This window comes from Puma concolor, chromosome A2 (assembly GCF_028749965.1).
Source record: "Puma concolor isolate L17-30 chromosome A2, mPumCon1.1.hap2, whole genome shotgun sequence".
Taxonomy (NCBI): Eukaryota; Metazoa; Chordata; class Mammalia; order Carnivora; family Felidae; genus Puma; species Puma concolor.
In genome coordinates, this window is record NC_141668.1 from 51,912,230 (window position 1) to 52,056,066 (window position 143,837).

At 43.0% G+C, this 143,837-nt stretch overlaps 3 protein-coding genes, 1 long non-coding RNA gene and 1 pseudogene across 11 annotated transcripts; 3 read left to right on the forward strand and 2 right to left on the reverse strand.

The window, feature by feature from the left end:
* Positions 1–10,826: 10,826 nt before the first annotated feature.
* On the reverse strand, positions 10,827–22,246 carry CBX3 (chromobox 3). 3 transcript variants are annotated; one of them, XM_025929610.2, is made up of 6 exons: positions 21,677–21,797; positions 20,437–20,488; positions 17,457–17,599; positions 14,743–14,905; positions 12,480–12,574; positions 10,827–12,134 (listed from the first exon to the last, which is right to left on the reverse strand). In XM_025929610.2, exons 2-6 carry the CDS (start codon positions 20,458–20,460, stop codon positions 12,008–12,010), a joined length of 552 nt encoding a protein of 183 aa, XP_025785395.1. In that variant the 5' UTR covers positions 20,461–20,488; positions 21,677–21,797; the 3' UTR covers positions 10,827–12,007. The 3 variants fall into 3 exon arrangements, with proteins under 3 accessions (XP_025785395.1, XP_086550192.1, XP_025785396.1); XM_086694066.1 differs by lacking the exons at positions 20,437–20,488; positions 21,677–21,797 and adding an exon at positions 21,961–22,246; XM_025929611.2 differs by lacking the exon at positions 20,437–20,488.
* Positions 22,247–22,788: 542 nt separating this feature from the next.
* On the forward strand, positions 22,789–33,167 carry HNRNPA2B1 (heterogeneous nuclear ribonucleoprotein A2/B1). 5 transcript variants are annotated; one of them, XR_003224131.2, is made up of 13 exons: positions 22,789–22,992; positions 25,913–25,948; positions 26,046–26,156; positions 26,353–26,499; positions 26,764–26,974; positions 27,103–27,204; positions 27,300–27,380; positions 28,045–28,107; positions 29,390–29,509; positions 29,764–29,886; positions 30,485–30,567; positions 31,944–32,081; positions 32,625–33,167. XR_003224131.2 is itself a non-coding variant. In XM_086694037.1 (12 exons), exons 1-11 carry the CDS (start codon positions 22,987–22,989, stop codon positions 30,544–30,546), a joined length of 1,062 nt encoding a protein of 353 aa, XP_086550163.1. In that variant the 5' UTR covers positions 22,789–22,986; the 3' UTR covers positions 30,547–30,567; positions 32,625–33,167. The 5 variants fall into 5 exon arrangements, 4 of the variants coding, with proteins under 4 accessions (XP_086550163.1, XP_025785615.1, XP_025785613.1 ...); XM_086694037.1 differs by lacking the exon at positions 31,944–32,081; XM_025929828.2 differs by lacking the exons at positions 31,944–32,081; positions 32,625–33,167 and adding an exon at positions 30,724–31,226 and having other exon boundaries at positions 22,790–22,992.
* Positions 33,168–37,021: 3,854 nt separating this feature from the next.
* Positions 37,022–69,260, reverse strand: NFE2L3 (NFE2 like bZIP transcription factor 3). Of its 2 annotated transcripts, XM_025929949.2 has the most exons (4): positions 68,398–69,260; positions 43,206–43,382; positions 39,232–39,315; positions 37,022–38,616 (listed from the first exon to the last, which is right to left on the reverse strand). In XM_025929949.2, exons 1-4 carry the CDS (start codon positions 68,968–68,970, stop codon positions 37,375–37,377), a joined length of 2,076 nt encoding a protein of 691 aa, XP_025785734.1. In that variant the 5' UTR covers positions 68,971–69,260; the 3' UTR covers positions 37,022–37,374. The 2 variants fall into 2 exon arrangements, with proteins under 2 accessions (XP_025785734.1, XP_086550144.1); XM_086694018.1 differs by lacking the exon at positions 39,232–39,315.
* On the forward strand, positions 66,668–68,253 carry LOC147583191 (uncharacterized). The gene is made up of 2 exons (XR_015246145.1): positions 66,668–66,961; positions 67,235–68,253. It is a non-coding gene; the product is annotated as an uncharacterized LOC147583191 (long non-coding RNA).
* A 17,045-nt stretch (positions 69,261–86,305) lies between the features above and the next one.
* LOC147583192 (SKA complex subunit 2 pseudogene) lies at positions 86,306–86,990 on the forward strand (annotated as a pseudogene).
* Positions 86,991–143,837: the final 56,847 nt, after the last annotated feature.

Sequence of the window (143,837 nt, forward strand, 5' to 3'; positions counted from 1 at the left end):
CACCACGTCTTCCAGGTGGGGGACACCTGCTGGCCTATTGCTTCAGTCTTTGTCCTCCACATCCAGTCATCAGCCCAGCTGAGTCCAACTCAGATCCTCATTCCCTCTGCCTACAGCCTCCACTAAATGCAACCACCTGCAATGCAGTGTTCTCACTATGGAATATTCCTCCAACTCCAAACTCAGTCTGGCCCCTCATGATAGCAAGGATGACACAGGTTTATGCCTGTCTTCTGTCCACCGTAGTGCTCGTGTCGTCGCTTATGATACAGATACACAGCTTGGTGCTGTTCCCTGTCCTCTCCCATAGACTAAACCACAGTCTCTTTGAAGTAGAAAGCGTTAAGGGAATGAGAGCGGCAGGGACTGTGACAGGCACTTTGTATAGACCAGTGATGCCCAGCCAGGGGTCATTTGCCCCCGAGAGGAGAACTGGCAATTTCTGGAGATACTTTTGGTTGCCAGAACCGGAGGGATGCTACTGGTATCTACAATGCATGGAACAGGCCCTACCACGAAGAACTGTGAGGTCCGAATGTCAATGGTGCCAAGGTTGAGAAACCCTTATGGACCCCGTCTAATTTAGTCCTTACAAAAGCCCCAGAAGGATATTATCCTCCTTTTCCATATAAGGAGACTTTTCCTTGTCCTCAGCGCTCCTTTTGGGGAACTGAGGCTGAGAAGAGTTATTTGCCCTAGTTGCGCCCAGTGGTGGAATGAGAGTTTGCGCTCTCTTGACTTAAAAGGCTATGGCCTTTTTCTATTCCCTCCTGCAGGGAGCAGGTCTCCACTGCCTGCCAATCAGGAACCGATGGGGCAGGACTGAGAGGGCTTAGGCCAGCGTTGTTCAAACTAATACGTTCCATCTATTAGTGGGTTGTGCATGAAATTAGTGGTGGCCCGGGACCAGCAAAATAATAATAATTACCGTAATAATAAAAGACAAAACAGATCAGAAGACATATATATTATTTTGTGACACTTCAGTTTCAGACATGTGCAGGTGGGTGTGTACAGTACTGTATCCTAATGTAAAATTTATTTCTTACTATGAAATGTTTGACCGACCTGCTCTATGGAGTTGCTGAGTTGTGGGTATAATCCATTAAGAAACCCTTAGCCGTGATCCCTGAGGACACATGATTTTGTGTATTCTGAGGCCAACTCAATCCAAGCCACGGAGGACAGGAAGGAAAAGATAAAACTGGGTTATGTACTGGAGACACTGTCTGCAGTTATCATTCATTAATCAAATATTTACTAAGCATCTGCTCTACCGGGGCCTATTCCAGATAGTCAAGGTTTCGTGGGGGAACAAAACAGTTAAGCTCAAATGGAGCTCACATTCTGGTGGGGTAAGGCCACAGCAGTCAGGTAAGTAGACAGAGTGGAAAGTCCCTGCCTGTTGGAGACTGCGGCCACTGACAGGGCTACTGTCTTCATGGGCACTTCCTCCCCCAACATTCCAGAGAGCCATCCCATTCACAGGCTACATGGGGTTTCTATTTCACATCTCCCTTCAGAATCAATGCAGCGATCAACCTCAGCACACACGGAACTTACAGACAGGAAAAAATAAAGAAAGAGGGCTGGGAATGAGACAGAGATAGATAATGTAATCCCCAAACCTTACTATTTACTAGAACTTTGAAAATACTGTTGAGATGCTTCAGAACTGCCGTCAGGAGATAAGTCAAAGACCTTTTAGCCCTCCAGCTAAAAATATAATAAATTCAAACAGTATGTCCTTTCTCCTGTTTTTGGATGAGTGGCTTTGTTTATAGCTTTTTGGGCATCCATCTCATGTTCATAGATGACTCTTCCTGAACAATGGATTCTGTATGTAGGAACAAATGAGCTACGAATTATTGATATGGGGTCAATAAATAGAGTAGTGCTTCCTTTGTTGCTATGATACAGTAACACAGTATGATAGACATGTATTGTTATATTAGAGATATTATTTGGGATTTTACAAGATGTCATATACATACATGAACAAGATGTCATACACATACATCAGGCTAGGGCTGGAAGTGTGTTTTGTGAAGTAAGTCAAATTTCTGCCTAATGGCTGGCAAAGACTTTGCAAAGCATGAACCTATAAACTTAGGTGGAAATGGTCTTTAGGCTCTGGGAGCACACAGATGTGTATGGCGCTTGAATGGGTAACTGACTGAGATTTTATTCAGATTTTTGGCAAATGGTTAATCAGAACCAGGTGGGTGTATGACAGGACTAGAGGCTCAAACGGTGAACAAGACACAGTTCTTGCCCCCCTGGAGCTTGTCATAGGAAGACAGGAAAACGAACTAGCAAATAAAGTATTCTGAGAGGTAGGGGGTGTGATGGGGTAGAGGTAGGAAGCTCATGGCAGGAAGCTTAACTCATAAATGTATATTTGGGGGGGGGGGATGTAAATTAGTAGAGGACAACTGAAGGCAGAAAGAAGGAAGTAAGAAATGGGGGGAGAGGTTAAGTAAAAGAGGTCACAGAATGGCAGGGCATGTGCAGCCATTCTGTCAGACTTCAGTGGGGCTGTAGTTCTTTTAGCATCTCTAGCATCTTCTATGCCACAAGTCAGAATACTGTGACAATCACAGTAACTTTTTTTCTTCTAAATTTAGTTGACCACTTTAGTACAAGGGTCCTTTCAGTGAGCATGAAATGGGGAGCTTTCAAGAAAATTTCTATCAAAGTTTAAGGACTTTTATGGCTTCCAGTCTGCTAACTGGAGCCTTTATTTGTTGTTGCAGAGGAACAAGCTGGTAATGACTATTCTTAAAATTCACCAGCTTGTTTTAGTAATTTATGTCAGGATTTTTCTTTGGGTTACCTTACATATTGCTTTGCATTTTGGTTTTGGGATTTGTTTTTTGGCAGGGAAGGAGAAAACCACAAAAATCAACCCATAAACAAAATAGTGAAAAATGAGTTATTTTTAAATTTTCTGTGGGAAACCTGGCAAGTTTGCTGAAGTCTAGGAATTGTTTGGAAGGTGCAGTTCATCTTGATTTTATGTCTCTTGACTGGCACTCAGGTTTCCAGCCTGTAGGAAATCACTGGAGCCCCAGGATGGTCAGAACAATCTAAAGGGGGCCCCAAAAGATGTAACCAGGAAGTCGTAGTACTGAATACCAGAGTCAGTAGCCAAGGATGTGGTTGTGAATGGGAAACAAAATGGAGTCCTCTTGCTAGCAGCATATATAACAGCATCTGGGTTCTCTGTGGTCTAGGCTGCTGGACAGCAGACCCTTCATCTCCCCAAGAGTTGGCTAGGAAACCTGCCTGTAAGAATTTCCCTCATCCCCAGGTCAGCTTTGTGGAGCCGAGGGTATTCCAAGATTCAGGTGTTTACTCAGTTCAGGTCACTGTTGCCAAACACTTTCATAATCATTTTAACTCTGCAAGATGGATAATATGACCGTTTTATCATTTTGACATCATACAAGTGTGAGGATGGGACGACCTGGAGGCAAGAGCAGTAGAAGTGAACATTTCAAAGAGGTGACAGAAAATTATGGTATGATCAAATTGGAGAATTTCTGAAGAAGAAAAATAAGAGGCATGATTTTCTTTTTAAATGATTTTTTTTTTCAGCTAAGAGCCTTTTGATGCCTCAGCTTTTTCTTTAAAAATTTTTTTTTTGATTAAAGGGCACCTGGGTGGTTCATTGGGGCCAAGCATCCGACTTCGGTTCTGGTCATGATCTCACGGGTTTGTGGGCTCGAGCCCCACATCAGGCTCTGTGCTGACAGCTTGGTGACTGGAGTCTGCTTTGGATTCTGTGTCTCCCTCTCTCTCGGCCCCTCCCCTGCTCACACTCTGTCTCTCTCAAAAAATAAAAAAAAGTTTTATTGAGATATAACTTACATACCATACAATTCAATCCATTCAAAGTGTACAATTCAATGGCTTTGAATATATTCATAGCTTTGTGTAACCAGAGGCATGCCTCTTAAATGTGGCATATTCTTTCTTTGGGCTGCCTGAACAAAGGGTCACACAGTCAACCCTTATTGCATAATAATTTCACCATTTTTAATTTGAGCCTGTTTGTTACAAGGAATGGTGGTAATTTCCATCATGGATTTACAGTTCATCCCTGAAAATGAACATGTGTTCCCAATCTCTAGGTTCTTCTCACTTCTCCTTCCTTCCACTCCTTTCAGGTCAAAATGGCAACACAGGATAATTCTACTACTCTACTTTTCTTGGAATGAATATATATATATATATATATATATATATATATATATATATATATATATATATATAAATTATTATAATACATATTCCATTATATATATATGTCAAATGGGGAACACATATTTGCTACTAAAGACAAATACGTGTTTAGTAAGACAAATGAGAATGGAAGGAGAAATTATCAACAGTTTAGCAGCAAGGATAGGCACAGGGGGCTATTGCAAATTATATGCAGTAAGTTGGGGGTGCCTGGGTGGCTCAGTTGGTTAAGCATCCAACTCTTGATTTCAGCTCAGGTCATGATCTCAGGGTCATCAGACCAAGCCCTGCATTAGGCTCTGTGCTGGTCATGGAGCCTGCTTAAGATTCTCTCTACTTCTGCCCCTCTCCCCTGGTTGCACGCTCTCTCTCTCTCTCTCTCAAAAAAACAAAAACAAAAAAAAAAATTGATTCCCCCATGACCCTAGTATCATGACCTGAGCCAAAATCGAGTCAGACACCCAACCGACTGATCCATCCAGGCACCCCCGAGCCCAAATTTAAATCCAGGGCTCTTTCCTTCCTCCATTGCTCTTGTCCTCAAATTGATACCAGGCCCTCTTCTAAGGTGCCAGGGATACACTACTGAAAAAGACAAATACTTGTTCCAATGACCCTTACATTTTAGAAGAGGGAGAAAACAAAGGTTAAGAGTCCTTTTCTGCCCTCATCTGCATCACAAGCACCTGCAGAGAGACAAGTATCCTATTTATTTATGATAAAATAAGAGTGCAGTGTAATTTAAGAATCCTCTCCAATTAGATGTAATGTCTGGTGCTAGAAACTTGCTAAGCCTGACTTTCAGCGGAGAACAAGTGGGATCTCAGGGTAAAACTGAGTTTTCCTTTGTGTCGCCACTCTAAAACTGCAAGAAAGCGAAGCATCCCCACAGCAAAATGTCCAAATGTTTATCCCTTTTCAGCACATCAGATACGTTTCTATGTCTGTATTCAGAACAATTTCCTAGTGCAGAGGAATCAGATATCTGTGAACAGGAAACAAAGCGACCCAAGGAGTGAGAAAGTATATTGTGACACTTTGCTAGAAATGAATTCACTTTAAAGGGAGTCCATCTTGGAATCTATCCAAAGGCGTTCAGTTCCTGAACTACCAACGGGCCTTGTGAAGTGATGGCATGGATCCTGAATGTAATATGTATCTTCTTTGGCTTACTAATCTCACTCTTGAATTCCCCAATGCCCATTCGCATTTAGATTTTCCCCCTGGATATCGGCCCCTCATTTCTCTTCCCACTGCTCTACCGTTCTCCATCAAAATGGCTTAGAGCTTTGAGACACCAAAATTGGCTTTGGAACTCTAAAAATATCAGGTTAATATACCAGAAAAACCAATTCAGGATATCAATTAGGGCGTTGTTGGGATCCAATAAATGCATCAGGGGGAATAGGTAGGAGACGGTGGATACCATTGAGCTTGATCCTTATAGTAGACATTGAAATATGACAAGGAAAAGGGTTACTATGAAACGTCACTAAGTACTAGTTTCCGTGTCATTTTTCTTTTAGGAAGCTAATATGCAGAACTTCTGACTAAGGATAGGCTTCATTTTTAAACAGTGAAAGTTCTCCTATGCATTCATGGTGGTACAAGAGCAGCTTTAAATATCAATGTCCTTGTTCTGCTCTCTCAAGTCATTATTTTCTCCAACACTCATTTAAGGAAAAGGGCAGATTTCAATCTTCATTTGAAAAAAATTAAAGTTGGTAGAAAGGTCTACGATGTTTCAGGACACTGATATAATTCACATTAGAAGTGTTCTTAAAAGCAAGGACAAAGGGTATTTTAAGGCAGCACTTTGAGGGGCACCTGGGTGGCTCAGTCGGTTAAGTGCTGACTTTGGTTCAGGTCATGATCTCCTGGTTTGTGGGGCTGAGCTCCATGTCAGGCTCTGTGCTGACAGGTCAGAGCCTGGAGCCTGCCTTGGATCCTGTGTCTCCTCTCTCTGCCCCTCCCCACTTGCACTCTGTCTCTCTCTCAAAAATAAAATAAACATTAAATTTTTTTTTTTTTTTAAAGTGCTTTCAGATTGGCTGAAATTCTTCGCATTAGTTACACATTTTGTTTAAATAGTATCCACTTTTTCTGAAAAGTTCCCTTCTGGTGATTGATCCATATTTCTCCACACATCTGGTTACAGTTGACAGTTCCAGGAAGGGCAGCTGACCCAAGCCAGCTCAGGCAGATCCTGTAAAGCACTCTCGTTCAGCAGAGAGAAAAAAACCTCAATGTCGCTTTAGAGGCAGGCTTGGGGATTAGGGTGCTGCCAGCCCTTCTGGTTTTTTTGTTTTTAATTTTATTTTTAAAGCTAATTTATTTTGAGAGAGAAAGAGCAGGGGAGGAGCAGGGAGACAGAAAGAATCCCAAGCAGGCTCCTCACTGTCAGTTTGGAGACTGATGTGGGGCTCGAACTTACAAACCATGAGATCATGATCTGAGCTGAAACCAAGAGTGGGACGCTTAACTGACTGAGCCACCCAGGTGCCCCAGCCTTCTGTTTTTGAGGGGAGAGCCAACAACCAGAGATGGTGAGTCTTGGGATTGTGCCAGTCCAGGGTCCCAGTCATCCTGAGGCTTACATCACATTACATTACGGCTGGCAATGATTTAACTGGTTCTTATGAAGTACAAGACATTCAGCTCTAGGTATTTTTCATGTTTCTCTTTTAACCTGAAAATCCCTTGAGATAAATATCATCACGTCCTCTCAGCTTTATGGAACATTCTGAGGCATAAGGAGCTTAAGTAACTACAAAGCTGAGCTGGGATTCCAACCCATGGGGTCAAACTCTAGACCCAGTGCTCTGAACTACATTTTTACTCCATCTCTAAGCTAATAAGCAATTTCCCTCATCAAAGCAAGTTTCAGTTGGGTATCTTGCACTTTCAGCCAAATTATGTACTATGTATTGTAGGTATACTAAGTAATACACTAATGAAAGCAATCAAAGGAATACCTCAATCTGAGTATGTCCAAAGCCATGTTGTTATCTTTCTCAAACTTGTTTCTCTTCCCTTTCTCTCTAAATGACATTTTCATCCATACAAGATGAAATTAAATCTTGGGAATCATTCTGGATCCCTTCTCAGCTTCCACAACACCTCATTTTATATCCCAAGCCTCTTTATTCTACAAAAATTGGGCAGTTGTAATGGACACAACCTGATCCTCAAGCCAGTCCCTTTATTTTTTTAATTTTTACTTTCACTTTTTAAAGTAGGCTACACACCCAGTATAGAGCTTGAACTCACAACCCTGAGATCAGGACCTGAGTTAAGATCAAGTTGGCCGCTAAACTGATTAAGTCACCCAGGCATGCCCCCTTTCTCTTCATTCCCACATTTGATTCATTCATACAAATGGTCTTAACCTTCTTTAACCTTTTAGTGCCCTAGGATCTTCACCAGTAAGAGGGGGTCAATCATACCTATCCCCTGAGGCATTCGAGGATTAAATAAGATAAAGTGTGAGAACCACTTAGCACAGTATTCGCAACTGTTAAGGTATTTCTTTTAAGAACTAAAAAAGTTTTAACATGTGCTCATGGAGAATTCATTGTTTGCTTTTATAGCAAAAACACGAACTATAATAAATTCATCAAATGAATATGATTTCATATTTTTGCACTTCAAGTGACCTGTATGATTTCCTGCATTTTCCAACGTAATAAAAATTCTTAGAACACACACACAAAACCCCACTCCCCAAAACCCAACAACATTCAATCCCCACTCCTTAACTATGCTCTATTAGCAGCTATGTTAGGGATTGCCATGTATCTGATGAGTACAGCACATTCATCAGATATACACATTCAGAATCAACTTCCTTGATTGTATTAAGTCAACTACTAGAGCTTTAAGTTGTTCCCCTTGTTTAGTGAACATTCAAAAAATAAAATATAAATTCACGCATTCACCCAAACACAGAAGGGCCTATGTATCATACAGGTTATATACAATACACATATTATTCATATTCTACTTCATATTAGATTCTTTGGCTTGATACCCAATTTTCATATTGGATTAATAAAGCATAAAAAAGCATACTGTAAGGATCAAATATTTGACACAGCCATTTAGCCTTATCCATTAACATACACACACACACAGAAATTTTAAGTAAAATTAAGCACTTGTCTTTATTAGCTTTCTAATTAGCCAACATATGAACCCAACTTGGAGCCTATGGGTGGGGTGTTTAAAACAAACAAAACAAACATGAGTTGATCTTTGTGTAAGAGACAGAAAAGGAAAACATAATGATCAAGCTCAAACTTATGATTTCCTTACATTTTTCTCTCCAACACGTATCTTCATTGCCTAGTTAAGATTCAAACTTGAAACAGAAGATAGTATTTTTAAATGTCTTTAAGTTACCCTAAAGGACTACTTCCCCTTACCGATTTTCATACCTTTCCATTACTGTCCATGTTGTTTACTACATTAACACCTGAGCAGTATCAGGTCCTGTTAGAATTACCAGGAACCAGATTTCTGGTTTATAAATGAGGGATATATAATTTGTCTTCAAACACAAAAGGAAAGCACCGGGTAGGGGAACGGTAGTGAGGAGTCACAGTATTTTTTAAATTCCAGAGGTTTTAGAAGTAGCCTATTGGTAATAAACTCCAGGTCAAAGTTTTCCCTTCTGTTCTGAATGATATGAAACTTGGGAATCTTGCCACACCAATACTTGTTCAGGCATTTGAATAGATTCCAGGCCTTTTATGAGAAAGAAAAACTTCAGTTTTAACTAACATTTTTGTAGTGGCATAAGGTCTTCTTTGATCCATAGGATTAGGCAAACTTTGTTACCCACACATCTCACTTCAAAGGTATTGATGTCCATCTTGGGGAGCAGAAAAACCTAAAACCTGCATCACAATATCCAACAAAATCTCGATTAAAAACCTTACTATAAAAATGACAATGTAAATGAGGAAAATTTAAAAGAATATCCACATAATGTCAACTTCAGGATGGGAGTAGTTTTAAACAAGACAGGATATCCAGAAGACATAAAAACTGGTTAAGAGTGGACCACATTAAAAAAAAAAAATGGTACAATCAAAATATACCGTAAATCATGTCAAAATACAGACAATGGTGAAAAATATTTGCAATCCAAAAAACTTGTGTTAATATTCTTACTATTCCTACCAATCAAAAATTTTTGTAAAATTGGCAATTGATTTCAGATGAGGAAATGGAATTATCATTAAGCATGAAAAGAATACTCAAAAAAATCATAGATATGCCAAATTAAAACATGAAGCCATTGGACTGGCTAAAAAACACGATTATTAATTTGCAGTACAAGTGAGGATATAAGATAAAGGTGACTGATGGGAAGAGTAAATCACTGTAAGCTTGACTTCACTAATAAATGGGAATCCGTCTTTATCTACTTAAGTGCCACCATCATTTTGTCTAAGAATGTTCACTACATTAATAGCAAAAACTACAAATAACCTACCTGGGGCAGTTGGTTAGGTTGGGGAACCTTCATACAACAGCCTACTATGCTCCTATTAAAAATACGTAAAAGCATTTTGATTAATAAGTACAAGGCACTATTGTGACTCACATACATATATTTCTTCTTTACAGAAGCCCATGATTTATCTCTGTATTATAGAAGTAGTAACTGAGACACAGAGAGAAGTAACTCATTGAGACTATGTCATACTGCTGGTTTTATAGATGGAGGGGGCCAGAAACCAAGAAGTGTAGACGGCTTCTAGAAACAGAAAAAGATAAGGAAAACAGATTTTGACATCAGAGCCTTGAGAAGGAAACAGCCCTGCTGACACCTTTCAGCTCAGTGAGACAAATTTCAGACTTCTGACCTCCCAAACGGGTAAGTTTGTGTTGCTTTAAGCCATTAAGATTGATGCAATTTTTTTACAACACCGATAAGAAACTAATACAACATAATAAGGGATAATAAAAGTACTATGTGGACAACATTATTTCCAAAAATGCCTTTACTAAAGTTTAATGTAGGGGCCATCACTTTCTGGTATAAACAGTTAAGTTCTGTATCATCTATGAACCTATTGCTGAGAACAGTGCTAGATCCATAAAAAGATACGTAATAAACATGAATAAATAACAGCTTAGTATAGATATGACTTTTTTATTGAGGTATAATTTGACATTGAACTAGCAGTTCCGGGTATATGACAGGATTAAATATTTGTATATATTGCAAAACGATTACCTTTTCTCTATGGATTTTGGAAATTAGTAGAAAATGTGTCCATCACAACAGGATCAGTCCTATCAGAATAACTTTTTCAGATAGCAGTTTCAACAAACTACATTCTGAGTTATCAAAATTTCACATTAATGATGCAGATTCCTCTTAAGCATCACAAGAAACTAATATTTTTGTGGAAATACATATTCTAGTATGTCTGTAACTCCTAAGCTCAAAAGATCTAAGACATGTACTCTAATGCTTTAATGTTACATTATAAATACACATAAAAGTGATTCAAAGGTATGTGAATGCTCTACTAGAAAAGACAATAAAAAAAAGTCTAACCACATAAAGGAATATAAAACTATTTATTGACCACTGTTTACCAGTATTTACAATAAAGTAAATAATATACAGTTGGATAACATTCTGACTACAAAGTTACTGTTTTTCCTGGTTTCTGCTGAACCAGTAACTCAAATACTGAGAAGATTGAGCCTACATGTAAGGAATGAGTTGGGGTAAAGAAAAAAACATGCAGGTCAAGAATTTAGATTACAGAGGTCTGTCCCCCCATTTATTCCAGCAGGTGCTAAATTGCCAACATCTCTAACCATCTGATTATGATCAGGTTTCCATGAACAAGTTGTAGACATTCCATGAATCATGACCTTTTAGTCCGTGCAGCACAGGGATTTCAACTTCTTCAAAGGGAATGGTTCACCAGAAGGAACCTTTAAATGTCCATTTAACTAAGTTTTGCTTACCTAATTAAAACATACCAGGACTTGTCTGGTTTTTTTCATTTGGGTGGGGAGGTTATTGGTAGTGATAAAATTTTCCTTTCAGGAATCTTGCAAACGAACTTGCATTTGTGTGACTGCAGACATGAATTCTGTTACGGCTGCTTTCAAATTGTCCAATTTAAATTGCTTACATTATGTGTAAGCCCAATTAATTACAAAATTTGAAAGGTTAAGGCTTCAGGAAAACTTTCAATTTAAGTGATTTCTTAGGTTGCTGAAAATGATGGCATCCCAGAAACGTGGGCTTATCCATGGTTATAAAATGCTGTTTTTATTTTGGGGAATGTTAAAAAAAAAAAAAAAAAAGAAAACGATTTACGTATGTATTTTAAGTATATACACACAAAAAAAACCCCCAAATAAACAAAAAACCCAGAATGGTCCTTAGGCATATAGGAGTTAAACACAAATTCTGATTGAAGAACAACTATGAAGATTTCCCCCAACATTTAGAAAAGGTGTTCTCTAAAGCAGGGGAATAATATACCATGGTCTCAAATATTCTTCTCTGATAAAGGAAGCAACTACAGAAAGCTTTTATTTGTTCAAAGTAACCAGTGCTATAGATGCAAAAAACCCCAACAACTCCCCCAATACTACTTCAAAACAAACATATCAAACTTGATTTTCATTAGAATGTTATTTTTTCACACTAATAAACCAAAAAACCAAGACCCAGATTTTATATATATATATAAATATATATAAAAAGCAACACAAACAATTATTGAGCTTCATCTTCCGGACAAGAATGCCAAGTTAGTCTCTCTTCATAAAAAGCAATTACAATCTGAGGACACTTCATATTTGCCTCTTTTGCCAGCACCAAGTCTGCCTCATCTGAATCTTTCCTGTTGTGAGGAAAAAAAATGTTCAGTCAAAAGTCTCAATGATTTTTGTCAACTGCAAGTCTTTCACTTAAGTCGTAATTCAATCAAAAGGTGTTTAAGTGCTTCTGAAGGATTATGTGGTACATGTGACTATGTTCCAATACAACCTCATCTTCCAAAACAAGCCACAGTTTGCCAAATTTTGTTTTAAAACATCATAGCAAAAGAAACTAGAATCATCCTTTCAGCAGATAATTACTACCTCATAATGATGAAAACTATAAAACCTTTTCTAGTTAAGGCTTCACAAATTTAAAACAATCTATTCCTACTTTAAAATAAAACAGCAATCATCTGCACACTTACCATTTCATGAGAAACATTAATTCTCCACTGCTGTCTGTGGCACCAATTATTCGTTCAGGATCAAGACCTCTGGCAAAGCCTCTTGGTTTATCAGCCTGATTAAAAAGATATTGACTATTAAAAAGATATTGACTTTTCATATAGCAAACTAATAATATTAACTTCCAATGTGTTTACATGAAATATAGCTTTCAAATAAAAATCATCCCATAGTGAAAAAGAAATAGCAAGAGAAAAAACCCTTATTTAGTACTAAAACATAATTTCCGTTAACCTTTCAAGAAGCTACAACAAATGTGGGTATCTAAAAGTATTCTAAATTGCAAGTCAAGGTAACAAATACCTTTCCGTATCCTAATATGTCAAAAGACAGAACTGTATGGGCACACAAAAAAATTAATCCCTTTATTTTGCTAACTCATCCGTTAATAATTGTAAATTCTTGAAGATTTCACTTGTCGGTATTAGTCTAAATTACCCACATATTTTAAAAGCACACACAAAACACAAATAGGAAAATAGTAAAAACTTCAAAACTCACACTCATCAGTAATGTAATCAATGTGAATTATAGGAAACCTTATAAAATACTTAGCATAAACCAGTGCTTCTAAAAGTGTGGTTTGAGGACCCCTGGATATTCTAGAGACCATTGGTATGTGTCTGTTTATCTGCAAGGTCCCCTCTTTTCATGTATCTCTGACTTCAGATTATCTTCGTATTATCTCCAAACATTGAGAGCAAATCAGATGCAGAAGTAGAACTATCTTAAGCCAGACATCGAAAAGATTTGCAAAAATGTAAAATGACACTCTTCTCGTTTATTTTTCATGAAAAGTTATGAGCATGCAATAGGTTCTGTCACTGTTAACTGAATACAAGGATTTTAGGAATTTGTTTTATTTCTCATATAGTTAGTATTGATAGTCATAACACACATGAACAAAAGTTTTTGGGGATTCTCAGTAATTTTCTCAAGTATTAAAGGGGTTCTGAGGCCAAAAACGTTTGAGAACTGCCTACGTCGTCAAATCCCTTCTCCCTACCAGACTTTATCTATATCATAGGCTCTGGAGTCAGATTACCTGGGTTAGTTAGAATGAAGACTCTAACCTTTACTGTGTGGCTTTGGGCAAGTTAACCTCTGTGGTTCAGGTTTTCTATAAAACAGGAATAATACTATCTGTCTCAAACGTTTTGTAGTATGCAAAGTACAAATTAAGTTACATAGAACACTGCTGGGCACATTGTAAGAGCTCAAAGTAGGGTTAAGTATTGTTATTAAACAGTGCTTCTTATCAGTATATGGTTGACTTTCTATCTATGCCTATAAATTCTTAACACGTTACCTTTTTGCTTTGGCCACTGAAGCATTCAGAACCAAATATGTCGTCAACCTCTCTGTTTCTCATCTGGGAAATGGGGATAATACCTATAATTTTAATAAACTTGCCATGAAGAAGCACTTGGCATCTAGTTCAAATGATAAAATTTTAAATCCAAAGACCTTAGCAATGCATCTATATTTTCTGTTTAATTCCCAAACCTAAATACTAATTCAGAATCAAGACCTTTTCTCAAATTGATGTTAGGTCAGTAGGTACGGTCAGTATAATGTTTTGGAGTTCAGGGTATAAGCAAGTAGTTATGTGTTTTGCCCAAAGCCACAGAAACATTAGAGAAGCAAAGACCGGATCAAAATATCCATGTACTGAATGAACCAACTATCTCATTTCATGCCCTCCCCCCAACCAAACCCCAAAAAACCATAGAAATAACTTCCATTACTAATGATTATATACTTCAAAATCAAAGTGTTCTTTGGCAATATCCTTGACAAAACAAGGATCTCATGCAGAAGTACTTTCTGGTGGTCAATGCCACTAACAGTCCCTAATCAGGATGTGCCATGTGGATTATTTTTACTACATTGTAAAGGACAGCAATGATCTAATCTTTGTGTTCGTTGTATTTAAGACTGCCAGTCCCGGATCACAGGAAATGGTTTTACTAAGGCTCAAATCCACGAATCTACTCAAAATAACACTAGCATAACAATTTAAGTGGTATAAGCACTTACTGCACATTTATATGATGCAGACTAAATCATCTTTATCCTTTTTTGTCCTAAATATTACGCATTTTAAAAAAGCTTTTCAATGATTTTTAAAGCATTTCAATTTTAAGTATTTTAAATGTACTTTAAAAATCAAGCCATCAACCTTTTACAAAGTTAGTCTGGTGGACAATATTTTACACTTACAGCATCTCTTTTCTTCTTGGATTTGCTATCATCAGATTCACTGTCAGATAAAGATTTTCTTTTTGTGCCATCTTTTTCTTTACCAGCTTTTTGAGAATTAAGAAATGCTTCAATTAACTCTGGACAATCTAAATTTTCTTCAGGTTCCCAAGTATTGTCAGCACTAGGTTCAGTTAAAAAAAAAAAGAAAAAAAATTCAATACAATTCATCACCATCATCCACATCCATTTAATATTTATCTGAAAAAAGTCTGCTGTACTGCAGATGCTTCTTCCCTAGCTCCACATTCTCGAGAAAATCTGCTTATATTTCCTGTCTTTCTCAGCCCCCTATTAATCTGCTGTATTACATCCAAGTTAACTGTACCTGACTCTAGCAGAATAATTAGAGCTAATATTTTTCTAAGTACACCAATAACCCACTTCAGAATTTCTCTGAAAAGGCTTTAAAAATGTGGATTCCTTATTCCCACCCCAAGTCACTTTACCAGATCAGACTATGCCTCAAATTGGGATCTCCAATACTGTGTTTGAAAACACAATTCTAAGGCATTCTTAAATGTGAGACAGAATTGTCAATTTCTGCTGGGTCCTCAAATGGGGTAATGAAGAACGGGTTGGCAACCCAAAAGTCAAATCCAGCTTTTTGTATGTTGGGCAAACTAAGAATAGTTTTCACATTTTTAATTTGTTGGGAAAAAATTTCAAAATGACATTTACGTGAAATTCAAACTTTAGGGCCATACAGTGTCATTAGAACACAGCCATGCTCATTTGTTTAATGTAGTGTCTGCTGCTCCTTCTGTATTATATTTGCAGAGATGAGTAATCATGAGAGACCTATGGTCCACAATGCCTGAAGTATTTACCATATGATTCTTTAAGGAAAAAGTTTGGCAACCCCTGATATAAGGCTGAGATGAGCATTTTCATGTTTTTCAGAAGGACTAGAAGAAAAATGAATAGCAATTACCAATATGAAAGATAATCCTAGTGATAGGCTTGCAACTTTTTTTTTTTTGTAAACGCTATGCCCAATGTGGAGCCAGAACTCAAAACTGCGAGATCATGAGTAGTATGGTTTACAAACGGAACCAGCCAGGCTGGTTAAGACCCCTAGTTTTAACTTTGTGTGCTCTGATCCAAAAAGACTTTACAGAACAGAAAGAAATTAATTTTAGAGATGTTGGAAAACAAAGGTAATGTTAACCTCTGATTGTAACCTGTGTCTTTTGATATGCTGAGACTCTAAAATTGGAAAACCTGAATCTGAGAACAGAGGAGCACAAAAGAGTTGAAGCAGAGCCTCTGTCTAATATAACACAGATCTACGTAACCCTAACCCTTTCTATATGTGGATAATATAGGCTTGTATATTACCTAATACACTGCACAGTTATCTAGCAGGTCTCAATCATAATAATGGCCTTAAGTTTCGGAGAAAGAGGGAGAAAAGGAGTAAGGTTTCTTAATATTTTGATGGGCTGGGTAGAAACAAACAGCATTTAACGTCTCGAGATTCCAAAACAACAAAAAAACCTACCATATGAAGGTAATCAATTCTTTGACACATTCGTTAAATCTAACTTTAAAATAGTTCGGACTTGGGGCACCTGAGTGGCTCAGTCAATTAAGTCTTCGACTCTTGATTTCAGTTCAGGTCACAAACAACACTTTGTGAGAGCGAGCCCTGTAGCTGACAGCTCCCTCTCTCTCCGCACCTCATCCCCATCCTGCACACATTCTCTCAAAAATGAAAATAAAGTAAAATAAAATATGATAAAATAAAAGTTCAGACTTATTTTGCTTTGTTCTCCTACCTGTTGGAAATTTTTCTAGTGGCAAATTACGAATTTATGATGTACACTTTCGCTCAACTAAGAATACTGAAAGGATAAAATAAGAAACCTTCAATCTTCCATTTAACTCGTAATTCCCAAATTGCTTATGGAGGCAGCTTTAAAGGTAAACGGTGGGGCATGTAGTAGGTATCAGATATCTGAAGCCTAATTATTTAACTAGCACACTCCCCCATGTCCACCCCGTTCAGAAAACTGTTGACTATCTTCACTATCCATTTTTTATAAGTCACTGGCCATGGAACCTTGCTGTTTTTGTGGTATTAGGCAAAAGATTCCAAGGAGATTTAGCACAAGCTAAATGTAAGAGTAGAATTTCTGCATGAGTTATTCGCAATACACTATAAAAATTAGGACAACAATTAGCAACGAGGAATATAAAGAACTAAGGAGCTTGAAAAATGCCCTGACTGCTTCTTAGAGATTAGGATACAGTAAACCTAGTGTATGGCGCGGGTCCTGGATTATGATAAGCACTTCTGTTCAACACCCACCAGTCTACCTTATATAGCTTCACACCTTATATAGCACACCCTCCCTATATAAGGAAACGTCAATCAAATATTCTAATTGGTGCAATACTTAACTATCTTAAAATGCATTATACGGTGAACTGCACTCTGTAAATGTGACTCTTCAAGGCAATCGACTAGTTTCAAATATGCTTGGTTACGACTGTAGGCTAAAGACTTGGCTCTTTTTAAACAGCTCTCAATCAAGGTACCCTAGATTGAGGTATCTTTACATTTAAAGAAATCTATGGAGAAACTGATTTTAAAAACTTCAGACTAAAAGCAAACTTTAAATGTCACTTAACTGCAGTTAAACATCTAATAAAAGCACCAGGTTTCTTACTCTGTAAATCCCTTCCACTTCAGGAAATACTCCACCTTCCCATTCACTACACGTCGGTCCAGTACTTTTTCCACCACAAATTCTTCAGGCTCTGCCTCTTCTACTTTTTTACTCTTTCCATTCTGTTTCTTTCCCATTTTTTGCTAAAATAAAACAAAAAAGAGATTTAAGAGACATTTTTTAAAAATTCTGAGTACATTTTAAGGACTAAATTAAAGACTGCATTCGACACCTGTGTTTTTACTTCTATATCCCAGGGGAGACCCTTCTGAAAAGATTAAAGTCAACAAAAGGAATACTTAATTCCATTTTAGCTCAAACCTATCACCCACCCCCCTTCACTGAAATAATACAATCAAAAACACTGGAAAATACTGTTATCTTCTCCGAATCCAATCTCTCATCTAGTCTACAAGACCAAGTTTACTAGAGTTTGCACTCATTTTAACTGCAAAAAGCAACAGACAACTGGAAAAGTACCAGAAGATGACACAAAGAAGAGAGTACTAGTAACAGGTCTTACTGAGCCACAGTCCCATTAAACTATAGCCCCCAGACACTAAAACCCCCTGTATCAATGCAAACACCAACGTTAAGCCTTGATTATACAGAAAAGAGGTAAATGCGGAATGAAAACATGGTTCAGAATCCTGATATCAATTGTAGAGTCAACTAAGGAGACCATGAAGAGGCTAAAAAGGACGCTAGTACTGTTCCGTAATTTCTGTAGATAGTATTACAGATCACGTGGAACAAAGCTATAATGTTGTCACACGAAGATGCCAAAACGCTGGATCATTTTAATTCTCCAATGTGAAAAAATCTTGGTTTCTCAAGAGTCCAAACTGGTAGCCAACAAAATTCATGTAGAGAAGTTTTTAGGTTAGTTTTTTTCTTTACATAATGCTACGAGAGAAGCCAAAAGACCATGCTAAACCCCACACTATTTTCCAATTATTTTAAGTCAGATGTTATGAGGATTGATAAGGGATAAAACAAAAAACTTAAATGGTTAATTAGAAGAGACTAAGGGAGGGAAACCTCAAATGTTAATTCTAAATTCATTTCAGTGGTGCTATTAAAAAAAAAACTAAATTGCTAACACTGAAGTCACCCCTAATACAGCATACAGGCAAAAAAGTTAACCAGCAATACTTCAAGATGGCAAAAAAACATTAAAATTATGGAATTATTCACAAATGTACACACATAGAAGTAATAAAACTCCTCTGGAATTTACAATAACCCAGCAAACACCTGATTTTGTTGGATACCTTCTCTAAGTCAGGCCTTATAATTTTCATTAATTCACATACTGGGTATCACAACCAGTCAGATAGCTTTTTGTTTCTGTACAGTACAAGGAATGGCAGTGAGAGAAATGAAGAACTGGTGTAGACAAAAGTCTATCAGTGATCCTAAATGATAAAATAGCCATCTTCATGAAGATGAGGTTAACAGAATAAAGAGGAAAGCAAAAATAAGCACAAAGAGTGAGAAGAATAAACACTAATAAAACTTGGCACAAAAAATGAAGTATTTACTTCTATGGCACCCATAAGCTACTTACAAATGTTCATTTTTTTCTTTTCAAAAAAAATTCGCCCACTTTCCCACATAAATTAAAAGCACACCTCATCTCTTGAAGTGAAAAGAACTTTCAAGACTGTCAATTTATGATCCCTTGACAAAGGATAAAATGCTTCAGGATCATCAAGTTACAGACATTGAAGACTATCAAAACTGTGCCAGAGCAATAGAGGCATCTATGTGTGCTTTCATCCTCCAAGCCTCAGGGATAGCTAGTTCCTTCTCCTTCCAATACTTGAAGGTCACAGGCAACCGTACAGCCAATTCAATTATCTATACACTTTGGTTTACTGGTTATGGAAGTTGAAGGGCAGTTCAATCCTGACGGGGCATGGAAGATGCTTTGCACTTTTTTCCACTGAGGGCTTTGATGTGAATCTTTTGTGCCACACTTTACATTTCAACATTTGCCAGGATTTGAGTTAAACGTGCAACCTAATGATGGTAAAAATTAAAAATCAGCAACTTGCCTTTTTAGTGTGAAACCCAAGAGAGGAATATACAAACCAAAACCAAATGTTTTACCTTATTTACGTGTTAGCACTCACCTTTAATATGATTGCAATTATTAATGCAATGTGTTAGAATTACTGTGAGAATCATAACGTTGAATTTTGCGATTGGTATATGAATATTTCAATGTTTTAAAAAACCCGTAACAATATGGCTGAGCATACTACGTCTTTACACATTCATAGAACTTTTAACGAAGTATAGGAATGAATGCAAACTTTGGATTTAAGAGAGTGAAAAAATTTAATTGCTCCAAATTTAATTGCTGCAGATCTAGTCTTCTCTCTTCCCAGGACATATGTATGGTTTTGTTCATTTTGTATTTAAAAAACCACATGGCAATGATGTGATTTTAAGGCCTTAATGTATTTTAGAGTAATTAAGCTTGAAATATGACAGTATGACTAAAGTAATTCCCAAGGTTGAATGACTTTTGTCCCAACCTAGGTGTATGAGGAACAACTTCTTTAACCAACACTGAAAATACCTGCTCTCTCTAGAATTCAATATAGGGAGATTTAGGGACTCTTATGCCAACACGCAAGAGCTTTACAGCACTGCCTGTCAATATTCTTCCATGTTGCAAAAGTTTATTTTTATTTCAAGATAAAAATACTCTGTAAAATTCATGTTGCTATCCTCCCAAGATTAGGTTTCTTTAAATGGATTAAGACACTATTAAGCCAAGCCTGTAAGTATCTTAATGTAATGATTTCGTTTTTGCCCCTAATTCTCCCCATAACAACACTGCAGGGAGAGGGGACTGGGAAATACATGTGGATGTAAATATCTCAACCACAGAGATGCAAAGTTATAATTTTGGGGGGAAAAAAATTTGAGTTAGATCCTTACGTATTTTAGGTTTTCATTAACTTACCAATGTAGTTTTATTGGAGGCCATTTTTTATTGCAGACTTGAAGAGCTATTACTAGAAAAATGCATGACAGTTAAAAAGAAGTTTGCACGACACAAAAAAGGTAGGTAAACACAAGTTTTGTTTGGATTCCAACCCCCACTTATGTATCGTATATTTAAAATTTGTACTCAAATCCAGAGATGCAGATTTGAGCTCCTGCCTAAGTTATTAGTGACCTATGCTTGCTGAGTACATCAGTGTTGTAACCAAGTGGATTGAGAAATCCTTATTGGGTACCCTGGTATCTGAGACGGTTTTACAAAGGAAAAAATAGTAGACAAATATTTTTTCCCCAATCTAAATCCCGCTATCAATCCTATCCAGAATTTTTAAAAAAGTCAAATAACTTGTTTCAAAATTCGATGTGATAACCCAAACAATCACAATTATTAAACTACCTTCAATTTTCCCACTAGACCTTGTAACAGTCCAAAGAGGCACCTACATAACCCCAACTTGGTTTCTTTTTAGAACCCCCCCCTTTCTAATCACTAGTTTTAAAAGCTGAAGACAGAAAAAAAACATACTGAGATGCGTGAGTCCCATTTCGTGCCACTTTTAAGACAAACCACCTCTTCAGTCTATCCGCCCCCCATAAGCCCCACCCTGCTTAACCAGGCCCAAACACCCGGCCCCCGCCCCCCACCCGGGAGCGCGGGCCTCGTGGTCAGCGCATCCGCGGGGAGAAACAAAGGCCGCGGCCCGGGGGCTCAAGGGCACTGCACCACTGGGCCCGCGTTCGTCCCCACCCGGCGGCAGCCACGTAACGGAACGCCAGCCGCAGCCTCAGGACAGCGAGCCGTGCTGATGCGGGAGAACGCACCGCCCTCACGGGAGGCCCAAGTCGCCGACCGAGGCCGCGAAGGGGAGGAGGGCCCCTCATCTTGATCGCGGGTGGGGGAGGGGGAAAGGAAATGCGCTTTGTCTAGAAATAAGGCGGCTGTCGCCACGGCTCTCTACCCTCTCGAGGTCTGTCTCGTTCTCCCCCTCCCCCACAACTAACTCCAGGCAGCGGCCCACCGCCAGGCCAGCCGCTGGGTCTCCTCTCGACTCTCCGCTGCTTCCCGCCAGCTCCTGACTCGGGGTCGGGCGGGGAAGGGCGGGAAGCAAGGAACTGGGGTGCGGGGCGAGAATCCCTGGGGCGCAGGTGGTATCTTAAGCACCACCACCGCGTAGAGAAAGAGAAAGAAAGACACCGACTTCACCGCCTCCGAGCTGCTCCGCGTCCCGGGTCTGCGGCGTCTCCGGCCCTGCGCGCCTCAAGCTCCAGCCACATCCGAGGGGGAGGGGGCTGGGGAGCTGCGCGCCGGGCAGCCGCTGGGGGGGGGGGGGGGGGGGTAGGGGAAATGGCACCGCCCACGCCGGGCGGCCGCGAGGGGCGGGGCGGCCGGGTGCGCGCTCCCGGCGGGGGAGGGGCCGCGCGCCGCGCCCGCTGGGAGCCGGTGCCCGGGGCAGGTGGAGGGCGCCAGCGACGGGGCACTTACCGTTCGCGGCGTGGCGCCTGGTGGCCCCCGGAGGGGAGGGAGAGGGAAGTAGGGGCGAGGACAGTGACCGAGCTTCTAGACGGAGGCGTTTCTGTTTCGCAGCTGCAGCGCCTGGCGCCAAAACCGGGCTCCGCCCACTTCCTCGCCCCTGGATGTGGGTGCCTCCAAACGCTAGGGGTGAGGGAGTGAAGAAAAACTTGGGCGGGGAGAATCGGAACTAAGCAGGAGTTCCCCTCTCAAACCACTCTCTCCAAAGACCTCTCTTGAACCTAAGGGGTCGACTCCCAAAGACGTTGGCCAGGGTTGGTGGCGTGTGAAGTGTAACGTGTTGACTAGAAGTCGCTTCGGGTGTTTCCGGAAGGGGCCGAGTCAGTCCTCAGAGCAGGAGGGGAAAATTGGGGGAGGGAAATCGCTAGGGGGAGGCTACAGATTATTCTGGCGGGAGATGAAGGGCGGGGGAGCGAATTAACCGAAGTTTTGCTGCAGGGACCACCTCCCGGCATGAGGGGGCTGGGCTTTAGGGCTGCGGGTTAAGCTCCTCCCGACAGCGTTAATTTCAAACTGCGCGACCGTTTCTCACCTGCCCTGCGCTAAGGCGGGGGCTGGACCCAATTCCATTAGAGAGAACTACGCAGGACTCGAGCCTTCCGCAATTCACTGAGCCCATTTACGCAAGTGACGTCAAGCACTGCTACTGGCTGCTAGGGGGGGGAGGAGTACGTACCTGGCGTAAGGAGGGCGTAGAGCGTTCCCGCCATTGGCGGCGGTTAGGGCGTTTACGCAACGGCCTGACGTAGGGGAAGACGCGTTGGTCGGGGGGAAGGTTCTAGAAAAGCGGCGGCAGCGGCTCTAGCGGCAGTAGCAGCAGCGCCGGCTCCCGTGTGGAGGTGCTCTTAGCGGTGTTGTTTCTCGAGCAGCAGCAGCTCTCACTACAGCGCCAGGACGAGTCCGGTTCGTGTTCGTCCGCGGAGATCTCTCTCATCTCGCTCGGCTGCGGGAAATCGGGCTGAGGCGACTGAGTCCGCGATGGAGGTAACGGGTTTGAAATCAATGAGTTATTGAAAAGGGCATAGCGAGGCCGTTGGCGCCTCGGTGGAAGTCGGCCATCCGCCTCCGTGGGAGAGCGGCGGTGAAACTGGGCCACTTCAAAAGCGGCTCGTCTCAGGATATTTTTGAGGAGAGGTCGTTAGCGGAGGCCGGGTTGTGAACAGTATCTTCCCCACCCTCAGCCTGCCGGCGCCATTTCCCTTTGCTGGGGGTGGGGGATGGGGAACTTCCACATGGCGGACGCAGTCCTGGTTTGGCGAAAAGTGGGGCGCGGAGGCGGAAATTCTTACTCCCTTTTCAAAGCACGCTGATTTGGGGGCTCTGGCGTCCCCGCGTTTGAGCTTTTCGGCGGGCTTCGGATCCTCCGGAGCGAGGCTGCGGAGCTTCCCCTCCCCCCCTCCCGGGAACCGGATTTGGCGGCCGCCATTTTCATTCCTTTCCTTCCTCGCAGCGTTTTTCTTTTCAGTCTTTGGATTCTGCTAGTTTCGTTCCTTTACGGAAGAAGAGAAGTGGTTAACTATTTTTCTTTGTTTTCGGGTTGTTCTCATGCCGTTTCGGGGTGGATTCCGAGGGTTTGGGGGAGCTTGGATCTTTAAAGTCCTGCGCAGCTCGTTAGAGGCTCTTTGCTTTCCCCTCGATGAAATGGCGCCATTGCGTTCAGAAGCCACACCGAAGAGCGGGCGGGTGGGGGAGTCGGTTCCCCGGGGCTGGTTCGCACCGGTGTAAGAGAAGGTAAAACGACCTAGGGTGTCGGGCCGAGTTTTAAGGGAAGCCATATTACAAAGAGAACATTTTGTTTTCCAGCCCTCGCTTTTTGGGTAACGGTTTTATCGGAGTCTGCGGTGACTTAAAAGCTAGTTGAATTGCAGGAAACTTTAGACCTAAAAAGGGGAGCCATTAAGTTAGTACCTATTGGGGGGGCAGTGGGGACGGGGGTGGGGGGGTTGGTTTCACGATCCCGTAAGGATTCCTTGAATTGTAAGATATTCGTGGTAAATAACGTTTTTGCTGGGAAATGTAATCTTTCCTGGGTAAGACTAGAGGGTCTTGTGATAAGCTAGAAATTAAGAGGGAAGTAAAATAAAAACTTTTGGTCTTCAGTTAAAACGTGGCTCAGTCTTTCATTGCTTTTAACGGCTACGTACAAAACTTGTTTTCAGGCTTGGCCACTATGTATTTGAACTTTGTCATTTGCTTTTCTCATTTATGTTTGCTATGATGGTTGATCATTACTTGATAAGCAAAAGGTCTCCAACGAAGGGGGCCTGGTTGGGTATTTTCTTTCTTAAGCACGCTTATAAAATAACTTTGTTTGTAATCGATAGTGGACATCGGGTAAGTTTGGAAAAACTGAGGTAAGTAATGAGTTTTTGCCTTTTGTTAGTGATGTGTAAAAGTTGTTGTAAATGTGCTTTTATATTTGCGTAGTTTATTTGGGTTGTAAAAACTGATTTATAGTAGACTAAGTTAAGTAAAATTAGGTTAATTTAAATATCAGTGTGTCAGATAATCATTTAACAGGTCTTTTGAGGGCTTTAGGAGGTAGTTTGAGAATTTGTTGAGCTTTAAAAAATATAATTCTGAGAACAGAGGAAAAAAAATCTCTAATTGTATACTTACCACTATTTTTTTGAGCTGTTGGGGAATTTTCGTGCATAGAAGTAGTAACCTCCACGGGCCTGAGCTGTATGTAGTACTAGCTGGTAATAAAGTCTCTTGTTGTATGGAAAATTTTATTTGACCTTTGATTTGTATTATAGACTCACAGCAGATGTTTCTGGGCACTATGACCTATTCTGGCTTCTGAATACCTGTTTTAAATTTTTATCCTAGTTATCTGAAAACGAAGCATAACAACCCATCTTAATTGAGAGCCGAAGATACCGGCTGTTAATGCAACATATATTTGCTCGGTGGTTTAAAGGGGTTAACGTTTTTTCTGCCCAGGTTTCCGGTCCCCCCCCCCCCCCCCCCCCATGTAAAATTGGAGACACTTGTGCTTTGTAGTCTGCCAGATGGCCGTTAAGGTCGATAACTCGAGTTTTGGGGTTTTTTTTACTGCATGAATGAAGTGTAAATTGTGGTAATACAAAAACTAAGTTAACAGTGGTCATTTAAGCTTTTATCGTTCTTGAAAAGTGAGATTACAGCAACATTGTACTGCATTTATATACGGTTCAGTAATATACTAGATTTTTTTGTGTTTTGTAAATGCCAAATACAAGCATGCCCACAAAAAATCAGTTATGTTAAAAACTTCTAAAGCTCTGAACACTGTTAGTCATAAAAGGTATTTCTCCCTTGGTCAGAAGAGAGAGGCAGATTTTATAGGGATGTTTTGGTAAATGCATTGAATGTTTAAGGGTTTTTTTTTCTCATGGAGAGTTGGTGTATGGGGGGGAAGAATGATTTTTACAAGGTTTGGTGGTGTGTGGGGTTTTTTTTTTTTTTTTTTTTTTTTTTTTGGACTGAAATACATAAGAATCACCACCAGAGGGAGCAGTAAAGGGAAAATAAATGTCAGTTTTAGATACTGAATCCTGAAATGGTAAATTGTGAGTTATAAGAACCAACAGTTCTTTATGTTTTAAAAGAAAAAGTGTTTACAATGAGTATTTAAAAGGCACTTTATTTGTTGTGGACATTAGGATTGAATCTAAAGTTAGTAACAATCCTTTAAACTTTCAATGACCAAGGACTAGGTTTGCTCCTCTCTCTACAGAAATTTTTTTTTAAGATTAAGGCATGTTAAAATAATTTAATGTCAAGTAAATTTGGATCAAGCATTAATGACTTTGAAACTTGTGTAGTAGTTCAGCTGAGGCAATTTTTTTGGTGTAACGCAACTAATATGCAGTTTAACATATGGTTTAAATTTGATGTAAGTTTTTTTTTTCCCCCCCAGAAAACTTTAGAAACTGTTCCTTTGGAGAGGAAAAAGGTACTCTGCCAGCAGGTCACCTCATATTTAAGAATTTAATTTCCTGCATACAAAGAGGAAATGTAAATAAAAATTGAAATGATGTTTTCCTTTGCAGAGAGAAAAGGAACAGTTCCGTAAACTTTTTATTGGTGGCTTGAGCTTTGAAACCACAGAAGAAAGTTTGAGGAACTACTACGAGCAATGGGGGAAACTTACAGACTGTGTGGTACGTTATTAAATGTAAAAATGTCTATAGATGCTAGTCTTTCAACTTTTGGACTCCTAAGTTTAACGTGTTGAGTAAGATATTTTTAAAGCCAGGTTCATGAAAATTGCTCGTCATTCAAACTGCTTTTTCATAACACAAGTAATAAGAAGAAATGCTAAAGTTTCCCCTTTGTTGTTGTTGTTGTTGTTTTAAGGTCATGAGAGATCCTGCAAGCAAAAGATCAAGAGGATTTGGTTTTGTAACTTTTTCGTCCATGGCTGAGGTTGACGCTGCCATGGCTGCAAGACCTCATTCAATTGATGGGAGAGTGGTTGAGCCAAAACGTGCTGTTGCAAGAGAGGTGAGCAAAATAGAACTTTGTCAGTAAATATGAAAATAACTAAGTTTTATACGTAACTTAAATCTTGCCACTTTAAAGCTCTGTCAGTCTTGTGTCTCTTGATTTTCCTAGATTTGCCTACTTTTCTGAAACTAGTTTTTTAGTTATAAGCTATTGCTTTAGGTGGTATTTTATCATAGAGTAGAAACTACTTTTGGTACCTAGATATTGTGCTCTAAATCATGTTTTGGTTTGTTAAGGTAGTTTCTTTTTTTCCTTTTTCAGGAATCTGGAAAGCCAGGGGCTCACGTAACTGTGAAGAAGCTGTTTGTTGGTGGAATTAAAGAAGATACTGAGGAACATCATCTTAGAGATTACTTCGAAGAGTATGGAAAGATTGATACCATTGAGATAATTACTGATAGGCAGTCTGGAAAGAAAAGAGGCTTTGGATTTGTTACCTTTGATGATCATGATCCCGTGGATAAGATTGTGTGTAAGTGTCTATAAGCTCTAGGTGTATGGCTGTTTTCATTAATTTTTGGGTTTGTTTGTTAGAAGGTAAATTGTACAAGCTGTTGGTAAAGAATATTGATGTAATAGAGTACGAATTTTTCATTCCAGTGCAGAAATATCATACCATCAATGGTCATAATGCAGAAGTAAGAAAGGCTCTGTCTAGACAAGAAATGCAGGAAGTCCAGAGTTCTAGAAGTGGAAGAGGAGGTAACGTCTAACTTGTTTATTTTACTGTATTTTATTTTATTTTTTTAAGATTTGTTTAATAAAATGCCTGTTACTAACCTGGTTGTTCATTGCAGGCAACTTCGGTTTTGGAGATTCTCGTGGTGGTGGTGGAAATTTTGGACCAGGCCCGGGAAGTAACTTTAGAGGAGGATCTGGTAAGTTCACCTGCGTGAGTAGAAAGGTGAATATGCTTGTTTAAAAACTTAGTTTTAATTAGATTCAGGAAATCCAGTGTTTTTGAAGGGTTAAGTAGGTTGTATTACGCTGGGATATTCTCAATTGGTCAGGTAAGAGGTTATAGCTAAAAGCATAATTTTCTAAATTCTAATCCAGAACAATCCATTGCAGACATCTTTTTAAGGTAATCAACTTTTTAAAAAAATTAGGTGCTACTACAGTTACTTTAAAAAATGAGGGACCCCCTGAATCAGGAGTGAAAATATTGTGGAGGCTTTGTGTATTTGTTGTTGTTTTTGGCTTTAGGTTTCAGATTTGTTTGGCTTGGCTTACTAATGTGATGAGGTGCCAACAGAAAACCAGTTGTTTCTCTCACCCAACTTCATTCTTTATAGATAAATGGAATCTCTTAAATTGAGACTTGCCAAGTCTGAGCCTCTTGTTTAGGCAGTTATTCTCATGAGATCTAATTACACAATTTGTGTTTTAAGAATAAACCAGTAAACACCAGTGTTCTGGCACAAGGAGGTTGGTTCCTGATAATTTTCATTGAGAGGTACTAATAAAGAGGGTGGAGGAAAGCAGGAAGAGAAATTAAATAGGGTGGACAGGATTTAATAACGTTTTTCCTGTTTCTAACAGATGGATATGGAAGTGGTCGCGGATTTGGGGATGGCTATAATGGGTATGGAGGAGGACCTGGAGGTCAGTTTCTTTCACATACGGTTTTTGTGACTTAAAGATTTAAACCCTATTTGTGTTTGTCCAGTTAAGTGTGTACATAAAATTTTAAGTGTTTTGCATTTTATGTTTTGTAAAGGGCTTAGGTGATAGTGTTTCAATTATTTGGCTATTCCTTCATAATTTGCATTTTTTTATGGAAAGGATATTTTTGCTTGTAGGTGTTTACAGGTTGCAAATTATTTCAGTGGATTTTAAGTTAGAATTTATAGATGCTGTCATACTATATCCCATTGTTTCTCAAGCAAAATAATTAGATATGTATTTCATGTGCTGTTTTCCTGAAAAACTACAAACCAATAGATGTGATCATGGTTAACATGTCAGAGGAAGTATATGTAAGCAGTTGTGTTGTTTTAGTCTCTTACCAAGGTTAAGTCCATAAGATAACTTGTAAAAAGTCACCAAAAGGATTTCTAAAATACACAACATTCTTCCTGGGTTTAGCTAAGTTGTGAATTACTGTTACGTAATAAATGTATTAGATATATGTTCTGTTGGAGTACAGGAAAGTTAATATTTGCTGACAAATATCCTATTAAGAAAGGGATATTATAAACTGAGCTAGTAGTAGACGCGATTGCTGGTTTTGCCACTCCTTAAGCGTAACTGAGTTACTCCAACATCTCAACTGTTTCAATTCTGCTTTGAAGTCCAGATATTAATTGGTATTAAGAGAAAGAGGAGTTCTTGCACCTCAATAATTTGAGACTACCATTGTAAGTTTTTTAATTAGATGCAAGTTTGCTAATTTCTGGTCCTCCCCCCATTTCTACTCAGAAGGGTGTTGTGGGTATATTATTTAAGAGACATGGTTATTTATCAGGAAGCATGTTTGGAATTTAATATTTTGGACCAGCAGAGGTGTGTGGCTTTTTTATCCCGCTTGCCTATGCTTCTCGTCTGCCCCCACCCCCCAATCCTTACACAAAATACAAACTTTTGAAAGTACCTGTACGAATCTTTAGTATCTTTAGTGTTAGGGGAGAACGGCTATGGCATTGCAAGTATTGGTCTCTGTAAAGGTTTTTATCCCGTTGGTTGTGAGGAGGTGTTCCCTGCCTCTAAATGTTTATCAAGCATACGTACTCTATTCTGCCCTTGAGGCTGTTACGGAAGAGGTTTTGTAGAACAAATATTTTGCTTATAAGAATGTGTTTTGGAAAAGTTGGAAATGGGTGTGATAAGATAGTTCAAATGGTATTGAAAATACTAAGTAATTACTTAAAGGCTTATTTTATAATAGGTGGCAATTTTGGAGGTAGCCCTGGTTATGGAGGAGGAAGAGGAGGATATGGTGGTGGAGGACCTGGATATGGCAACCAGGGTGGGGGCTACGGAGGTGGTTATGACAACTATGGAGGAGGTAATAACTTCACCTGCAACCTTTATGTGGGAATTTGGATTGGAATTAAAATGATTTAACAAGTGAGATTTTTATTTCAATGTTGTCAATAGTTGCCTTATACTGTAGAGTTGTAGATAGGTGTTTTGCATTTATTCTGATTGTTTTTATGGGAGATTTTGTCCTAAATATTTAGCATATGTTGCTAGTTGAATGTTGGAATATGTTATTTTGAAAGTCATGATGCAAAACCTATTCTTCCGATTTTTTCACAGGAAATTACGGAAGTGGAAATTACAATGATTTTGGAAATTATAACCAGCAACCTTCTAACTATGGTCCAATGAAGAGTGGAAACTTTGGTGGTAGCAGGAACATGGGGGGACCATATGGTGGAGGTAATTTATAAGGTTCTTTAAATTATTTTGTGTGATTAAAGGATTAGTCTTAAGATACTTTAATTGCTAGTTTGAGTAATATTTCCATTATAACTAAAATGATAGGATTGGATATTCAGTGGTATAGAATATTTAGGACTTAAAAAAGTAGGTTAGACACTTCAGGTGGGGCTCTTTTTCTTTGGCTGATTACTTTTTAAAAAGCCAAATAAAATTGAGCACATTGCAAGCTATATTAAATTCTATGTTTCTCTTTGAAAGTTAAATCACAAACCTTTATTTCACAGTATTAATAAGCTCTTAAAGTTTTCAGTAGAACCAAACCGGTTTTTTGTCCTTTTTTTTTTTTTTTTTTTATCTTACTCCAAATGATTGTGGTAGATCATGTTCTCAATTGTAAAGGGCAAATTAACCTTTTTGTGAGTCTGGATAAATCATTTCCCGAGTAATAGGTTGACTAGAAGCAGGTAACAGGTTATGAGCTGCTTGTTTCAAGGAGTGTATATCTATAAAATAGAAATCGGTTATAGTTACTATTAGGCTGATTGCAGAAAATGGGAGTAAATTTGCTTTCTCTTGCTGTTTTTAACAATTCTAGGAAACTATGGTCCTGGAGGCAGTGGAGGAAGTGGGGGTTATGGAGGGAGAAGCCGATATTGAGCTTCTTCCTATTTGCCATGGGTAAGTAGCTTTTGAGTTTTACCTTATTATTGTCTTGGGAGATCTAGCTGCCAGGAGTAAAAGCTTTTTAGGATCATGTTATCTTTCCTTAAAATCTGGTTAGATGGATAATTTCATAACCTATTTTTTTTTTACTCTTTACTTCTGTTGAAACAGGCTTCACTGTATAAATAGGAGAGGATGAGAGCCCAGAGGTAACAGAACAGCTTCAGGTTATCGAAATAACAATGTTAAGGAAACTCTTATCTCAGTCATGCATAAATATGCAGTGATATGGCAGAAGACACCAGAGCAGATGCAGAGAGCCATTTTGTGAATGGATTGGATTATTTAATAACATTACCTTACTGTGGAGGAAGGATTGTAAAAAAAAAAAAAAAAATGCCTTTGAGACAGTTTCTTAGCTTTTTAATTGTTGTTTCTTTCTAGTGGTCTTTGTAAGAGTGTAGAAGCATTCCTTCTTTGATAATGTTAAATTTGTAAGTTTCAGGTGACATGTGAAACCTTTTTTAAGATTTTTCTCAAAGTTTTGAAAAGCTATTAGCCAGGATCATGGTGTAATAAGACATAACGTTTTTCCTTTAAAAAAATTTAAGTGCGTGTGTAGAGTTAAGAAGCTGTTGTACATTTATGATTTAATAAAATAATTCTAAAGGAAATTGTGTAATTATAGACTTTTTATTTTAAATAAGTTAAGGAGTGGGTAGTATAATTAAGGTCCTTTGCAAAGTTGTTGTTATATTTGTGTAAGATAAATGCTGGTCAGATATAAGTGTGTTGTCTGCAATTCATCAGGATTAAATTATCTAGATAACTTAAGGGATATCTCTGCAAAGAGAAACACCTTTTTAGATCTTTTAGATGCTGCTTCTTCAATGCAAGGAAAGGAAATAACCCCAGCGAGGTACTCTTCAGGGATACAGGTCTAGTACAAGAGAACTCTTGACGGCTACTAAGTTCAGCCAGTCTTAAAAAACTGTGCTGTTTCTACAAAGCTTTAACTACAGTAGTTTATAAGGATGACAACGAAAGCTGAGGGTGTAGAGCAAAATAGTTCTAAGCTTCAGTTAAACTTCTTTAGGTAAGATCTTATTTACTTTTCCTTTCTTAATTTTCCTCCCCAAAAGATAAACTAATACTACTCTTCAATGGTCTTTCAGTATAGTGGTTCTTATGTAGTTTAACATAGCTATAAATTTGAGTTTAACAATTTATAAACTCAAGAGAATCTTATAAACCCTGTTTTCCAATCTGTCATTTACTTAAATTATTTTGGTTGTTTTTTTCCCCCCTTTTTTCCCTTCTTTCCCACCCCCTCCTCCCTCTATGAAGATTCAGGTGCTTAACATATCATTTTTTTCCCTGCTGGAATTTAGCATTGATATGAACCATGGACAAGTATATTCTGCTGCCACAAAGACTGTAAAGTGCTTCATTTCAACAGCTGAGGCGCAAGCCAAGTGATCATTAATAAAGCTTTTCTTGGTTCCTTCAGTGGTGTTGGTAGTAAAATGGTAGGTAAAAGTTAGGCTGCAAGTTCAATAAATCATGAAATTACCCATCATTACACCCTTGTGTATTCACATTTCTTGGATCAAGCATTTTGAGTGAACTAGTGGTTTTTATTAAAAATAAAGAATTTTGTTCTTCTGTTATATGGTTGTTCCTAGTTGTACATGCTTATCAGGGTCAGGCTCAGGAGAAGGTAGGGTAAAATGGTTGAAACTTTTCAGATGATAGTTTATATTTATGAATAAAGTGTCTACATTATAAATCCTGTATGTATCAAGTACTAAATATTTAGGTTTAAATGTGGTAATTCTTTCCAATCCCCTACCTTATAGGAGAGATGTAGGTTGGCTGCTGAAATTCATTTTTAAGTGTCAACAGTTTGATTTGCCTGGCTTTATTGCCTTTTCAGGAATGTGATTATCAGGGCTTATTCTACTGTATGCACCAGTGAGTCTTCTTTGATCCTAAGACCACCACTGAAGTTATTTAGGTTCTTTGGACAAACATGATAAACTTCTTCAGATACTTTTTTTTTCCTTTGGCAGGAAGGTGTCTTGCTGCAGGTAACTAATGAAGAAGTGGTCAACCACAGAGTCTTCAAGAAATAAGAAATACTGTACCATCTGAAAGTAGTTCTTGTTGGTGCCTTCATTTAAAAAAAAAGCACTTTAAGATTAAAGGGAAATGTTTTCTGATAAAATACATCATTTAGTACAGGTTCTTAATATAAAACCATTACAAATTGAGTACTGTTTGTAAAAGAGTAACATCAAGTAAGCTAGAGAGAGAAATGTATCATGTTTTAAATTAGGTTTTGTGAGTAGACAGATTAAAATTCTATTTTAAATATAAAGTTTATAAAATAAACAGTTTTGTATTCAAATACTTGGTGTAATGTTTACACATAAAATGTGTGAATCTTGTTCTATCAACTTACAGTTGTCTAAAAGATTGCCATCCCCTAGAGTTTTAAAGCAGTTTCACCAATCTATGCATATTGCCATTTTTATTTCAATATTGATAGTCAAGAAAAGCATTGTGGACATTATTGGCTGTCCCTAATAAAATGCCATTCTTTTTATACTGTACATTCAGCGTTTGAATACTGCTCTAGTTTTCTCGCTTTACCTTGTTATGTTTAACATTGCTGGTGGCGTTTTTGCAAATATTTTAAACAACTAGAGTGGTCCCAGTTAAGGGCAAAGCACTGAGACACCATCTCATACCAGTTTCTCAGATGTCAAGTAGCTTTATATGCATCTCAAACTTAGTTTCAGTGGTTGTCTTTTTTAAGGGTTAAACATGGTGGACGGAGTTTTAATAAGCAGTGCCTTGGATGTTTACCTGAAAGAATGAAAGATGCATAGAAAGGTTGATTTAACTTTTTGTTGTTTTGGTTTTGATGAGGTATCTCACAGGTAAGTTAAACTAATGGCCAAAAGAAGATGAACTGTTTTGTTTCAAACAGTAGCTGCATCCATCAACTACTTGTGAGAATGCTTCAAAGTTAGGTAAATTTTTTGAAGGTTTTAGAAATGCCCAACTCTACCAAGAAGTTGAACTTGAAAGGTAAATCAAGTTGGTATGCTAACAAAACGTTAAGTACCTAACCCTTAATCTGCACAAATGGGAAAAATGCACATCAAGCTCACTGGCTTACTTCAACTGAGTAGGTAATGTTGAATACTCCACAGGCATTTTCCCCATGTGTATGTTGTATATTGAGCTGTTTAAGAACTTGAGATAAGTGTGGTTTTTGTGTAAGTTTTCTACCAGAAGGAAATCACAACCTTTGATACATGTATAGTATTTCTAAAACCGGCTTTAATTAATTAACCCTTAACCTCAATACTTAGTTCAGAGCAACAATGAACTCATCACTTTGCAGGTCAACAACTTAAACTGCAAACTGCAGCTGTGACTCTGCGGAAGCTCAAGGTTGCAGTTAGAGAAAATTTGATTAGGGCATACTGACAGGACTGGCAAGTTGTTGCTGGCCATTCCCTCCCCAGTAGCGAGCTATCCCAAGAGCAACCCAAAGCCTCCAAATAGGATCAGTGTTTGGAAGTGATGCTACCTTGTGTATTGGTCATATTCTACAGATTGAAGGGTTTTACTTACAAGAATACTGAGAAGCTAGCATCATTGGGAGCCAAATTGAGGGCTGGCTCCCACACTAGAGTGTTACTCACTGAAAGTTTTTGAAACTTGGTCTTCCTATTGTGTTTAAAGTTTTCATTAGTCTGGTGTATGAAGGCAAGCTAAGACCTAAAAGTCATTAGAAATTATTTGTACTAACAGTACAGGGTTAATTCAAGGAAACGTTAAAAGAATCTTAATCTTGGTACCTTAGTAATGACGGTTAACCAGCTCACAAGTATGGGTTCCTTGCCAAGTAGGAAACATGAATCTCAGTATACCAAAAAGCACATGCACATTCTTGGCAACATTTTATGTATGTGTGTCATCTTTGGAATGAATGCCTAGATGGTTGATACTCCCCATCCAGCTTCAATGCCATACCACTGTGACTGCAACAATAACTTGTTAGCTGAAACGGGGCTTTTGGTGACTGGTCAAATTAGTGAGGTGAGTAGTAGACTACCCAAGAAAGGGGCAAATTCAGGAGGAAGACGGATCAAGAAGGATAAAAGCACTTGCATTCTCCATTCTGGGGCTTGGGTGTGTGCAAATTGTGTCCTGAGTTCCACTGGTCGCTGTTGGAACTGGAACCAGCCTTGACGGGGGACCCAAATAATCCGGACATTCTTGTTTACCACATGTTACGTGGAGATTGTACAGTGGGGAATCTAATTTCACCTTCTCTAAGACTTTGTTCAACATTGCAGCCTATTGAGGCTACTTTTGAAACGGGATGGCTTTATCTGGAAAACAAAGATGAGAATCTGTTAAGATTTCTTGAAACTTTATAATTGAAGGAATGGCTTACAGAAGTACGTTTTTTTCCCCCATAGGTGAAGAAGGTAAGACTAATTTCATGTTGGGTCCAACTCAAACTGGGATGGGAGTTGGCCCTTACGCACAAAGGTGTTCACCAAAACGTGTATTTCATAGCAGCCAAAGGTAAACTATATAAACTACAAGATGTTTGAGTAGATAATTACTCGTCTCAACTGTGTAGATCTTCGTGATCGATCACCCTTACAGTTTGCATTTGTAAACCCTGTACCAAATACTTGGGAACACGTTAGATACGAAGTTCACGTAACTCCCCTTAAAATCTTACTTTGATGTAGTCTCTCCAAAAAGGTGCGGTCTCCTGAGCCATGGTTTGTTAAGATTGACTGGAGTGATAAACAGGAAATGGGTCAGATAATTGAGTATAACTTAACTTGAATCAAGTTATACCCAGTAAAATACATAGTTTCAATTAGGTTTTGATATTTAAAGTAATTAGGTTAGATTGCTCCTTTTCTCCAACATTCACCAATTCTCTGAACTCCAGGCTAACTCCATTTTAAGACTACTTCCTAGCTAGCAAGAACATTTTAGTCAATCTGCAAGAGTGTTTAGGCTGAAATTTTGGTGTGGGATTTCCATTGCTGAAACTGGCATATTGTGGGAAAGTAAGCTCCCATTTACGTGCTTTGAAGCCATTGTGATTTTTGAGGCCAGTGGAAACTTGTGAAAAGGTTAGATAAAACTTTGGAGGAAGCTTGATGGATTTACTTTACGGGTCACAATGGACCAAATACCTTCCAGACAGTTTTAAGTTTTTAGTTATTGTGACTGTCTTGAGTCCATGTTACCTTTAGGTGCCTTATTTACCTGCATTTGATGCTTTGAGTGTAGTTGGTCATTGTGCTTGTGCTTTCAAGGATTAGAGGACCATGCCTAGTCTGTTAATACAGTGTATGATGGTACTTGTAGTTTGAAGACCTACAAGTAAATTGGTAATACAGAAGCTCAAAGTGAAGATTTGATGTAACTTCTGAGGGAATGTGCCTTGCTAAAATCAAGGATCAAGTTACAATTGGAGGTGTGCTCCCTTGCAAAACCAGTCTAAACAGATTTTAAGTTACTGTACAAAACTGACCCAGATCTGGAAGCATTTCTACAAACCAAAGTAGTGTTCTGACTTGTGATACTCTGTGGTAGACAAGTAGGACAGAAATTCCTGATAACTTTTTTTTTTTTTTTACCATCTTACTGCTGAAATAAGCTCATTGAGCTTCATCTCAAATGCCACTTAAATTTCTAGGATGGGGTGCCTGAAATTGATTTCAGCTCAGGTCCTGGTTGTGATCCCCCCCGTTTGTGAGCTATATGGCCCCTTGGGCTCTGCACTTCATGTAGGCTGCTTGGTTTAAGTTTTGTGATTTTAGTATTTCCAGTTCTTTTGGTTATAAAGTCCATACTCGTCTACTGACTTCCCTTTCCTCTACAATTGGCTTGTATCCTTGTGTGACTTAACGTTTTCATGTTATGTGAGCCATGTTCTAGATGTGCAGCCTATTCTATGGCTGGCCTAACTTGCCCAGGTAGTTCTCTTACCCTATATGCAGGTACTTATGTTCTACTTAAAGGAAGCATAAACCCTTCTGTAACTGTAAAGGTCTTTGTCCTTAGGCATTGAACCCTAACATACTCTAATATTTTGAAGCTCTATTTTTGTTCTTGGCATGTTGGTTTAGAGATTGTGGCTGTTAGGTTGAAGGAGTGACTTCCCATAATGAGTTTGGCTAGATTCTGATCAGTTTGTGCAAATTTTAAAAATACAATGCTCCGTTTACTAGATCTGTCACCTGTATTTCTAAATGTGGATAATTTGCTTAGAACTTCTGTATAAAAGGGGAAAGTTATTTTATAAATTCAACTGTAAGATTTATTTCCACAATAGGTTGCATTCATAAAAGTCCAGTTAAAATAGCTTTTGTAGAACTGTAGGTCAGTGCTACCTAAATAAAGACATTAAGGCTACTTTGCATTTCAAGTCCTTTATAAAAACCAAAATACGTTTAAAATTAATTACATCCACATCCAGTGTTAGCTCAAAGACTGGACTGTCTTAATCCAGTTTTTCATGTCACCCTGTTCTTCATAAATAGTACTTAAGAATCATGCATATAATGCAGTAGGACTTCGTGAAAAAAGTTGTGGCTTCTCCCAAACTTCTCCATAAAAGCTTCAAAATGTAGCCCTGTCAAGTAGCAGTACTTAAGATATTTAGAACACTTGTGCCAAACTTTGAAGCAGTTTCAATGGTTTGTGACCATGTATCAGTTTCTGATACCTCGTGCATAAGGTATATTAATGGATCCGCCTTCAATTTCTTCACTTTGTTTTTCCCTTTTGGTTTTCTTTTCTGTGGCCCGGGGCCATCAGTTCCTTGGGTACAATCAAAACACTTCCATCTTGGCTGCACTGAAGAGTGTATTGGTTCGGATTGACTGGCCTACCTTCATCATCTCTTAGCCTACTAAAAATATCACGATACAGGTTATGCAGTTTCTGTTTCAGTATGTTAATAGCTTTGTTATACTGGGCTCGTTCTCTCTTAAGGATTTCCTTCTTTGCTTGCAAGTTACATACGTCATCTTCAAGATTCAGAATTATGTCCAGTTTGCGCTTACGACAGTTCTGAGCAGCAACTTTATTTTTCCCTCTTCTTCTAATATCACGGATGAGTGACATTTGTAAATCTGTCAAATAGTGCCTGCTGAGCATGTTGTTGAAAGACTCAACGGGCATACGGACAATTTCATCTACAGAAAAAGGGATATGCAATGCCTTAGCACGCCGCTCATCACGGCTTAAGTTTCTGTCTGTGTCATTGAGGCATCTACCCCTTATTTTCTGTGACTTCCCATACCGTGAAAAAGAATTAGAAGTGGATTCTAAACCACTTGGCTGTAAGTGGTAAGTGTGGTTATGAAATAGGTGTTGAAATGCAAAATCCCCATGAAAACCAGAATCACTCCTATGATCCACGTGACAAAGCTTATTGGGTTCTGGGTAGTAGCCTCCCACAGCCCCTTCCAAGTCATGGTGGGAGAGAGATTCAAGGTCACTACTAGAACCTGTAGCACCTCCTTCACACATAGAATGGGAAGAATTAGATTTGGTGACAGAGGTACTATTGTGGCTTGAATTTAAGGAAAGCCCAGAATCGGAATCTGGTTCTTGAAAAAGCTGAGGAACTTCCATTGGATCAAAACCTTCTTCTGTGGCCAAAGACATTAAACTTATCTCATCAAATATATTTATATCAAGGTCATGTAGAAGATCCTCACTTGTTAGATGAATCTGATTGCCAACAAGGGGAAGAAATCCTGTCCAATTAGTCCCAGGAAGGGTCTGCTCAGAATTGGTATGAGAATTTAAGTGCAGAAATGGTTCTTGTGGTGGTTGTGAAGTCCTTGCTACTGGATCTCTTCTAAACGTATTGTCAGGACACAGCAACATGGCCTCATGTAGATTCACATCATGACTTATAGCCTGGCTAAAATTCACATTATGTGTTGAATTCATGCCATCGTTGATACTTACTGGAGGAGTATCTCCAAGTAAGAGGCCCTGAAAAGGGAAAGAAAAAACCTTTTAAATACACATAACCCTATTTCAATAGCAGTTCTGGTACCTAATTTAGCACTTTTCTCTATTACAAACATGCTGTTAGCTACGAATCACTTTAAATACAGGAAAATACAACATGCAATGTGAACTCAAATGTGAACGATGCTATTTTTGGGGAAAGTTTGATTCGATTAGTATTAAAAGCTAGCCTTGATGTTAATTACTGTAATTTGCTGCTTTATAGATGCAACAGTCAACATTAACAGTTACAGTGAAGAAGTCTGGGGAAGGTGGGTGCAGGTTTTTTTTTTTTTTTTTAAGGTAAATTATGCTAGTCTGAAGTATGAAGTATGCCTTGGTATGTCTGATGTTTACTGCCATTCTGGTTCAATATGCTTGTGATCATTTAGAAGGAGGAACAGTATATATAATTTAGCAAATTCTCCAAAATTCAAGTATTTCTATAAAAAGTAATAATCCTAAACCTGCATTTAATACACCACCAATAGATCCTATTGTACAAGCTAAACCATGTCATTCAGCTTAAAGAAGTTAAATACGTTCACAGATCAGTGCAGATTTTCCTACAAGGATAAAAGTCAAGTTTCCAATTACCTCCAGTGAGTTTTCAGGCTGTGATGAAAGCAACTGAAACAAGTCTTCCAGAGAGAAAGCAGTGTCTGTCCCATTTAGAGATCTCTAGAAAAAAACATAAGGTGCACCATTCATTTAGGAAGGTTGCTTGGGGGCTCTCTCCACTGGATTTTCATCCCTATTTTGGAATTTCTAGATGTTTTTCAGTACTCAATATTATTTTAATATCCCTCCTTAAAATAAGAATCTTGAACTCCAAACATCTCCCCCATTCTTGCCCTAACCACATTCCATATAATTTTTGCCTAGTATTGTTCTGCCTTATTTTTATCTTCTAAATTGGTTACCAAATTCTGTAATTTTTACAAGTCAAATACATATTTAGACTTCTCCAAAATGTTTTGCCAGTTTCACTCACTGCTTCATCCTCAGCTTTCAGGTTAATTGAAATAACTCCTTTCCTTTGATCTTTTTAGAGTGGCTCCACCGGTGGCAGATTCATTTTTGGAACCTGGAGTTACTTTGCTTTCATGCTTAAACAATGATTTATCTGTTAAGATGATCAGGTTTAATGTTTTCCCTTAGTGCTTTGCACTAAGGCATGCATCGCTATTGATGTTTGCTATCCGTCTGTTATGCCAATCTTTTTTCCTCCAGTAATTTAAAAATTTTTTTTTCCCCCTTTAAAATTGCTGTCCTATTTCAGCTGGATGTATTTGGGGACTTAATTCATTTTTATTTGCTTGGTATTTATTTTTGAGACAGAGAGAGAGACAGACCATGAACGGGGGAGGGGCAGAGAGAGAGAGAGAGAGAGGGAGACACAGAATCGGAAGCAGGCTCCAGGCTCTGAGCCATCAGCCCAGAGCCCGAGGTGGGGCTCGAACTCTCAGACCGCGAGATTGTGACCTGAGCTGAAGTCGGACGCTTAACCGACTGAGCCACCCAGGCGCCCCTATTCTGCTTGGTATTTAATCTGAGTGTTCTAAGATCATTTTAATTTTCAAAATATTTTGCCATAAACACTCTGAACGTTGCTTCACCTTCATACTTCTAGTCTTTTCTGAGAGACTTTTTTTTTTTATTAAAAAGTTTCTTAAATGTTTGAGAGACTTTGAGAGAAACGGAGAGACAGTATGAGCAGGGGAGGGGCAGAGAGGGAGAGCGAATCCCAAGTAGTCCATACTACCGAGGCAGAGCCTGAAGTAGGGCTCAAACCCATGAACTGCGAGATCATGCCCTGAGCTGGAATCAAGAATCCAATGCTTAACTGACTGAGCCTCCCAGGTGCCCCTTTTTTATTTAAAGGTGAGTTCATCTTTGTTGGGAACGGTTTCCATGGGAATCACACACCAGGGGTTACCAACTTACTATTAAATTTTATTTTTCTCTGCAAGGACCATTTTTTATATCATCTTGTAGACTTTGCCTTCTCGGCTCAGGATTCCTGGTAATAATGGTAGTGCAGATTCAGACTCCAAATCAAACCTTGGGGCCCATTTGGACTTCTGATTTCTAAGGACGAATGGACTTCTTTGCTGTCTTCTTGGTAGTGGCTAGGGTTGCCCTAGTCCCTACCTCCTGAACAAAGAGACTTTATAAATTCTAGGCTTTAGGTGGGGAACTTAGGTCCCCCCCCCCCCCAACCCCCCATGTATGGACTTGAGACCTCACTTCTCATCTATTCAACCCCAGTCATGAAATTTGTATCCAATACCTCCTTGGGGCTTCTTCAGCTTTGGGGTCAGTCTAACTCTCGATTTGAGTCCCCTCTTTGCTGCATACTATCTTGAGTTCCTTTTCCTGCTTTTGAGTTCTGCTATGCACTTAAAATCTGGATTTCCATTTTTGTTCTATCCTAGGGGTTTTAAGTGTTAGCAAGTTCACATTCCTGACTCCCCTCCCTTCACTTTTTACTTTCAGGTTTCCCTTTTTGAGGGTTCAGACCAGTGTGAAGTATTCTAAGTCTATACAAATACTTCATTTCCTCTTCTACCAAATTCCTTGTTTTTGAGGCCCATAACATATAACAAATAGAAGGCTTTCTGTGTCTTTCTATGGATGCTATATGACCACTTAAGCTAAATTGGTAAATACAGTTTCTTTTTACTGGCAAATCACACATTCTTAGTGGGGAGAAGACTTATTTGCTAACGTGACTGTTAACTTAAAATGATTCTTCATTTCTTAAGAAATTTTAGTAGTGTCCTATTCTGTTAATGACCCCAAACTTGGGCCATTAGTCCTGCCCAGCCACTAACCAAAATTTGCAGATGGTCAGGAATGTGTGAGAATGAGTATCAGCACAAATCTGGAATCCTGTGAAAATCCTTAATGGTGAGTAAATAATGCTATTTGCAGAAAAGAATGCCTTAATTTACAACAGTGAGGGAAGAGTATAAAGCCCATTCTGCTTAAAATGAATTCTGGACTGATCCTTCAGGCTAGTCAGATAGGTTTCTGTACACCTTTGCTTGTTCCCTCGTCTTCAGTGCCCCCGGAGATGGAACACAGGAGCTAACCCTTACTGGATCCACAGGGGAGAAAGGTCTGAGATGGAAGGAGAGACAAATGTGCCTTAGAGACAACTGAGCTCTCTTTCTCCCCAGGTTCCCTTCTGCCCTGATGGGAATAATGGTTTCATGTGGCTTCATGTTGCTATTCATCCTTGGGAGTTTCCCTATTCTTCAGTGTTTCCCTTAAACCTGCTCTCACCTCTTAAAAACAAGAAACCCTCACTTCTCTTCAGAATCTTATCAGATGGGCTAATACATGCTTCCTATGATATGAGCACCTTAAATCTGTTTGCAGTCCACGCAACAGAGTTCTCCTGTCTACAACACTTTAAGAAATTATAAAGAGCAATTTTGAGGCCTTTGGTCTCAAAGGATTTGGTTGATCCATTACTTAATTGCTTTATTTTTCTGTTTAGCTGGGTATAGATCTCGCACAAAAACAGACAACTGAGCCATTCTTACAAGACCCATTCCATACCTGAGGTGCAAAATGGTCAGCCTAATCATTCTTCCTAAACCTTCATGTTAAATACAAACACATGGTTCCTTGTCTGGGGCAAGTCATGGCTGAGAGCACCATCAGGGCAAGACCTACAAGGATGCACCTTCTAAGTGGAAGTGCCGAGTGGTCTGGGGTCTGTGGAACCTCCAGGCCTGTGTTTGGAGGATTTGTTTGCCAGGCTTGTGGAGCAGAACCCCGGCAGGGCTGAGTAAAAACCAGAGTATGGTCCAATTGAAAGGAGGAGGGGAAGCACAGGCTGCAGAAAGAATCCAGCTCTCAGCCTGGCCTCTCTCACGGCAAAAGGGTATGGTTAAAAATAGCAAAAGGAGGGGGGCACCTGCGTGGCTCAGTCGGTTAAGCGTCCGACCTTGGCTCGGGTCATGATCTCATGGTTTAGGAGTTTGAGCCCCACGTCAGGCTTTTTGCTGACGGATTCTGTCTCTGTTTCTGTCTCTCTCTCTCAAAGAGGCTTTCCCACTGGGCCAGGCTAGAGGTACAAAGTAGGCAGGCTCCTGAATTCAGCACGGCCTACAGGGACACTGAGGATTTGAGCTCAAGACCTAGTTGGTATTGAGGGGTCATTTGCCTTCAAGTTCTGAGCTTGGGTGCCTCTGCAGATGGCTGGTTGAGGATTCCTGGGTTTAGCATGCTAGTCCTCTATTCCTTGCCATGGCAAACACAAAACCTGCTAGCAACCTCCTGGATGGAGTGTGTGTGTGTGTGTGTGTGTGTGTGTGTAAATACATATATACCCATCCCCCCCCCCCCCCATCTGGAGTTTAACCAGAGATTACTAATTCTATGGGCTGATTCCTTTGTGAATCATAACCACTTCCACAATTAAAATATCTTTTCATATATCTGATTTGCTTATAGTAGGGCACCCTTACATGCAGAATTCATTACTGACACACATACTGTCAAAGCCATAAAATATACCTTCCAGCCAAAACAGGCTTGGATATTGATATGCTTACCTCATTTCTAGATTCAGTGGTCTTTTCTGCCTCCCAGTCAGGTTTATCTGCTGCTTCGCGTGCATCCTCATTCTTAAGCTGTAGTTTTTTCTCTTGGGCTGATACTCTTTGCTCATTTTCCTCGTTCTGGGAGCTGTGACCCACTTCTTGATGTCTCTCTCCTAGTACCTCATTCTCCTATAAAAATAGCCAAAAATGTGCTAAGCAGAAATCTGTATTTCAGCAAATAAGTCAAACCTTTAAAACTGCGTAACACTGCTCAGTGATCATTAAAAAAAACAGGTCAAAAGGTAAGACTGGCGTTACATTATTTCAGTATCAAAGAAATGACTTTTTTTAAGTTTATTTATTTTGAGAGGGGGAGGAGGGGCAGCGACGGGGGGAGGGGGGGGGGACGCCCAAGCTGACTCCACGCTCAGCAGACAGCCTGATACACGGCTCGAATCCACCAACCGTGAGATCATGACCTGAGCTGAAATCAGGAGTGGGACTCTTAACTGACTGGGCCACCTAGGTGCCCCACAACAAATGTTATTTCTTTTAAAACCAGAAAAGACGTTAACAGCCGTTAACAACAAAGCTCAGACTAACATCTCCATAGGTATTTTTATGTTAATTCAATGAGACATCGGCATCATTCATTACATCTCTCCTGCCCTAATACAGCAGGCACTACTTACACCTTTCTATAGAACTTGCAGAGATTAAATTAAAAAAATTTTTTTAGATCATGACCTGAGCTGAAACCGACCAAGCCACCCAAGTGCCCCTCCATAGAGATTTTCAACTATGCTTGCTTATATGAGTCCTACTACTTTTCAATTTAATTGGAGACATAAGAGTCGACCATTAACATACACTGTATATACTGATACTTTTAATTATATTAAAGGCTTACAATTCTCCCCCCTCTAACATAAGATCAAAGCTTCTCAAATGCTTTCAAAGGATCTATTTTTTTTTTTTAATTAATTTTTACTTCTGTTTGAGAAAGAGTGTGACTAAGGGCGCAGCAGAGAGAGAGAGGGAGAATCTCAAGCAGGTTCTGTGCTATCATCGCAGAGTCGCAGAGCCTGATGTGGGGCTCGAACGCACGAAACTGAGATCATGACCCGAGCCGAAATCAAGAGCGGAACCCTTAACCGACTGAAGCCACCCAGGCGCCCCCGTTTTTAAAGTGTATTTATTTTGAGAGAGAGGGAGAGCGAGAGCACGCTCGCATGTAAGAAGGGGAGGGACAGAGAGGAGAGGATCCCAAGCAGGCTTCTGGCTCTCAGCCTGACAATTCGCAGGGCTCCTGAGCCAAGATCAAGAACAGGACGCTTAACCAACTGAGCCACCCAGCTGCCCCATCGAAGGATCTATTTGTAACTTTTCTCTTTCAGGAGGGATAGTACACTAGGCTAATTCCAGGACATCAGCACCACGCCCATACTCTTAATGCAGAGAAATGCTCATTTTAAAAAACAAGCAAATAAAAACACATGAAGGTCAAAGGAATGTAAAATCTACAGATGCCAGAAGCAAGGAAAGAAATCAAGACGAGCAGAAAGAAGAAGCACGCGTGCTAGTGGCCCACTTGGTTTACTGGCTTCTCTGTTCGCTGGACTGAACTCTGACCTCAGCTTCCCTCCTGACCCGGGCTCGGTCTTGTTCCTGTCTCAGTCGGTCTCTCTCTGCACGACCCCACTCTTGTGCTCAAGGACACTATTTCTGCTACTCTGTCCTCTTCTGCGTCAATTATTTCCTGTCTTTTGGATTATTCCCACCAGCCTACGAATCTACACCACCTCTCATCTTTAAAAATCCCTCCCTTGGTGTCCCATGTTACTCTCTGGATCCCATCCCATTCTTCTGGGCCCTTTTAGAGCACAATCCTCCGAAGAGTCCTCTGGTCTCCATGCATTTTCTCTTGGACCTACTCCTGTGGGAATTTTGAAACACCTCACCAGGGTCTCCCCAAGTCGGACAGTTCTCCGCACTCACCTTACCGGACCCCGTCAACGTTTCCCTTAGATACTCCCTCCTTCTGCAAACAGCTTCTTCACCTGGCATCCGAGTACCTTCTCTATCATCTTACCTCACCAGCTACTTCTCTTTGGCTGAAGCTTCATGTTCACCGCCTCTAAACAAGGCGGTACCCCCCCCCCCCCCCCCCCCGCACCAAGGCTCAGTCTCAGGCACCAGACACCATCCCATCTCCCAGCTCGTGTTTGCTGTTCCTTCTGCTTGTAGGGCTCTCCCTCTGCTCACTCCTCCACTCCCCACCCCGTGGCTTTGAAGTTCAGGTCTCTAGTCAAAATCACCATGTTACTATTATTTAAAACAAATAAATATAAAGGCACCTCTCCTCTCCCATCAGTATCTATTTCCCTTGCTTCATAATTTTTTTTTTCATAGCATTTAGCACCAGCCACATAGTAGACCCTTAGTAGATACTTGTGGAATAGACGAATTCCTAGACACAACATCCGCAGACTCTGGTAGGGACCTGCTTCCAACTGGTGAGCTGCTATTGTCTTGCTCTTTCCTGCAATGACGTGCTGATTCCTACCTAAATTTGGGGAAGGAAGAAAAAGGTGATGGGTCATCATTCTTTTAATGGCCCTCCTGCCAAAGCAAGGTTTCTTTTCCTTTCCTTTCCTTTCTTTTCTTAAGGTTTGTTTATTTATTTTGAGGGAGAGTTAAGCCTGAAGATAAACAAATTCACAAATTCTGGGTTCCTGAGGCAGCTTACTTTGTTTACAAATTCGCTGTTCGGGCTTAGGAGCTTCTAAACTCTAAATTGCATGACCTGTTTTAGAGCCATGAAGCGAGGTCCTTTTCATTAATCTGTAGTATGTGAGTTAATACAACATGTATAGACACATGTGGACTTGCAAACAGAGGAATATGCTAAGTCTAAAGTTATACAAACAAAACAGAGGGAACAGGTAGCTAATACAGGCCTGGGTGAAGCCGATAAAGAAACCACGCAGACTTTAGTCTGGAAAGGCTTTTGGGGGGGGGGGGGGGGGGGCGGGGAGTACTTAAGAGTGGTAATGGCCTGCCTAAAAACTCCGGAAGAGAAAAACTGAAGGTAGAGAAGTTCTGTATGACCACTGTTCACGTTACAAGAAGCAGAAAAAAAATCCTTTAATAATGAATAACTCATTAAATGAGTTAAACAGAAGAATCAGAGTCCATTTGAATATAAACAAGTAAATGAGGGAAAAAGGAAATCTCTTACAGTAGAATGCAATTAAAATCATCAAGGGATGCTAAAACTAGGGAGTAAAAGTTTGACAAGAAACAAGGTAGTTTAATAGTCTCAAGTATCACTTCACAGATAACTTAATTACAAAGAGAAAAATAACACAACAGGAGACACATGGCCAACACCACCTAAGCCTAATGGTAGATTCCAGCATCACAAAATGGAAATAAACTGACATCACGCGCCTTCTGATACGATATGGAGAAGTATAAATGACCACTTCTGTGATATTCCTGCCAAAAACTCATAATCTCAACATAGTCACAAGGAAATATCAAATAAAAATTGGGGCCATTTTACAAAATAACTGTCTGATGCGCTTCCAAAATCTAGAGTTTAAGAAATCCAAGACAGGAACTTTTCCAGACGGAAGGTGCCTAAGAGACTTGGCAACTGAATACAATGTGTGACCCTGGGTTAGATGCTGATCCAGGAGGAAAAAGTATTATATAGGACATTTCTGTGATCATAGATAAAATGTGAATATGGACAGATTAGACAACGGTCTTAGATTTAGGTTCATTCCGTAATTTTGATAATTTTGATAAATATACACTTAAGTATTTGGGTACTGAGGGACAAAACAGCTTCAACTCACTCTTAAATGTCTCATGACCAAAAGAATTCTGTAGAGATAGCTAGCAATAATTATAAAACAGGGAAGTCATCGGGGCGCCTGGGTGGCTCAGTCGGTTAAGCGTCCGACTTCGGCTCAGGTCATGATCTTGCGGCCCGTGAGTTCGAGCCCCATGTCAGGCTCTGTGCTGACAGCTCAGGGCCTGGAGCATGTTTCAGATTCTGTGTCTCCCTCTTTCTCTGACCCTCCCCTGTTCATGCTCTCTCTCTGTCTCAAAAATAAATAAATGTTAAAAAAAATTTTTTTAAATAAATAAATAAATGAAACAGGGAAGTCATGGGGCAAAATGCAAACAACAGGTAAACCCGAGTAAAGGGTATATGCTATTCTTGTGACTTTATTTTTAAAGTTTGAGGCTCTACCTCACTAAAGAGTGACCCTAAAAATCCATACATGGCAGAGTCACTTTGGTCAATGCAACAGCAAAGGGTTGACCCAGAATTATTCTTCCATTAAATTTTCTGCTAGTCTGTTATTTTCTTCCTGAAGTGTACAATAGCCGTATCAATTGCTTTATTATTTTCCCCTCATCCTTTCCACTATTTAGATTCATATTTTCATCTTCTTGCCTAATTGCTTTGGGTATGCTTCCGGTATGCTTAATAATATCGGTGACCCTTGATTCCAGGAAAGCACTCAGTGCGTCTCCTCTGGATACTCTTTACTAACTACGGCACTATTTCATTTGCCGCCAGATGTAGGTTTCCACACACGAAGTGATTGTGCAACACAGCGGGCGTCCTCCCATTTTTTTTTATAAATTTTTTTTTTCAACGTTTATTTATTTTTGGGACAGAGAGAGACAGAGCATGAACGGGGGAGGGGCAGAGAGAGAGGGAGACAGAATCGGAAACAGGCTCCAGGCTCTGAGCCATCAGCCCAGAGCCCGACGCGGGGCTCGAACTCACTGACCGCGAGATCGCGACCTGGCTGAAGTCAGACGCTTAACCGACTGTGCCACCCAGGCGCCCCCGTCCTCCCATTTTAACTCAATTCTGGTGCTACCTAACCGAGCAGAGCGCCAGATGCCACAGGTTGAGCGCTTGCTCTCACAAGCCTGCCCATGCCCCTTCCTTCGGATGTCCAGTGCCGGTCCAGGTTGTCACCTGTGTGTGCTTCAGAACCACCCATGACCCCCTCCTCGGGACTGATTAATTCGCTGGAGTGGCTCACAGATCTCAGGAAAAAAAAAAAAAATTGTACTTACGAGGTTCCCATTTCATTATAAAAGAATACAACTCAGGAACCACCAGGGGCACCAGGGGCGAGGTATGCGGGAAGGGGCAAGGTGGTTCCACCCCCAGGGCGTGCCACTCTTCCACATCCTCACCAACTTGGTGGTCTCTGAACGCCACACCTCGGGGCTTCTCTTAATGGCGGCTTCACTTGGCAGGAACGACTGATTAAATCATTGACCACTGGTCACAACTGAGCTGCCAGATGGCAGCTTCCCCAGAGGTCTGAGAGGTAAGGGGGGTGGTGGCCTTGGCACCCCACCTCTGGGGACTTTACAAAGGCCACCTCATTGACATAAATCGAGAGTGGTTGCAAGGGGCTTGTTGTAAATAACAAGACATTCCTTTTACCTTTACGGCTCTAGAACTATTTTACTCTAGAACTATTTTAAGAACTGAGGGCCAAAGACCAAATATTATAGCAAAAGATGCTCCCACTGCTCTTAACTTTTAGGAAACCAAGAGTTTGGGGAGCCCTGGGCTAGAAAGGGGGATGAGGATCAAATACACATTTGAACCAGACCATCATACCTGACGTTCTCATCCTGCTCATGACTTTAATAGGAATGCCTTTTTTTTTTTTTTTTTTTTTTTTTTTAAGTAGGCTTCATGGCCAGCATGGATCCCGACGTGGGGCTTGAACTCACAACCCTGAGATCAAGACGTGAGCTGAGATCACGAGTCAGACACTTAACCGACTGAGCCACCCAGGCACCTCTAATGGGAATACTTTTAATGATTCACCACCAGCAAGGGTAACACATAGACTTTTATTAGAGATTCGGCGATCAGTTTTTAGTCATTCGTTCAATCAATACATACTAGAGGCTGGGGGATGCAAGAGTGAAAAATTCAGACTGCCCCTTCAGAGTTCACATTCAAAGGCAGGGAGCCGAAAATACAAGTGAACTAACAAAATAACTGCAAACGAGGGCAAGTGAAAGAGGAAAGAGGAGACCCCCTTTAGTGTGTGGCCAGGGAAGGGCTCTCAGGGGAGGTGGTATTTGAGCCGAGATCTAAAGAAACAGAAAGAGGAATACATCAAAGGCAACGGGTAACTTCCCAAGAGCGCGCTCATGTGCCTGTTACCATAACGTGTTTCATTAGCTTCTAAATGATGGATATTCACTTGTTTCCAACATTTCCTCCTAACAAACAATATTAAAACGTCCTCATCCATACTTCTTTGCAGACGTGTGCAAGCAGAACAAATTCCTAGAACCTATGCTAGGTCAATGGAGATGCACATTTTTTATTTGACAGATTCTACCCAAGAGCCCTTCAGAAATGTTTGTGGTAACTTAAATCCCTACCAACAATGGATAAAAGTGCCAACTTGATAGATGAAAACTGGTATCTCATTGTAATTTTACTTGGTCTTACCGAGTGTGGTTGAGAGCCTTTGTATTTCCTTTTCTGCGAACTGTTTATGGCCTTTGCCCATTTTGCCATCAGGGTGTTGGTCTTTTTCCTATTGATCATTAATGGCATAGGGTTGTTTTTACTCCCCCGCCTCCCATCCAGTCTCTGCAGAAGTGCAAGAGCAGAAGTGGGGACACAGACCAGTGGGGAGGCTACTACAATAATTTAAGGGACAGTAGATGACAATATGGAAGAAGGTGGTGGTAAGAAAGAGAAAATCCATGCTATATCGTAGAGAGAGAATATGCAGGGCTTGTTGATGGACTGGAAACGGGAGATCAAGAAAAGAGAAGAATTAAGAATGACCCCTAGGGGCGCTTGGGCGGCTCAGTCAGCCGGTTAAGCATCTGACTTCCGCTCAGGTCATGATCTCAAGGTTTGTAAGCGTGAGCATCGCATCAGGCTCACTGCGGGGCTCGCTGCAAAACCGCTTCAGATCCCTTTCTCTTTGTCCCTCCCCTGCTCATGTGCACTCTCTCACTCTCAGAAATAAATAAAAACATTTTTTAAAAAAATGACTCCTAGATTTCTGGCTTGAATAACTTGGTGGACAGTTATGGAGAGAACGGCGGAAAGACAGTGAGTTGTTTAATTTGGACATGTTAAATGTGAGACGTGAAAAGTCAGGTAGAAATGCCTGATTACACTGGTGAGATGAGAATCCGGAATTTACAGCAAAGGTGTGAACTGGAGGTATAAACTGGGAACACCTCAACAATGGCAGCAGCGACAAAACCCTACGGGAACTAGCAAGATTCCAGCAAGAGAGGACAAAGCAAGGGGAAGGGGCTCGGCACTGGGTCCTGAGGAACTGCAACATCCCGTGGTCAGGCAGAGGAGCCGGCAAAGATGCTGAGGAGGACAGAAAGCGAGATGCAAGGCAGCCAAAGGAGAGCAATGCCTCAGAATCCGAGAGCGTTTCAAGAAGAATGGAGTGGTTGATGGTGTTGAGTGCTCCTCGGGGGTTGCACATGGTAAAGACAGAAAAGTAGTAGTAATTTTAGCAATAAGAAAGTTGGCGGCGGCCTGAAAACAATCAACTTGGGGGGGGCCTGGGTGGCTCAGTCGGTTAAGCATCGGACTCTTAATTTTGGCTCAGGTCATGATCTCACGGTTCGTGAGTTCAAGCCCCGAGTCGGGCTCTGTGTTGACAGCACAGAGCCTGCTTGAGATTCTCTCTCTCTCCCTCTCTCTCTGTCAATAAATAAACTAAAAAAAAAAAAAAAATCAAGTTAGGGTCAAAGCCAGTGATACTGTATAGAAGAATAAATGGGAACTGACAAATTAGAAACAGCATCCAGACAATTCTTCAGGAATGTTGGCTATGAAGTGAGTGGAGAAATGGACAGAGCAGTGTTTTGTTTGGTTTTAGAGACTTCAGAAACCACAGTATCTTTGTAAGGGAGTGGTTTAGGAGACAGTAACGGTAAAGCAAGGTCCCACAGAGGGCAACAGAGGACAAATTGCAAAGTACAAGTGGTGCGGCTGATTCAGAAAGAGGTGAAATTAGAGCTTTTATTTCAAGATCAGGAGGAAGTAGATGGAAGAACGTATTTGAGGATTTAGTGGTGGGAAGGTCTATCCTTATTTCTGAAGGTATTTTTTAAAAAGTAGAAATGGATATTGAGGATTAAAGGGATTTAAAGGTCAACCGATTTTTGACAAAGCAGGAAAGAATATCCAATGGAAAAAGACAGTCTCTTCAGCAAGTGGCTGAAAACTGGACAGCGACATGCAGAAGAATGAACCTGGACCACTTTCTTACACCATACACAAAACTCAAAACGGATGAAAGTTCTCAATGTAAGACAGGAAGCCATCAAAATCCCCGAGGAGAAAGCAGGCAAAAACCTCTTTGATCTTGGCCACAGCAACTTCTTACTCAACACGTCTCCAGAGGCAAGGGAAACAAAAGCAAAAATGAACTACTGGGACCTCATCAAAATAAAAAGTTTCTGCACAGTGAAGGAAACAATCAGCAAAACTAAAAGGCAACCAACAGAATGGGAGAAGATATTTGCAAATGACATACCAGGTAAAGGGTTAGTATCCAAAATCTATAAAGAACTTATCAAACTCAACACCCAAAAAACAAATAATCCAGTGAAGAAATGGGCAAAAGACATGAACAGATGCTTCTCCAAAGAAGACATCCAGATGGCCAACCATCACATGAAAAAATGCTCCACATCACTCCTCATCAGGGAAATACAAATCCAAACCACAATGAGATACCACCTCACACCTGTCAGAATGGCTAACATTAACAATTCAGGCAACGACAGATGTTAGTGAGGACGTGGAGAAAGAGGATCTCTTTTGCACTGCTGGTGGGAATGCAAGCTGGCACAGCCACTCTAGGAAACAGTATGGAGGCTGCTCAAAACATTAAAAATAGAACTACCTTATGACCCAGCAATTGCACTGCTAGGCATTTATCCAAGGGATACAGGGATGCTGTTTTGAAGGGGCACATGCACCCCCATGTTTATAGCAGCACTATCGACAATAGCCAAAGTATAGAAAGAGCCCAAATGCCGATCGATGGATGAATGGATAAAGATGTGGTATGTGTGTGTGTATATATATATATATATATATATATAACATACACACACACACACACACACACACACACACACACACACACACACAATGGAGTATTACTCAGCAATCAAAAAGAATGAAATCTTGCCATTTGCAACTACGTGGATGGAACTGGAGGGTATTATGCTAAGTGAAATTAGTCGGAGAAAGACCAATATCATAAGACTTCACTCATATGAGGACTTTAAGCAACAAAACAGATGAACAGAAGGGAAAGGAAACAAAAATAATATAAAAGCAGGGAGGGGGACAAAACAGAAGAGACTCTTAAATATGGAGAACAAACTGAGGGTTACTGGAGGGGGTGTGGGAGGGGGGATGGGCTAAATGGGTAAGGGGCACTAAGGAATCTAGTCCTGAAATCATTGTTGCACTAGATGCTAACTTGGATGTAAGTTAAAAAATAAATAATTAATAAAAAGATAAAATGAAATAAAAGGATTTAAAAATTATGCCCAGAAATTATTGGACACTCTTTCCTCCAAGAGGTAAAGCTTAATTCCCCTCAGCTTGTGTGGGGGCTGGACCTAGTGAATTGCTTCGAACAAGCAAGGTGGAAGGGATGATTATGGCACTGGCTTCTTCCTTGCTCGCTATCACTTGCTCTGGCGAAAGCCATCACATGAGCTGGAAGATCAAGCTCTCTATGGCGAGGAACTGAGGCTTCTCGCCACAGCCATGACTGATCCATCTCGGAAGTATATTCTCCAGCTTCAATCAAGCCTTCACATAAATACAACCCAACCAACACCTCGATTAAGGCTTCATGAGACCCTGAATGTGAACCAGCCAGCCAAGGGGCCCCAGAATTTCTAACCCATAGACACCATGGGATAATAAATATTTGTTGTGTTAAGCCATTAAATTTGGGACAATTTGTTAATGCGACAATGGATAAGTAACATAAACATTTAAAAAATGCTTTTTGCATCCACATTTCTTGTATCTCTTGCTAATATTTTACTTAATACTCTGCATGAACATGCGTAAGAATAATTCTTAGATTTCTTTGATCTATTTTTTTAGGTCTTGGTATCACTGTTGTGCTGGTTTTGAAAAAAAAGAGATTTGGGAAGCTTTATGTAATAGAATTCCCTATTGGAAAGTTTGAAAGAATTCTTGAAATCTACCCACACCAGTTAATATTTTTTAACTTTTTTTAAACTTTATTTATTTTGAGAGGGAGAGAGAGAGGAAGAAAGAGAATCCCAAGAAGGGGTGCACCCCTGTATTTTTTAACTTTTTAAATAAATCGTGCTGATGATGTTTTCAACTTCTTTCATGGGGTATGCCAAACAACCCTCCCAAAAGGGCTGATTTACATCATCATCGGTGGTATTTGAACATATCCACTTTCTTAATGCTTTGCTAATTAAAAATTTTTTTTTTCAACGTTTATTTATTTTAGGGACAGAGAGAGACAGAGCATGAACGGGGGAGGGGCAGAGAGAGAGGGAGACACAGAATCCGAAACAGGCTCCAGGCTCTGAGCCATCAGCCCAGAGCCCGACGCGGGGCTCGAACTCACGGACCGCGAGATCGTGACCTGGCTGAAGTCGGACGCTTAACCGACTGCGCCACCCAGGCGCCCCAATGCTTTGCTAATTAAAAGGTGGCTGAGTAGGTTAAGCGTCAGATTCTTGATTTCAGCTCAGGTCATGATCTCGTGGTTCATGAGTGGGAGCCCCACGTGGGGCTCTGCGCTCACGGCACAGAGCCTGCCTGGGATTCTCTCTTCCTCTCTCTCTTTCTCTCTCTCTCTCCTCCTCCCCTGCTCGCCTTCTTGCTTTCTCTCTCTCCCAAAATAAATAACGTTAAAAACATATTTTGCTAATTAAAAGGTCAAAAACGCAGCTCCTTAGCAGCAATGATCTTGGGGCTCTCAATGTACCCACGAAGCAGGTGGTGACGTGAAGACAGTGGAGGCGGGGCTCTAGATTCAAATTGGGGGCGGAGTCTACGTGTGAGAGGATCTGCAAATACTCCTAAGGATGGAGGCATTTGGAGCTAGCCAGGGGAGCTAAGGGAGGAAAGTCAAGGTCGGAGCAGGAATTTGAGCTGTGCTGCCCGCAGGTACTGTCTCTCCTCCTCTCTGGCCACATCGAGGGAGGCGGGAGAGGCAGGCGGTGAGACGTGGAGGGCTTGCTTCACTTCGGTGCTGAGTACCACCTAGTCTCCGGAGAGGGCCCTTTCCAGTTCTGCCTCTCCGAGGGTCTATCCGTAAGTGGCCAGACAATTTAGCACCCAAACCAGTCCATTTTTGAAAGGGTAGGAGGGTGCTATTAACAAGCTGGACAACAGGCACAAAGACTGTCCCAAATGCTCACCCTCTCTGTGAGGGTGACAGAGGACGACAGAGGAGACTGCTAACTATCAAGAATCTTGATGGCAAATAAGATTCCAAAGACCCAGGGAAGAGACACACTTGAACCCGCACAGCCTCGGGCACTCAGTATTTTCTTAGCTGCTCTTTCACTTACACATTCAAGTGCCAGCTGCTGCGAGCTATTAGAAAGTGAACAGAAACGTGCTATGATAAGTGATGAATGAGAAGAATCTTCCCCGGGTCAGTGCGTAACCCAGTTGTGTAACCCAGGCTGACCAGGGACGGTATAAAGGCCTGGCCAACTGTGACGAGCCGTGTCAGCCCGGAAGCTGCTAGTTTCCTGAGGCTGCACCAAGCTTGACTTCTGCCCCGTCACTTTCTTGTCCCCCTTTCCCTAGTTGTAGCGCCCACAGTCACTCCCTTGTAATCACCCTGCACACTAAACTTGGGTCTCAGAGTCCCCTCCCCAGAGAACCCAATTTGTGACAGCACAGTTAGCAATTTTCTCTTGGCGGGAAGAAAGGGGAGGCCAGATCTCTAGGCAGGGAGGGGTAGAGGATGTGATATGACATTTTTATTTAGAAAGTAAAAAAGGCCTATGGCACTTGAAATATAATTTGCACAGCCTGCAAGGCACCTCAAAAGCCCAAAGGAGGGCTCAGATCCAAAAGTGGCCGAGTACAAAGGCTCATCCTATTCCTATCAGCTGTGTGACCTTGGGCCACTATGACCCTCAGTTTCCTTGTCTGTGGAGTGGAAGGATATTTTCTAACACACATTTTAAGGGATTCGTTGAGAAAAAGCACTTTGTACATTAAGATGTTATACTAATTACGACTCCTTTCTACCGCTTTTTCATTCTCAAGAGTTGCAATTACTAACTGCTGGCAACTCCATCAGAATGTCAAGAGAAAGCCAGACCTGACCCTGATACCAGTAATTATCATCTTTGCTCTCTTCTCTTCCTGTTTTTCTCAACTCAGTGACATGGGGCTGAGACACAGAGCATATGTGTTTTACGAGTACTGTTGTATATACTGGAGATTTATGGTCCATGCTCTTAATTTAAAGAGTGGGTAAGTCAAACCCATCATTAAGTTACTTTTTATTTGTGTGTAGGTGATTTTTACTCTTGTGGGCTGGGACTCAATTAAGAAAAAAAAAAAGTTTCCACACTTGCCATAGGAAGCCACCGTAAACTAGTGAGCTGGAGCACTTCAACACTTCTACAAGTCCAATGACTTGGACTGAACCGGCACCTGCTAGAAACGTTCTCTCCACCACAGTCCTCTGCTAGGAGGGGACTTGTCTCTTCCTCCCCATGGATCCACAACCTTATGACTTTGGGCCCCTAAGCTAAAACTCAAGTCTTTCTGTCTCTAAAACGCCATGGCTTCTGGGCTGTCTCTTATGACACTTATCTTATTCTATCTATCCTATTCTATCTAAAAATTATAATTCTTTGGATCTTTTCTTTCCTGATGGGCTGTAAACTTACAACACCTGTCCTCCAGCTGTAATTCACCTGTGCCACCAATGTTTCTTTTTTTTTTTTTAATGTTTATTTTTGAGAGAGAGAGAGAGACACTGTGTGCGAACGGGGGAGGGGCAGAGAGAGAGGGAGACACAGAATCTAAAGCAGGCTCCAGGCTCTGAGCTGTCTGCACAAAGCCGGACGTGGGGCTCAAACCCACTAACTGCGAGATCATGACCATGGCCAAAGTCGGACGCTTAACCGACTGAGCAACACAGACGCGCCACCCCGCCCCCGCCAACAATGTTGAGGTGCAGAGTCTTGCAAATTTTCTGAGCCAGTGGAGGTATTGGAAAGGGGAAGAGAGGAGCAAAGCTGGGCTTTTCTCTTCTTGCTAAATCCCTGAAGTTCCTGATAACTGGCACCATGATTTCCAAGCCTGTACTTATTATAATGTATTGGGACCTCAATACTGTGATGCAGAGCTTGACCCTGAAAAAAGTCTTTGTGAACAGTCCCAGCTGGCTTAGCTGGGCCTTTCATTTATGCTTCTGGGGGAGGAACGACTGAGACCTGCTTTGACCTTTAGGGCTGGATGGACCTTCAAAGACAAAGAACAGTGTGCTGCCTACGAGAAGGATGACATCAGAGGGAGAGGGGTGAAGGCCAAAGAATTCTGAGGCCTGTCTCTATGCTGGAGGCAAGCTGGAGTCATCAGGTCTAGAGAGAAACGAGGAGCCAGATAAAGAGAGGCTGTGTTCTATTTGGCCTGGGTGGTTTTTAATAGCAGTTTATAATAATTATAGCTCACATTTATTGAGCACTCGTTGTGGGCCAGGCACCACATACGTGATCTCATTTAAGTTGCTCAGAGGTAGGTACTCTTGTTATCTCCTGTTACAGAGGAGGAAGCTGAGGCCCAGAGAGGTTAAGCAACTTGCCTGAAGTCACACAGCTTTTAAGTGACAGAACCAGGATTTGGCTGCAGGCATTTGTCCTTCATGGCCGGATCTTAGCCCCTGCACTAGTTCTTGTTTGTCCCTCCAGATCTGTGTGTGCCCACAGAAGCTGTCCCCTGCTAACTCTGGGCAGGCTGGCTTCCAGCTGGGTTCAACAGTGGGACGGCAGAAGCAGGAAGTCTGGACAGCGAACAAAGGAAAGGCCAGAGCACTTCTCCGCTTTGATCGTCGATGACGGCCCCCTCCTCATTCAGCTTCGGAAACTTTCAACCCTTCCCCTTTGGAAGTCTCTGGGTCCTCTAACATCCCCATCTGTTCCCATAAGAAATCATTCATGAAGTCCCTTCCTCTGAACCACCTAGGGTAGATTGTGCTTCCTGCCAGAGCCCCGACCGCAACACCACTGCCCACGCTGGCGTCCACTTGCTTCGCTCCGCGCCACGCAGATGCCAGCAGCAGCCGTGGGGAGGGCTGACTCCAGACCAGGAAGCGACGTTCCGTCTGTCTATCACCTTCCCGTGCAAAACACGGCCGGCTCGCTACAATGCGAGGTGTGGGAGGTCTGGATCTCGTCTGGATCGTGAGTCCAACAAACCAACTGTGGAAAAACTACTCGTGAGACGTTTGGGGGAGCCTGAATACCGACTGGGAATTTGGTGATTATTGAAGAATTACAGTTGATTTTTTTTAGGTGTGCTAATGGTGATGCGCCGGTGATGTTTAGAAGGGTCCTTATATTTTAGGGATATATGCGGAAATATTTACAGAAGGTTTTCTGAGTCAGCGAAGGTAGTGGGAAGAGTCAGACAGGAACAAAGATGGGCTGTTTCTCTTCTCTTGAGAAGTCTCTGCAGTGAACTGGCCGGGGGAATCACAAGAATTGAAGTCTGGGGGTAGGGTGGGGGCTGTAATAGACAAAACAAGACCCCATGAACTGTAACTGTTAAAGCCAGATAACAGAGACAGGAAGTCCCATTACCCTGGGCCCTGGTAGCCATTCTCTCCACGTGTAATATATGCTTGAAATTTTCCCATAATAACACGAGATAGAAGCTAAACTCATTTCTGAAGCCCCTGGACATGGCACGGAGGCAGCTAAGCAACTGGCAGGAATGCTCCCCAAGGCTGAAACGAAGTTATTTGATGGGACTGCCCACTAGAAGTCAGGTGTAAAAATGACAGTGTTTCTAAATAGGAGCCTCCACACCTATGACACAGGTTATGAGCTCCAGGGCACAGGCTCTGATTTTATTTTTATTTTTATTTTTTTCAGGCTCTGGTTTTAAAAGGAGCTGTTTCCCATACAAGCAGCCCCTCTGTGCAGGCTGAGGGGCTGGGGGGAGTGGTGAGGTAGGCAGTAGGAATTCATTTAGAGGCGCCTGGGTACTCAGTCAGCTGAGCGTCTGACTCCTGATTTTGGCTCAGGTCATGATCTCACGTGGTTTGTGGGTTTGAGCCCCACATCGGGCTCTGTGCTGGCAGAGCGGAGCCTGCTTGGGATTCTTTCTTTCTTTCTTTCTTTCTCTCTCTCTCTCTCTCTCTCTCTCTCTCTCTCTCTCCCCCTCTGCCCTCCCCCACCCCCCCTCAATAAATAAACATTAGAAAAAAATTCATTTACGATTCATTTCTTTAATGAATAAATAAATGATTACCCCAGCAGGCAAGACAGGCCAAGTGGGCCTCAAAATGCATAATGTGTTTGTATTTCTTTACTACTGAAAATTTCAAACACATAAAATAAGCAGAAAACAGAACATAGTAATGTACCCTTCATCCATTTCAGCCACTATCAGCACTCTGTCATTCTTCTATCATCAGTATCTCCATCCCTCCATGCAAAACTATTCTAGCACGGTATTTAGGTAGGATTTACATAGCCAGGAATGCATAAACCTTAGCTGTACAATTTTGATAAATGGAGGCACCCACTTAACTCACATCTTAACTGCAACACAGAACGTTTTCACCTGCCCAGAAAGTTCTCTCCTGTTCTGGTATGTCTACCTTGGCTTTGCCTGCTTTAGAACTTAAGCACGAGCTTTCAAGTGCATTCATGCGTGAGCTATATTTGACCCTTGAACAACACAGGCTTCAACTGCGCATGTCCACTGATATGTGGAGTTTTTAACAGGATTGTACCGTAAATAGTTTTTTTTTTTCTCTTCCCCATGATTTTCTTAACACTTTGCTCTAGCTTCCTTTACTGTAAGAATACAGAATGTCATGCACATAACTTACAGAATATGTCATCAACTTTTCATGTTATCAGTAGCCCATCAGCAGTTCCGTTTGGGGGGAGTCATAAGTTACACATGGCATTTTGCCTGTGTGTGGCATCAGAACCCTGAACCTGATTGCTCAAGGGTCAACTGTAGTTCTGCATTCATTATTAGTTTTTTGCCAAGCTAGTCCCCCACCCTCCAGCAAGGAACTAGAGAGATCTGGCTTCAGCTTTAAAACACCAGGCACGGGGGCGCCTGGGTGGCGCAGTCGGTTAAGCAGCCGACTTCAGCCAGGTCACGATCTCGCGGTCCATGAGTTCGAGCCCCGCGTCGGGCTCTGGGCTGATGGCTCAGAGCCTGGAGCCTGTTTCCGATTCTGTGTCTCCCTCTCTCTCTGCCCCTCCCCCGTTCATGCTCTGTCTCTCTGTCCCAAAAAAAATAAATAAACGTTGAAAAAAAAAAAAAATTTAAAACACCAGGCACGTCTTCCATTTGGGGGGGGGGCGGAGGGGGGATATTGGAAGGCCATGGGAAAGAAACCTAAGAATCATTGGGAGGTCCCATAAACTGGAGATTCCCAGGCCCCACTTGAGAAGCTCTAATTCGGCCCATCAGGGGTGGGCCCCCAAATCTACATTTTAACAAGCAACTTAGTAAATGACGCAGTCACTGGATGACCCTGGGAGAAACTCCACTCTAAAGAAAGGCTAAGAGGGGAGCCTGGGTGGCTCAGTTGGTTAAGCGGCCGACTTCGGCTCAGGTCATGATCTCGCGGTCCGTGAGTTCGAGCCCCACGTCGGGCTCTGTGCTGACAGCTCAGAGCCTGAAGCCTGTTTCAGATTCTGTGTCTCCTTCTCTCTCTGACCCTCCCCTGTTCATACTGTCTCTCCCTGTCTCAAAAATAAATAAACGTTAAAAAAAATAAAAAAATTTAAAAAATAAAGAAAGGCTAAGAAAAGTGTGCCGGGTTGGCTTAGTTGGTAGAGAATGTGACTCTTAATCTCAGGGTTGTGAGTCCAAGCCTCACATGGAGCGTGGAGCCTACCTGAAAACAAACAAAAGTTATTCCTTTATTTATTTATTTATTTTAAAATGTTTATATATTTATTTTTGAGAGAGAGAGAGAGAGAGCAGGTGAGGGGCAGAGAGAAAAGGGGAGAGAGAATCCCAAGCAGGCTTCACGCTGTCAGCACAGAGCCCAGTGCAGGGCTTGATCTCACGAACCATAAGATCCTGACCTGAGCCGAAACCAAGAGTCAGACGCTTAACCAACTGAGCCACCGAGACACGCTCAAAAGTTCTTCCTTTGGATGAGCCTTCACGTTCAGGGTCTGGCTCCTCCACAATTTCCAGGCCTCCCTTACATTAACAGCTCTTCAAATATCTGAGTTGCCCATCATGTTCCTCTCTCAGTCTGATCTTCTCAGCATGGCACAACCCCAATCCATTCAGCCACTTCCAGCAAAGCAGGTCCCAGCATGTCCTAGCAGTCTGATGCTTTCCTCCAGAGGACGGGGGTTTCCTGGAGATCGGACCCCCAGCTCAGGGGCGATAAGAGCAAATCATCTGTTAGACATCTATTAGCACACCAGGAACTATACTAGCCTTTTAACATACAGTGTTCTTTAACCCTCATAAGAACTCTCCCCAAAAGACGTTAATATTCCCCTTCTACAATCTGGGAACTAAGGCTCACAGAGGTTGCCCAGGAAGAGCCAGAGCTGGGATGGTGTGATGGTTAGTTTCCGGTGTCAAAGTGGCTATGCTCTTGTACTCAGTTATGCAATTATACACTAACCGAGGTGGTGCTGCCAGGATATTTTGTACTTGTGGTTACAGCTACGGTCAACCAAGTGACTTTAAGTAAAAGATTACCTTGCTAATCGGAGTGAGACTCATCCAACCAGCTGAAGGACCTTAAGAGCAAAACTGAGGTTTCACTGAGGCAGAAGACATTCTGCCTCAAGCCTGCAGCATCAGTGCCTGCCCCGAGTGTCCAGCTACCCCAGAGTTGGGACTTGCCAGCCTCCACAACTGCATCAGCCAATTGAAACAAATCTCTAAAACAGATATATAGGGGCATCTGGGCAGCTCAGTCGGTTAAGCGTCTGACTCTTGATTTCAGTTCAAGTCGTGATCGCACGGCTCATGGGTTCAAGTCCCGCATGGGGCTCTGTGCTGACAGTGCGGAGCCTGCTTGGGATTCTCTCTTTCTCTCTGCCCCTCCCCTCTTCAAAATAAATCAATGAACATAAAAAAATAAATAAATAAACTAGATGTATACACATGCATACACATGTATACATATATATTTATCATACTGGCTCTGTTCTCCGAAGAACCCTGATGCCAATGGGAAGCCAGTTCTATCCAACCTCAAAAGGCCATGCCTTGCCTCTACGTCACTGTCCATACTCTGCCAACCACTATCTGCAACTCAACCCAAACCAACCCAGGTGTGTGTCTGAGCCTCAGCCAGCTTCTGCTGCCCAGAGGTGTACTGGAATATTAACACAGATCCTTAACAACTAGATTTTGAGAATAAGCTACTCATATCAAAAAACTGCCATAGATGGGGGAAGCGTGTTTCCCCCAAGTTTGAAGTTTTGTAGTGTGTGGGAGGTATGGTTTACTCGGTGCTTAACAGTGGTGATTTGTTCTATTCCGGGCAAGGTCGCTAACTTGCTATATCACTTTAGGCAATCCTAAATTTCACCACCTGATTAATGATCATGCCAACCTGAAAGTCGGCTTTCCATGGCCCCCATCCACTCAAACTGGCATTAAATGGTCAGATGGCCTATCAGGATTTCAGATCTGACCTACTTTCCAGTTGGGGCGCTATCTAGCCTTGAATGACCCAAGACCCGTTCAAGCTCATGGCATTCTGGAAGTTCTGGCAAGGCAACGTGACGGATGGGTGAGGAGTGCTCAGCAGAGGTGGGCTGCACCGGCCTCTGCCCTTGACCCTGGCCTTGGTGCTACTTGCAGGTTCAAGTGAAGACTCGGTTTCCAAGCTCAAGACACTGCAGTCCCAAGGGGAGGATGCCAAGGCCCACCTATGAAACATTACACAGTGCAGCCGGGCTCAAAGGAAAGAACAGGAAATGCTTATCGCAGAGGTGATGATAGTTGAGAGAAGTCTGAGAATGTAGCAGTAAAAGACTTGGAAGGGATGAAAGGACACATTCTGGGCCAAGGTGACAGAGTGAGGTGCAGGAGAGCACGGGGCGGTCTGGGGAAAAGGAAGGGAGAAAGTTTTAGGTGGAAAGTAGGCCACAGGTAGAACCTAAGTGGGAGATGAGCTCAGCTTGGGCAGCTGGGGAGATGGGTCACACTAGCCTAATGGGGCGCCTCAAATGACAAAAGATTGAATTGGTAGGTAGGTAATGAGCTGGTGGACGCTCCCCAGATGAAAGTGAAGAGATGACCGTGAGCTTTGGAAACCTGTGCCGGGCAAGAGAAGGAATAGGAATAAATCGGGGCAGGGGCGTCACAGCCCCAGCTGAATTAACAGCAGTAGCAGACATGACTGAGGGCTTACTGCGTACCAACCCTAATTTGTATGATCTCATTTAACCCTCACAACTCCCTAAAGTACTCTTACCATCCCACTTTACGGATAAGGGAACCAAGGCACAGAGAGGTTAAAAAGTGTGCCCCAGATCACACAACCTGTCAGCAGTGAGCCGAGATCTACAGCTATCCTGCCTCAGGTTTGACTCCAGCGTCAAGTAAACTTGACCACTGGCCCAGCCTGCCTCGGGAGTCCCAGCCCGGGCCCTGCGCTCTGATTTCTGAGCTGAGCAGCAGGGAAACGATACAAGGGACACTGCAGAGGGTGATATTTCTATAAACCGCATATTGAGGTGAAAAACTGACTGGAAGAAGTCTGAAGTAAGGTTCCTTGGGGTTGGTTGTACATGAAGCCAGCAAAAAACACCCCAGGTTTGCTCATGGGCTTACACCAAGTCCTGCAGCAAATGATCATACACATAGACCAGCTGCTTCCGGAAACTGCTGCGGCCTACTTGCTCAACAAGCTGAACGCCCCAAGAGTTGCCAGGAAAAGGGAGATGGTGACTGCGTAATGGATTGAATCGTGTCCCTCAAAATTCCCATGTTGAAGTCATAACCCTCAGTATCTAACAGCGTGCCTTTGTTTGGAAATGGGGTCAATGCAGATGCAATCAGTTGAGTTGGGTGGGCCCTGATCCTGTACGACCAGTGTCCTTACAAAAGGGGAAGTTTGGCTACAGGTGTGCACACAGGGAGAGTGTCTCGTGAAGATGAAGGCAGAGATGGGGGCGACACCGTAGAAACCAAGAGTCACCAAAGATGGTCAGCAAACCAACAGAAGTTAGCAGAGAGGCCTGGAACAGACTCTCCCTCTCAGCCTCATAATGAACCAGGCCTTGACCTCCGACTTTTCACCTCCAGAACTGGGAGACAAATTTCCACTGTGTAGGCCACCCAGTTGGTGGCACTTTGTTAGAGCTGCCCTGGGACACTGATACAGTGACCCTATGCCATCTTCTCCTGTGTAAGGCCATAGGTGAATGTTCACTGCGTCCTTAAGCAAAGAGCCTCCTCTGAAACTTGGTTACACTGCGATATATGAAGGTATAAGACTACTTTTGTATCATAGGCGTGAGTTAAAAACAAGCAAGTGTTTGAGATTTCATCTATCTCCAACTGCCCAGGCACCAGTGACTGATTAACTTTGCTTTTGAAATGAAAAACCAATTTTACTTTAACAATTAAGGAGCTTCTTTCTCTTCCTTTACGCTTAGATTCTTCCTGTGACCCAAAGAAACCCAGTCTAACCCACGAGGTCCTGCTGGACCCCTCACCCAGCACAGGGTCCCTCTCCTGGGGGCTTGAAACCATTATTGAGATGACCACAAGCTTCTCAGCTTCAAAGGGGAGACAGCTCTCTGAAATGCTGACGGCTGGCTATAGGCCAACATATGCTCACACATTCAATTCTGCAAAAACTGTTCAATTCTTTGTTTAACCTGTGCGTTACTTTGAAAACACGTGCATCATCGGTCATGAGTGAATGGCTGTGGTTATGAAGGGAAGCAGGTCTACCCTGGGGAATTCCGGGTTCTGTTTTCAGATGATGATTGGCCCCGCTAAGAAGTGAAACCAAAGCAGTATTTCTTCTGATACTTGGAAAATCCCCTACTCCGAAACAGTTTTGCATATGTACAAAAATTATGGAAAATTATACCGGTAAGACCAGAATCTCCTACAGCTCAAATAAGCCACTGAAATTATCTATTTAAAGACAAACGAAACTGGGCACCTGGGTAGCTCAGTTGGTTAAGCATCCAACTCTTGATTTTGGCTCAAGTCACGATCTAACGGTTCGTGAGTTCAAGTCCCACATCAGGCTCTATGCACTGACCGAGGGAAGCCTGCTTGGTATTCTCTCTTTTTCCCTGTCTCTCTCAAAAATAAATAAACTTTAGGGGCGCCTGGGTGGCTCAGTCGGTTGAGCGTCCGACTTCAGCTCAGGTCACGATCTCGTGGTCCGCGTGTTCGAGCCCCGCGTCGGGCTCTGGGCTGATGGCTCAGAGCCTGGAGCCTGCTTCCGATTCTGTGTCTCCCTCTCTCTCTGCCCCTCCCCCGTTCATGCTCTGTCTCTCTGTCTCAAAAATAAACAAACGTAAAAAAAGATAATAAAATAAATAAACTTTAAAAAATAATAAAAACAAACAAAACAAACCTATGCTGTTCCTGTAGGACAAAACACTCTCTCTTGTCGAAGTTAACAGTAGCCACCTTGCAAGAGCAGGGGAGGGGCAGAGAAAGGACAGAGGATCTAAAGCGGGTTCCACGCTGACAGCAGTGAGCCCAATGTGGGGCTCGATCTCATGGACCAGAAATCATGACCCGAGCCAAAGTTGGACGCTCAACCAACTGAGCCAACCAGGCACCCCCACACTTCTAAGCCAACTACACGGAATGAACTGATTCTCACAATCCTGTGTGGTGGGCACCTTTATTATTCCCATCACGCAGGTGAGGAAAATGAAGCACAGACAGGCAAGGAAACTGGCCCAAGGTCACAGAGCTGTAAGTGGTAGAGGGCTGGGATTCAAAACCAGGCAGTCTGGCTGCAACACACCACACCCAACCCCCTAACAAGCAAACAACCAGCTCAGACTTATAAACAGGACAAAAGGAAACAAAGTGAGTGGGGACTGGTTAAGTAGCGTGGGTTGAGAACCCAGGCAGAAAGAAGAGAACAGCAATTATATTCCAAGCACGGGGCTGGCACTTCACACATGCTGTTCCCATTTAATTCGCACAAACCTTTAAGTCAGTGTTACTCTCCCACTTGAGAGGTGAAACACTGAGGCTTGGAATGATTAAAGGAACCTGTATGAGGGCACATTAGTAAGTGATATCCCTAAACCCAGGTTTGCAGATTGCAAAAACCCGCGCTGTTTTCCCAGCCCATTTTCCGTAGAGTCATGGTTTCAAATTGTAACCTCAGTATTATGGATGGTACAATCTGCTTTTAAAAGCCAACCCCGGGCTGCCCGGGGGGCTCAGCTGGTTAAGCATTGACTCTTGATTGCAGTTCAGGTCACGATCTGGAGGTGCATGGGATCGAGCCCCGCACTGGGCTCTGCGCGGACAGTGAGGAGCCTGCATGGGATTCTCGCTCTCCCTCTCTCTTTCTGCCCTCCCGGGCTTGCGCTCTCTCTCAAAATAAATAAATAAACATTGGGAAAAAAAAAAAAAAGTAAATCCAGCACTGGAGAGTGGTGGTGCTGAGGTCAGGAGTGGGAGGCATCACCCCCATCCCAGCTGCAGGCTGGTTCAGAGAACCGGGGTACAGACACAAGTGCTTAATTAAAGTGCTAGCCTGGGGGGTGCCTGGGTGGCTCAGTCGGTTAAGCGTCTGACTTCTGCTGAGGTCATGAAATTGCGGTCCATGAGTTTGAGCCCCGCATCGGGCTCTGTGCTGACAGCTCAGAGCCCGGAGCCTGTTTCAGATTCTGTGTCTCCCTCTCTCTCTGACCCTCCCCCGTTCAAGCTCTGTCTCTCTCTGTCCCCAAAATAAATAAACGTTAAAAAAAAAAAAGTGTTTAAAAAAAATAAAGCGTTAGCCTAGGATCCGAAAGCTCAGGTTCTAGTTGCACCTCTGGCACCAATTAACTGCGTGGCTTTACCCAAGTCCCCTAACATCGCTGGTCCTCTATTTTCTTTTAGTACAAATTGTTTGGAAGGATGCCCGGTCTGCCTACCTCACAAGGTTGCTTTAAAAAAAAAAAAAAAGGTATTGCCAAACACACACAAACTTACAACCAAACTTCCTTATGTTTTCTTTGTTTTTGCGAATCCAGGTGAATTGGCTGTGAAAATGTAGGGTGTTCAGTACCTGATCATCACCAGGATGCATATCACCGGGGCACCCCAACAGCTGCCGCGGTCCAGCAGGTCCACACCTGCTAGCTGAGGAAGGCAACACCAGGAGAACGGCCTCGTAGGAACTTCATTCTCCCCGCTAGGAAAGCTGGGCTCAAGGCCTCCATGGAGGTGCGGCCAAGCCTTGGCCCCCAGAGCTTCCCCGAATGTGGGTTTGCAGAGACTAAATAAGGTAATGCTGGGAAGGGGAGGGAACAGCTTCACCTCTCCCCAGGTCCGGGTTTGCTTTGCAAGGCGGGTGACATGAAGCGGGGGTGGGGTGGGGGGGGTGCCATCTGCTACAGCATGGAGCATTGGGTTTCTCTCCCCACCCCCACTCCCCTGCTGCAGAATGGGGAAAGGTTGCAGTGCCCCAGGCACCACCCCTTAGGAGGCAGAGGATTCAGGTGAAGGCCGAGACTGGATGAGTGAGTGGGAAGAGCCCTCCACTTTTTGTTTTCGACAGGAGCCCACCCAGACTCGCACTAACCCCCATCCCATTAGTTCCGGCCTCAGGAAGAGGAAGGGATCGGATCTGCATAACAGTGAATCACAAGCACTTCGGCACAATGACCCCTCCAGGAGAGGGTGGAGAAGCTCGTCTGGCAACTGCCTACACAAACGGGGCAATTCTGAAGAGCAGCAAACAAACCTGTCTACCCCAGCTCCCATTGTGCATGAGATTGCGCTCCACAAAAACAACGTCCAAGGAACACCTGTTGATCGATACCAAACGTTAACACTCAGATTTGGGCCAAGAGACAATTAAAAAGGTCACTATGAAGGAACTTTGGGCAAGATGGTTTTGTGAAAATTGGAATTAAGTGTCCTTAGACTCCAGCAGCTAGTGGGAGCACCACATAGATACTTCCATCAGTCCATCTCAGCGAGCTCTGTTTCAAAAGGAAGTTAACCCAAGGGATTTGAACCCATAAGCCAAAGGGCACTTAAGTCACTAGGTGACCGTCAGGGCACATGCTTTCTTTATGCTAATTAGAAGTTACACAGGTTCCAGGAGGGAGGAGGGTTTTTAGGAGCTGGGGATGGTTAGGTCAGCGGGACCGTCCACCAACTGGCCTCAGACTGAACACTGACCACGGCTCTTTAATCCAGGCAAGCAGCAAAACGAACTGCAACTGGGTTAAAATCCGGGAAGGGGCCATCACGTTAGGCGGGAGAATGAGTTCTTAAAGAGAAACATGTCCTCCTGGTGGCCAAGGCCACTTTTGGATTCCCCGGTTCGGACACAGGTTCCGGAAAAACACATCTCAGTGTACACGACGTACTGAACGAAAACCGTAGGCGAGAAAATCACCAGTTACCCTTCTCCCCGCCACTGCCCCGAACTAGCCTTGACACCCATCAAACACAGGAAAAAGGTATCCCCTACGGACAAACGGATGATTTCACCCACTTCTTTCTCAAACACCCAAAAGCCACAGCGACAGCACTAACAGCTTTTGTTTGGATTCACAAAAAAGGGAGGCGAGAGTGATCCCGAAACTGCAACCACCCAGGGACTGAGGGTGGAAGAAGAGCGGGTGTGCTCCCTCCCGGGTCCGTCACAACACTCCGGGGCTCCTGGCCAGCTCCCCCAGCACCGTGCTCGAGTCCCAGCTCTCCGGTTACCTGGCTCGCTGCGGCGTCCAGCACTTGAGCCGTCGGTTCTGCGGGTGCCTTCTCCTCTTCCCCAGCGTCCAAGGGGCTACTCGCAGCCGCTCGGGGGTCCCCGCCATCCCCCGGCGCAGCCTGGCTACTGTCGTCCACGCTGGCGCCGACTCCCCCGGCGGAGGCGGCGGCGGCGGCGGCGCCGAGCAGTCCGTGGGCTCCGTCGGCGTCCCCGGCCGCCACGCTGTGCACCAGCCACGCATCCACTCGGGTGCGGGGGATGAAGGGGACTCCCAGCGCGCGCACCTCCCGGAGCAGCCGGCCTGCGGACTCCGCCGCGGGGTCCGGCTCGCGGCCTTTGGGGTGCAACTGGTCCGCGCGCCCCCACACTCCCGAGGCCGGGAAGGGGCTGAGTGCATAGGCGGAGCTCGTCGGGCCGCTGGCTAGCAGCAGCTCATCCCAGAGCCGGGTGGGCGGCGGGAGCAGCAGGTAGAGGTCCAGGTCAAGGTCCAGGTGGAGCTCCGCCAAGCTCAGCAGGATGGTGAGGTGCAGGAGGCCGCCGCCGTCCGACCACCACGGCTTCAGGTACTTCATCTCCCGCTGCGCGCCCCGGGACGCCCCTGCTGGCGCCCGCGGGTCCCTGCGCTGCTGCGGCCGCCGCTTTGGCACGTGCGGGCCCGGCGCTCTGCGGGCACCTGCCCGGAAGAGACCGAGAAGCGAAACAATGGACCCGGGCGCGCAGGGGCCGTCGCGGGCTCCGGGACCGGGCACAAAGACGCTCCCTCGGCAGCCGGCAATGTGCCAGGGGCTCTGGAGAGGCGGAAGAGGAGCCACCTGCCCGGAGACCCAACCCGCCCGCCTTCCCCGCAGCCCTGCGCTGAGAGCAGGCCCCGCCCCTCCAGCTAGGCTCCGCCCCGGGCCGCGGGCGCTGCCGCCGGGGACACGCCCACGACCGCCCCCAGGCTCGCGCCCGTGGGAGTGGCCCGCATGGGGCGGGGCTCCCCAGCTCAAAGGTTCTTTATTCAGGGGGAACGCAAAGCTTTCTGGGAGCAGAGGTTGTTCTGGGCACCAGGTGGCCCCAGCCCAATGCCCGGGGGCCTGGCTGCTGTAGCTGAAGGCGCGGGGTGGGGGTGGGGGTCAGGGGTAGAGGTGGGTGCGAAGGGACAGGATATGTAAACTAGGGGAAAGCAGACACCCTGGGCAGCATGCAAAGGGCTTCCGCCCACATGAGAACACTGGGCTGGCGCAGTGGATTTGGGAGTATGACCTTTGACTTCGTATCCTGGCCCCACCATCAGCCAGTCGTGTGACCTTGACTAAGTTGCTTAACTTGTCTGTACCTCAGTTCTCTTACCTGTAAAATGGGGATAATAGTACCTGTCCAATAGGGATGTGGTGAAGTCAGATGAAATACTCTTTGTAAAGCCCGGAGTTTGACATATAGATTCCACAGCTGCCATTGAGATCAAGCAGCACCCCATCCAAACCCTTGTTCTTCCCCACCCCCCACCTCACCCCTCCAGGCCCTGTGCTCCAGCCTCACAACTCCTCACTGTTTCCTGAGCAAGCCCTGCACACTGCTAGACCTTGCCACGTGGTCCCCTTTGTTCCTTAAGTGAGGGTTAAGAGCACCAGCCCTAGAATTACCCTGTATGAGTTCAAATCCTCCCCTCCACCGCTTACTAGCCTGGCTTGGACAAATTTCTCCCTCTGTGGCTCAGTTTCCTCCCTGTAAAGTGGTTTTAATAATAGCAGTTCCCCAGGAGAGTTGTGAACCCTAAATGAAATGCATGCAGACCACTAACCACAGCACTTGGCATAAGAAAGTGTTCTGTGTTACTCATTATTTATGTCACCCGTCCTCCGAGGCTTACCCCAAAAATACATCCTCTGAATTTTCACCATTTGGAATTAATCTCTCCCCCCCCCCCCCCCCGCCCATATTCTCCCACAGTGCAACACTTGGCCCGTTCCACTTTGTATTATAGTGGAGGATACGTCTCATTTGCCCATTGTAAATTATTGAGGATAGAAAAAAAACAAAAAAACAAAAACAAAAACAAAAACCTGTTTGGCTCACTTCTGTGCCCACATGGTACTCAGTACGGGGCCTTGAAAAAGTAGCTTTTACTAACCCTCACTCCCTTCCTTGGAGCAGGGAGAGAATAGAAGGGGATGACCAACTGAGGTTTGGCAATTGTGTGAGGAGCTGAGCAAGAAAGACTTGTTTTTAAAAGCCCCTTTCTCGACATAGTTCTCTCTTCTGGGCCCGGTGTGAAAAGTTCACACTAGATTTCATTTTCCCCACTGAGAACCAGGAGGGCAGAAGCAGACTTCTTAAAGTTGCTTCTGCTTTAAGCCTTGAAGGAGGGGTTAAGGGGTGACAAAGAGGCAAGAAGAGGGATGATCGCTAGCCTAGTGAGGTTTGGGACAGAAGCCTTGTTCACAGCACTTAGTGCCTGGGCTGGGGATTCAGGCTCTGGGCTCAGTGAATGTCCGCCGAATTCTGGTTTTTACAAGGACCTACTAAATTGCCTGATGCTGTTGCCGAAGACTGAAGGACATGAAATGGGTACTTTTGCTTGGTGAGTTTATGATTTCATTAGGGAGATTAGATATAGATATGTGACACACTTAGAAACAAGAGAAAGGATGTACTCACGTGGGAAAATATTGAGATGTACGTGACCATTCAGGAAGTGCTGTAAACCAGGTGAGAACAGGGATGGGGCTCTCTTCAAGGTCTTATCTTCCAGAACTTTGCACAGAGTTGGTGCTCCAGAAAGATTGTTTCCAGTTGAATTGAGGAATTTACACTTGAGAAGCGTTTTCAGGGATCTGAGTAACACACTAGCATCAGGAAGGGCCCTCAAACTTCCTCACATTAGTTGGGAAAGGGGTTGGTCCCTCATCTTCAAAAATGTGCATGGAGGGGCACCTGGCTGGCTCAGTCGGTGGAGCGTGTGACTCTTGATCTTGGGGTTGTGAGTTTGAGGCCCACGTTGGGTGTAGAGATTATTTAATAAAAAAAAATTTTTAAATATAAAGAAAGAATAAATAAATAAGCACGTGGATAATCATATTATTTGTCAGACTGCTTCATTCCAAAGTGCCTTAATTCGAGCTCACAGATTGGTGACGAGGAGGGCCTATAAAGGACCTTGCAGTAAAATCTTAAACAGGAGACTCAGGACCAGTCCCGCACACTCTTGACTTTAATCAAAACAAAAGACCCCAGTTTTAGGTTTGCAGAGAGAGTGGGGTGCAAACAGAAGGAATGACTTCTACTCAGGTTTTTTAAAATTTCTGGAATCCCACCATCCAGAAGTAGCCAAGTGAAAAGTACAAACGATTGTCTTGTAACAGCCTTGAAAAGTAACCTGCATTTATTAAAATCCTTAAATTGTTGCTACTCAAAGGATGGTCCGAGACTGGTGCCAATCCACAAAACTATTTGTTTCTGGTCCGCATGAGGTAAGTAATAGAATCAAAAGTGTTTAGAAGTTTTTATGGCAGTTTGACATTATGCGACATCCGGTGGGTTTGCTTTTTTATGCCTTTGTTATTTTTTTAGAAATGAATATTTATTTTAAAAAAGTATCGACGTTCAACAGATGGTGGGGGGGAAGAAAAGGGCTCCTTCATCAGGATTACTTTGCAAAGCACGGCTTTAAATGGCATTCCTGTGAGGTAGGCGGGTTCTAAGATGACTTCCTGGGCTCCCCTTGCCCTGTGTGTGGGCAGAGCCTAGTGATTTACTTCTAACATACAGACTATGGCAAAAGTGATGGGATGTCATCCTCGAGGTTAGGTTACAAAAAGACTCAGTGGCTTCTTTTTTGCTTGCTGAATTTGTTCTGGCTGCTATAAAAAAATAACATAGGACTGGGTGGCTCATAAGTCTATTGTTCTGGAGCCTGGGAATCCAAGATCAATGTGCCACTGTGGGTGGGTTTTGGTGGGAACCCTCTTCCGGGCTGCAGAATGCCGCCATCCGGTTGTATCCTTACCTGGTGGAAGGGGCAAGGGAGCTTTCTCAGCGGCTTTTATAAGGGCACTAATCTCATTCACGATAGTTCCATCCTCATGACCTACCCACCTCCCAAAGGTCATGCCTCCTAATAGCATCATCTTGGGGGGATAGATTTCAATACATGAATTTTGGGGGCACACAAGAATTCAGACCATAGCACTCACCTCCTCTCTCCATCTCTTACTCTCGCCTTCTTGGAGAGGGCCGCTGTGTTGCGAATACCCTATGAACAAGCTCATGTGGCAAGGCACTCATGTCTTCAGCCAATAGCCAGTGAGACCCTGAGGCCTGCCAACAGTCTCTTGAGTGAGCTTTGAAGCACATTTTATCCCAGTTGAGGTCTGAGATGACTGTAGCCCACTCTAGTTTCTCGATTACACCTTGCAGAAGACCCTCAAGCCAAAGGATGTATCTAAGTGGCACATTGTGACCCAGAAAAAAACTCTAAGATAACAAATGTTCTTTCCAACCACTAAATCTTGGGGTAATTTGTTACACAGCCTAGATAACTAACACACCCTGTGTCAGAAGAGGACATCAGACAAGTGGAAAGAAACACTGAAAATGCAACTGTAATTGTGCTGTGTGGTTAGTGATATAGTCAATGAATAATTTATAACTACCAAGTAGCATTGCAGCAGCACATCCTGGTCCTTAGATACAATAATCTCATTTACCCCAATCATAAATGTAAGATTGTAACTTGGCATGAAGGATAGTTACTATGAAAACATAGCCATCAAGAGCTGCTGTGAATTGAGCTCCCGTGCTTTCTTCTGTGGCAACTCCTTGTAAGTATCTATCCAAAATCAGCAAAAAAGAAAACAAGTTAGAACTTTGCAATCGTTCTTTTGAAAGTTTCGCTAATATTAGCCACAGAAAAATTTAAATTTGTAGTAGAAATTCCAGGATTGAGCCAAATAGCCTATTAAAAGTCCACGACATGAATTCAGGCAGAAGTCATTTTATCTAGGAGGAAGAATTAAGCATCGCTAGTTTCCAAACAGATATTAGTCACTAGAATTTAAATGGCTCTGCAGTTGTTAAGACATTTTACCAAAGGCTTCTGCAAAATAGATTTAAGAATGGCCTCATTTGCTATCTGGTACCAGTCTTGGTGATGATGAATCAACTGATACCTAATTGTATTGTGCTCTTCCTTTTTGATCTATTACACAAAAATAACCAATCCTGTATTTAGGGCACAGTTTTGATTTCTACCTTACAGTCTTGTTAGGATGAAACACACACCACCGATTGGGGAGCCTCAGACTCCTTATGTGAGAAATAGGTTTGTTTAAGGCTAGGCCAATGCCAAGGAACTCACAATCTAAAGGGTTTTGCTTCCTCCCACCTGGTCTCTGTAGTATGAATAAGAATTCTTACATTCAGGTTAAAGTTCCAGAGTTTGATCGTTGTGTGTGTATGTATGTGTGTGTGTTTAAGACACGCAGACAACAGAAAGGGAATTATGAAGAGAGGCATGGGAGACAGAGTGAGGCTGATCAGCAGGGAATGAGAAATCTACGAGTTTGCACCATCCACGTTTGGGAACAAAAGAAATTAGCATTGCCAACCTTGGTCCTGTCCATCACAACTGAAGTGCCTACCACCTAAAATATTGTGGGGCTCGTTCTGGTTAACCACCCACACAAACAGAATCAGAGTGGCTAACCGCTACAGTAAATGAGCCCCAAATCTCAGTGGCTTAACCCAGTGAAAGTTGACTTCTTATTTCACTGTTCAAAAAAGTGTTTGGGATAAGGGGAGTCTGCACTTTTTTGGGTCATTTGAGGACACAGGCCGTTTCCTTATTGTGGCTCTGTCTTCTTCCCCGTCCTCAGCATCTTCTCCGTTGGCTGGTGATGAAGAAAGAGAGTGAAGACCAAGCATGGGAGGCGGGTTTGATGGGCCGGGCCTGAAAGTGGCACCCATGACTTCTACTCACATTCCATTGGCCAGAACTCGGCCACATGGCCACACTTAGCAGCAAAGGAAGCTGGAAGGTGGGGACTCGTGGTGTTTCCAAGACAAGAGGAGAGCCTGAATATCTGTCTTTGGCACATCTGGGGAGCCACTGTCCTTTGGTCTTATTCTGCATTCCATTCATTTAGAAACCACTCATTCAGCACCTACTCTTTTCGACTGAGGATATTATTTTAGCACTCACAGTGACTTAATATACTAATGCAAACCTAGAGTGGCTTGTTCAAAGTAGGTCAACACTTTACCCATTTACACTCTAGGTGTTTAAGAAATGCTGGAGTGCCTGGGTGGCTCAGTCAGTTAAGTGTCTGACTTCAGCCCAGGTCATGATCTTGCGGTTGGTGGGTTCGAGCCCCGCGTAGGGCTGTGTGCTGACAGCTCAGAGCCTGGAGCCTGCTTTGGATTCTGTGTCTCCCTCTCTCTCTGCCCCTCCCCCGCTCATGCTCTGTCTCTCTCTGTCTCTCTCTCAAAAATGATTAAGTGTTAAAAAAAATTAAATAAAGAAATGCTGCTTGGTGAGAATGTTCAAAGCATATCATGAAGAAAGCTTGGGACTTCTGACTCTAATCCTAGTTTCACCTAAACAAGTCATTTTGGAAGGGGGACCCTACATATCTGGACCTTGGGCCTCTTACCTGCACAGAGAGAACTTGAACCTGACAGGTTTCTAAGTTCCCTTCTTGCCGTCAATGTCTCTGAAAGGCTTGGCAATGAATGAGGAACCATGTTTGATTGCTACCAAACTTGTGTTCTCAGTTGACTGTGAGGCCTTTGGTCCTAAAAAAGCACCACCACATAGCTCTGGAGAAGAAAACACACTCTCCTCTTGGTTAAATCTCCAACTGGAAGGGGAACATGTACGGGTCTCCCCCTGACTTTCTGATGTGTCTTCCTTTTTTTGTTAGTACATCTACCTGGGTGATGACATCTGGAAAGGCTAACACGTTGATCTCTATCCTGCAATGTCACACTATTTGACGATAGGGAAGCTGCACATAACTTGGGTTGTGGGGAAAGTCACTGATCATCCAGAGTGTAGAAAACCTAAGAATCCTTGAGTGGGGATCAATGTAAGTCCAGTTTCTAGAGGCCCCACTTAGTGCCCCTTTACACTAAGAAACTAGTTTTGAGGCCAACGACCCTGACCATTATTTAGTAAAGTTGACGGGTATTTTATTCTTTGAACTGATGGTTAGTTTAGCACCTGAAGTCTCTCACTTACTTGATCATCTCCTTCAAGCATATTTATATTTTTGATAGCAGCTATAATGTTCTCTTTGGTAATGCACATCATTAACCATTCCTGCTTAACTGTTTCTTTGTCCTTGCTAGTTTTCTCTAATTCCTAGTTTTGTTGTCCTGTACTCCAGAATCTCTATCAGATCTTAATTCCAAGGCAGCGCTCTGTCAAACTACACGACAGAGGCAGGGCTTTCTGGGCCATGGAGAACCGATTCGGAGCCTCCTGCCGATCCCTACCTGCCTTCCGCCTCCTTTTGTAAAAAGGTAAATTCTTAATTTCTTTAATGCTTATTTATTTTTGAGAGAGACAGAGTGAGAGCAGGGGAGGGGCAGAGAAAGAGAGGGAGACCCAGAATCCCAAGCAGCCTCCAGGCTCTGAGCTGTCAGCCCTGAGCCTGACGTGAGGCTCGAACTCACAAACCGTGAGATCATGACCTAAGCTGAAGTTGGACGCTTAACCGATGAGTGACGCAGGCGCTCCTTAAACAGGTAAATTCTAGTCAGAGTTGTTGCTTGCTGAACAAATGTTGTCTATGATATTACAGTAGGCCGAATAGTCCCCCCAAAATTCACATCCACCCCAAACCTCAGGCTGTGACCTAAATTGGAAATAGGGTCTCCGCAGATATAATAAGGATTGAGATATCATACCAGATTAGGGTGGGCCCTGAATCCACTGAGAGTGTCCTAGAAAAGGACACAGACACACAGAGAAGAAGGTGGTGTGAAGACAAAGGCAGAGATCAGAGCAATGCCACCACAAGCCATGGAGCGCCAGGAGCCACTGGAAGCCAGAAGAGGCAACAAGGATTCTCCTCTAGAACCTTCCGGGGGAGCACAGCCCCCCCAGGACCTTGGTTTTGCACATGTCACCTCCGAACCACATGTGACAGATACATTTCTGTTTCAAGTCACCAAGCTTTTCGTGTGGTAATTTGCCATGGCAGTTCTAGAAAACTAATGCAGTCAAGTTTACTATTTCTCTTCACCTTGGCATTGTTCTTGTTATTATATAGGAAGTAATTTTTCCTGAGTAAAGATCAGGATACTCTGGGTACCACTGAGTTCATGGCACCCTCAGAACCGGGGTATGGAAGGGGTGATGCTGAAACAGAGAGTTTTGATGTTGGCTCTCGGGAGGCCTGTTCCGGTAAGGACAGACGGGCGGGAGGCTTGGTTCGGAAGCCATTTGAACCTTTTTTACCCTGTCCCCATGTCTTACCTGCAAGGCTCCCTCTGCCCTGACTTGTTTTGTTCTTTCCCTCACTCTTGCAGCAAGGCCCCCAGCAAAAGCCTCAGGCAATGTCTCCCTCTCTCTCTCTCTCTCTCTCTCTCTCTCTCTCTGACACACACACACACACACATTTTATAAAAATAATTTTTATAATGTATATAACATGTGAGTTCTATAATAATTTTGTCAAGATAAGTTGTTTTTGTAACAACTTGGTTTTCGTACCTGCTTTTAAAAAACCACTTCTGGGGCGCTCGGGTGGCTCAGTCGGTTGAGCGTCCGACTTCGGCTCGGGTCATGATCTTGCGGTCTGTGAGTTCGAGCCCCACATCGGGCTCTGTGCTGACAGCTCGGAGCCTGGAGCCTGCTTCGGGTTCTGTGTCTCCCTCTCTCTCTGCTCCTCCCCTGTTCACACTCTGTCTCTCCCTCAAAAATAAATAAAGATTAAAAAATTTTAAAAAACACTTCAATTGATTGCATCTTCCATATTAAACAAATACAGGTCCATACTGTCATCTTTATAGGCTGCAATATATCCTATAATATGGATGTATCTTGATTTAGTCAAACAGTTTGCTGCTGATGAAGGTTTAGGTTGTTGTTATATTTTCACTTTTATAACTCCACGATACACTCTTTTTTATACATATTTTGGGGATCTTAAAACCACTTGCTACAGTAATGGGAATTTTTTTGGAGAGGCTTTTCCTTCACGTGGTCCCCTCTCCCCACCTGTCCTCTCTCATTGCTATTCGAAAGTGATTTGTGATCACAGAATATTGCTTACTAGTTTGTGACCTTTGCGAGCATCAATCAACCATGACCATTACCCTCCTTGCTATATGCCTTTTGTAATTGTGGCAAGTGCACTGTCCCGATTCTATGGAACTATCTCTCTCCAAACCTTCAGGATTGCCAAGATGAGTTAGGAAGAAAGAGGATCTGGATCTGTTTCCTACAAAAGTGTCAATATTTGCTAAAACAAAGAGCTGGGAGTACCCCCAACGGAATGCCATCTGTCCTTGTCTCTGAGAGCCTGCCAGAAAATCTTTTCACAGCCAAGAGATGTTATTTGGCATAGCTGACACTGAAATTCAGCGAGGTGGCTTACAGATCAGAAACTGGCTGATGTCAAGAGATGCTTTGCCATGTAGGAACTGGAAGTACAGAAATGTGTTTCATTTTTGAAACTGTACATTAAGGATTATTTATTCTACCAAAATGTTTCCTATAGGAATCTTGTGCTCAGCAGGACCACCTCGTTGATTTAAATATTCACATCGTTAACACGCTATTTTGCCATACAGCTTTCTAGGAAGTGAGCAGCTGAGAAGACACGGGTCCCTCTCCCCACTCTGTGGCTTCAACCGGGCTGTTTCTCAAGGAGATAGGCTCACGACTCTCTTCTCCGACATATGGAAACTCAGTTTCTTTGCAGTTTTAGGGTGCAGGCAAACATAACCCACAAAGCCCAGCTTCTGAAGTGTGAGTTGTCTGACCTGGGTGCTAAAGGGGGGTATTAGCTACCTGGATTCCTTTAGAAAAAAACCCAGATTCCTCTGGACAGCAACCTGAAGAGCAGCTCAAGAGGTCATCTCGGGCAGGAGTGAAATTCTTCCAAATACATTCGACAGCTATCAGGGCCCAATTCTCCTCCCACACATGGTTGCTTGTCCAATATTTACCACTCGGAATCGCTTATTCATCTGTGAATTGGCGTGCTCTCCCCGGAAACAAATTCACTGAAGCACCTGGAACCATCTGTAGGCTCTGAGTCCATTGCATTCTTGTGACCCCCTAAACACTCCGTCCGCTTGTGTCATTTCTCCCAAGTTTTTTTCTCCCCAGCAGACGCTGCCACTCCTTAGCTGGGCCTTCATCTAATTTCACTCTTCTCAAGAAAAGAAGAGTCACCCCAGCCTCAGCAGAGTTCTAGAACACTTCCTCCAGATCCCTGCTCTACGCTGGAATGGACTGAGTCTCCTTCCACTGCAAAGCATTTGCATACCCTGCAGACATCTTGGCCCAGTTTAACTAGATCCAGCTAACCCAGGAGGGACTTGGCCTGTATGAAAACACATTTCAGCCACAGCCATCCCCGCACTCCTGAATACATGGGCATGTTTACCTACACAGTTTTGGGTGCGCACTAAATTAATTAATTCCATAAATATTTAATGAGCACCTACTGTGTGTCAGGCATTGTTTTGTGAATAAAACAAAGCCCAGATCTATTGGAGTTTGCCGTCCACTGGGGGCAGACAGACAATCAACAAGTAATTTGTCGGGGGGCGGGGGGAGGGTGATAAATGCTACAAGATATACATAAAGCAGGGGGAAAGAGATAAAGGAGAGGCAAGTGATGGTATGTGCACGGGAGCACACGCCTGTGTTCCCTAAGGAAGTGCCTAGGGAAAGTCTGACTTGAAGGAGATAAAGGAGAGAACCACGCAGTTAGCTGGGGGAAAGGGTACTCCAGGTGGTGAGAATAGTGAGTGCAAAGGCCCTGAGGCAGGAGAATACCAACTGTTTTCAAAAAATAGCAGGAGGCCTATGCAACAGGAAGGGAGAATGGTATTCGGTGCGAAATCATACTGGACATCATGGACCATGGTAAAGAATTTATATTTAATCTTAGTGGGATGGGAAGCTATTAGAGGATAGTGAATAAGAAATTAATACATGCAGGGGTGTCTAGGTGACTCAGTTGGTTAGGCTGCCAACTCTTGATCTCGGCTCAGGTCATGATCTCACTGTCGGTGAGTTCGAGCCCCGCATCGGGTTCTGTGCTGACAGCACTGAGCCTGCTTGGAACTCTCTCTCTCTGCCCCTGCCCCACTCATGCTCTCTCTCTCAAAATAATACATTTCTATTTGTTTGTTTGTTTGTTTGTTTACATAGAGAGGGAGAGAGGGAGAGAGAGAGAATCCTAAGCAGGCTCAGCACTGTCAGCACAGAACCCAACGCAGGGCTCGAACTCACCAACAGTGAGATCATGAATCAAGAGTTGGCTGCTTAAGGGGCACCTGGGTGGCTCAGTTGGTTGGGCAACCGACTTCAGCTCAGGTCATGATCTCACGGTCTCTGGGTTTGTGCCCAGCGTCGGGCTCTATGCTGACAGCTCAGAACCTGGAGCCTGCTTCGGATTCTGTGTCTCCCTCTCTCTTCTCCTCCCCCATTGTGTTCTATCAAAAATAATTAAACAGGGGCGCCTGGGTGGCGCAGTCGGTTGAGCGTCCGACTTCAGCCAGGTCACGATCTGGCGGTCCGTGAGTTCAAGCCCCGCATCAGTCTCTGAGCTGAAGGCTCAGAGCCTGGAGCCTGTTTCTGATTCTGTGTCTCCCTCTCTCTCTGCCCCTCCCCCGTTCATGCTCTGTCTCTCTCTGTCCCCAAAAAAAAAAATAAAATAAACGTTAAAAAAAAAAATTTTTTAAATAATTAAACAAAAACAAAAATAAAAATAAAAAAAGACTTGGCCTCTTAACCGACTGAGCCACCCAGGTGCCCCTAAAAAACTTAAAAAAAAAAAAAAGAAATCAATACATGCATGCAGCAAACATTCAAAAAATGCTTTTATTTTTGCTCTCCTTGACACGACCCTGCTTTACAAGAATGGTTATCTTCTTTCTCAAACATGGCAGGAAGGATGGAAAGCAAATATAAAAATCCCAGGCTTACAATTTCTGGGTCTAATCTGAACATCCCACATCTACCAGAGATGTGATCATTAGAAAATTATCCCCGGGGGCACCTGGGTGGCTCAGTCGGTTAAGTGTCCGACTTCGGCTCAGGTCATGATCTTGCGGTTTGTGGGTTCGAGCCCGCATCGGGCTCTGTGCTGATAGCTTGGAGCCTGGAGCCTGCTTCAGATTCTGTCTCCCTCTCTCTCTGCCCCTCCCCTGCTCATGCTCTGTCTCTCAAAAATAAATAAATGTTAAAAAAAAAAAAAAAGAAAAGACAAAAGAAAATTACCCCACGTCCAAGACTTAGGTCCTTCTTTTCATTCGTTGCTCGGCAATGTATTTTCAAAATACTTCTTGGATGGACATTTTCTAAAAAAAATTCTTTAATGTTATATTCATTTTTGAGAGACAGAGTGCAAGCAGGGGAAGGGCAGAGAGAGAGGGAGACACAGAATCCGAAGCAGGTTCCAGGCTCTGGGCTGTCAGCACAGAGCCTGACACGGGGCTCAAACTCACAATCTGCGAGATCGTGACCTGAGCTGAAGTTGGATGCTTAACCGACTGAGCCACCCAGGCGCCCCTGACATTTTCAAACTTAATACAAAATCAGAACACCCAGCTTCCAGCAGTTATCAATTTATGGCTAATCTTGTTTCTTCTAAACTGCCATCCATTTTCTTCCCCTTCCTTGTACTGAATTACTTTATGACAAATCCCACACCTATCTTTTCATCCATGAATGCTTCAGTATGTATTTCTAAAAATAAAATCCTTTTGCATCACCATAATGTCATTATCACAGCTACAAGCTTAACAATACTTCCTTAATATAAAAAAAAAAAAAATCCAGTCGGTAATCAAATGTCCTTGGTTGTCACATTAATACTTAAAACAAACAAACAAACAAACAAACAAACTTAACTTGTTTAAATCAGAATCCAAATACGGTTCACACATTGCATTCGGCTGATAGGTCTTGTAAATCTTTTAAACTCGGACTGTCCACCCTCCCACTTTTTTTCCCTCCTTATCTTTTATTTGTTGAAGAAACCTGGTGATTTGTTCCTTAGGTGTCCCTCATTTTCCATTTTGCTGAATGCACCTGCATGGAGTTGTTGAATGTTTCCCTTTCCTGTTTTCCTATAAACTGGTAGCCCAGAGGCATAATCGAGTTGGATTTTTTGGCAAGACTATCTCATAGGAGGTGCTGTGAACAGCCTGTTGCACCCCATCAGAAAGGTACACCTTCCTTTACTGCTTTCTCTCCCTCCTTCTCTCTCTCTTTGTAGTAAAATACATCTAACATCAAACGTACCATTTAAGCCATATTAAAGTGTGCCATCCAGAGGCATTTAGGACATGCACAATGTTGTACAACCATCACTAATTCTAGAACTTTTCCATCACCCCCCAAAAAAACCCTTGACCCATTCTCCGATCGCTCCCTCCGCCAGCCCCTGGAAGCCACTAATGGCTTTTTGTGTCCAGGGGTATTTTATATAAATTGAATCGTATAATATGTGGCCTTTTAGGACAGCTTCTTTCACTTAGGATGGTGTTCTCAAGGTTCATCCACATTGCAGCACATGTGAGGTCTTCATTTCTCATGGCTGAATCACGTTCCGTTGCCCAGATACGCCATATTGTATTTATTCATCAGTCAGTCGATGGACGTTTGGGTTGTTTTCACCTTTTGACTTTTGTGAGCAGTGATGCAATGAACATTCGTGTACCAATTTTTGCTTGAACGCCTGTGTTATTTCTTTGGTGTACACACCTAGGAGTGCCTCTCTTTTTGTGACATGAGGGTGCATCAGTGGGTTCGGTTGGCATCAGCCTGATCCATACACGGTGACATTCCCTGTGGGCTTTCACCTTTATGGAATTTAGGCACCACTGATGATCACGGCCTATTCCATTAGGATTCCAACAGCATGCTTTCGAGGTGGTCTAACCCTTTATTTTCAGTTAGTATTAAAGCAACGCTGTTCTGGGCAACTGAGGTCATGTGGTTCTCTGAGGGGAAGAAGGTGGGGGAGGGAGGGATTGATGGCCAAGAAGGGTGGGAAAGGCTACACACAACGGACCCCCTTGCTGTAGATTCCAGCACCCGCTCACATGGCGAGGCCCCCCCCCCGGAAGTTCTGCGGCAAAGAAGCCTGTTTACTTTTGTTTAGCTCTGTATTTCCCAAGTTGATGTGACTACAAACATTTTTTTTCCCGTATGATTCTTCGTACTGAATACATGTTTCAGAGAATACTGTCTTAGTGTCTAGGTTACTTGGAGAAATGTGTTCCTTAGCTGTCTGGAAGCAGCCTGACAGTCTCCCTCAGTGGCCATAAGCTGATGGCATACTTGTGAAAGCCCTGGATGGCAGAACTGGCAAGATTTCTAGCAGAATTTCCCATGGAAACTCTAAATTGAGATCATGTTCCTGGGAATGAAAGCTAAAATCAAGCAAGAAAATATCGATGTCACTATCACCTCAGCCCTAGAGTGTTTGCCGGATGCCTTGGGATGCCTCCCGTCAGGATAAACCTTAGGACAATGCTGCACTGATGTGGCCCGAGGATTCCAGAGCCACCACAGTCCCTCTCCCTGCCCCTCATGGCTTCACTCCACATGGCCCCAGACCCCATGCAGGGTGGTCCCCTATTGTATTTTCCCGGGTCACACTGCCATGGATGCTGTCTCACCGCTGACACGGTCAGACTGGTTAGATGATGGTAAACATGGAAGACATATGGAGGGAAGATCTAGAAGGTTCCTTGAATGACTTTCTGAGGGTCAGAGGTTTGACAGTATTCCCTTCATGTGGCCTTTAGGAAGAACTGTCCCCTTTAATACATCTCACCCATCCATTTGCTTTTAAAAGATTCTTACCGGTCAACGAGCCACGCAGGGTACTGACCATGTGCTCTGCACTTTCGAGGTCACAAGCAGAAGATGATGCCTGCTTTCACCAGACACCCCAGCAGTTTGCAATAGGGAGGGTTACAGCACCCCCTTCCATGGCAATTGGCCCAGATCGTGGTTTGCTGCGGTCTTGATTCTAAGGGGGATAGTGGCCAAGTTCACATCAACCGTGTACCTGGGTTACCTGATTGCCCCTCCTGGCCTCCATCTCTAGTGGGTCTCATGTGTCTTTCACCTGTTTTCTTTAGAATAATCACTATGGTTTCAACTAAGTATAAGATTATAACTTTTTTCTGATGACTCAGCTTGTTTTTCCTTTCTTAAAAAAAATTTTTTTTCTGGTTCTCGTATTTTATTTTTAAAACATTTTTTTTAATGTTTATTTTTGAGAGAGGGAGAGACAGAGTATGAGTGGGGGAGGGGCAGAGAGAGAGGAACACGCAGAATCCGAAGCAGGCTCCAGGCTCTGAGCTGTCAGCACAGAGCTCAATGCGGGGCTCCAGCTCGCAAACCACAAGATCATGTCCTAAGCCAAAGTCAGATGCTTAACCGACTGAGCCACCCAAGCGCCCCATCGGCTTGTTTTTTCTTTTTCTTTTCTACATGAGAAGAGAAAATTTGGCTCATTCTAAAGAAAACCTTCCCTCGGATCATTAAACATATCTTTCCTTCCTCTTGATAATAGGTTGGTGAAGGTGGGGTGGGGAGAGTGCCGGAAATTGCCAAGCATAGGGACACCAGAGGTGTCCAGGCCAACTGGCTTGCCTGGCTTTCTGCGGCCAGGGGCTTTTCCTTGGTCCCAGCTTCCCCGGGAGAGAAAACCGGCCCTTCAGCTCCCACCCTCCCCAGCCTGCCCACCCCAGTGCTCCAGCTCTGTACCCTCATGATGGCTTGGGGATCTATTTAATGTCCTTATAGAATTGGTTAATACCAGACCAAGACTCCTTTGCCTCCTTCATCTACCTACCCCCATTTTTTTTTTGTTTATTTCGGAAGAAACAAAAGTCCTTTCCACTTTGGGCTGCAGAAATACACTTTTGTTTTTTGTTGAAAAAATTATTTTGAGACTGTCAATGCAACTGCCTTCCTCTCTAACTCTGCCAGTGCTTGTCCTTCTCACCTTGGCCATATCCTCTCTAGGGCACATCCTCAGCCCTGTGCTTGTGTGTGAGAGTGTTCTGGATATTGGGCATCTAGTTCTTTCCGCCTCTCACCTCTGATTATGCAACTCTGCCTTCTCTCAGCACCACCTCCGGACCATTCTGGTGGATCCCAGCCCTAGGCTCAGACATCTCTGTCGTGAGGTCAGAGAAGCTGTTTGTGTGTTAAAGGCAAACGTCACTGGCGTCTAGGAGAACTTGACGTCTCTAATAGACTGCTTTGATTTTCCTCATCGGCAGCAACCTCAGCCCATGTCATTCTGCAAGCCAGCCCCTCATTCATAATCCCTATTAACCTTAAAAAGTAGGTATGCATGTGGAACTGCCCACTTGGAAAGCACGAAATGCTGAAGACCTCCCTTTTCGTTGCTAAGTTCTTTGTGAATCTGAGTCAGCTTCTCATTTCCCTTCCTGGGTCCCTAAGGGAGGCCGGGGCTTCTTCCTTCTCTGTGCTTCCTTCCACTCTGGAAGAAAGAAAGGTGGAGAGACACTCCTATGGCCAAACACATGACTGCCTCCCTTCTACCACAGTCTCCAGTCATAAGCTCAGGGCCCTTTGCTCTGAAGGGAGAAATGATTCCACAGCAGAAAGAAGTTGCCTCTTACGAACGAAAAGGCAGCTTCAAACATGCTGTCAGTAATTCAATCAGATGACAAGGATGAAGCAACCTGTTCAGGTCATGCTGGGCAGACAACCGGTCCTGGGCTGAGCAAACGGGTGGCAGATGAAAGGAGGAAGCACACCTGAGCCAGCTTGCTCATGAGCTGAAATATTCAAATGTGGATACAAAGTGGTTACTTCATCCCTGCACCTGTTCTGACTCAGCACACACTGAAGTGTTGAACCAGGTTTGACATGATGCCAGTGCCGGCCGCAGAAGCAGAAAATTTCACAGGGACACCACACGGTGCCGGCGAAGGGACAAAGAGAGCCCACTGGGCCCTGACGTCAGCTCTGGAGGACTTTCTGGAACCGTTCTCCTACCGGCAGGGGGAGGCTTGGGCCGAGACCTGGCTTTCCTGGAGTGGCTTGCAAAATAAATGAGCGTGGATCTGACATTTCAAAATTTGCCAATCGCAGACGCGTAAAGTGTATCGGGTGGGGTTTTGGTTTCGTGATGGCTGCTAAAAAGATTTGAGCAACTCACATAAATCTCTATCATTTTCACTGATTTAATTACTGCTTAGAAAAGAAATCGCCAGATTTAGGAAAAGACATCGGCATCATACCTCACATTTCTCATGGGGTTCAAGTTGGAGTCAGTATTGATTAGAACCTTTCAGCGGCCTTTAGTCTACATTCAGTTGTTTTATTTTTTTTATAATTTTATTTTATTTTTCAACCATTATTTATTTTTTGGGGGACAGAGAGAGACAGAGCATGAACGGGGGAGGGGCAGAGAGAGAGGGAGACACAGAATCGGAAACAGGCTCCAGGCTCCGAGCCATCAGCCCAGAGCCCGACGCGGGGCTCGAACTCACGGACCGCGAGATCGTGACCTGGCTGAAGTCGGACGCTTAACCGACTGCGCCACCCAGGCGCCCCTACATTCAGTGGTTTTAAAGTGACAGGCAATCAGCTGACTTATTTGTGGTCCCTTCTTCATGACCGTGCGTTGTACGGTATCGAAAGACAACCGCCTGTGGCTGTTTATACAAATCCTTAAGTTCAGTGTCTTGTGGGTTTCCATAAAAGGTGATTGAAACACTTATTGCAGAATATGGAAATGCTTTAAAAAGCATGTGGGGGATTCAACATGGAGGCAGAGGTCGATAAACTGGAACTGATGTTCCAGAAAGCTCTGATCTGGATTACATTCAATACAGGCTGGAATATGAAATCAAGACTAGTCATCCTGATACAGCAGGCAGGAGAAATCCAGTTACCCTCTTAAAAGAATTGTCAGCAATAAAGTCTCGATATCAAACTTTGTATGCCCGCTTTAAACCAATTGGTATAGAACAGAAAGAGAGTAAGAACCGCATTTGTGCTGTCAATAAGACGATGACCATGATACAAGAACTACAAAAGCAAACAGATGTGGAGCTGTCACCACTGACTAAAGAAGAGAAAACTGCAGCAGAGCAATTAAAATCTTTTGTTCAGACTGATGAAGAAGTGGGCTTGCAAAAGGGAATGCTAATGGAGAGGAGATGCATTCCAGAAAGATTTAAGAAGATGTCTTGTTAGCACTCAGTGACTAGAGGTGGGGGGATGGAGAAGAAGGAGATTTGGCTTGGGTAACTGGATAGTGATGCCTTTCACAAGAGAAGAGATAGAGATGCCTTTCATAAGAAGGGCAGATATTATACGAATAAAGTTCAGCCAAAAACATGGAATGGGAATAAAGGGATTTAAATGTATGTATGTATACACAGTCTTATCATTTCAGGCAAGGAAGTCACGTAACACTGTTTTGCATTTGTTTTTGTATAATTGGGAGAAAATGGATGTCCTGGCCTATCATAAAAGGATATTTATGTACTATTGGTCAGTCAGATATGAATGAGCATGCTTTGGAAATTAACGGATAGAAAAAATATTTGTATTATATTATACACTATATAGGTATATAATTTTATTTCTGAAAAGTTTTGATTATAGGTAATGGTCACATTATTGATGAGACTAATATGTGACCTAAAATCCTCCACAAAAGCTAACATTAGTAATAATAAATTGGCTTTTCTGTGAAAAATAAATAAATAAATAAAAATAAAAAGCATGTGGGAAAAAAACTTGAAAAGATGGTGGACTGTTTATAGGGGAGGTAGCACCTATGACCGGTCTGCAAAATAGAATAAACTAGATGCATCTGCTTTAAACTGCTTTTTATTAGTGGAATGCATGGCTTGCTTTATCAATAGTAAAACCTAAGCCTGGGCAGAAGTTTTAATTCTCCAGGGACTGCAACTTTTGTTAAAAGGGCTAATCTAGCACATGGTAAAATCAGAATGGTTTATGGAAGAATTAGACAGAAAATCCAACTCCAACATTGACTGAGTGGATCTAAAACCAAATGCTGTTACTGGCGGGCAGGGTGCCTAGCATTTGGATGCATTGAATCTTTAGCATAAAGCAGGAGAGGACACACTGTCATCTTCTTTGGCCTCCCCAGCCTTTAGTTCTGGAATCTCTCCCAATCTAGATGGTTGGACATGCCCAAGACCTCACAGGGAGCCCATCTTGCAGGTGCTTACCCAGCTCTGTTTATACAGTTCCCCTGTGGCCTCTAACCTACTCTGGAACTTCCCAGAATGAATCCATGTCTATAAGACAGGTTTTCTGGTAGTTGGTGGTAGGTTTCTTGTGTCCCCTAACTTGCCCTTTCCTTTTTCCAGGCTGATTCTGTGGATCCGGCTCCTTCTGAGGTTACTCGCTTAATCAAAGAGGATGAATTTCCCAGAGAGAACAGAACAGTGGTTTAGCCAAGCAAAGAGCTGGACTTCTCAATTACACTCTCCAACAAGCCCATGGGCGCTTTCCAGACCAGCACCCCTCTCATTCAACCTTTCCTCGTTTTCAAAGTTTCCAGACCTCTTGCCAGCCTGGTGGTCCACCACCAATCAGCCAGCATCAAACAGCCAATGGTCTTAAAAGGGATACCCAGCAAAGGAGTAAAATATGGCACGGGTAGTCTGGTCAGAGCCCCCTTTTCTGGGCAGTATACTTCTAAAAATTTTTTTTTAATGTTGATTCATTTTTGAGAGAGAGAGAGAGGGAGAGAGAGAGAGAGAGGAACAGAGTGTGAGTGGGGGAGGGGCAGAGAGAGAGAGAGAGGAACAGAGTGTGAGTAGAGAAGGGGCAGAGAGAGAGGGAGACATGGAATCCGAAGCCAGCTCCAGGCTCTGAGCTGTCAACACAGAGCCTGACACGGGGCTCAAACCCATGAACCGAAAGATCGTGACCTGAGCAGAAGTCGGACGCCCAACTGACTGAGCCACTCAGGCACCCCAGAATTTCTTCCTTTTTAAAGCTAAATCATATCCACTGATCCATATGCACACACCACATTCTGTGCAGTATACTTATCCATTCATCCATCCACTGATGGATCCTTGAGTTGCTTCCACCTTTTGGCTCTCGGGAAAAATGCTGCTGTGAACATGGGGGTGCCAATATCTCTTCAAATATATGCCCCAAAATGGAATTGCTGCATCATATGGTAATTCCATGTTTTGAGGAATTGTTATACTGCTTTCCACAGTGGCTGCACCAGCTTATCCATATTTCACTATGTGCACTGTGCTATAGTATAAGTATAATGTAATGGATTAGATATTGCCAACCTTTTTCCTAAAATGATTTGCTAATATATATGCCTACCAGCCGTGTATTAGGAATTCCTAGTGATCCACATCTCCACCAACACTGAATATTATCAGTCTTCTGATTTTTTTTTCTGATTTAGAGGTGTTTAAATGATCTTATCATCATCTTAATTATCCCCATCACCATTTGCAATTATTCAAAGTGTGTGGTATTGTGGCTGAGAGCTGCGTTGTAGATGTAGACAAAGTCATATTTGAATCCAAGGGTCCCCGCTTATTAGCTGTGTGACTGACAAATTCTTGAGCCTCACTGAACCTCAGCTTCCTTATCTGTTCAAAAGGGGTAATAATAATACCTACCTCAGAAGGTTGTCGAGAAGATTAAAACAGACCCGGTATCAGTAGCATTTAGCCCAGAGCCTGACAACATTGAAAATAGTCAATAAATTCATTCATTCATTCATTCATTCAATAATATTAAAATTGAGTACCTACTATGTGCCAGCCATTGTAACAGGTTATAATTGTAACAGGTTATAAATACAAGGATGGGCAAAGCAAATGATCTCTGCCTTCATGCAGCCTTCAGTCAAGTAGGATGCATAGATGTGCACGAAATAAACACGAAATACATCACTGCAGATTTTGATGAGTGCTGTAAAGGGAAATTACAGCAAGGTAGGACAGAATAAGAGGGGCAAAACCAATTTATGATTACTATTTTGATGGTCACTACTTCTGAGCTGGGATGAATAGGATGTGTATGGGTGTGGCGGGCAGGGAAGGTCTCTCGAGGCATACTGAACTTCAAAGGAAATGTATGGAGATGTAAAGTTTTTTCCAAAGTCAGGGGCAAGGGAATGGGCACCCCTCACTGCCCTGAGGCTTTGGAGGGATTTCTCTTGCTCACCTTTCCCAGAGGATGAGCAGGAGGAGGTTGAGTGACTGCCTGTGGCCCTCAAATATGTCTTGTGGCTCATGAACCCTGGGCTTCGGTCAGTGTGAAAAATTCATTCTCAGTGCCACTGACCAGCTCCTTGGTAATGACAGACCGAAAATAAATGGTGAAAATGGCTCAGATGAGCTGGATTACAACGAAGCCCTTTGATGTGAGGGCTGGTCCAGAACGTATTTGGGACTGACTTCAGTTTGGCACGCCAAAGCTCAAAGATAAGAAGAAGTGCTCAGAAAAAGGAAAGTTAGGTGATTAGAGGGTTTTCTAGGACATATGTGAAACTGATGGTGAATGCTATTTTCCACTAGATATGGCAAATAGTTATATTTGCAAAAAGGGAAAAGTAGATGATTGTGAGAAATTTTTCTGGAACAAGTATAATTCAGTGGTTCTCAAATTTCAAAGGCATATCAGAAACCCCTGGGAGCTCGTTAAAAATTTAGACTCCTTGGCCATCTCCAAGACTCAGTACGTGTTCTCCAGGCCCAGGGCTCTGTATTTCTAACAAGTTCCCCAGGGGATTCTGATGGTAGCAGACAGCCTTTGAAAAACCTTGTTGACTTGTCCTATCTCTTTCCTTTCTTTTGTCTTTTGTTTGCGAAGTCTTCTTTTAGAAGAGTCTGAAGAGGGGCGCCTGGGTGGCTCAGTCGGTTAAGCGTCCGACTTCAGCTCAGGTCACGATCTTGCGGTCCATGAGTTTGAGCCCCGCGTCGGGCTCTGGGCTGATGGCTCAGAGCCTGCAGCCTGCTTCCGATTCTGTGTCTCCCTCTCTCTCTGCCCCTCCCCCGTTCATGCTGTGTCTCTCTCTGTCTCAAAAATAAATAAAACGTTAAAATTTTTTTTTTTTTTTAAAAGAAGAGTCTCAAGAACAGGCTTTTTTTCCATTGCCCCTTCCCCTGCCTCAGTGTCAGCCCAAGATCCCAAGCACAGTTGCCTGGCTAGGTCTCATAAATGTGTGAAGCAAGGAGAGGAGGAGAATAGAAATTAGGCTGGTTGGGCAGCCAGGCTGTCTGGTCACTTTGCTTTTCTAAACCCTGTGCAGGTCAAGGACACATATCTGAGAGCTTTATGTGACTCGGTGCTGCCCATCACCCGACCCCTGGTGTATACAATTGCGTAGAAGTTAGTGGTACAGGCTCTGGACTCAGCCAATGTCAATTGGGGTCCTATGACTTTGGACAAGTTATGGATACCCTTTGAGCCATTCTATTTTTGGCTCGTGGGGCTTTTTTGGGGGGTGTAACAGGGTAATACATGGATATGTTGAGGCAATTTGGGGGATTAAGTTAAGCGATTAAGGGGCTGGCAATTTGGGGGATTAAGATTAAGCGAGGGAGATTAATTTAAATGATGAAGTAGAGGGAGCAGGTAACTTGGGGGATATTCTTGTCATTGTCACAGATTATGGAGAGCAACAGACAGACATCTATCTCATTGTCCCACGCACAGACAGCCCCTCTCATCCTGCTTCTGTACTTTCTCTTTAAATTGATGTGTAATTGACATATGATATTATGGTAATTTCTGACACACGATATTATGGTAATTTCAGATGTGCAACATAATGATTTTATAATTGTATATATTGCAACACAATTGCTATAAGAAGTCGAGTCAACATCTGTCATCATACATAGTTACAGAACTTTTTTTCTTGTGATGAGAACTTTTAAATCGATTCTTTTAGCAATTTTCAATTATGCAATGCAGTATTATCAACTATAGTCACCATGGTGTACATTTATTTTATAAATTAAAGTTTGTGCATTTTGATTCCCTTCACCCATTTGGCTCACCCACAACCGCCCATTCTGACAACCACAAATCTGTGTGCTCGTTTTTTTTTTTTTTTTTTTTTTAAGATTCCACATATAAGGGTTGTGTGGGTGGCTCAGTCGGTGGTTAAGTGGCTGACTCTTGATTTCGGCTGACGTCATGATTTCATGGTTTACGAGATAGAGCCCTGCCTTGGGCTTTGTGCTAATAGCTCAGGGATTGCTTGGGATTCTCACTCTCCTCTTTCTGTGCCTCCCCTGCTCATGCTCTGTTTTCCTCTCTCAAAATGAATAAACATGAAAAAAAAAAGATTCCACATATAAATGAGATCATTCAAGATTTGTCTTCCTCTGTTTGACTGCTTTCACTTAGCACAATGCCCTTGGGGTCTGTGATGTTGCAAATGGCAAGATTTCACTTTTTTTTTTTTTTAATGGTTGAGTAACATTGCTTTATATATATGTATATCACATTTTCTTTATCCATTCATCCACTGACGGACACGTAGGTTATTTCCCTATCTTGGCAATTGTAAAGAATGCTCCTATGAACGTGAGGGTGCATATGTGTTTTAGAATTAGTGCTTTTGTTTTCTCCAGATAAATACTCAGGAATGGAATCGCTGGATCATAGGGTGGTTTTATTTAAAAATTTTTAAGGAACCTCCATACTGTGCGCTCTGTACTTTTGTGGTTGCTTCTCCAACAACCTTCCTTCATCTCCACTCCCATATACACTTAACCAAATTATTTTCAGAGTTCAGCTGGAGTCCTGCTTCTTCTCTACGAAACCTTTTGCTGGAGCAGAAACCCCTGCTCCCATTGATGCTTTCCTTCTCTAGATCACTGTCCTGATTTTCATCCACCTCTGTGCTAGTTAGGTTCTAATTCTGTTCTGCCTCATATTGATCTTAAATTATTAGATGGGTGTGTTTTATCGTTTCGTCTAAAATAAAACGCTTGGAGGTCAGTGTAAATATTTTACTTCCAATAACTGCACTGAAAACCTGTCTATGTGAAAGGGAAGGTATACGTTGCATTGACCAACTTGAAGTAATGTTTTTTGCTGAATAAAGAGCCAACCAAGGCTGTAAATTTTCATATGGTTTTCACATAATTTGCACGCAAGAATTCTCACATAATTCTCAAAGAATCATGCATTCTTTGTATCCAATTTATTCAGTCATGTATTCCTGTGTGTTATAAATACAGAAATATGAGAAATGGGTTAGCAACCTATATCTACCCCTTCTCCTCGATACCCCCTGAGGAGGGGACAAAGGAGAGACAATTGAGGACCAAGATCATAATAATAAAGACACTGGTACTGAGGCGCTGATTCAGCAGTTCCCACCCCTGGCTGGTTTCCTCTCTCTTAGATGCAGATGTGCTGAGCAGGGCGTCGAAACCCTCTGTCCCAACCCGTTCCTGGTTGGTGGCGGGTGGGTCTGAAGGCCGCTTGACTTTTCACATCACGGCCCTCCTCCGGCTCCACTCAGAGACCCAGCTTCCTCACCCTGTTCTTAGAGTGCTTAGAGACCCTTCTCTTTTCACCCCCCAAACGAAAGACACGCTCTTTAAGCCACAGCGCTCTAGCCAGCAGGGGACAGTCTGCCCTGGGTGGGGGTTGGGGGTGGCAGAGCGAGGGTGGGCTGGGGGCCGTGGCCGTGGCGGGACACACCCTTGCGCAGTTGTCTTCACCTTCCAGTTTTGTCTTGAAATAAAGCACACGGCTCTCCAATCTTTTGTACCTTAGTTTCCTCTCTTCTGGGGACACTTTCTCCAAAAGGGTGGTTTTCAGGGGGCTTAACCTGGGGGTCCGGAGCTTCGATCACCAACTCTCTTCCCCTTGCCTCCGGGGAAAGCCCAAGTTCTTTTAGGAAATGCGACCTCTAGAGGCCGGCTGTGGCATCCCAGTTAAATCCCGCGGAGGTTCTCGTTAGTCTGGACACCAAACCCATCAGCCAATGCGAGCAGCGCGCAGTGCCGTGGGGCCAGGAAATGGGGGAAACGTTCAAGTTATGCTTTCCCTTAGAAGAAAAATCTCAGCTTTAACTCTGATGACCAGTTTCCCTAGTACATTTTCACGTGGAGTTGGACTGCCCTGTCCTGCAGCTTTCTGAGACCCGGAAACACCTAAGTTTCACAGACTCCATTCCTTGTTTGTAATCGATAGACTCTCTCCATATGTTTGTCAAACCCTGAAGGCCTTCTAGGCTGGCTTGATTTTATCCTTTACAAAACACCTTACTCATTAGGAGGGGAAATGTAGGGTGAGAGAAAAAACAAAAACAAAAACAAAACCCAGACTAACTTTCACCCTCCGTGCATGCGAACCCACAAGTTCACTCACTGTTAGCAGGCACGTTTGTTGTGGTTCAGTCCGTTGATGAATGAAAAGAACCTGAGGTTTTGCAAGGTTCTCAGCAGGAGGAAGTCAAGGAGGACCAGGACCCGGTCTGGCAGGCACCAGAAAACCGCTGGAGAGCAGGGAGGTTTCTCCCCACCACTACCCAGCAAAAGATGGCTCACAGATCTGCAGTTCAGACGCAGAGCCGAAAAGACCACGTGAAGTGACAGAAAGTGACCAGGTGTTTTTCAGTTATGAGGTTGCTAATACTCACCTTGAGGGAGAAATTCACATTAGTTTAACTAACCCTGTATGCTTCCAATTCAATTTTAAAAACCTGATGTTGCCAAACAGCATCATAGGCCCTTACTCATTTCTCAAGTAGAATGAAATAAAATTGATTGTCTATAAAATATTTATCAGATCTAGGCTAGTGTTTGAATTATATCTCCTGCAGGCTTTAAAATGTCCTCTCTCTGCTTATTTCATTATTGATTAGGCAGACAAAATTTTTACTGAATGCAGTAACTACAATGTGTTTACTGGGGTTAATTTACTTACTCCTGAGGATTACTTTAATTCTTTTACGAAAACAATTTGTCTTGGGACTTTTTTCCCCGAAAGGGTCACATCAAAATTTATTAGACTGTTATACGATTCACAGTAATCTGGGTGTAACTGAATAATTTATATCTGTGTTTGCCAAGCCTGGCTGCCCATCAGCATGACATGGGGAGTATCTTAAAAATACAGATTCCCAGGTCTCACCCCAGACCGGGTGAAGCAGAATTCCTGAGGGTGTGGCCTGGGAATTTTCCCATTGAAAGGTGCGACCCATCTTTTCGCGGCGGACTGGGGTTTGAGAACTGATCAATATAGTTTAGTCTTGGGTAATTTTAAGGTTAAAATGTTATTGTCATTGAAGGTACAATTTTCTGTTGCAAACACCACATGTCCTTAAATCTTTGCCTCCTCTCCCTACATTAGAAGTGAACTTCAGAGGAGAAGGACAAATGAAGTGATGGAGGTCCCAGTGGAACCATGTCATCACTGTGAAATAAGGAGCCAGCTAGAGCAAGCGAACAGCCACCTGATGAGCTCCCCCTGCCTCCCCCTGCTGGCCTGGTCTGGACTAAGTTCTTTGGGTCACGTCACTCCATTTGGCTGGGTCCCTGAAGACCTTCAGGAAAACTGGGTTGGTCCTGGGTCATGTGCCAGCAGAATCAGCATGTTCAGTGATGTGAATTGGTACCTGGACACGGGGCTTGAGGAATACTGACCTGTAAGGTCCCTCGAGTAGGGACACAGTCCTACCATTTCAAAGCTATCAACACTAAAACCCTCAATTATGGGGGCACCTGGATGGCTCAATTGGTTGAGCATCTGACTTCGGCTCAGGTCGTGATCTTGCAGTTTGTGAGTTCGAGCCCCGCATCAGGCTCTGTGCTGACAGCTCAGAGCCTGGAGCCTGCTTCGGATTCTGTGTCTCCCTCTCTCTCTGCTCCTCCCCTGCTCGCACTCTGCCTCTGTCTCTCTCAAAAATAAATAAACGTTAAAAAAATTTTTTAAAAAACCCTCAATTATATATCCACAAAAAAAATTTAAACATGACAAGTGCAACCCCAACAATGACAACAAAACACTAAAAAACTAAAGTGTATTTCCCTCCCCCTCATGTCAACGAGTACATGTTCTTAATTGAACAAAAGCCATCCATCTATTTGAACTAGAAATCAGTCTCTGGGTTTTGATCAAGGATTTCATGAAAATAAACGTATCTTGGGGCGCCTGGGTGGCGCAGTCGGTTAGGCGTCCGACTTCAGCCAGGTCACGATCTCGCGGTCCGTGAGTTCGAGCCCCGCATCAGGCTCTGGGCTGATGGCTCGGAGCCTGGAGCCTGTTTCCGATTCTGTGTCTCCCTCTCTCTCTGCCCCTCCCCCGTTCATGCTCTGTCTCTCTCTGTCCCAAAAATAAATAAAAACGTTGAAAAAAAAATTAAAAAAAAAAAAAGAAGATTGATATTAAAAAAAAAAAAAGAAAATAAACGTATCTACTAGAAAAGCCTTACACATAGTACAAAAAGTAAATCATTTAAAGGTGTACATTTGGGGGGCACATGGCAAATTCCAACCATACAAAAGGCATGTGATGAAAAATAAAGCTGTCTTATCCTTTCTAGGTTTTGCTCCTTAGAGATATTCACTGAGACCAATTTCTTGGCTATTCTTTGAAGAGTATTTTATGCTTATATCATATACCACCTCCTACATGTATAGGCAGCTTCTTGAAAAGCAAGTCGTTTCTGGCCTTTTTGCTATTGTGAAAAATACACTAATAAAATATCCAATTTTATACATACCTGTGCCATCAGTCTGTCAGTCCTTGGGGGTAGTGTATTTGAAGGGTGCATTTCTGGAAGTGAAATTAGCAGACTCAGTGATTAGGTGCACACTTAGTTTTTATAGAAGGTCCAAATCCCCGCTCTCCTCCCCCCCATTCCCCCACCAGGGGTTGAACCATTTACCAGTCACCAAGAGTGTATGAGAGTCATCTTACTGAACACTCTTATTACTTCTAATGGTTCTTCTGTTGATTTTCTGTGTGCTTTTCTAGTTTTATAATACATCATTGCAGAGAAAGATAATTTTACTTCCTTATTTCCAATTTTAGTACTTCTATATTTCTTTTACGTTGACTAGTAATTCTAAAGTAATGCTAAAGAACAGTGGGGAGAGTGGGGATCTTTGTCTTTTTCCTGACTCTAGTGGGAATGCTTCTGTTATCTCCTTATTAAATAGGAAAATACTTTGTTTTTCTTTTCTGAGAATTAAAAAAAATCAGAAATAAAATGTTACATTTTATCAAATACTTTTATGGAATCTATACAAATTATTTTAATTTATATGAAAATCTTTATATGAAAATAATTTATTATATTCAATTAAGACTGCTCAGGATATCAAAGACTTCTGGGTGCCCCAAAACTATCAAAAAGCATTATGGTTACAACATTATTTGTAATAGAAAGCAGAAACAAAAATCTAGAAACTATGAAAATGTTTTTCAACAGGGAAATAGTTAAATAAATTATAGCATTTTCATATAATGGGAAGCTATTCAGCTCTTTAAAAAGTAATGAAGTAGATTATATATGCCCAGATACATCAGTCTGAGATCCAAGGTCAAGTAAAACTAGCAAGAGCAATATAGTATGTGTCCTCATTTGTGTAAATAATAAACAGGGACATGCACAAGTAAATACAAAGAAAAATTCTGGAAGGACACAGGAGAGACTATTGGTAATGTTTGCTTCTTTTTTTTTTTTTTTTTTTAATTTTCATGTTTATTTTTGAGAGAGAGAGAGAGAGACAGACAGACAGAACACAAGCGGGGGAGGGGCAGAGGGATAGGGAGGCAAAAATTGTGAGATCATGACCTGAACTGAAGTCAGATGCTTAACCAACTGAGCCACCCAGGCACCCCAGGAGTGCTTGCTTCTTGATGAAGAATAGCTGTCTGGTGATATGAGATACTCTACTCTGTTTTGGATTAAAAAAAAAAAACAAACAAACATACATATATTCCTTTTTCAGTGAAAAAAAAAAAGAATAACAAAAAAGTAATGATTAAAGTTATTTTAAAAGAAGAACTTGTATTCATATTCAAGGTTTAAATGTGAAAGGGCAAAAGACCGGCAGCATTAACCCCAACTAATTATGGGTCACATTTGTCATAGAGGTTTTTGTTTTTTGGGGTTTTTGGTGCGGTTGTTTTGCTTTGGTTTTGCACCTGAGCTGGATACCTTACTCCTCACACCCTAATCTCAGTTTTACGATAAAGCTTCAGGTTCTGGAATTTTCCACAAGTCCCTATTCTCCTCTGCAGTGGGAGTTTAATCCAGCTGAGTTGGCCTACTCTTACATCTGGGGAGTCATATACAGCTTGTACAGTAACTATTCTCCAAATAGAGTTTACAACTCCATTTTTAATGGCGAATGGAAACTTCTTTGGTTTTGTCCTGGTAGGGACTCTTTCCACCTGGATGAACAATAGGGGAATGAGTTAGTAAATTAAGGTCAACAATATGATGGCCTATCCTTTTGTTAAAAATAATGCTTCTGCAACTTGAAATACCGGGAAATGCTTGCCATAATGAGAAATGAAAAAAGTAGATGAACAGATCACATATACACAATGGTTTTAACTTTGCAGAAATAAAAGGAGGGGATATAAATTGATAAGGTAGCTTTAGTAGAGTGATTTGGTAATGTGATGAGTTTTCCCCCAATCTCTTCTTTAAAAATTTTTTAAATGTTTTTATTTATTTTTGAGAGAGAGAGAGAGAGAGAGAGAGAGAGAGACAGAGAGTGGGGGAGGAGCAGAGAGAGAGGGAGACACAGAATCTGAAGCAGGCTCCAGGCTCTGACCTGTCAGCACAGAACGCTACATGGGGCTCAAACTTGTAAACCGTGAGATCATGACCTAAGCCAAAGTCAGATGCTTAACTGACTGAGCCACCCAGGCGCCCCGTCCCCAATATCTTCTTAAATTAGCATTACATCAGTGTCATTCATTAAAAAATAAAAAAGAGGTGGTAGGATAAATCGTTTTGTGGCTTCTGATATGAAAAGAGGAAGTAATATCTTCTCGTTTCCTTTGAATATCTGATATGGAGAAGGGAAGTGACCAGGCTCAAGGTCACCCATAGTTACGAAATTCACCCGGCACCTGCGTTCAGGTAAGACTTCTTTTTGGCACTTTCAGGCAAAAGATCTGAGCTTCTGCCGTGGCAGAGCTGGGTATGACTCTGAGGATGAAATCCCATTAAGAAGGTGTTCGACTTGAGAGCTGCGCTAGCCGTGGCCGCCACCATGTTTATGGTTTACATCAGTGTGACCGTTTCTGCTGCTCATCTGTCATTTGTAAGTCATCTGTCTCACCACGTCTTGATGCAGGTCCCTACTGTCCTCTCGGTTGATGTAAATTATTGGCTCCACGGAGATGATTGTTCAGCAGCTCACGGAAAGCTTGAGAAAATCCTCCTTGAATGTTCAGAGAGCTTTGACTCTTGGTAACCTGATTGTTCACACTTGTCGGAGACAGTATTTGCTTCCTTTCGTTCCCCTACACATTTTCTGTCTCAGCTGATATGGTGAACAGTGCTGATTTCTGCCCATTGAATACCAGGCATATCAGGCGAGACCCAACCTTCCTGAAATTCTGTCTATTCTAAAAGAAGAAAGAATGCCCAGAGGTTCATATGTTTCTGCTTCTTTCCTGGGTATGACTTTATCCACACAGGTAAGCGAAAACGTCAGCTCAGCATCCTTTTGGCTGGTGACAAAGTGTGGCTCTGCTGAAGGCTGCAGGAGGCTGGCCTCATCGAGAACAAATCCACTTCCTCTTTCTAGACCTGTGGTCTAGATCATTGGGAAAGGTGGTCTTCATAAAATGATGCCTGAGACCTTCTTACTATGGTCAGTTCAGGGAATGACCAGATGGGGAAGGAAGTCTCCACCACTGAGGTTTAGGAATTTATAACTGGGAGATGGCTTATACTGTAGGGAAAAGTAAAAACACGAGGTTTGGGCTGGGAGAAGGGTAGAGCTTTGGGAAAAGGTTATATTCAGGGATATGTTTTTGTAATCATCTCTCAGCTACATAATCAACCTTCAGCAAAAAGCAGGCAGTAGCTAATGATGGGAAGCAATCAGTGGAGAAATCCCAGGGAATGATGGACAAGGGAAAAGCAGCAAAGAATGCCTGCCCGGGGTTTAAAAATCGGAGTTTTCCTTTTTATCTTGGGAGCAGGGGATTATAAAATCCACCAGTTAGGGATTTACCTGAGATAGTAGTATATATCTATACAAGAGACAGAGAGGAGGGAGGGAAGGAGGCAGGGAAAGAGAGAGAGAAAGAAAAAGGGACTTTTTATTTTGGAAGTTCCGGAAAAAAAAATCTCTAAACAATGACTCAAAAATACTGAATCAGAGGTGCCGGAGACACTCAAGTGTACCATGACGTATATCTCTGAAATCAAATTACAAATCTCCAGGAAATGGAGGGAGCCACCAATTGCCCAGAAATACATTCTGAATTGGGAACTGGGGCATCAGGTTCTCATTTGGCAAACAGACTGTTTCAGGGCACCTCTAAGGCCTTTTCAGTAATAGCACAAGGATATTGTCCAGCTGGTCTCCCTGATAGTGTGCGAAGGGCCACCACTGAGCTCTGCAGAGCTTTGGCCAAAGCGTCCCAGAAGTCCTGTCTGAGGTGGGGGTGGGGGTGGGCGCGAGGCAGGCTGAGCGTGGCCCCCAGTCATCACACTCCCACAGTCATCTCTCTTCAATCTTTCTTTCCAGAATATCTGTCTTTGTTCCATGGCAGCTTTGAGGCCATGCCTACGTGATTCACAAAAGTCTTTACATTTCATGAGTGGTTTGCAAGGTCCATATGGGACTATTTAACAACTGAACAAAGGCCAAGTTTCCACCTAACATCTGGGCATTTTTTGGTCTATTTTTTCCATGCCACTTTTGAGCAATGACCAGAGTCAGATCCGTTTTGGTACTTGTGGTGGACATCTGTTGCTTTGGTCCGACCAGCATCCCTTTTCCTGTCCTTGGGAAATGGCAGCCAGACTCTCTTTTGGTGGAAATACTGTATTTCACAGCATGCAGTTGTTGATGGAACTCTCAGTGTGGGACACGTGGGGGGACCTGAGACCTGAATTGGGCCAGTCAGACTCTTCTGGGAATTTGAGTCCCCAGTGGAATAACATCCAGTCGCAAAAATAATTCAAGTCCAGTGGGGCGCCATGAATTCCTCGTACTTAACGTAGCATACTGAGGGCACAGTGTAGCCTTCGAAGTATGGGCTGTGGGGCCCGATTGCTTGAGTTAGAAACCCAGCTCTGCCACTCCCTAATAGGACATTGGACACGCTAATTAACCTCCTTATGCCTCAGTTTCCTCAGATTGTAAATAGGGGATAATAATACTTCCCTCGTAGGGTTGTTGTTGGCATTACATGAATCAATACAAGTGTATCAGGCTGAGCTCTTGTCAAGAAAAAGGAACCACTGTGAGTAGTTAAAGCAGAAAAGGAGGGGTGCCAGGGTAATTTGGTTGAGTGCCTGACACTTCATTTTGGCTCAGGTCATGATCCCAGGGTCGTGGGATCGAACCCCATGTTGGACTCTGCACTGAGCATGGAGCCTGCTTAAGATTCTCTCTCTCTCTGTCTCTCTTTCTCTCCACCCCTCTTCCTTGCTTACATTCCCTCTCTAAAAATAGAAAGAAAGAAAGAAAGAAAGAAAGAAAGAAAGAAAGAAAGAAAGAAAGAAAAAGAAAGAAAGAAAGAGGAAAAGGAATTTGATGCATGGAATTAGGAACATGACAATCAATGAAAGGCTAGAAAAGCAGGCTCCAGGGTGCCAGAATGCCTTCTGGAACACACTTCCAAACTTGTCTGCCAGGGGAGTTGCCTCTTTTGCGACCAGCAGGAAGGTAGACCACTAGGAGACCATCACAGTGACAACTAACTTCAAGAACACAAGGCCACAGCTGTGACCCAGGGACCAGGAAGGCACTTGGCTGCTTCTGCGACCACCTTTCATCACTCACGGAGCTGGGACGGGACAGTGGACAAGACGCAACCCAAGGGCGGTGAGATCACCGAGCTTCAACTGTTAAGGCTGAAATCACCGCTGCTAGGCAAAGTGCTTGCATTAGTAAACAAGCAATGTGACTTGTAACTGAACCATCTAACTCCAAGTATGCTCTCAGCGCTCTAATTTCTAATCCCCACGTCACATGCAAAAATGTTTCATTAACTTGTAATTATGCTTCACATCTTCCGTGATTGCAAAGAGGGAGGATGGTAATTCATGGGCCCTCCAGCAGAACAGAAGCCTTATTGCTTGCATTTTCCTGGCTCCCTTGAAATGCAGTTTTAATAGCGTAATTTCACGTTTGTAATACTGGCCTGGAGAGCTGCAGACTTCAGCGGTGCAGTCAGATATGCTACTGAGGCTTCAGCTGAGCCAAAGGGGAAGCATCTGGGCTGCATGCAGCGACAAGAGACGGGAAGGGAGGAGGGTGAGGAAGCTGATCTTGATAGAGACCCCACAGTCAGGTGCCAGTTCTGGGAGGTGGCAGGGGGGAACTTACCTGCCCTGCGGTGTGTGCAGATGTGGGAGGGGAGCGCTGAGCAATACATTGGGTTGAGTGCTGTAACTCAGAGTCAGTTGTGATTCAGGCTTCCATGCATACTGGATCTAACCTAACAGCAGTTTAGGTTAATGTTCAGCAGAACCTTTCACGGGAACCCAGGACTTCAGCCTGGGCCCCAGTTATCCTGAGCAGAAACCACTACACCTGCATTTCATTCACTGGAATACACTACAAACCTTTCTATTTGTTTGCTTAATCAGGAAAGAAATTCTATGTTAACTAGACTTATTGTGGTGATTATTTCAACCTATATACAAATATAGAATCATTATTTTGTACACCAAAAACCAAAATAATGTTACATGTCAGTTATACCTCATTAAAAAAGAAATTCTTATAAGCTGAATATTGAATTAAATGTTTTTTTAAATTAAAAAAATTTTTTTTAATTTTATTTTTTTATTTACATCCAAATTAGCATATAGTGCTAATTGTTTTCATGTTTATTTATTTTGGGGAGAGAAAGAGAGACAGAGTGTGAGTAAGGGAGAGGCAGAGAGAGGGAGACACAGAATCTGAAGCAGGCTCCAGGCTCCGAGCTGTCAGCACAGAGCCTGATACGGGCTCAAACTCACGAACCATGAGATCATGTCCTGAGCCGGAGTCAGACACTTAACCGACTGAGCCACCCAGGTGCCCCTGGATTAAATAAAATTTATTATAGCTACTTAAGAATGTATAAATCAAAGCTATATAAATTTTGGCACATAGTATTTATGTAATTCCATATTTCCATTTTTATATATGGAATATATATATATTCCATGCCATGCCAGTCCCTATACACACACACACACACACACACACACACACACGTACACACATATGTGTATATATATAATGATATAAGGATATATATATGTGTGTATATAAAATGATATAAGTATAAAACAGTACAGTGTTGTAGTCAAGAATCTGTGTTCTGGAACCCAATCTGTTTGGGTTCAAACACTAGAACTGCCATCCCCGTGGTATGGAACCTTAGGCAAGTTAATCTCTCTGTGCTTCAGTTCACTTACTGGCAAAGTGCAGGTAATAGTACCTATTTCACAGAGGTGTGAGGATTTGATGAGCTAATCCATGTAAAGTGCTTAGCATAGTTCCTGGCATGTAAGAAGCTCTCAATAAGTACTAAGCTATTATATCATCATCATAACAAAGCCAGTGCATGAATGAAACCCAAACACATCTGCAAAACCAGTATTGTTCAAGCAAGCCACGTTAATTTAATGTGATAGATGCTGCTTTTGTTCTGAAACTAACAGGTCATGTTGAGTTTGACATGGTGGTCTCAGGTCTCCTTCTGTATTTACTGTGGCCTTTGGGTTCAATGCTAATGGAGAGAATGCCCGTTAGTCTGGCCCTATTTTCTAGTTCCAAATAATCAGACCTTATAGTTAATTAAAACTCCACCCTGGAGCATTCCAGAATTGCCTGTTTTAATGAAATGCCAGCTGATAACTCTATGGAGTTGTCTTGTTCATTCAAAAGTAAGGTTAGCATCGCCACATCCCGGAAATCTGCATTAAGTGACTGTCTAATTGCATGATGGCTAGAATGACACACAGAAAGATTCTTTACTGTTCACTTATTGCAACGTTCACCATACATGAACTTTTACAAGCTGGTAGGTACAAAATAGGCTTTTCGAAGAGGATGAAAATGTGGTTCTGGGTACTACAAGGTTCCTCTGCGTTTGGATCCCAGTATGCTTGGCATTCTAAATGCTTAGTTCACTCAGATTATTTTGGACCTCGACTGTTCATCATAACATGATATCACATGGCCTTCACTTTGTGAGAATGTATTCATGAATATAAATACAAACTCTAGGTTGTATGGCAGTGAGATTTTTAAAAAGGATTATCATTAAAATGAAAACGTAACATTAAAGGACAAGAACCCCTAACACTCTTTTGGAGAACTGAAGACCCTGTGAGTTGGAGAACTCTCGCTTTGCTTACTCAGGGTCCGGGGTACAGTGGGTGCTCAATAGATATTTGTGCCTGAGGGAGACAAGAAGCAAGTAAGGGAAATGAAGGCAATAGCATTTCTGTGTTCTGGGGAGATAGGGTGAGGGCAGGGAAGATGCTGGTACTTGAAGATCTGTGGGCCCATAGGGCTCACCTTCCATGCTCTGGCTCTGTGTACCTTTAGGGAACAATTAGGAGCAGGGTTGGTTGGTCCCAGGGTGTCAGGTCGGGAAAGGATGACCTCATTATCAGCCAAGTGGGTGGAGGGTGGAGCTGAGATCCTGCCCCTGGGATTGCCACAGAAACTGGAACTGCCTGGCCCTGGAGCTGGTGCCCGTGAATAAAACAGTCTGGGAAAACTGGAACAGTGTGCAGGAGGGTTCGAGAAAACCTCCACCCAGGGACCACATCTCACCGCACAGTGGGGACCGGTCACACCAGCTATGTTGGTGTGAATACTGCCAGTGCCTCCATTTTGTTCAACTGGAGAAAGATTCATTTTAACCTGAAGTGCAGGGCAAGCAATCAAATACAACCACAGTTTCCCCAAGAGAGCAAGATGGCCCACATCTACGGTGGTGTAGCCCACAGTGAGGTACAGATTCTTGGGCCCCACCCCTCCAGCTCAGGAGTTTTTGTGGCTCTTTTCGAACCTGGTATCTGCATTTGGAGCAGGCTCCCCACGGGATTCTGAAGCAGCAGGGGCCGCAGCCCCGACTTTAACGCGCTCATCCAGGTTTTCCTCAAAGGCAAAGCTGCCCTGGTTTGTTTGCTAAGTAAGCTGCTGAGTTTCTTGCTTAAGCAGCGAGATGATCTTTGTTGATTCCCTACCACGTGCACGACTCCATGGCCGGGTCCCCACAAGAGAAGCAATTGTTCCAATGGGTCTCCCGTCCTTTCCTCACCGTGCGCCCCACGGTCAGCCACCACTCTCTTTTTCCTGTAATGAGGCTCCCCTGTTGTGCTCTAGTTTTCCTCTCTGGGTACCTGTATTGTTCTCCTGGGCCAGCATCCGCGTGGCTGTTTGTCTCTTCGTTCATCCAGGATTGGACTTCCTGCAGCCGCAGGGGTCGCTTGGGTTTGGGGAAACTGCCTGCCCTGAGCCCTGCTGTCCGGGGAGCCAGGCTGCTCTCATGGGGCTCCCTTCTGCTCCCCAGCCACAGCTGACCGCATGAGCGGCCGAGAGGCGAGCATCCAGCCCCCCTAGATGGACGCAGGCCTGCAGGCGGCCGTTGCTGGGAGTGATGAGCTGGCCCCTCTCCTGGGAATTTGGGGATCTGGAGTCAAGTGAGGAGACTGGAAAGGCCGTGAAGCACTTAGGTGCCCATTTAGTAGCTTTGTTGGATTCCTTTTGAAGTTTCACTTGTAACCCACTTTTAAGGAACTTAGTAAACGGACGGCAGAGGAGAAAGTGGCCAGTTAGTGTGCCCGGTTCACCCTTGCTGAGATCTGGCCGCCTTGCTCCTCCGGACCTTCCAGGCATGGTTGTCCTTTCTGTGAACCTTGTTTTGCCAGGGCCACAAGTCCTGACTAGAGCAGTCCGCCTGCCGGCTTCCGGGAACCCGTGCAGCTCTACTGTGTCTACACTCCATGTCCTTCCTCACCCGCCTGGACAGCCCGTAACCCCTGTCAACTCACTCCCTGAAACATTATTTCTCTAACAGGGATGGACTTCCCTCAGCAGCGTGTGATGTGGGCCCAGGGTCTCAGGCGCCCTCCTCTGGGGGTGAGCCCATCCCATGACCAGCCACGCTTCTGATGTGGCCTAATGTTTAGGCTTTGATGTAGGATTAAAAAAAAAAAAAATTAATTAATTAACTTACTTATTTTTGAAAAAGAGAGAGAGAGAGTGAACGCGAGCAGGGGAGGGGCAGAGGGGGGGCCGTGGGGACGGAGGGTCTGAATGGGGCTCTGTACTGACAGCAGAGAGCCTGATATGGGGCTCAAGCTCACTAACCGTGAGGTCGTGACCTGAGCCGAAGGGAGGCGTTTAACCGACTGAGCCACCCAGGTGCCCCCAAATGTTAAGTTTTAATTTCTGCTCTGTTTTTGTATTTTGGAAAAGAAATAGCACTTCCTAATTTTTAAAAGACTGGGCCTTCTCCATTTCCATCTTTTTAACTAACATTGGAGTGACCGAATGTGATTTAAAAGGAAGTGACATAAAGAAAAAAACAAAAGGAAATGACATTTTTCTTTCGGGAAGCTGATATTTTTGCTTGAAGACCTGATTCTCTGGAAAGTCTTACACCACTTCTTTCGGGGGGGTGGTGGTGCTTTGAGAACAAATGGCTTCCCTAATTGTGGGTCCTGATGTAAAAATTGCCAACCTTGGTGTTTTCTTTATCCTGCTATTGAAAAGTGGCAATCCATAAAATTATACTTCTTGTTCTTTTCTTTAGCCATTTGCCAGCAGTGCCTGTCATGCTTCAAGCTTCTAGAAGTCATTGGTGATGTGTAGCTGGTATCTGTTTTTCAATCCTGGGATGTATCTGTTCCCTTTTCTCTCCCTTCTGCTTTTCCCTTGCTAGAGGGTTCATCTCTCCAGCAAGTGAACCAGATTGTTCCCGGACCCAGCATCTCACCTCAGTGTCAAAGTTTGTATCTGCAGAGGCTGCTGCCCACCTGGTTGTGGCTTTTACCAGGCTTTCTGAGTTCTCTCAGGCTGGAAGGCAACGATGGTCAAGAGGCCATTTTCCCACTGACTGGGACCACCACCCGGCCCTAGGACTTCTGCTTTTGCTGGAGCTGAAAGATGGCGCCAGTGATCATGCTGGAGTATGTTCTCGTGGGGGCGTTGGAATATAAGAAACGTTTATTGAGAGTGAACTAACTGTAAGGCCCTGTGCTGGGTGCCGTAAATAGGACAACAGTAACTTTTATTCCAGGAACTTTTACAACAGAAGAGAAAAACATTTACAAAAATGACTTCTGTAGGACTGTAAAATTTCAGAGCCAGATTATCTAATCTGTTGGCTTTCAATGTTTGACTGAAACCCACACTAAGCAGTGAGTTTGACACTGAGACCCAGTACATGCAGACATGAATATGCAATTGAAGTATGCTTTACAAACAATACTTCCTTACCATGAGTGTTGTCCTCAGTGTTCTCTACTTGTATTGTTCTATTTTATTTCATCAGTTGCAAATGCTGTTTATAATTTGGTAAATTAATTTCATGACCCATGAATGTCAAACTATTGTCTGAAGTTTGAAAATACTGACGTGTAAGCCCCTTACTGATACAGGATGGTCCATGTATCGTTCTGAAGTTGGGGCCCAGATCTCGCCTTCATACTCTTCTCTTGCTAGGTCACAAGGTTGGGAAAGTTAGTTCTTGGAGGTGAGCACCAGCCAAACAGACAAAATGACCTGATGGATGATGTCAGGAGAGCTGACTTCTACTCCCCTTGGGCAGCTCTAATATATCTGAGAGCCTCACTTGGGCACCTGTTCCTGTGATCAATGATTTGTACTAGTTTGCCTGGAACTGAGGGGTTTCTTGGAACGTGGGACTTGCAGTGCTAAAACCAGGACAGTTTTGGGCAAACTGGGACAGTTAGTCACCCTAGGAAACATTTATATTCTACTGCTCATGGGAAATGAATAAATGCCATTTAAAAAAAAATTAATGTTTATTTATTCTTGAGGGAGAGAGAGAGAGACAGAGTGTGAATGGGGGAGAGGCAGAGAGAGAGGGAGACACAGAATCTGAAACAGGCTCCAGGCTCTGATCTGTCAGCACAGAGCCCGACACGGGGCCCGAACTCAGGAGCCATGAGATCATGACCTGAGCTGAAGTCGGACGCTTAACCAACTGAGCCACCCGGGCCCCTTGAATAAGTGCCATTTAAACTCCATGTGCAAACAGCTACAGGCACAGAGAGCCATTATTTTGATCTTTGATATGCATTCTGACAACCACGGAGGAATGACTTATCTTTGCGAGACAGCGCAAACCCAGTGACACAGACTTTTTCACGTGCACCACTGCACCCTGTGCGGCCAGAAAACACAGCTCAAATCCTCACCTCCACATTTTCCAAAATTGGCCTAGGGGAGCATTTGGTGGCCTGGAAAATCTTCTGGCTGCTTCCAAGTGTATTCGAGGTTGTGGATATTCTGACGCAATGATTATATCTGGGTGAAAAGGATTGGAGGTAAGAAATATTAAGAAATGTTGACTATAAAGGTAATAATAAAGATACTTTGTTTGGAATTAGGCTTTTACATTTCTTGTGGTCTTTTAACTTCCCGTTTTCCCCCTTTGTTATGTTGGTTTAGCCTTTGTATAGGATGAGGAAGTTTCACCCGTCACCTAGTTGAAAGATCACTTTCCTGTTCCTGATACTGAGTTGGCACCTTTCCTTCTAAATCTCTACTTTATTTTGAGACCCTTGTGGATCTGGGCAGACTCACTTGACTGCTAGAGAGACTTGAGGACTATTGGGTAAATTTGCATTATTATTTGAAAATATATCTTATTAATTGTAGAACACTATGAAAAAAGTCTCAATGTTGTATTTTGTAGATTTTTAAAAATAATTTTTTAGAGTCTATTTATTTATTTTGAGAGGGGGAAGAGGCAGGGAGACATAGGGAGAGAGAGAACCCCAGGCAGGCTCTGCACTGTCAGCGCAGACACTGATGTGGGGCTCGAACTCACAAACAGTGCGATCATGACCTAAGCTGAAATCAAGAGTCAGACGCTTAACCAACTGAGCCACCCCGGCGCCCCTTTGCAGATGTTTTTTGAGGCTACATACGTCATGGGTCTGTACTCAGACTCGGGACAGGGCAGTTGTGAAGGGCAAAGGTGGGCCTATTATGCTGAAGCACGTTGTAAATGACAAATCCTAACGTGCCAGCATTCTGTATAATGACAGCCGCGAAGCATTCTTCATGCTGGGTTTGTCCCCTGTCTGGGAGTGAGTAGATTTACCACATCAGCCCTTGAGAACCATTTCTGGAACTGCTCCTTTGGATTTGCTTTTAGGACCTGTTTATCAGCTATGTGAGAAAATTAATTCTCACTACATCATAATCACATTCCCTTTTTGGTTTATCATGTAGAGTGCTCAATCACCCATCTGTTCCTAATGCCTTTTAGCCGTCTAAAAGGATCAAATTTACCCTCCAAATATGAAGACGTGCCACTATAACAGATTTAAAAAAGAATAGGCCTCAGGCCTGTCTAAAGTTTCTAAAGAGGAATTTAAGATGTCGTGAGCAGTGGCATCGTTGTTAGAACAAGACGGTAAGCCTCTTCAGGTTTGCACTCAGAGAGACATGTGTAAGTTTTAAACATTTGTGTCAAAATCTGCCACATTACTCTGGAGTTTCTCTCTTTCTCTCTAGACTCAAATAATAATTTCAGTCATGTCTCACTTTGCTGTTGTTTGCGTGCTCAAACTTCAGCTTGAGGGAACACACGTGTGGCTTTCTGAATTATTCTTAATGGAGTGTAAACATTTCCTGTAACTCAAAATAATTGTGTCATATAATTTTCTGAGATTTTTCATCTTTTTGTGATTTGAAATTGTTATGCTAACATCGTTCTTGGGGACTGTCTCGTGGACATTAGGACAGATTTGAGCAAATAAAGTAATTTATTGGACCATGTACTCGGTGTATGGCTGTGTGGAAGGAATGATTTGGATGCCCTATCTATGGTTCTAATGAGTTGTTATTTCCCTTTGTGTTTGAGGACTTCCTCTAACCTCAGACCTGAAGTGAAGTCCAAGGATTCTAAACCCTATTCAAACGAGAACAAAAAGTCCCCCCCCCCCCCCCCCCCCGTAAGTCTTCTGAAAAGTGAAACCTTGCTTCTCTGAGCAGGCAGGATACTTTTCAGATGACATGGGATATATTTTTCTTCCTTGGACTCCACTGATCAAAGCATTAGCTCGTCTTGGACAAACTCTGGCACCTTTCATCTAAGATGCTGACGTTCTCTATAAACAGCAATTATGTCTCATAACACCCTTGTTGGCCCCATTTGATGGAGAAGTAAAGTGAGGTGGGGCAATCTCTCATTGCTTACAGAGGAGCCACCAGGGAGTCTGGCTCCGTCTGTGGGTAATAGACAAACCCCAGGTAGCTCATGCTACTCTTGTGTAACAGCTCAGTAAATGGAATACTCTGGCTCCTTGGTTTGATTTTATGACCAGCTGGGTTCCCAAAGTGGTCTTTTTAACATCCACCCAGGGCGGTGGTGGGGGGACCGTGACGTGGTTCTGGAAGTCCATCCTTAAACAGTCCCCTGTTCTTTGGGTGCAGCATATGAGTTCTTTTTTGGAATGGGAATAGAAATATAGGCCATCTTTTCAGAACACAAAGTTGGGGTACATAGTGTGAAGATATGAGTGAGTTTACAGAAATGATGGAAGGAAGATTCAACGTTGGGGTTATACTGAAAAATCCTGAGCATATGGCAACTCTAGGCACAGGAAATGTGAATGTCTTTAAGGGGGTTATAAATACAGATAAAATTTTGGATCTGCCAGAATGAATAATATCACATCCCAGCCAAAGTTGGCGGTGAGGTGGGGTGGGGAATAGAAGTGTGGCGACCTTCAAAGTTCAGGCAAAAGAGAAGGAGTTTGATTAAAAATTCATGATACTCAACAACTGAAGAGGGGAGGAGGTGTGATAATCCAGGTTATGTATGCAATGATTTATTTAAGCAAATATGTATATTAAGCTCCATTTAGCTGTGGGTAATAAAAAATTTTCTGGGTTTCAGGTGTCATCAACGCTCAAAAGTAACTTAATCATCACTTTTTTCCTACTTGCTGATGTTTTAAGATGTCTTAAGAATCAGGGTAACAGGGTGGCTGGGGAAGCAAGTGTCGGGTTAGTCATGCTGCATTGTAAGCTTATTTTGATGTGCGCACATGCCCTGGGAAGGCAGCCTGAGGAGATTTTCCATCAATATGGAGACAGAAGGATATCATGGCACCTGGGACTTCTCTTCAATTCCCCTCTCACAGAATTCCCTCTCCCCTTTGCAGCTTGAGCCCAGAGAGGGGGGGAGGTCAGGACAGAACTGAACTACTTGTCTTCCTTCCTCTGTCACCCCTTTCCTCCCTTTAATCTCGATTTATTAGTGGGGGTATATAGATGGGGGCTATGGAGTTTAGAAATCAACCATATCTCAACTGTATCTGGCTTTCATGAACATTGTCTTATTTTATAAACATAAAAATAAGAGATTTTAAATTCAAAGTTGCTTATTGGCCTTTGTGTTGTAGGTAGTTCCTGCCATGTTTTCTGCAGTAAAAAATCCATGGTGAAATGCGCAGAAAAGGCAGACCTATAGACACAGAGATAGACTGTGCATTGATGGCTAGGGGGCAGGTGGCTGGGCAGACTGCTTATAGGACACATCTTTCTTTTGGGGGTGATGAAAATGGTCTCAAGATGGGGTGATTGTTACACGACTCAATGAATATGCCTAAAGCCATTGAATTGTACACTTTAAAGGGATTAATTATATGGTATGGGAATTATATCTTCATAAAACTGTTATTAAAAAAGAAGCCACATGGCTTTGCCTTGGAAGAAGCAGGCTGCAAGGGAATATGATTTAAGTGGGTTTAAAAAACTATGGTATGTTCATACAATGGAATATTATACAACAGCGAGGAGGGATCTGCTTTTCACAACAACATGCATTATTTCTCAGAGAAATATCACACTCAGTGAAAAATGCCAGATATAAAGAGTACATCCTGGATGATCCCATTCATGTAAAGTTCAGAATCAGGCAGAGCTGGTCTATGGTGTTAGATGTCAAAGTCGTGGCCATTTTGGGGAGGGAGTGAGGTGCTGATTATGTGGTTTCTTTTTTTTCTTCTCATTTTTTTTAAATTGAGGTGGAATTCACATAACATAAAGCTAGCCATTTAAAAAGGTACAATTCAGTGGCATTTAGTAGACTTACAATATAGTGCAATCACTACCTCTATCAAACTCCGAAACATATTCTCCATCCCAGAAGGAAACCCCATATTCACTGGGGAGTCACTACTCTTTGTCCCCTGCCCTGCCCCCTGTGCTTTCTGTCTCTATAGACTTATCTACTCTGAATATTTAAAATAAAATGAACCATATGATATGTGATGTTTTGCGTCTTTTTTTCCACTTAACAAAATGTTTTCTAGGTTCATCCTCATTTTCACACATATCAGCACTTCATTCTTTCTATGGCTGAAAAATTTGCTGTTACATGTATATATCCTGTTTTGTTTACCCTATCATATACTGATGGATGTTTGGGTTGTTTCTACCTTTTGGCTGTTGTTTCTTTGTAACTTTTTAAAAAAAAAGCTTATTTGTTTTCGAGAGCACAAGTTGGGGAGGAGCAAAGAGAGGGGGACGAAAGATTCCAAGCAGGCTCCATGCTGACAGCAGCAAGCCCTGATGCCAGGCTGGAACTCATGAACTGCGAGATCATGACCTGAGCTGAAGTCAGACGCTCAACTGACTGAGCCACCCAGGCTCCCCTTATCTGTTGTTTCTTGGTCTGGGTGTGTTTGCTGTGTGAACATTCATTGAGTTTATCATTGTGCAACTTTTCTATACATATATTTCATTAAAATGTTTGCTAAAAAAGTATGTTTACTTTTTGCAGAAAAGTATCCCATTATACCTGTAAGATGGATTTTGGGATTCCCATTTTGCAAACTGAGGTCTGAGGGTTTCAGTGACTTGTGGAAGACCATATTGCTACATGGGACAGAGCCAGGCTGTGAGTAAGCCTGCTGGGCCATCCAGACCACAGCTTCACAGCCTTCCCCTGGACTCCTCCCTGCCAGGCCTTTAGGCCCAAGCCCCTTTCCCTTAGTCCATGAGTAGAGTTTTCTGTGGAGAAACTTGTTCCTTTTATACAACAGCTACAGAGCTAGGAGACCTTCCATTTCCATCCCCTTCCCTAAGACTATAGACAGGGAGGGTCTGCAGTGACCAGTCCTTTGAGACCTATCCTAACGCTGTGACCGCTCCACCATGGGAGCTGTGGCCTTCTCTATTGCCTGCACCTTCTACAGCTCTAATTCCCCCAAAAGCTTCAATGAGGGGAGTAGCACTCGAAATAGATGGATGGTATTCACCTGTCCCTTAACAGCTAAAAATAAAGGGAGGTGATAGTGATTTGCCATTGGTGGCATAATGCCAGCAGATTGACACATTCTCAGTGTGATTTCTAGTGCAAGGAAATATCTAAAGCACAGCTGACATATCATCCAGCCTGGCAGTAAATTCGGGTCACACGTTAATACAGTGCGAGCCAGAACAGGGGGTGTGTGGCATCTCCTTTGAACACAAAAGACAATGATACTTAGTGCAAAAGTGAGATCTACAGATGCTTAGCATAGGCTCGTTGGATCAAAGCCATGTCCACGGATGACTTTCTCTTCCGCACACAGGAGAGGTAGGTAATGAAAGGTTCAGGCCAAGATTCTGCTGGGAAAACACAGAATGTCTGGGCTGAGACTCCTGATGTACCTTTCATTTGAAATCTTCTGAATAATTACTGGGAAGTTCTTGAGGCTTTATTTCCATTAAGGTCAAGTCTATTCCTAACACGTTCCTTTTTATGTAGATGTGTGTTGTTAAGGGGTGAAATAAGAATCCAAACTTGGCTTAGTGGTCAGGAAATAAAAAGATGTCACCATAGAAACCTGAATCTTGACTTGAACAGTTTGCTGGGGCAGGTTTTGAGTTTCTGGCATTTGACCTCGAGAGGTTCTGGATGAGAAGGTTTTCCTGCCTTCCCAGGGTCATGTTTACTGAGAAGTGTTCCAGCAGGACTCACCTTGGACATGGGGAAAGCCACTTCTCAAGGCCTACAATGGGTATATTGAAGGCGGAACTCTAGTTTGTTCAGGGAGAAAAAAACGAAGGAAATGTTAGTTATTATTTTTTATGTAATTTTAAAATTCAAATGTCTTGAGGGCAAAAGGCATAACAGGAAGAAAATAATAGAACTTTTCTAAAAAAAAAGATTTTAGTTTTAAGTAGTCTCTACACCCAGCATGGGGCTTGAACCCATAACCCTGAGATCAAGAGTCACATGCTCTTCCGACAGAGCCAGCATGGCTGGCTGGCTTCTGATTTTTTGCAAATGTTTTAAATGAAGAGTTACTTTCACCATAAGTTTAAATTCTTTTTCAGCATCTTTTTTATAATAGAAACTTCCAAACCAGGGTGTTCCCTGTCTGCTCAGTATGGGCTTGCTGAATTATTAACCTTAGATGGTCCATTCAGAAACTTACTTTAAGCACCCAGAATTTAAAATTTTATCCTTGAGATGAGTCTCATTTCCTCAAGCTACTTCTGCCAATTGTAGCAAAATTTGTCAATGAGTAGGATTTATGGTAAGGGTTAAAGCTGAGGGTAGTATATTCTTTAGTATAAGCTTGGTTTTAGAAGATTTACTAGAAGTGGGTACATGAAACTTGAACACTGATTTTTTTAGGAGATATAGAAATGATCTCATTCTATTTCTCCATTTAGAAATCAAGGAGGAAGGGAATTTTTTGATTTTAGACAAATGTGTTTTGGGATCTCTGGGGACAAGTTGAGAAAGGCGTTCTTTAATTGGATCTGAAACAAAGTGGCTGAGAACAGGGAGCGCGTTATTCATTTAGGAAAAACAGAGACATCTGCTGGTGGATTGGCAGACTTTCTTTTCCAGATGCTCCAAAGGCCCCTGAACGGGTAATATTTGCAAGACAGGGACAAATCTGTTACAATTTATGCTGTCCTTTTTAAAAGAGCTGTTGTATAATCATGGAATAGGAATGTTCAATTAAAAAAAACCCCTTAGAAATACACTTTACTGAGTTATGCTGCTTTGGTACGACTTTCTCTTGACTACACCTGGATCAGAAGGCCAGAATGCTTTCAGAAAAGGTTGTGTTCTGTGTTCTGTGTTCTGACCCTTTTAGTCCGAAGCCTTCAGTGAACATCCCTAAAGGAGTAGGTTTGTGAGAAGGGTCGCTCATTCCTCATCCAGCCAATGGATATCTTGATGTATGCTGCTTCTGGAATAGGAAGTGTTTGGGGTTTAACCTATGTCCACTGGCTAGTTCCTTAACCTTCAGTGTGTTATCTTTCAGGGGCAATACCCACTTCTAGGACTGTTATATGGATTAAACAAGATTTTTGGATGCAAAGGTCAAGCACAGTTGAGAAAGGCTTCTTGGTAACTACAGTCACCATCTTTGAGCAGGACAGGAGCCTCCAAACTTAGAGATAAGCTCTGTTCTTCATCTAGTATCTTCATCTCCCTGTACAAACACATGGTCAACTCAGACTCAACGAACCCCAAACAGAACTCATCGCCCCCAACTGCCTCTGTGCCCTCAGGTGGCTTAGAAGCCATTCAAAGGATCCATTCTGGAGAAGAAATGGAGGCATCCCGTTCATTGCCAGAGCCTGTTCATGTCACTGAGACCCTAAGCTCTGGAGCTCAGTCGTCCCTTCTTTAGAATGGGGACCACACAACCCTCCCAGGGTTGCTGTGATGATGCAAGAGGATGAGTTCCCCGGGTCCTAGCACAGGGCCTGGCCATTGGAGGACTCAACATGGGTACTTATTTTTTAATTACATGGTCTGGCAGGTAAGTCTTTTTTCCCTCATGCCTATTGCCTCCAGGCCTGGATTAATGCAGCCACGGCCATATTGGTCTCTGGGCCTTCAAGCTGATGCCTCATCCTGTTCTTCTCACAGGATGTTACTAAGCTAATGCCCTTTATGTTTAGTTCTTTGGGGCTATTTCCTAGTCAAGAACAGAGACAGGCTTCTTAAGAAAGCAGCCAAACTCCCTCTTCTGGGTGTAAGTCCCTTATAACCTGACTCCACATTATCCAAATGGACTTCTCATCAATCCCCAACACAGGTCTCCGTCTCAGGCAGGAAGGCCCCCTGTGCATACCTTCTTTATTCTGGTCCCCGCGCCCTGGTTTACACTGTTTCCTTTATTCCTGATGCCTCACTCTCCCACATCTCAGTCTTGCCTGGATTTTAAGATGCAGCTAAAATCCCACTTGTGCCATAAACTTTTCTCCAGTCCTACGGCCTATGATGGTTTTTCCTATAGGACTAACTCCTAATGCCCTAATGATTCTCCACTCCTGTTGCATGGATAAATCCCATCCAGCAGCCATTAGTTAGAATTTACTTGTTCTCAAATTTTGCTTATAAGTTCTGTGCAGTAAGGGCCTGTGTTAATTCACCTTTCTGTGCCTCAGTTTCCTGCTCTGTAAAATGGTGATCATGGCAGTTCCTTCTCTGTAGGATAGTTGTAAAGATTAAATAAGCCAAGGGATGGAGAGCAAGTGCCTAGCACCTAGAAAGTATTCAGTGAGTGTTAGCTATTATTATTGTTCTGGGCACATGAGTAAGGGATCAATAACAACTTGTTTGATTATCGGCCATGTTTTATTTTTTTTAATTAATTCATTTTTTTAAATGTTTATCTATTTTTGAGAGAGAGACAGAGAGTGAGTGAGGGAGGGCCAGAGAGAGAGGGAGACACAGAAACTGAAGCAGGCTCCAGGCTCTGAGCTGTCAGCACAGAGCCAGATGCAGGACACGAACTCATGAACCGAGATCATTGACCTGAGCTGAAGTCGGACGCTTAACCGACTGAGCCGGCCAGGAGCCCCCAGCCATGTTTTATAGAGAAGCTGTCAGGTGCTAGGCTTCAGCTCTTCACAGCCATCTGACCCAACATCGTGTATCTTTTAAACAAGACATTAACTCATTTGACAAATGTTTGTTGAGTGCCTGCCAGGTACACGTGACACTGTCAGTTCCGTCCTTGGCTTTGTTTTTACCTGTGTGGCCAGCCAGCCGTTCACATCCAGAACAAGCAGATGAAATATATTCACCAAAGAAGCTCTGAGTTCAAGTCTTGGTTCCGAACATACAGCCTTGAGCAAATAATTGGCTGTATCCGATCTTTAGTCCCTCTATCGTATAATGAACTCTAAAGTATGTTTCTCTATTTCATAATCTGTCAAAAGAACCAACTGTAGTTTAAATCACACATCAGGCAACAAAGAAAACAAAACAAACAAACAAAACGTCCCATCAGGCAGATACTGACCCTCTCTTTTCTCGTGTTCACATCAGACCTGGATGTGTGATCTCCCTCTCCTGATCTGACACTCCACTGGCTCGTTCTGTGACTGTCATTATTCCACCTCCTGCTATTTAGAAAGGGCCTCCAAGGAACTCCCTGACCTCATTCATATCACTACCCTTTTCAAATTTTAGGGAAATACAGGAGATTGGATCTTGTTCCCCAAATGTTAGAGGAAGAGAAGGGAAGGGCATACCTTTTCCATTTGTCGTCTTCCTCTTCCTAGTCCCCTATTTTCCTGCCCTTCCTTAATTAAATTACACATGTGCACATGCACACACATCTACACACAGTTCATTTATATACTTCTTCATTTATATACTTCTTAATACAAGAGCCTAAGAGATACTTTTAAGAACCATCAGTGCCTAGCCTTCTCCTAGTCCTGTACACTTGCTTAATTCTGCTTGCCAACAGGTGGATATTGACCTAAGTGCCATCATGGGAATGGAATGCTTTGCTTTTCCAGTGGTTTCCAAGTGTGGGTTGGCTGTGAACTCCATGATCTCCCCCTCTGAGTCAGAATTTCTGGTGATAGGGCTTGGGAACCTGGATGTTTGACAAACATCCTGGTAATGCCCCTGCCCACTAATATTGGAGGCCTGCTGAGTCTGGCCCTCCTGTGTCCATTTCAATCGATGCACACGGGCTAGGTAAGACCCATTCACTGTTGGTTCAGAACCACAGCGTCACTGGAAGGGGCAATAGTTGTCATTCAGTTCTGGCTTGTCGGATGGCCTGAATTACCAATGCTGACTTATTATATGCCAGCTTCCTGTGACTCAATCCTGAAGCATGGTGTTCCCAAACACTCTCAGTGGTTTTAGTCACCAATGGTGTCTTCACCTTCTGTTCTTGGCCTTTGTAATGTGTGGCTCTCCTAATGAGGTTGAACTTCCTTCGGATGTGAGATCTGCACACCTAGGCATGGTCCAGTTGCTTGGATTCCTCAGGAATATGTTGCTGAATTCGGGGAGGTAGAATATTCTAGAGCAGATTACAGATTTCAAATGCTTTGGACCATGACTTAGTGTAAGAAATCCATTTGATGCTGAGACTCAGAGTCCATACAAACACACACACACACACATATAAATATGCCCAGTGAACAAACAAATATATCTATATGCCTTTTAATATTTTCTATTCTATTTCATTGGAAAGATAGTCTTTAGATACAACATCCAGGAAGGTCTAGAGTCTTTATCAAGAATCCGATAGAAGTGGGAGTTCTACCCTTCATCATTTCCAAATGATTTCAGAGTCTACAATCTCCCTACACCATCCAGATGATGCAGGTTCTCACTTGCACTCAAGAAAGCCCACCACACCACTAGAGAGGCAGGGTGACATCAGGATAGACTTCTGGGGGTTAGACGTGGAATTGCTTTTAAAGTTTACTGCTCCAGAGCACCTGGGTGGCTCAGGTTGGGCTCAGGTTTGGTGCCAGACTTTGGCTCAGGTCATGATCTCACAGTTCATGAGTTCGAGCCCCGTGTTGGGCTCTGTGCTGACCGCTCAGAGCCTGGAGCCTGCTTTGGATTCTGCGTCTCGCTCTCCGTCTCTCTCTCAGAAATAAATAAACATTAAAAAAAAAAAAAAGTATACTGTTCCTTCTCAACACACCTTTAGAATACCTGGTGGCAAGTCTTGGGAAGAGTAGTTGAAAAGCTTCTCAAATTACTTCCACCCTCCTTACCTGGGCAGGGCAGAAACCTGCTGAAAATCACCGTAGCTGTGAGCCACCTTCGTATTTTCTTTTTTTTTTTTTTTTTTTTTTTTTATTTTAAATTTTTTTTTTTTTTTTTTAACGTTTATTTATTTTTGGGACAGAGAGAGACAGAGCATGAACGGGGGAGGGGCAGAGAGAGAGGGAGACACAGAATCGGAAACAGGCTCCAGGCTCCGAGCCGTCAGCCCAGAGCCTGACGCGGGGCTCGAACTCACGGAGCGCGAGATCGTGACCTGGCTGAAGTCGGACGCTTAACCGACTGCGCCACCCAGGCGCCCCCACCTTCGTATTTTCAAAGTGAACACTGAGAAGCTGAGAAGCTTTCCACTATTAGCAGCAAAGTACTTGCAGTACATATCACAGTCAACAGCATGTGATCACACCACGGCTGAAAAGCAGGCTCCGCTTGACCCGCTTGACTTCCCTGTGGGCCCTCCACGCCTGTCCCCCCAGCCACCAGCCTCCCCCTCCTCATGGCCATTTCCTTTCCCCCCTGAGCTTTCTCTCTTCCTTCCTGAATCCTTCTCACCTTCCACTGAAACCCACTGGCATTTTCTGTCTGTGCTGGGTAATCCCTGCTTACATGCTTGGTCGTAGGCGTATGCAATTTAACTCCAAATGAACAGAGGGAAAAACTAGGTCTTGCTGTTCTTTGGATTTACTGCCATGTCCTAGAAACAGCAAATGCTCAATGAGAATTTCTCCCCACGAGCCAGACTCTGAGGGTAGCACTCTCGCCTCCTGCTTCCCTCCTCACCGGTACACAAGAGGCAATGTGGCAAAATGGTCATCAGCACAGATTTGGGTGCTGGGTGGTCTGGTTCAAGTCCCAGAGGTACGTATTCCAATACAGAAAGTTCTTGAAAGGTATTACTAAGGGTTGAGGGGTGGAAACAAGCCATAGGGCAGTGTGTTTACTTCGCTACACTTGTGAGTGAAGGAACATGTGCACACATGTTCGCTAATGCATGGAATTTCTTAGAGTGAGTCCAAAAGAAACCAGCATTAGTACCTTCCTCTGTGGAGGGAGAGAAGAAAGGAAACTTACTAGCTTGTTTTTTACTACACGCCTTTTGAATACATGAGTTACATATGCACATATTGTTAAGTCAACAAGTCCAAAAATTCAAAAAAAAAAAAAAATCCAGTGCTGCTGCTTACTAGCTGCACGGTTTTCCAGCAAGTTGTTTGCTTTCCCGAATCTTCAGTTTCCTCATCTGTAAAATGGAGCCAAGCAAGCCTATCTAACTGGATTGAGTGGCTTAAATGTGATAATGCGTACCAAACACTCAGCAGACTGCTTGGCACATCTGTTGTGAGACTTCACAAAATGGTAGCTATTCTTGTTACCTGACCCAGGGACTTAGAATCTGTCCCTTGCTCCCTTATTTTAACTCAAAGTCTAGGAGGATGGAAATAACGGCCATCTGCCTGCCTTTCCTACCTCTATTGTAGCAGTTGCTGGCTCCTAGAAGGTCAGTGCCTGCCTGAGAGGCTGACTCGCTTCATTTCACACCTTCAAGAATTCTTCCCTTCTCTTTTTACCCTCAAGCTACTTGGGGCTTTATTTATTCTTCCAATGTTTGCTCTCTAACTTAATCCCTCATAGACGCCTCAGCTGACTAATGAGCATTATAACAACAACAACAACAACAACAACAACAAAAACGAAACGAAACGAAACAAAACAAAAACCAACCAACCTGGAAATTCTTGAGTTAAAGCAAAGAGCTTCTACCCCAAGGTACCTAACTTCTAACTGGTTGCTTTTTCCCCCCCCCAACTGGTGAGAGAGTGCTTCAAGCAGTGATTCATTTCACCTCATGTTGCCCCAACTCCGTGTAGCTTCCGTCAGAGGTATTTGTGAGTCAAATCACCTCTCTGCTTTAATTAAATCTTATTTTTGTTAAAGTGGTTATAAGATGATTTATTTGCTTTACCATAAGTCATGGGAAATAAATAGAAGTTTGGGTTTCAAGGGGTTAGAGGTTGGTGCAAAACGATTGTCCTCTCCTGTTGTGCAATTATTTCCCCTGAAAGCTTTGGGTTGTAGTGGCTATACTGAAGCAGATTACTTTTTTTTTTGAAGTTTTTTTAATGTTTATTTATTTTTGAGAGAGAGAGAGAGAGACAGCGAGAGAGACAGAGAGAGAGACAGAGCATGAGTAGGGAAGGGGCAGAGAGAGAGGGAGACATAGAATCCGAAGCCAGCTCCAGGCTCTGAGCTGTCAGCACAGGGCCCGAAGCGGGGCTCAAACTCATGAACTGTGAGATCATGACCTGAGCCGAAGTCAGACGCTCAACCAACCGAGCCACCCAGGAGCCCCTGAAGCAAATTGCTTTCCAAAGTCTTCCAAAGTCAAGTACGTCTTATTCTAGCACAAGATGAATTCTAACTTGGAATGGAGGACAGGGAGATGTGGAAGAATAACAAAATGTGCTGGTACCTCATCACATTAAAATACAATTATGGCTAACACTTATGGAACGCTTATGAGGCAGCAGATTGTGGGCTGTGCCCTTAGTTCAGTTCTTACCCTCAATCTATAAGAATTTGTCCCCATTTTACAGATAAGGAAATTAAGTGACTTGCTTGAGAAGATAAGAAGTGCCAGGACATCTACCCTGACCACTGGCCACAGAGCACATGCTCTTAACCACTATCTAGATCAGGGATTCAAAAGCCTTTTTTATGAAGAGCTACATGGTAAATATTTTAGGCTTTGAGAGTGGAAAGCAGTCATAGATAATATGTAAACAAATGAGTGTGGCCGTGTTTCAATACAATTTTATTTATGCGTAGTGAAATCTGAATTTCATATAATTTACATATGTCAGGAAGTATTCTTCTTTTGATTTTATCCCCCACCATTAAAAAATGTAAAAACCATTTTTCGCTCATAGGTGCAGAATAGGGGGTGGGCTGAATTTGGCCTGTGGGCCCTGGTTTACCAACTCTTAATTAAAAAACATTTTTTTTAATGTTTATTTATTTTTTAGAGAGCTAGAGTGTGAGTGGGGGAGGGGCAGAGAGAGAGGGAGACACAGAATCCGAAGCAGGCTCCAGACTCTGAGCTGTCAGCACAGAGCCCAATGCAGGGCTTGAACTCACAAATCGCGAGGTCATGACCTGAACCGAAGTCGGATGCTCAACCGACTGAACCACCCAGGCGCCCCATGCCAACTCTTATTTTAGATCGTTGGAAAACAGGACCAGGTGTGGGAGAATGAAAAATCTCTATTAACAGTCTTGCCCAAACTATTCTAGATCCTTTGGGACTTTAGCCAGGGCCCAAATGAAGAGATGAGAAATGTGGCCTCCTTCATCTGCCTTCATTCTCATGCTTGCAGTTCTTTCTTGTCACTTTTCACCCGAAGCCGCTCTTTCAGCACCCAGAGCCTCCCTGCTCTCCTGGGGTGCTCAGAGCCCCTCCCAGAGTCCCCCACTTAGACTGCCCCCCCAGATACTTTTCCTGCGTCCCTGTCCTCCACCTCCCATTTCCTGAGGGACCTAGCATAAGCTAAATTGCTTTTTAAAAATGTACCTTATTGCATTTGCATATTAAAGGAAGCTTCTTTCTGGACAGGGCAATTCAAAGATAGGACACTGAAGCATTCAGCCTGGGAAGATGGGTGAGGTGCATTGGGGGTGAGGAAGGGAATGGTTCAAGAAAGAGATTCTTATTATACTTAAAATCACACCTGGACAGAGCCACAGGTGAGGTGGGCCCTGATCAGAGAATCCCAGTGCTTCCCAGGCCCCTGGACTAAGTTTGGATGTGGATAAATGATGGGCTATGGGGGGACATCCTGTGAAAACCATCAGGGTCTCTTTACCAGACCGTCTGAAGCAGCTAAGTTGGTTCAGAATTCATGGTTCTGACTGATTGATGTGATCAATGAGCTGAGGGCCAGACGCAGGAGGCTGTGACTTTCTTCCTTGGCCCCCTTAGTCAGACTTCCTCCATGGTAATGGCCACTCCAGGCACCCCCTCTGTGGCCATCAGCCCATGGGAAGATGTTGCATCAGCTTTGTGGTCCTTTCAATTGCATCTGGTGGTTCTTAAGTACCGTATGTGGTGGAGGCTGTCTGAACCCTTGGACAGAGCAGAGTAGCAGCATGCCTCTTCTCAAAGGGAGGCAGGCTTTCCTGGCTGGTCTGTGTTTCCCGACCTTTCTTGTAACTGTCCGCACCACCACCCCTGACTCCTGCCAGATAGGAGTTATGACATTTACTCCTGTGTTAATTACAAATACATTTCTGAGCCTACCAGATTCATCTGCATCTCCTTTAGCCCATGTCAACCTCACAAGAACAAATATAGGTCCTTGTCCTAAGTCTTCTTGGGAAGGTGAGATGATACCTCTTATGATGGATCCGTCTTAAACACTAGGGCCATACAGAGCTTTTTCTGTAGTATTCCTGTGGTGATTTCAACTAGGGAAATAAAATATTTGGCAGGCCCATGTTTAAGGAATAGCAAGATAAAAAGAAATGCTTCAACATTATTGTCACAGTGGTAGAGTTTTTCCCGGGTAATGCTTTTTTTTTTTTTCTATCAAAAGGCTAATTATTTTTTTAATCAGCTAAGTGTATATGTGCATTTGTGTGGTGTATGTGTGTGCTTGGAACTGGAGAAACAATGGAACACACTGTTGATGCTTTTTTTCCTAGTTTTTTGTTTTTTTTTTTTTCCTCTTCTTAGATGAGGTCAGTTTGTAGGTAGTCTTTGTAATTCCAGAAATTTTCTTTTATGGGGAGGAAACAAAGTAAAATCAACAGTAAACCTGGATATTATTTGGTATTCCCATATAGCTTCAGAAAGCAATGTGTATAGTAAATATCTATCTTTGACCCCTTTCACCTCCAGGGTCAAGTCTGGCTTTCAGATGTGGCCTACAGTTTCTTTATATTAATACACTGCATTTGAAACTCATCAATATTTGAACAACATTCCAAAGCAGATAGTTTGTGGGGACTACATTTGGCTTTTGTGTCTGCCTCAGAGGTGTGGATTTAGGATGAATTGATTAATTCAGAATGTTAAAGCTAATAATGACATTTTGGATTCTGAGTTGGGAGCTCTATGTATAGACTTTTTGCTGCTGAAATTTGGTGGCTCCATTCACTCCATGTAGCTTTTTAAAGACCTGTGCTCTTTTACTACACCCACAGATCGGAATTTCTCTTCTTGTCTGAATAGAGGAAGGGAACAGTGAATACACAGGCAAGATAGAGCACGTGAACAGGCAACCCACTCACACTAATCCACTTTCAGACAGCCCAGATTCTAGAAGAATGTCTAAAAGAGGTGTGGGTATTATTTAAATGTTTCAATTTAGTTTTCTACATAATCAGTCTAAGGACAGCCATGTTGCTATGGTGATGTACCTTACACATTTGGGATGATGATCAGAGCTATAATGGTATATGATAATGAATACCATTTATTGAGCACCTACCATATCCTAGGATGCTACATATGTTTTCTCTTCAGTCTCCACAATAGCTCTACTAGGTGGTATTTTCTTCATTTGCGGCCGTGGAGACTGAGGCTAAGAGAGAAAATGCCACTTGCCTCGACCCACAGAGCTAGTGAGTACCGGAGCAGCATTTTTGCCCAGCGCTGGTGTCTGCAGCCTGTCGGTGCTCTTTCCACTTCATTACCCCGCGCCATCTGATCCCGCTGGCAGGGCGCATGCGCAAGGCTCCCTGCACCCTGAGAGCCGCGGTCCTCCTTTGTCTGCAGCGGGGGGTCTGCGAGTCCTGGTGTGAACCAGCGCGGCTTTGTTTTCCTGTCCGTTGCATTGTTTGCGAGACCTTTACTCGCGCTCCCCGAGTGTTTTCTCCGGCGCACAGTTAAGAGATGTTTAGTGTTATCGAAATTTATGTTCACAGTCTTGTGACATGAAATGGTTCATGGGGCTAAGACAAAAAAGCTGGGTAACAGAGCAGCGGAATTGTTTGCAAGGACTAACATTTAATAGTTCGTTACAGAAGCGCTTCAAAACCTAGTGAGTTATGTGAGAGGAAAGAACCAAATACGTGGATCTGGGCAACGTAAAGGCCTCTTAGAGGTTGTAACAACAGTAAGGTGATGATAGCACAAAGCCCTTGACTCTTTCCTGCCTCTGAGTTTTATTTTACAATGCATTCTTTGACATCTTACTATTTTTAATAATGTCCTACTCTATTAAAAATGATTCTTTTCCTATCCTACATGATTGTCTTTAAATTGCTCTTAAAAGGAACTGGGAAGGAATACTATTTCTGAGAATAGTTTAGAGAAATCTCTACCATGACAGCATTTCTTGCTAATAAATACTGTTGAGGAAGTTGGAGGCACCCCTTTAGACTCTCAAATTAGAGTCCTAAACAAACTGATTAAAGATGACTTGTGAGAGAGATGATATATGAAGAAGGAATTTTGAAATTGTGTGGTCATTTTATTTTTAAAGATACATTTAAATGCTAAAGCTTCTGTATCTGGTTACTTCCTTTTGTTTTTGACACTTATTTAAATTTCCTAAATGCTGTAATAGAAGCTGGCATCCTAAATACTGTAAGTTTGAGTCCTTCCTCCCTTCTTTTCCTTTCCCTCCTTTCCCCTTGTCTCCTTTTCTTCCTCCTTCTAATCACAAGGCACCATTCCCTGGTGGGAATGAAACAAGCATTCAAAAATATATATATTAATCTTTTTATTTGTTTAGAGATGTCATTTAAAGTGAAGTTACCATACTTTTATTCCTTTATACCACAAAATAAAATGTTTATCTTGAAGCGAGTCTTGCTGACGTCTAAAAGACAGACATACCATAAGGTATTTTTATAGAGACTCTGATAGCAAATGAATTGAGGGAAATGCTAATTGATGCACTGTGGAAATGTAATGTTATTGTCTTGCTGTCAATGCAACCTGGAGTGATATATAGCCACCTCTCCCTGGCTTGGGAGATTAATGAAATGACTCTAATTTCGGCACCCCTTGCACATGGAGAGTGGGTAACATAACTCTAAGTTGATTTGTGCAAAGGGCGGAGCCGACTTGAAACAGCACATCATAGCTTCCAGTCAGTTTGGTGACATTTGTGGTGCTGTCCAGTGCGGGCTGTCCCCAACCTCCTCTGTCTCTTTCCCTGCCTGCACCAAGATGGCACCGACTCTAGTCAAACTTACACCCCCCCATCAGATGACAGATCTCTTCAATGATTGTGTTTGCCAGTTAATAAACAGTTACTTGGTACTTTGACCTACTTTAAAAGAATAAATTCATATGGGGTTTTGTGAAGATTCAAACATTTTTTGGCTACCAGTTTCACCTCCCCCTCTCAAGGTGCTTTGTTTCTGCGGTGGCTAAGACAATGGGCTTTGGAGGAAGACCGACTGGGGGTTCAGATTCTCCTCTAGCAACACTTCATAGAAGTGTTATCGTGATGACACGAGGCATTGTGTGCTGCAGAACACAGTGCTTAGTGCAGAGGAAAATTATTTTTATTCATCTTTTTAAAGCAAAACCTTCTGAATGTTGTGGTTCAATGCTTTTCTCTAAACGGCCTGTATTAACCGAGACCATCGATCATCGGTGGCCACCAACATCACAGAAGGAGACAACCAGCCACCATGACGCTTCTGATGGAAGCACATGACACCTCTAATAAAGTGGTCTTGTCAAAAAAATCAAACCTGAATCTAATCAGTGCTCCATCTAACCATCACTTCTCAGAAAATAATAGGGCGCAGAGGGCAAAACCCAGAATGTGGGAAAGTCTGGGACAAATGGCTCTATGTCTCCAGTAACCGAATGGCCAGGAAAATTAAACTGGAGGAGGGGGACCCATAGACTAAAAAAGACTCAAGAGTCATGACAACCAGTTGCAACATGTGGACCTTATTTGGACTATTTGAACGAACTGTCAAAAAAAAAAAAAAAAAAACCCAGTTTGGAGACAGGTGGGAAAAATGAACACTGTGTGGACACTTGATGAAATTAGAGCATTACTGTTAATTTTTTAGTGGTGGTAATAGTTTCGGATTCGTACTTTTTTTAAGTTTATTTTCAGAAATGTGTACTTAAAACATTTAGAAATAGCACTTAAGTATTTACTTAAAATTTATGGGTGAAATGATATGATGCCCAAAACAAGAGTGGCCCTGAGGTGGTAGTTACTGAAGCTCTATGATGGGTAGAGACAGGGCTATATTATATTGTTCTCTCTACATTTATTTATTTATTTATTTATTTATTTATTTATTTATTTATTTATTTATAAAAGTTTGTTTATTTTTGAGAGAGAGAGAGAGGGAGAAAGAATCCCAAGCAGACTCTGCGCTGTCAGCATGGAGCCCGATGTGGGGCCAGAACTCAAGAACCGTGAGATCATGACCTGAGCTGAAACCAAGAGAGGGATGCTTGCCCGGCTGAGCCACCCAGGCTCCCCCTCTCTACTTTTATGTATGTTGAAATTTTCCTCGAGAAGAATCAAAAATGAATCAAAAGAAAGCAAAACAGTAACAATCCAAAAACCCCCAGAAACTCTGCCCAAATCTAGTGGGCATTCAATCTAAAGCAACAAATTCCCAGAATCCATTAGCAGCTGATACTTTCCACCTAAATCATGATGCCTGTTTCTAGGTCATGGATTACAAGAGGCTTCCTTACTCAGGTGGGTGATTTCTTCCAACATGGTTTATTATCTTTAACTGAATTTGAGAAAATGGCTGTTTCAGGTTGGTTTCTGTCACCTGCCTCTGAGGTCAAATACTGCTATCAGGAGTTGACAGTTGCTATTTGGCTCAAAGTACTTGAGGTCATGGTCATTCCATTATCTTTCTAAGACTGCAATTTTTGAACATGCCTTTACTGGATATCAGGTGCTCAGTTGACCATTTTTTAAATAGATGACATCAATATCAAGTGGCATAGGAAAGCTTTCCCAAACTGTGATTGCCTTATTAATCAATTCATAAAAGTGATAAGAAAAATGTTAAGGGACCTGTTAATGGAATAATGAGGAAATCAAAATCTAAAACCTACCTTTGTTGGATAAGTAGACTTTTGAAAAGGTATGGTGATAAAGTTCCAACAAATAAATGCATCCGATTATTTAATTTACTCTCCTCTCCCTTGACCTATAGCTTTTGCTCCATGGCAGTGTCTCCAGTTAGCAACTAAAAATATTTCTCTTTTCTGAGTAAGGCTAGCCATAATTTGACAGCCCAGGTTCCTTTTGTTGTTATTTTCTTCTGTCTTAGAGAATCTGAGCATAAGATTTCAAGGTTATTAAAAGAAATCCAGAGCTGAAAGATGAGATATATATTTTGAATTTTAAAAAATCAATTCATTTCACATAAATATGATTCTGTCTTTATGCCATCATGTTTAATCAAGATGGGCAACACGAGTCTTTCAGAAATAATAATCAGTTTATCAGGACTCTGAACCAAACCATTTACTGTTAGATGAAAGAAAAATATTTATCTTATTAAAATCACTATATTGAAGAATTTGAATAGTTATTAAAACTCCATGGGCCCATTAAAAGTTGAAAAGAATTATATTTGATCAGAGAAAGAATGGAGTGAGCAAAATTGCTATAATTCACTGGCAGTTCCACGTGTTTTATGAAGGATATTAAATTTCAAAATGAGGTTGGAATTTAAGTAAGAGTTTCTGAACCTTGCCACCTTTGAAAATTCCTAGATCTGCAGAACATTGTGACCCTATCCTCCACAAAGCGTGCTGTGTGTGTGTTCCTGGTTCCTGATATCAAACGAAATGCATGTTGGTAATTTCCTTCCCCTTCTCACAGTAATCCCAGGGCCAGCGTGGTCAAACATGGGGAGGGACTAGGAGCCTCCTTTCTTTGTTTGTCTAATTACCCTACGTTGTGCAAGAGCTGAATGTTTAAATGTTATTTCTTCTGTGAAGTTTTCTACTTTGCTAACCAACACACCTCTCCACCCCCCACCTCCCCAGCTGAATTACTCTCATCCTCTACACTTAATCTGTTGTATAAACACTGCAAAATTGAGATAATCCCCAAACTCAGCCCTGAGCTCCCCCAAGGCCTTGTGAGTTGCTCTTCTTGGTAACTCTAAGGGCCTTCGCGGATGTTTATTGAACAAAGGTGTTTCCTGTTTCCTCTCTGGCCTCTATTTCTCTTCTGAGTCTCTTTATCTGCATTTGGATGTTGCCCTTTGCTTTACACAGGGCTTTCCTTTCAATGATCCCTTTAGCACCTCGTATCAACACTGAGGAATGGATAAAGACTCTGTAGCCCCAAGTTTACAGTCATGGACAATTTATCCAAGGTCCTACACTCAATTTATGGAAGAAATATGACTGCTACCCATGTCTCTCTGTTCTCCTAGGGTAGGTGTTTTGTTTTGTTTTTTTGTTTGTACTGAGCAGCTGTCAAAATAATTTAAATATTGATAATGTCTCTTATGTCTTCTCCACTCGTGAGAGATAATGGCTTATTCCTCCGTGGCAGTCCTCTGGCTGACTTCGGAGGAGCTATGCACGAAACCTTAGGGACGCACTGGGCCTCAGCTCTATCTGCGGGATCCTGAGGCTTCCAGAAGGGGGAAGCAATCTGAGGCATGGGTGAATCGCCTCTGAGCACTCATCACAGTTTCTTGCATTTCTCTGTCTGATTTGCTGTACTTTTGAATCATGAACATTTTCCCCAAAGTGTGTCACTAAAATGTGACAAATGGGTAATCTCCATTTCATAAGTCGGTTGCTGTGACCCGCACCGACTGGCCGAATCCTTCACAACAGCGAATTACTCGGGCGGGCAGTCGCTGACTCAGGTCCGAAATCAGCAGCCAGCCCTGCCTTTTTTGGGGGTACTGATGGGACTGAGGTTTCAAGGCTGAAGTTGGATGCATTTTCTAGGAACACACTCCCATCTGACTCTAAAGGATTAGAGCAAGGATTCATGTGTGATTCGCACATGACTCTGCATACTGGTTTCCAATAATCATGTAATAAAAATTGCTTAGCCGAGAGTTGCTATGCAGCGCTGTTTAGCAGCTTGCTTCCAATATTGCATTTACAAAAATTACATATTTCATATAATCAGGCCTGTCTCTTACTTAATCATCCCACACATCATATAAATCTTTAAAATGGACAGGTCTATAAATCACTAGCATTTTTCATTTACCACTTATTCTAAGCCAGGCAGTTTCTTATTTAAATTGCCATACGAATAAATCTAATAATCCTTATTCACTTACATCATCTCAAACTTTAAATCTTATTCCGGCTGAGGTCATAAGTGAAATCAGTATTGAGGGCAAAACTAGCAGCTGTAACAACTATAATAGCTTGCCAAATTATATTAAAGGGCCCAAATAACATTAAAAAAATGAGGCAGAATTGAATTACATTATGAAAGTGTGATCTGCTGAATCAGGAAACTGCGGGGCCGAAGCAGGGCTCCTGCCTGGGGTGCGGCTTCCGCGCAGGGCTTTGTGCCAATTGGAAGAGGGAAAGGCTTGCCTAAATCCTCTTATTTACACACCTCGATTACAATCTAGAGCAGTTTCGCAACCTTGACACCGTCGTCCTTTTGGTCCAGACACGTTCTTTGCGGAGGGGGCGTGGCCCGCGCACAGACGGATGTGTAGCCGCGTGGCCTATCTCTACCTACTAGATGTCAGGAGCACACTCTCTACTCCCTGGGCGTGACAGCCAAAAAACCTCTCCAGAGACTGCTAAAAGTCCCCTGGGGGAAGAATCACCCCTGTTGAGAACTGCTGGTCTAGCTGCTCAGGCAGGATTGAATCTGGGTCCCTCCCAGGGAGAACCCAGGGACGTTCTGAGGGCTCCGGTTCTTGCAGGGAGACTGTGCCACACGGTGCTCCCTTCCTTAGCTGCTGCCAACCGTAATGGAGGAGCAGAGAGTCCAATGTCGCTCTCAGACAAATTGAAGGGTGGTCAGGAAGACGGGGCAGGGGAGAAAGAACTGTGACAGGGAGAGTAGAGAGAAGGAACATTCAGTGGACAGGAAAACTCTCAGGACTCTCAAGTTCGAGACAGACTCTTTCCTCCCCTTTCCCCATCAAATTACAGCCAGCATCCCCACTCTTTATGAGGCATCCCAGACCCCACGTTCACAGCAGCTGTGTCTGCGTGGCTGTAGGATAAACATTATTTTTGCATGCATCTTAAATGGTTCAGAAGGTTGTGGACTTTTGTAGTGATCAAAAGAAAACGGCGTCTGTTTGTAGAGGGGATGTTCAAATTTCAATGATTGGTTTAGGAGAAACTTAGCATTACCAGGCCTGTACGAGGTTGAGAATGAGGAATCCGGTTTCCTCTCTTCTTATGGTTGGCAGATTGGATCTTATGATAGCTGGCAGAGATGCCCATAGTTCATCTTCAAGCAGGGGAAGAAACTGGCTGCAATTAGTTTTCCCAGAAAGATTCTGCCAGGTCTTTGACAGACGAAGGAGTTATTCCCTATATAAATCATTCTTGCTCTGCCATCTTAAATGCACATGCTTTTCTAGAAGGGCATCCATCCTGTATCACCCAAGCCTAAATAAAAGCACGTAGTGCCATTGTAATTTGGAGACGAGCCTCACTGACAGCTCCATGTAACAGAATGCTGGGGGCTGGGGGTGGGGAGGCATTTGTAATTATGAGTTGGCAGTACCTCATGTCTAACTGATGGGAACAGTGATATCATTTATACTGGGGACCAAAAAGGTAGAACCAGGAAACAATATCAGAATGAAATTTGTGGTGTCCAGGAACTCTCCTCTTTGAAAGATTTTTGATCAGCATTGAGAATGTGAGACCCATTCCATTGTCTTAAGCCTACGGTGACTTCTGAGTCACCTAGCTGTCAAGCTGATTCACTTTGTATAGGAAAGAGGTTATTAATCCAACTCAATTTTGCCCATAATATTTGGAAACTCACTCCATCTTTCCCCTTTATTTCTCTGTATATTATTTTCATCCATGTTCTTTAAAGATGAGTTGAAAGCTCTCGGTTATTTCATTTAGTTATCCATTGGAAGATACGGATTATACCTTCTGGTGCCTTCCCATTTAATTAAAATGTTTCAGAATGCCTGCTATTTAAGGTGGCATTATTACCTCAAAAGCAGAGTATAAATCTCCCCCACGGTCAATTTCCCCTCAGGGGAGGGAGACAAGATGAGAAGGCAGGGAGTATCAGATGCTGCCCTGGTATGGCCGGACCCCAACGCCATGGTCAAGTCACTATCTCAATCTCTAGCTTATCTTTCTACTGACCATGAGAATTAGCGGTACTTGGCGTTTGTGTTTTCGGAGTGGTTTCTGCATCTTAGTGAAACACGCCGATGTGTTTTTCAAGTTGCAGCACTAATATTCTGTAACTCAGAGGTCTGCGATACAGAGGAAGAGATGTTAAGACAGGATTTCTTGGCCTCTAATTAGCAGCATCTATGGACTCTGCTCCGTACCACTGCCCCAAAATCCCTCCCCCAAGGTTTCACGTCAGCAGCGTGGGGAACATGTTTTATTTGAGAAAGCTCTTTCTTAAAATAAACGTCAAGGGTAAAACCATCTCCTTTTTAGGAGCACATTAAATACTTTTAAATCAGACATGCAGTCAGCTGTGTAAACCGTACACTCACGAGTCACTCACTGTCTTGCCAGGGAGGCTGATGGAGCTGACACTTCTTTCACTGACACATCGTTTTGTGTGTCACATAAAAACATTTTGCATTTTAATGACCTCTTTTATTCTAGGAGAGGAGAACATCTGTAGGCCAATACCGGTCTGTTTTTCTCTGTGATCACTGATGCCCGAGAGGAGGATATTCATGACCTGAAGTTGGTCACCTGATCCAATATGGTAGGATAACGCCCACGAGAAGATTTTATTCCAGAGGCCCATGGACTGCGTCATAGCAGAAAAGTGGGCTACGATGGCTAGACTGCTTGCCATTGGCAGCAGAATCTATGTCTTTTTCATTACCCATGCCTAGCCCGGGACCTGTTACATATAATAACAATAATAACTTTCATTCAGCACTATTACGTACCAGGCCCAGTGCTGAACACTTCACCTGTCTCTCATTTAAATGTCACAGAAGCTCCATGAGGTCCTGGGCCGGTTGCTTGCCTACTTGCCCCCGTCTCTGACCTTCTCCTGCTCTGTTCTGTATCCCATTTCCCAGGTTCCTTGACTTTTAGTTGGGTTTAGCCAAGAAGAGGTGATGGCAAAGGCTGGCAGGCAGAAAGGGGGAAAATGCAAAAGTATTTCCTCTTACTTGCTCTGATGCTGGTGGTGGCTCTGGGAGCGGCTGGGAGCCTCCATGGATCCAGCCCCTGCCAGCCCTGGTTTCTGAACAGGTGTCATTACCTGCCCTGACACCAACTGGGTGTGGTAGTGCCTTCTTGACACAGGAAACTCTGGATTGCCTCAATATCTTATTTGGCTTCTCAGCCCTTCCATCGCCGGGTAACCAATTCGGGGCAGAGAGAGAGGGAGAGAGAGAATCCCAAGCAGGCTCCGCTCTGTCAGTGCAGAGCCCGATGTGGAGCTTGATTCCACGAACCGTGAGATTATGACCCAAGCCAAAATCAAAAGTCGGACGCTTAACCAACTGAGCCACCTAGGTGTCCCACTAATTCTTCATATTAAGTATCCTGTCTTTGAAATGTCTAGAGTGATTCCTTTCTCCTGACTGGAATCTAACTGACAGAGATAAGTACTAGAGTACCCATGCTCTCCATACGAGGGAACTAGGGCTCTGAGGCATTAAAAAACATATGTAAGTCAGGTCATCGGCCCATGCCTCTTAACCATGAGATAATCCTGCCTCAATATACAAATTAAAAGTCATTGAGTGATTAACTAGCAAGGCAACTCTTGAACTTGGGTTCAGGGTGCTGAGGAAACATCTACTATGCACGTCATTCCTGGGCCATTCGAGAAGACCTCTGTTCTAGTCCTATTTATTTCTTCCTCTAGAAAGTTGTGTGACTTTGGAGACATTCCTTAGCAATCATAAAACTGTCTTGAGCATCTCACAGAATGATTCAAATATAAAATACAAGGCAAATAGTGAGACTTAGCAATTTGTGTTCTTTCAAGAAACCGTGCCCTGTGGGCTGGATCTTAATTGTGCCATAAAATTTATATGGTACCTGTGTAGGAGATGCTGTATATCTCATTTTGGCTCAGCCACAAATTCAACAAATATTTCTGAATGGCCACTATATATGAGGCACTATTCTAGGCCCTTGGGGTTTAGGTGTGAACGCAACAGAAAAAAACCACCACCCTCAAACACAGTGCATTTCCTGTTTTGTTTTAAGTGCCCACAATGTTAGAAATACCATTCCTTAGGGCCTCAATGTCATACAGTTGTTGTCCAACAGCGTTCTTTCTAAAGAGTGTAAAACCCAGATAATACTGGATGTACCTATGGGTTGAAAAAGGGGAGAGCAGGTGAAACATTTGTGCCTCCAGGAGGCAGTACAGTGTAGAGGTTAAGACCATGGACTCTGGAGTCAAACTGTTTACATTCAAATATCTATGGTACCACTAATCAGCTGTGTCACCCTGGGCAAGTCACTTCGCTTCCCTAGACCTCAGTTTCCTTATCTGAAAAATGAAAATGGCAATACTAGTAAAGCTAATTCGTGGGGTTATCGAGGAGATGAACTGACAATACGTAGAAAGTCCTCCCAATGGCAAGAACTGCTGATGTATTATTTTTACTTCATGACGGTTCAATGAAATAGCAAATTTCATGGTGGTCCCTCAGGCCAACTCTTAACGCTTTAAACAGACTGGTTCCATTAATGTGGAACACTGATTATTTTTCTTAAAATTTTCCCCTTTGGATTTTTTTTTTTGCTTCTCATTAGAAAATGTCCTCCTCTCTCTTTTCCTGTAATGCTCTTATCCCTTGTCCTGAATAATTCTTTTTCTTCTGAGGTATTGGCACCAATGGATATGCCTTTTCAGACGAGCCTAGGCATTTGGGACTCTACTAATAAGATTTTAGTGTCATTTAACTCAGTCCAAAGGGCTTTTATTGGGTATCTACCAGGGGCAGCTGGATCGCTGAGGGAGACGCAGGGCCTGACATATGCTGAGATAACAGAAAGGGGAGTCCAATTTAGTCAGGATTTTCATGGGGCCAAACTGTCTTTAGTTGTCTTTATAATCTATTTGCCAATTATTTTCTTTACTTTGTTAGTCACCCATCTTGTACCAGTTTTTCCATTCACTCAACTACCAATACCTACTATGTATTTAGCACTTCATTGGGTTCTTGGGGGTCCAATGGTGAGCACACAGGCATGGCCCCTGCCTTTCCTAGTATCTGAGAGGTTGGATAGTGTACCTGGTTGTACAAAAGAATATTCTTTTACATAAAAAAAGTAGCCCTTTCCCTCTGCCCCTCCAAACACACACAATTGGCTTATTGGAGGGTTCACTGAGTTTATGGAGAGATCACTCCACTCCATGAAGTCTAGTAAGACTACCCAATATGAAGGAGAGAGTTTTGCAAGGCATCACACTGACAGTGTCTCAGGATCCTCAAAGGTTCTTCCTTCTTGGGAGCAGCAGAAGGGTCTTTTGCACCCCATCCATTATCCCCAGCTGTGAAGAGAATGCAGGTGACCTGGAGACCACATTCCTGATGGTGGATGGAGGGCAGGTGAGTCTTGAAGCAGGTGGTGACGCCAGATTAGTGCTGATGGGTTAGAGAGTGGTACCCTCTGGAATCCAATAGGATACATTAATCTCCTCGGGGGACAAATGAAATTAATCCTCTCTCCGGATGGCAGCAAAGTGACAGGAGTGCGGAGATTAAAAGAGATTGTGAGGTTGTACGGGTGACAGCACCATCAATTGGGTTACAAAACCCGGCACTCTCTTCTCACCAAAGGCAAATGGCAACCATTTCATTTTTGCAAGTCTGATGGGTTTGGGGTTCTGGAGAAAAGCCCATTTCTAACTTTCTTCTGATTTATCTCCTTTACACTTCAGAATTTCTACTTCTAAGAAACTATTCTTATTCATGTGTTAAATACTCTTTATATATTGATCCCTTTATGTCAAACTCTTCCCTGATACTACCATTTTTATTTTTATTGACTTCCATAAGACAGTTTGGCTCTTGTGCTCCTGGGGAAGCAGTCTGTGAGATGGAGATCTTTAGATCCCCATGTCAACCAGACAGCTTGATCCAAGCTGCCCATGACCTTGGACAAAAGTAGCTTTCCTCAGCTGAGGCAACAGAGAGCTGTCAGCCTACAACATTCCCTGGGCAATAAAACCTTGGGTCCAGAGGGGGAATCTGGGCAGCACAGCACAGCATTTATGACTGATACATAGCAGAGGCCTTCAAGATAACCTGCACTGTTGAAACTTTCATGACTTCATCAATGACTTCATTATCACCTCATCCAAAGGCATCCTTGGTCATCCTTTATCTCTTACTAGCATTTGACAGCAGCTTCTCCATACCTCTCAATAATTTGCTTTTCTTCCTAACCTTCTAATTCTTCCCTCTTTCATTGGTCTCTGTCTTGGTTCACAACTCTGGTCACATCTCCCAAGATTCATCCTTAGAGCTTCTTCTGACAGCTTCTTTTTTGGCTATCCCAGTCATCTCCACGGCTTCGAGGATGGTCCTCACAGGCAGGGATTCCAAACCCATGCGGATGCCCTCATCTCTCTTCTGAGCTCCAGTCTGGCATCCCTACCCTGTCCACTTCAAATTCGGTGTGCCTCACGTCAAACCTGCCTTGTCTCTCAGACCAATTCCCCTGCTCAACTTCTTGTTTTCTCCCCATTTTATTGTTGTCCTAATTGCTATGCTTGAGACCTCACATTCATTTTGAATCCCTTCATACAGCTCATTTACCATCTTATTGTCACCAAATCTTGTAAGTTCATCAGTCAGAAATAGCTGCCCTTTTTATTTCATCTTCACAACTATTTGTTCAAGTCATTATCACATCACATCTGGATGGCTGCAGTAATAAAGATAGTAACAGTGTGACTTTGGAGACATTCCTTCCATTTACGTAGTTACTTATAAAGTGCCTGGCGCTGATCTAAGCACTTTATATATAACATTAACACATTTATTACTCATAACAACCCTGGGAGGTAGGTAGATTATTAGATCCATTCTACAGATGACAAAACTGAGGAGCAGAGAGATTGGTGACAGGACCAAAGTCAAACAGCTAGCAAATGGTAGCACCAGAATTATGACTCCCAGCAGCCTGGGTCTAGAGCTTGTGCTCTTAACCATTAAGCTAAATTGCCTCAAGCTGGTGCTTGGCAGCTGGAGATGTCTCCTTCCCCTTCCCCTTCCCCTCCCCCTCCTCCTCTTTCTCCCTCCCTCTCCCTTGCACCCTCTCCTCCTCCTCCTCCTCCTCCTCTTCTTCTTCTTCTTCTTCTTCTTCATCATCATCATCATCATCATCATCATCATCATCATCATCATCATTCTTGCCTACCCTGCTTAGCAATTACTGCCTCCTGTCTGTAATAAATTTAATTTAGGGTTTGTCTACCTTATTTCCCTAAGTTGACTGAAAGCTCTCTGAGGGCAGAGATCCTATCTTATTCTTTGAACCTCCTCACAGATAGCAGGAATTTGGTACAAGCCATTGACTGAATTGTTTGAGTGTCGTGTCCACAGCCTCCGAATAGGTGTCATTTTGCACGTACGGTTAATTCTCCTTGTCACACAGATGACCTCTTTAAAATGGAAAGTAGGTTCACTTAATTCTCTGTTCACAACTCTCCAGTGGATTCCTGTAGGATCTCTAATTCCTACCATGCCAGGCTCTGCATCGTTGGGCTCCTAACTCTGGTCTTATCTCCTCACCCTCTCTGCATCCCTCACTCCAGCCACCTGGCCTTCTAGCTATACTGCTGACAGCAGGCATGCAGCCCCCTCGAAGCCCTCTCCCTGGCTGTGTGCCCTGCCTGCCCTGTGCAGAACCCCACAGATCTCTCCGCCAGCATCCACTTCGTTCGGTTCAAACATTCAGTCTTCCATCTACAATAGCATCTGCCTCCCACTTCTCCCCCTGCTCTCTTCTCTTCTCCCCCTGCTCTGTTGTGAGTCATTGCTCTTCTGGTAGTATTGATCCCTACTTGACATTCTATTGCATATTTATTTATTTCTGTCTCCCCTTCCACAACGTAAGGGCTCCAAGAGGGCAGAGACCTTGTCTGTCTTGTTTAACACGCTATCACCAGACCCTAACGCAGTGTGGGCACATAGCAAGCCTCCACAAATATTTGCCCCATGAATGAAAGAATAGGGGGAAACGGGGAGTCTCAAAATGACTGCTGCAGGGCCCATGCAGGGTTCTTCCTCTTTCCGCCAGCAGGGGGCTCTTCTACTCTCTCTAGAATCCCAAGTAGTCCACCAGAACCTTCAAGAGTAGTGGACCTGGGAGTCTACTGCCTTCACGGAGCCAGAAATACCCACGTCCTCCTTTTTTTTTCCCCCTCCAACTAGGATTTTTCCAACCTAGTCAAATATTGAACTTTGTGTTAACAAACAGGTTTTGCTTTTTATAGGTGGTTCTTTAAGGATTTTTGGTTTTGGTTTTTGAAGGGTGTAAAGTTTGCTATTAGAAATTCCACCTTTTTATTGACTCACAAAGACGCGTTGTCATAAACAAAATGTATGGAACCAGCAGGACGATGGCACAGTAGTGAGTTTACGTAAGTGCTTAAGCCCCACAGATTAAACAGCTGACTGAATAAAGCCAATCAATCACAATGTGTGTTTATGTCCTTTTGACAGGAAGATGCCTCTCTCTGGTTTTTCTGACCACCTTCTCCCTGGGAACCTGGTAATATATCTTGTTGGGGACAGACGTCAGCAATATATTGACAAATACAACATCTTCTTTTGAAAAATAAATCTTCCCCCACTTAAAATAGGGTGTTTTTCAAGTTTGTATCCATTTAAAAATTGAAATATCCCCACTGGACGACATTGCTAATGCACTTGAATGGGCTTATTGTCTCTTGCCCATTTCCTTTACAGTCAGTTCTGGCAGGAGCGCCAGCCTTACTGCCAAGACGAAAAGAACTGTATATTATGGCTTACGCTCCGCCAACACAAAGTAAAGCCAGTTTGGCAACACTTAACCGTTGTGGGGAGGGCCCAGGTATCATAAGGATATTCATATGGCTAATATTCTGTTACTCATGTCTGTTCTGTACAAATGGTCCTTAATTTTGCACACAAGAAAATTCGCCTCCCTCGTCAGGCAGTAGTTTCCTGGAAAAACCACAGTAACCTTCTGTAAATGAACCAGAGTAAATGGATTCTTGTAGAGGAAGGAGCATAGAGGAGCTCGTGGGAATGCATAGCTTATCTCGATGGAGAAGGCTGCCTATCAGGGTATTTTTAACCTGGATCCCTCATTGCAATCTTTTTTATTTTTTATTTTTATTTTGAGAGAGAGAGAGAGAGAGAGAGAGAGAGAGAGAGAGAGAATCCCAAGCAGGCTCTGCACTGTCTGCGCAGAGTCTGACTCAGGGCTTGATCTCAAAGCCATGAGACCATGACCTGCGCCGAAATCAAGAGTCGGACGCTTAACTAACTGACCCACCCAGGCGTCCCTTTAATTGCAATCTTTAGTTTCCAGACTGCAAACTAATTTCAGCTCAGATATATATATATATGTGTATATATATATATATATATATATACACATATATATATACATTTCTATCTATCTCTATATTATCTATATCATCTATATCTATATCTATATCTATATCTATATCTAAAAACCAATTGAAACCGCTGAGTCTAGGCAGGGGGGAATGAACCCTATCCTATGACTCAGGTGGAGTGAGGAAGCAGGTAAAGTTGTGTGTTGAGGCTGTTGACTTAACTCAGCAGCTATTGTTTCAAGGGCTTCCTTGGAAGAGAGTGCTTCATATCTAACCATTAAAATGGTGTTTTGTCAATTGAGAATATTCACCCACGCTGGGCAGAGATCTTTACCAGGTAGGTAGGGTGTGTGCGTAACAATTACATCAACAAAACAGATGCAATTCCTGTCCTTGGGGGGGTTTACAAAACTGCACGTTGAAAAGGCACGCTTGAAAGAGGCTTAAGATCACTACAAAGCATGATACAAATGACCGTGACTGAGACTCATCTATTTCTGGAAAGGGTAGTCTGCACCCCATTTTTAATGGGGCTGAGGTTTAGGTATATCGGTCTCCAGAAAGAACATCACACAGTATCCCAAAGAATGTACCCATGTGGCAGCTCTCTGGAGCACACAGGCACTGCCTCACAAATTAGATCTGGACGTGGTTGGTGAGGAAGGCCAGTGTATTTTAATAAGTATTAAATGGAATTTCATGTATTCCAAGGCATTAACTGAGCGCCTACTGTGAGCGCCTACTGTGTAAGGCACAGTGCTAGAAGCCTCATGTTACTTACATTTGAAAAGGACACATGACATGCACATAAATGGCTAAACGAGAATGGACATGGGGATGAGTGTCTGGAGGGAGGTATGGATGAAACATTAAGGGAGTTCAGAGAAAGAGGGCTACTCGTGAATGAGAAGCCTGGTGGAGGTGTCAATGGCAGGCGGATCTCTTAGAACAACTAGGGCTTAAACACTCTGGAGACAGGCACGGCCCTAAGGCTGAGTGCAGAGCAGTAACAGCTTCTGAAGCTCCGGTTCCCTTTCTTTGTGGATCAGATGTCCAGCCAGAACTCCATATTGACAGATCAGACATGGTACTTGATTGAAACTTCACTCAGTATCTGCCCTCATTCCTAATCCTCTCCTTGTCTAACCTGAAGTAGTAATTTCTTCAGGTTATTTTAGTTCACTCACACAAAAGTCATTGCTGCTAGTGGGAACGATGAATAAATGGTGTCCATTTTCCCAATTCTTCCATATCTTCCTTATATACAAGGGAAGTTACCACTCAAGTTCCCAAGACCACAGGCCTTTTTGCAGCTGTGGCACGGCCCTGTCTGGATGTTGTGACGGTCAAGTTCTTTATGCTTTTGCACCCCTTGTTCGCATGATGGTCCTGCGCTGTCATCTACCTACTGGAGACTGGAAACTGTCTCCACGTTCTGTTGCCTAAACAGCAAACTGATGGATGTGTCTTGAAGGCAGAGTAGGAAATGGAAAGGAGAAAATGAGACCTGGGTTTGGAGGATGGAACTTCCTGTCTGAACCGTTGAGCCTGCCAGCGGGTGTCAGCTTCCTTGGGAGACTAGACACCCCCACAGACACCCCAGGTTTTGAATGGATTCAACATTCCCACAAAGAACAGAATATCACACAAAATGGTAAGATGGCAAGATATTGAAGCAATTGAAAGCGCCAACAGGGAGAGATGCTCGCTCCAACACAACTAAAAATGGACCATGTATCTTGGACATGGAAATCACATGATAAGCATAGTTTTTAAGATGCAGAAGCATCTGATGATAGTCGTTCAGAACCAGAAACGGGTTTGGCACATGTTGGATGCTTTACACGTGACATTAGTGTCGTCTTCAAACATAAAGGGTGACTTTACAGGACCTCGCTGCTACTGCCAACCTACTAACACCTGCCCTTCAAGGACTGGCATTTTCTTTTATGTATGTATGTATGTATGTATGTATGTATGTATGTATGTATGTATTGAATATAATTTATCGTCAAGTTAGCTAACCTACAGTGTATGTGGTGTGCTCTTGGTTTTGGGGGTAGATTCCTGTGACTCATCGCTTCCATACAACACCCAGTAATCATCCTAACAAGTGCCCCCCTCAATGCCCATCACCCATTTTTCCCTCCCCCCCCCCACCCTCCTCATCAACCCTCAGTTTGTTGTCTGTATTTAAGAGTCTCTTCTGGTTTGCCTCCCTCCCTCTCTGTTTGTAACCATTTTTTCCCCTCCCCCCCATGTCTTCTGTTAAGTTTCTCAAGTTCCACATATGAGTGAAAACATAGAATATCTGTCTTTCTCTGACTGACTTATTTCACCTAGCATAATACCCTCCAGTTCCATCCACGTGGCTACAAATGGCAGGATTTCATTCTTTCTCACTTCCAGGTAGTATTCCATTGTATATATAAACCACATCTTCTTTATCCATTCATCAGTTGATGGACATTTAGGCTCCTTCCATAATTTGGCTAGTGTTGAAAGTGTGACTATAAACATTGGGGTATATATGTCCCTATGCATCACCACCCCTGTATCCCTTGGGTAAATTCCTAGCAGTGTTATTGCTTGGTCATAGGGTATTTCTACTTTTAATTTTTTGAGGAAACTCCACACTATTTTCCACTATTTTCCACCAGTTTGCATTCCCACCAACATTGCAAGAGGGTTCCCGTTTCTCCACATCCATGAATGACTGGCATTTTCAAATAAACCTAGCTGGTACCACACTTCGACATAGTGCTAACTCAGCCATTCCTCAAACCATATGGTTTTGTCCCCATTTATGTATTTGGAATCCCTGCTGAACCCTCGTAAGCCATTTGATGGAAAACCGAAGCAACTGGCTTTTTGTAGTCACCAGACAACCTAATTACTGCACACTTTTATCATTGTTTCCGTATTTATGAATATATCTACCTGCCTTTATTGCCCATAAGTCATGTTGCAATAAGTCATTGTCGTGCCTGAATTCTTCCAAAATCTGTTTTCTGGAGGGGGAGTCACGGACGGACTTGGGTTTACTCCTTTTGGTAAACCTGTACCTACCACATACCTTTGCTGAGGTCCTCCTCTGCCCACATCCCTTCTCCTCTCCGCCAGTGGGTTACTTCTCGTCACCCAGGCAGGCTTCCATCTGGATTGCTTCTAACCATCATCCCCACCCCCACTCAACCTGGGCTCAAAGTGCTGCCTCTTTTTGGATGTGCAGAGAGAAATGTGGCTATGCTCTTAGACTCAGCTAACTGTGAATTTAGAACCTTGGAAATAATTACAAAACATTCTTCAAAATAAATTAGCATCCAGGTCGCCCTTCACTATCTATGAGAGCATTATGTGCTACTTCTGTGAAAGGGCATAAAAATCCACATTTTTGTTTAAAAAAACGGGTCTACTTTTATGTAGCACCCAAATTTAATTATTCTTAAAGCATTTTAGGATTCCAGATGAAAGATGCTACTGCACTGTAAGTTCTAATATTATTTATTTCCCTAGTCATCAACATTAGTTGGTTTCTCCTTTCTTGAAACCTATTTATCATTTGTATAAATATAGTATTTGGGGGAGCTTCCTGCATTAGATCATCTCCTATCCTTTGAGTGCCCTTGACATTCACTGCACTTTCCCGGTGAGGCTTGCTGAGATATTAATGCAGTGGCCTCTCCTGTTTTAATGCCACTGGAAGGGCTTTAATGTTACTTACTGCTATCAAGATGAGTGTTGACAATTGGTTTTTTTGTTTTTGTCCTGTGTAGCACACTATTTTCTTTCTTACTGGGGTTACCAGACTTTTCTCCTGATGTCTATATTCATTCACAAATATTTAGTGTTGCCTCCTGTGGTGTGCTAGCCCTGGTGCTAGGTGCTGGGGCTGCCAAACATTTTCTGGGCCCTTAACCTTTTCAAAAGCCGATGCAGAATGTGTGTCCTCTGAGAGGTTACATGTATCATGTTGTCTCCCACCCACCTGCCTGTGTAGTTTGGCAGACAGATGCTAAGGTAGCTCCCATGGTCCTGTCTCCTTGTATTCATGCCCTTCTGTAATCCC

Bases quoted from the DNA above. Each gene is read 5' to 3' on its own strand.
- NFE2L3 (XM_025929949.2), bottom strand. From the start codon at position 68,970: ATGAAGTACCTGAAGCCGTGGTGGTCGGACGGCGGCGGCCTCCTGCAC. The intron at 39,316-43,205 runs GTAAGCATATCA...GTTTTTTTCTAG, and splicing joins CCACTGAATCTAGAAATGAG to AGATCTCTAAATGGGACAGA. The intron at 38,617-39,231 runs GTAATTGGAAAC...TTCCCTTTTCAG, and splicing joins AGCCTGAAAACTCACTGGAG to GGCCTCTTACTTGGAGATAC.
- HNRNPA2B1 (XM_086694037.1), top strand. The intron at 25,949-26,045 runs GTACTCTGCCAG...TTTCCTTTGCAG, and splicing joins TTCCTTTGGAGAGGAAAAAG to AGAGAAAAGGAACAGTTCCG. The intron at 26,975-27,102 runs GTAAGTGTCTAT...TTTTCATTCCAG, and splicing joins TCCCGTGGATAAGATTGTGT to TGCAGAAATATCATACCATC.
- CBX3 (XM_025929610.2), bottom strand. From the start codon at position 20,460: ATGGCCTCCAATAAAACTACATTG. The intron at 17,600-20,436 runs GTAAGTTAATGA...GTTTTATTTTAG, and splicing joins CCTCCAATAAAACTACATTG to CAAAAAATGGGAAAGAAACA. The intron at 14,906-17,456 runs GTAAGAAACCTG...AACTGAACCTAG, and splicing joins AAGTGGAAGGGATTTACAGA to TGCTGACAATACTTGGGAAC.